The sequence below is a fragment of the Panthera tigris genome, chromosome D4 (genome assembly GCF_018350195.1).
Source record: "Panthera tigris isolate Pti1 chromosome D4, P.tigris_Pti1_mat1.1, whole genome shotgun sequence".
Taxonomy (NCBI): domain Eukaryota; kingdom Metazoa; phylum Chordata; class Mammalia; order Carnivora; family Felidae; genus Panthera; species Panthera tigris.
Window position 1 is genome coordinate 31,812,159 of NC_056672.1, and position 121,896 is coordinate 31,934,054.

Below are 121,896 nucleotides of genomic sequence, written 5' to 3' on the forward strand. Positions count from 1 at the left end.
CAGAACACATCACCTTCCCACCACAGTGATGTATGATTACCTACCTAGGAGGTTCACCTAAGATTCAGGTATCCAGAGTTTTTATTGAAGTTCCACTATATAGATATGATTGATTGAATCACTGTCCACATGATTGAATTCAAACTCCAGCCCCGCTTCCATCTTCAAAGGTTCAGGGTTCAGGCTGATATCATGTGGCCCAAATCCCCAAACCTCTAATCACATGGGTGGGTCTTTCCAGCAGGGCCAGCCCATACCTTAAAACTATCCAGGGACCTACCATAAATAACAAAGACACTCTTATCACTCAGGAAATTCCAAGGATTTAGAAGCACCCTCCAAGGAGCCAGGAACAAAGAGAGCCAAATTGTTTATTACACAACAAAACCAGGCAATAGAAAGTTGCCCTACAATATGGCCCCAAGAAGATGGTGGTGTAGGAGGACGCTGGGCTCACCGCATCCAGCTGATTACTTAGATTCCACCCACATCTGCCTATATAACCCAGAAAACTGCCAGAAGACTAGTAGAATGGACCCTTTGGAGCCAAGCATAGACAAGAGGCTCAGGGAAGAGGGTAGGAAGGGCAGAGAGGTGGTGCACACTATACAGACTGGTGGGAGGGAGGGGTGGTGGAGGGGAGGCCCGCCTGGCAAGGCAAAGCCCCCGAGTCTAGCTTGCAAAAGCAGAGGGGCCGGACTGCATGAGTTCTGACAGCCAGTGGGACTTAACATCTGGAATTTCAAAAGTCAACAGCTCTGCTTTCAAAGAGTGGGGAGGGTGAGAGGACACTGGGAACAAGAGTTGTGCCTTGGGAGACAGGGCTCAGCTCAGCAGGGAAACAAAGGCACTGGCAAGCACCATCTCCTTCTCCCATCCCCCAGCCAAAATTCAAAAAGGAACCAGTCCCTGTCACTGAACTTGCTTGCACCACGCAAACACCCAACACTGTGCTTCTGTGGATCCATCTCTCTGAAGGGTCTGCCTCCCTCCCAGTGCTGCAGGGCCTCTCCTGCAGGGGACCACTGATGGCAAAGCGAGCTGAGCCTGGCCCTCCCGCCTCTGTGCACCTTTCAGATCCACACCAGCTAATATGCCAGATCCCATCAAAACAACACCACAAGCCTTGCAATGTACAAATAGCCCAGACAAGGGCCACACCACTCCACAGTGAGTCCTGCCCCTGGGAGAAGAGAAGATAAGGTACACACCAGTCTGACTGTGACCGCAGTGGTGGGCTGGGGGCAGACATCAGGTGTGACTGGCCCCACCCACCAACACAAGGTACTCTGGAGAGTACAGGGGAAGTGCCCTGCAGTTTGGAGCCACCCCAGGGACTATACAAAATGATGAAATGGAAGAATTCTCCCCAAAAGAAACTCCAGGAAGTAGCAACAGCTAACAAAATGATCAAAAATGATTTAAGTAATATAACAGAACAAGAATTTAGAATAATAGACATAAAATTAATTGCTAGCTTGAAAAAAGCATAGAGGACAGCAGAGAATCTATTGCTACAGAGATCAAGGGACTGAGAAACAGTCATGAGGACATAAAAAAAAATGCTATAAATGAGGTGCAAAATAAAATGGAGGTGACCACAGCACGGATTGAAGAGGCAGAGGAGAGAATAGGTGAATTAGAAGATAAAATTATGGAAAAAGAGGAAGCTGAGAAAAAAGAGAGATTAAAAAATCCAGGAGTATGAGGGGAGAATTAGAGAATTAAGTGATGCAATCAAATGGAACAATATCCGTATAACAGGAATTCCATGAGAGAGAGAGAAAGGGGCTGAACGTGTATTTGAACAAATCATAGCTGAGAACTTCCCCAATCTGGGGAAGGAAAAGGGATTGAAATCCAAGAGGCACAGAGAACTCCCTTCAGATGTAACTTGAATCAATCTTCTGCATGAAATATCATAGTGAAACTGGCAAAACACATGGGTAAAGAGAAAATTTTGAAAGCAGCTAGGGATAAACAAGCTCTAACCTACAAGGGGAGACCCATAAGACTAGTGACAGACCTATCTACTGAAATTTGGTAGGCTAGAAAGGAATGGCAAGAAATCTTCAATGTGATGAACAGAAAAAATATGTGGCCGAGAATCCTTTATCCAGGAAGTCTGTCATTCAGAATAGAAGGAGAGATAAAACTCTTTCCAAACAAAAACTAAAGGAATTCATCACCACTAAACCATCCCTATAAGAGATCCTAAGGGGGATTCTGTGAGTGAAATGTTGGAAGGACCACAAAGTACCAGATACATGACTACAAGCGTGAAACCTACAGACATCACAATGACTCTAAACCCGTATCTTTCTATAATAACACTGAACGTAAATGGACTAAATGCGCCAACCAAAAGACATAGGGTATCAGAATGGATAAAAAAACAAGACCCATCTATTTGCTGTCTACAAGAGACTCAGTTTAGACCTGAGGACACCTTCAGATTGAGAGTGAGGGGATGGAGAACTATTTATCATGCTACTGGAAGTCAAAAGAAATCTGGAGTAGCCATACTTGTATCAGACAAACTGGACTTTAAATTAAAGGCTGTAACAAGAAATGAAGAAGGGCATTATATAATAATTACAGGGACTCTCCATCAGAGAGCTAACAATTATAAATGTCTATGCGCCAAATACAGGAGCCTCCAAATATATAAAACAATTACTCACAAACATAAGCAGCCTTATTGATAAGAATGTGGTAATTGCAGGGGACTTTAACACCCCACTCACAGCAATGGATAGATCATCTAGACACAAGGTCAATAAAGAAACAAGGGCCCTGAATGATACATTGGATTAGATGCACGTGACAGATATATTTAGAACTCTGCATCCCAAAACAACAGAATATACTTTCTTCTCGAGTGCACATGGAACATTCTCCAAGATAGATCACATACTGGGTCACAAAACAGCCTTTCATAAGTTTACAAGAATTGAGATCATACCATGCATACTTTCAGACCACAATGCTATGAGCTTGAAATCAACCACAGGAAAAAGTCTGGAAAACCTCCAAAAGCATGGAGGTTAAAGAACACCCTACTAAAGAATGAGTGGGTCAACCAGGCAATTAGAGAAGAAATTATAAAATATATGGAAACAAACGAAAATGAAAATACAACAATCCAAACACTTTGGGATGCAGCGAAGGCAGTCCTGAGAGGAAAATACATTGCAATCCAGGCCTATCTCAAGAAACAAGAAAAATCCCAAATACAAAGTCTAACAGCACACCTAAAGGAAATAGAAGCAGAACAGCAAAGACACCCCAAACCAAGCAGAAGAAGAGAAATAATAAAGATCAGAGCAGAAATAAACAATATAGAATCTAAAAAAACTGTAGAGCAGATCAATGAAACCAAGAGTTGGTTTTTAGAAAAAAAAAATTGATAAACCTCATGCTTCTCAAAAAGAAAAGGGAGATGACCCAAATACATCAAATCATGAATGAAAATGGAATTATTACAACCAATCCCTCAGAGATACAAGCAATTATCAGGGAATACCATGAAAAATTACATGCCAACAAACTGGACAACCTGGAAGAAATGGACAAATTCCTAAACACCCACACACTTCCAAAACTCAATCAGGAGGAAATAGAAAGCTTGAACAGACCCATAAAGAGGGAAGAAACTGAATCAGTTATCAAAAATCTCCCAACAAATAAGAGTCCAGGACCAGATGGCTTCCCAGGGGAGTTCTACCAGACATTTAAAGCAGAGATAATACCTATCCTTCTCAAGCTATTCCAAAAAATAGAAAGGGAAGGAAAACTTCCCGACTCATTCTATGAAGCCAGTATTACTTTGATTCCTAAACCAGACAGAGACCCAGTAAAAAAAGAGAACTACAGGCCAATATCCCTGATGAATATGGATGCAAATATTCTCAATAAGATACTAGCAAATCGAATTCAACAGCATATAAAAAGAATTATTCACCATGATCAAGTGGGATTCATTCCTGGGATGCAGGGCTGGTTCAACATTCACAAATCAAGCAATGTGATACATCATATTAATAAAAGAAAAGATAAGAACCATATGATCCTGTCAATCGATGCAGAAAAAGCATCTGACAAAATTCAGCACCCTTTCTTAATAAAAACCCTCGGGAAAGTCGGGATAGAAGGAACATACTTAAACATCATAAAAGCCATTTATGAAAAGCCCACAGCTAACATCAACCTCAATGGGGAAAAACTGAGACCTTTTTCCCTGAGATCAGGAACACGACAGGGATGCCCACTCTCACTGCTGTTGTTTAACATAGTGTTGGAAGTGCTAGCATCAGCAATCAGACAACAAAAGGAAATCAAAGGCATCAAAATTGGCAAAGATGAAGTCAAGCTTTCGCTTTTTGCAGATGACATGATATTATACATGGAAATCCGATAGACTCCACCAAAAGTCTGCTAGAACTGATACATGAATTCAGCAGTGTTGCAGGATACAAAATCAATGTACAGAAGTCAGTTGCATTCTTTTTTTTCAACGTTTTTTAATTTATTTTTGGGACAGAGAGAGACAGAGCATGAACCGGGGAGGGGCAGAGAGAGAGGGAGACACAGAATCGGAAACAGGCTCCAGGCTCCGAGCCATCAGCCCAGAGCCCGACGCGGGGCTCGAACTCACGGACCGCGAGATCGTGACCTGGCTGAAGTCGGACGCTTAACCGACTGCGCCACCCAGGCGCCCCTGCATTCTGATACACTAATAATGAAGCAACAGAAAGACAAATAAAGAAACTGATCCCATGCACAATTGCACCAAGAAGCATAAAATACCTAGGGATAAATCTAACCAAAGATGTAAAAGATCTGTATGCTGAAAACTATAGAAAGCTTATGAAGGAAATTGAAGAAGATACAAAGAAATGGAAAAACATTCCGTGCTCATGGGTTGGAAGAATAAATATTGTCAAAATGTCAATACTACCCAAAGCTATCTACACATTCAATGCCATCCCAATCCAAATTGCACCAGCATTCTTCTCGAAGCTAGAACAAGCAATCCTAAAATTCATATGCAACCACAAAAGGCCCCGAATAGCCAAAGAAATTTGGAAGAAGAAGACCAAAGCAGGAGGCATCACAATCCCAGACTTTAGCCTCTACTACAAAGCTGTAATCATCAAGACAGCATGGTATTGGCACAAAAACAGACACATAGACCAATGGAATAGAATAGAAACCCCAGAACTAGACCCACAAACGTATGGCCAACTCATCTTTGACAAAGCAGGAAAGAACATCCAATGGACAAAAGACAGTCTCTTTAACAAATGGTGCTGGGAGAACTGGACAGCAACATGCAGAAGATTGAAACTAGACCACTTTCTTACACCATTCACAAAAATTAACTCAAAATGGATAAAGGACTTGAATGTGAGACAGGAAACCATCAAAACCCTAGAGGAGAAAGCAGGAAAAGACCTCTCTGACCTCAGCCGCAGCAATTTCTTACTCGACACATCCCCAAAGGCAAGGGAATTAAAAGCAAAAATGAACTATTGGCACCTCATGAAGATAAAAAGCTTCTGCACAGCAAGGGAAACAACCAACAAAACTAAAAGGCAACCAACGGAATGGGAAAAGATATTTGCAAATGACATATCGGACAAAGGGCTAGTATCCAAAATCTATAAAGAGCTCACCAAACTCCACACCCGAAAAACAAATAACCCAGGGAAGAAATGGGCAGAAAACATGAATAGACACTTGTCTAAAGAAGACATCTGGATGGCCAACAGACACATGAAAAGATGCTCAACGTCGCTCCTCATCAGGGAAATACAAATCAAAACCACACTCAGATACTACCTCACACCAATCAGAGTGGCCAAAATGAACAAATCAGGAGACTATAGATGCTGGAGAGGATGTGGAGAAATGGTGACCCTCTTGCACTGTTGGTGGGAATGCAAATTGGTGTAGCCACTCTGGAAAACAGTGTGGAGGTTCCTCAAAAAATTAAAAATAGACCTACCCTATGACCCAGAAATAGCACTGCTAGGAATTTACCCAAGGGATGCAGGAGTACTGATGCATAGGGGCACTTGTACCCAATGTTTATAGCAGCACTCTCAACAATAGCTAAATTGTGGATAAAGCCTAAATGTCCATCAACTGATGAATGGATAAAGAAATTGTGGTTTATATACAATGGAGTACTATGTGGCAATGAGAAAGAATGAAATATGGCTCTTCGTAGAAACGTGGATGGAACTGGAGAGTGTTATGCTAAGTGAAATAAGCCATACAGAGAAAGACAGATTCCATATGTTTTCACTCTTATGTGGATCCTGAGAAACTTAACAGAAACCCATGGGGGAGGGAAGGAAAAAAAAAGAAAAAAAAAGAGGTTAGAGTGGGAGAGAGAGCCAAAGCATAAGAGACTCTTAAAAACTGAGAACAAACTGAGGGTTAATGGGGGGTGGGTGGGAGGGGAGGGTATGTGATGGGCTTTGAAGAGGGCATCTTTTGGGATGAGCACTGGGTGTTGTATGGAAACTAATCTGACAATAAATTTCATATAATAAAAAAATAATAAAATGAAATAAATAAAATAAAATAAAATAATTAGCATATTCTCTCAAAAAAAAAATAAACATAGCTAACCATTATGCATAATATGGTTTCCAAGGAGAATGCATCCTGAATTCTATATAGCTTACTTCAAATGGGCCATTGGAATTCTTCCATTCTTACATGAAGACTGCCTGTGCAACATTTAAATGAGGGAGGAAGACACATTGATGTCTTCTAGGACTTTTAGGTTCATAAGACAAGGAAAGATCATGTGTCCTTTTTGCTTGAAAGCTTCCTTATATTGCCTTTTGATCATTCTAGAGGTCAAGGAGTGTGTTCGAAAAAAAAAAGAAATGTTTCAAAAAATGAAATATGTTTCTTTCCTTCTGGCTAGGTCTTGAAGGATTCTGAGGCCACTGACCAACATATCCATTGATTCCTGTAGAGTCAAAAGCAAGGATGTTGTGTCTCACTTGCTTAGAAATATAAAAGAACAAGTAAAAATTGAAAAGAAATTTAATTTTAGCTTCTTTGGACATTTTGATCATGAAAATTGCTAAAATATATCTGATTCAAGTGACCCTCCTTACTGAAGCTTAGAGAATTTTTATCTAAATTTGAGTTATTAAACTTTATTTTATTGTAGCAACTTTAGTATAATTGTAGGTGTGTGTTCATGTGTATATATGTGAGTGTAAGGGAGGGAGGGCAGGAAGAAAATGCAGTCTTCTTAGTAAAACTGAAAGTTTAGTTAACTCTGAAAAGATGCCAATACTATGTGAGCTATAGCTCATTGTTTATATGCAAGCTAGCCACCAAATCATATTTATCCTTTTTGGGAGTCCCTTGGCAAAACAATGCAATCAATTTCTAGTACATGGAAATATTCCTACTTTGCAAGGTTCCCCTGCCCACCCCACCCCCCGGGCGGTGGGGCGGGGGGAGAAACATCATTTGAAAATAGCAAGAGATGAAACAGGCATTTTCATATTATGATTTGGTAATTAACATTTTTACATATAAGAAATTCCTACATTGTGCAAGTGGATCGAGGAGGCTCAGCTCAGCCAGCCCAAGAGCTGTGACCAGACCTTCAGCATCATGCACGAGCTGGTGATACATGTCACCATGGAGCATGTAGACAGCCTGGAGCAGAACAACTACATCTGCTACTGGGAAGAGTGCCTTCGTGAGGGCAAGTCCTTCAAGGTGAACTACAAACTGGCCAACCACATTCAAGTGCACAAGGGCCAGAAGCCCTTTCCATACCCCTTCCTGGGCTGTGGGAAGATCTTTGCCTGCTCCAAAAACCACAAAGTCCACAAGAGGATCCATAGAGGGGAGAAGCCTTTCAAATACGAATTTGAAGGCTATAACAGACACTTTGCCAACAGCAGTGACCACAAGAAGCACACACATGTGCACACCTTGGACAAGCCTTTCATCTGCAAAGTGTGCAACAAGTCCTGCACCCAAGCTCCCTGCACAAGTGCATGAAGGTTTATGAATCTCAAGGGTCAGATTCCTCTTCTGCTGCCAGTTCAGGCTATGAATCTGAATCCTCTACTCCACCCACTGTAGCTTCTGCAAACAGCAAAGATACCACTAAAACCCCATCTGCAGTTCAAACTAGCACCAGCCACAACTCTGGACTTCCTCCCAATTTTAACAAATGGTATGTCTGAGGACAAACACAAAAACAAACCCTGTTAACCATAGAATGGACCAAGTGGATTTTAAAGAGAAAACTAAGACCAAGCAGATGGAAATGGAGTTTTAAGGCAAGAGGTGGGGTTACATCTTGGTAATTGCATTTGTCTGGGAAGGTTTGGGGGCAAGATCCCAAAGTAGCCATGCCCTTTTCTCAGGATTAGAAAATATGTTTTGGAATTTGAAGGATTTTTTTAAAACTTCTTTTCACTGCTTTTTCTCCCTTTTTTCTTGCTCTCTGCATACCACATTCCTAAACTCCTTCAGTTCATTTTAATGCCTGTCTTGTTTATTGAGAGGAAGTTATAGAAGGCCTGTTCGTGGTGGTGATGTTAAACTGATGGAAATTCTTCACCTTATTGGTGATTGTTTAAATTCTCAGTCTTTTTTTTTAAGTTTATTTATTTATTCTGAGAGAGAGAGAGAGAGAGAGAGAGAGGATCCCAAGCAGGCTCTTTGCTGATAGCACGGAGTTCGATCTCACTAACTGTGAGATCATGACCTGAGCCAAAATCAAGAGTCAGATGCCTAACTGAGACACCTGGGTAGGCATTCCTCAACTCTCAAGGTCTTAAAGCATGCTAAAGTCCTGTTATGTCTTGAACTTCTCCTCAAAGCATTACACTTCTGAATGTATTTTTGTCTAAAGGGTCAAAGCTGTTCAGTATTTTTTTCAGGCTGAGGATGTGATGCTATCTCTCCACAGACTGTAACATTAAGTACACAGTTTCCTTTTGTAACAACTTTTTTTTTGTAAATACATATCCATTGTTGTCATAGTTATCATTTGTAATTTGATTATTGATACAAGTGCCAGAAACTGAACAATATTAATGGAAAAATATTTTCTAACAAATGCTGTACAACTTTTGATTATAACTGCTTTAGCATTAGATTTTATTGTTTTGAAAGAGGAACACAATTTACAGGTTTTGAGCCACTGATTCCTTTCTCTTGTTTTATAACAGCCACCTTCTACAAAGAGGAGATGTATGCAAATGGATCTTGCTTGTTGGTATTTATAACTCACTCATATTCCTTTCATAATTGTTAAATTAAATTGTTAAATTATTTTCTTATTTCAGTGCAGATTCCTTACAGTGTCAGTTTCCATCTGGGGAGATCCTCCTTTAACTGCAAGTTTAAATGTGTTTGTCCTGGATTTTCAGCATGCAAATCAAATATTACTGATTGGTTTTATTAGTGGCCATAACATCTCAATCTTGTATTTCAAAGACTGAGAGCTGGATTTAATCATCCCTTCCCTACATACATAAACATAAGGTTTAAACTTAAGGTTTATATCCCCTAGTTTTTTTATTACCTTATATAAAAATGAACATTGCAGCAGAATGCATGTCTGTATATATTGAGAGATCACCCTTATACATATATATTTATATATTTTTATCTATGACCTATCTAATCTGCCTATCAAACCTACCTATCTATATATTTTCAAAAGTTACCATATGTCTGAAACAGTGGTGATGAGTAAGGCCAGTTGAGCCATGCTTTCTTATGGTTAAAGTGCTTCATAAAAGAACCAAAGTCCATTTACAATTTTGGATGGCAAAGTCTGATTTGTTTTACTGTATATAGTTCAATTGATAAATATCACAATTATTCATAACATTTTTATAGCAGCTTTGAAATGACATTGTGGAAAGAAAAAACATTTGCAAAATATGGATTTTTAAAGTTCATGGTGTGTAGGCACAGATGTTAAGAGCATTGTTTACATTAAAATCAATAACAATGAAAAATGGTTATTTGCTTTGTGATAAAATATTAACAATCCATTTAATCTTCAGTGAAGAAACTCATTTGGGCAAACAGTTATTTTATAGTTGTTATATGTTACTTTTGGGGGAGAAGGTTGGATGAGTAAAGTATCCAGAGACTTTTTAAAACTAATTTAGGGTGCTGTTTAATATTGAGAGCCCAATCTCTACATGAATAACCAGCTTGCAAATGAGCAAATAGAATGGTTGAGATAAGGAATTGTAAATAATTTAGAAATGTAATAAATAGGCTTAAGTACCTCCTCCTCTTGAAGGGGCAATGCTCTAGGTTTTTTGGTGGCAGTCATTTGGTATTCTACATAATAATTTTGAATTATAGAATTTTGTTTATTGTTCTTTTTGAAGAAATAAAATCTTGGCACATCTTTAAAAAAAAGAAAAAAGAAGGAAATGTTCTGCAAATATTTAAAGAGCCTTCATAAGCATGAGCACAGTGATAAAGTCCGATAAACCTTCATGTCATGCATTTATTTGAGTGCTACGTTCTAAGGTCTGTACACCGATTATCTTCTTTAATCCCACCAAAACACTTTAAGGAAGAAATTTCACAAATGTAAAAATTAAGGCAGGAAGATTAAGAAACTTACCCAAATCTCTGCAGCTTGTAAATGGCAGAGTGGACATTTGAGTCCAGGTGTATCTGACTCAGATCCAAGCTCTCAGCTATCTACTGTCTCCCAAATGGCAGAAGTCCTGCTGCCACTACTAAGCATCAGTCATTATTACCAAAGATTGTTTGGGTACTTCTTTATAGTGCAAACATCATGTGTAAAACATTCCCAAAAGTTTCCTCTGTACAAAAAAAGGCACTTGCCAGAGGAAGTATCCCTATACATTAATTGCCAACAACAAATCTTTATAATTAATCTATAATTTTTGTGCAATAGATGATCTTTAAGCAAGTATCTTTTATAAGTAGAATATGAGTAATGCAATCTGCATAAAAATAGTCATGATGTGTGATAAGGATATAGGTGACTTGCTTTGGGGAGCTGACAGAGGGGAACAGGTATGTACACAAACACATGCACATGCCTTGGAAAAGTAGCCTTGCTATCACGAGAGAGACGGAAGCACAGTACGTGCTAGTTTCATTTCTAGCCTTGTACAAAACCTTGTTGATATATTTTTAACCTGTATTTATTTAATTTAATTTAATTTAATTTAATTTACCTATCTATCTATATTTAAATTGAAATTAGTTAACATATAGTGTAACCTTGGCTTCAGGAATAGAACCCAGTGATTCATCTCTTACATATAACAAGTGCTCATCCCAGAAAAGTGTCCTCCTTAATGCCCATCACCCATTTAACCCATCCCCCCCATCGACCTCCCTTCTAGCAACCCTCAGTTTGTTCTCTGTATTTAAGAGTCTCTTATGGTTTGCCTTCCTCTCAGTTTTTATCTTATTTTTCCCTTGCCTTCCCCTATGTTCATCTGTTGAGTTTCTCAAATTCCACGTATGAATGAAATCATATGATATCTTTCTCTGACTTACTTATTTCCCTAACGACTTGTTAATATTGAAAGGCTCAAGCCTGGTGACCTGAGCTAGGTTATTACATAATCCTCTCTTGAGGCTGTGGCTGAATTGTGATGGAATTTTGGACCACGCCTGCCTGCCTCATTTCCCCGCATGATAGCCCATAAAGCTCTAGAGGTGTCAATTCTTCCTCCTAGCAGATAAGCAATACCTATCGGTGGACCTTTATTGCTTCCCCTCTGGGCTTCAGGAGCAGAGCTACCACCCTCCACATCTTTTAAAATGCAGTATGTTAGAAATGCAATCAGTTTGCACCCACCAGCACCTCCCTCCTTCTCCAGTTCCCAACCAAAGCTCTGGATATTCACAAATCATTATGACTGCTTAATTTCAGAGAATTCTGCTGAATTGCCTCTACATTTCTCTGGATTGGTAAATAGGGATGAGCCTAGCTGCCCACAACAGCTGCAAGCCCCAGTAACTATGAAAGCGTGGTCTGTATCTGCATCCCAACCTACACTGACTGGGTGGACCCAACAACAGGAAACTGTCTGTGGGGCTCTGAATTTTCCTTCTGTAGTGTCATATTCTCTGAGCCCAGGAACTAAAGGAAAACAGAGCCATTGCCTTGTTGCCACGGCAACCAAGCAGGTGCTCTGAATCTGGTGGTTCTTAACAAAATGCTCAATTTCTCCTCGCTGGGAGGCAGAGGTTGTTTTAGCTAGGGCAGAAGTTAGATTGCAAGTGCTCAGAACTAGAACAGTGTTTGCCATGTGGCATCAGGAGGTCAGACACACCAGCGAAATCAGACTCCATTAGGGAAAGCTTACAATTGGAAAGCTGGCAAGACAAAGAACTAATACTTAACCCAAATCCAGAGGTTGAGATTGCAGAACCAGGGTTTGAGATTCAGGCAAACTGGAGTTCATTTTACGGAAAGGTAGAATGCAAAGAAAGGTATCCAAGGGCACTGCTGTAAAGAACCTCAATGTGTTTGTAAGTGAAACCAAGACAGTATGAAACATAAACATTTGGGGGCGCCTGGATGGCTCAGTCGGTTAAGCGTCCGACTTCGGCTCAGGTCATGATCTCATGGTCAGTGGGTTCAAGCCCCGCGTCGGGCTCTGTGCTGACAGCTCAGAGCCTGGAGCCTGCTTCAGATTCTGTGTCTCCCTCTCTCTCTGACCCTGCCCTGTTCATGCTCTGTCTCTCTCTGTCTCAAAAATAAATAAACATTAAAAAAATTAAAAAAAAAAAGAAACATAAACATTTGTCAGCTTCATAGCAAAGTGTAGCCTTCTATCTCCTACCCAGCTCTTACGTGAGTTAAAATAGGCTTTGTTTCTAGTTTCAGGCCTGGGGTATACATGGTGAATCATATTATGGAAAAGCTCCTTCCTCAAGTTATGATATTATCTTGGTCTACTTTGGTCTACTTTGACCTCTGCTTCACCACAAACTCACTGAAATCTTAAGCCCCTTCCTTCAGAAGGTCTTCTGTCTCAAAGTTTCGCAGATAAGCCTCAGACAAGGTCCTAATCAGCTCTTACTTAAGGCTCTGCAGACCTAAATGCAGTCTGACTGGCAAACAACCATACCAATAAACAAAAATCTAAATTCCTTGTCTTCAAGGCTTATCTCATCAGTTTCATCCTATTACCACAGCCTCCCATGTTTACCTCCTTTCAGCTTCACCAGTCTTTTTGTTCCTCAATCATCCCTACTTCCCACATCACCCATAAACCCAGGCCCTGCCCCAAATCCTGCATTTTATAGCTTTCCTTCCTCCATGCCACTCCCTATAGAATGAGGTCCACAGGCCAAGGGATGTGCCTATCAAAACCCAGTATCTCTCACTCTTCTAAATCACACATGAGATTGCTAGGATCACAGAAAGCTTTGTCCAAACAGCATCAAGCCTCCTCCTAGAGCCTGCAAGGACCTCTTCTGAGGTCTACCCTCCTGAAGCAACCACTCCCACTGGTATGTACATCTGTAGAGTCTGTGTTACAAGCATATCATGGAATATAATGAAATAAAAAATAATTATTAAATAACATGTTTCGTTAGGTCTGTCCAGAAATAAAGGGTCAAATTAAAAGCAGTGTCTTCAACTGTGCCCTGAAGGTCAACTCATTAAGGCTCTGTTAAACCAGAAAGACAGGGAACCTCAGAGCTCAACTTTCCCCCAAGACACCTTGACTGGTCTCCCCTTCAGTCAATGGACTCTGGGTCTATTTAGTTCTAGAAACTGGGTGAGTTTTCATTGTAGCACTGATGTCAGTTTTCCAGCTCTCAAATTTTCTGTTATCCAAATCAAGCAATGCCTGATAGTTCTCCATGTATCTTGCCCCTAAAATACTATGGGTACATCGCGGCCAATACACTCTAACTGCTATTCTGATTTTGATGTCCATTGTGTTAATTATGTACATCTTGCCTCTGAGAATTAAGTCCTGCCATAGGTCTCTGTCATTCTGGAATCCCATTATCCTCATTAATATTAGGCAGCCTAATTTCCATTCCACATCTACAAGCATCACTTGCAGAGAACAGGCACCACTAAGCTTCCTAAAGAAACTGGAATACCCAGCACTAGTATATTTCCTATTGCCTTAGAGATAGGAGTGAGCTCTGAGTCTTTCAGGGAACATAATCAGCAACAGGTTCTCAGGTTGTACATAGTAAATCCATTCTAATATTCTTGCCTTCCTGATCCATATGTCCTCACTGCTCAATATAATGCCAATACAACTGGCAACTTCACCTCACATACCCTGGGCCATTGTCATGACCAAGTTTAAAGAAGCCAACCTGACAGTTTGTTTAGAGCAACTCTAGGTCCTGGAACATTGAATCCTGAGTCATGGAAGATACCCCCATACCTGTGACTTCTCTCCTGTCCAGCCTTATATTCCCCTGATCTGATATTCTCAAAATTCACTCCTATACATATTCCCTTGTTCTCTGCTAATATATGTAATGGCCAGATTCTGTCATTTAATAGGTAGTCTGTTTCTTCCCTAAGCAGGGACTGTACCCTTTCTCTCAGGCTATGCTGAATTATGACCCTGGTTATTGGCCTGGATGTGATGAGTTGTGGCAGAAGCAGCTTTTAAAGAGAACAAGTATCATCTTATTAGGCACCTGCTTTAGGTGAGGGCATTGTACAGATTTAGGAAAGGGGAGGGTGTTTTCCTTTAGCAAAGGAAACAGATATATTCCACTGTCCCAGGAATATTTCAGGGAAATTTTTAGTTGAGGGTTCTTAGGTTTACCCATTTAAATATCCTCATAACAGATTTTTTTGTGCCCTCTTTCCTACCTGGCTCCTGGTTTTAATATAGTATATACATATTAAGCTACAAATTTAAATTCCTTTATATCTTTACTGTGCTTATAATTAGAATCTGGATCTGATTTTCAACCCGTTCTACCCTGAGGCCAGACTGCCATTGATCCTGCTGGTTTTCAGAGGATCCCTTAAGTTAGCCATTAGCTGCCCAGAGTATATAATTTTATTTTATTTTATTTTTTCTTTAAGAATTCAGTTTTTTATTGAACAGTTTACAGAAGAGGTTTATTCAAAAAGACCAAAGCCTATGTCATCATCAGACTCCTCTGATTCTTCTTTCTTTGTTTCCACTTTCTTCTCAGCTGGCACAGCCATGGTAGAAGGAGCAGTGCAGTGCCAGCTGCTGGGGCAGGTCCATCAACCCCTACAGTGCAGATGAGGCTCCCAATATTGACATTGGCCATGGCCTTTGCAAACAAGCCCATCCAGAAAGGTTCAACATTTATACCTGCTGCTTTAATAAGGGCATTGATCTTATCCTCTGAGACTGTCACCTCATCATCATGCAGGATGAGGGCCAGTAGATGCAGGCGAGCTCCTAGACAGAAGCCATGGTGTGGGAGACTGCTGAGTGGGCGTTGCTGGGCCACACCCCAATGCAGATTTCCCTGGGAGGAGTAAAGATGGTGGAAAAGTAGGGGGGTTGGGATTTCCCCTCATCCTTCCAACACAATTGTATACAGGTTAGATCACTTGGAACACAGGCACAAAAACAGACACATAGACCAATGGAATAGAATAGAAACCCCAGAACTAGACCCACAAACGTATGGCCAACTCATCTTTGACAAAGCAGGAAAGAACATCCAATGGACAAAAGACAGTCTCTTTAACAAATGGTGCTGGGAGAACTGGACAGCAACATGCAGAAGGTTGAAACTAGACCACTTTCTCACACCATTCACAAAAATAAACTCAAAATGGATAAAGGACTTGAATGTGAGACAGGAAACCATCAAAACCTTAGAGGAGAAAGCAGGAAAAGACCTCTCTGGCCTCAGCCGTAGCAATCTCTTACTCGACACATCCCCAAAGGCAAGGGAATTAAAAGCAAAAGTGAATTACTGGGACCTTATGAAGATAAAAAGCTTCTGCACAGCAAGGGAAACAACCAACAAAACTAAAAGGTAACCAACGGAATGGGAAAAGATATTTGCAAATGACATATCGGACAAAGGGCTAGTATCCAAAATCTATAAAGAGCTCACCAAACTCCACACCCAGAAAACAAATAACCCAGTGAAGAAATGGGCAGAAAACATGAATAGACACTTGTCTAAAGAAGACATCCAGATGGCCAAGAGGCACATAAAAAGATGCTCAACATCGCTCATCAGGGAAATAAATCAAAACCACACTCAGATATCACTTCACGCCAGTCAGAGTGGCCAAAATGAACAAATCAGGAGAGTATAGATGCTGGAGATGATGTGGAGAAACGGGAACCCTCTTGCACTGTTGGTGGGAATGCAAATTGGTGCAGCCGCTCTGGAAAGCAGTGTGGAGGTTCCTCAGAAAATTAAAAATAGACCTACCCTATGACCCAGCAATAGCACTGCTAGGAATTTATCCAAGGGATACAGGAGTACTGATGCATAGGGGCACTTATACCCCAATGTTTATAGCAGCACTCTCAACAATAGCCAAATTATGGAAAGAGCCTAAATGTCCATCAACTGATGAATGGATAAAGAAATTGTGGTTTATATACACAATGGAATACTACGTGGCAATGAGAAAAAATGAAATATGGCCTTTTGTAGCAACGTGGATGGAACTGGAGAGTGTGGTGCTAAGTGAAATAAGCCATACAGAGAAAGACAGATACCATATGGTTTCACTCTTATGTGGATCCTGAGAAATGTAACAGAAACCCATGGGGGAGGGGAAGGAAAAAAAAAAAAAGAGGTTAGAGTGGGAGAGAGCCAAAGCATAAGAGACTGTTAAAAACTGAGAACAAACTGAGGGTTGATGGGGGTGGGAGGGAGGGGAGGGTGGGTGATGGGTATTGAGGAGGGCACCTTTTGGGATGAGCACTGGGTGTTGTATGGAAACCAACTTGACAGTAAATTTCATATATTAATAAATAAATAAATAAATAAATAAATAAAGATCACTTGGAACACCCAGGAATTCAATCTATGGAGTGGCAGAAGGATCTCTACAGGTGGAGGGAAATAAGCTTGGTGAGATCAAAGTGCATGCATGTGCATTGGGGGAGATAAAACAGCTTAGGCGTGAAGGGGAGGGAACTGCTTCTGTGGAGAGACAAAAGGAAGAGAAAGACAGAGGGGATGTGAAATTACGATATTGAAATATTATGAAGGAAAACCTCCCCGGACCAAGGACTGGGGAACGAGAAATACGGAGAGGCCAGTTTCTATTTTCCAAACAGCCCTAGGAGCTGAAATTTCAGAGGTTTCAAAAGTCTGACTTTCTTCAGGCCACAGTTTACAGAAGAGGCATGCACCTGATGGAGAAGGAGCCAGCCCTGGGGTGCTATAGCAATCTCAGGGGAGCACTGGGAGAGGACACTCTCCTTCCTTGAGTTCTGTGGGAAGAGGGTATATTGCCAAGGATGAAAGACCCTGCAGGCACCAGCCAAAGGCCTTTTATCGGCAAGGCACTACACCTGAACAGGGTTTGCGTGGTGCAGGGCCCTTTAAGACATCGGGTTTCGAATGCCAGCTAAGCACCTAGAAGATGAAGGATAACTGTGGAGCCAGGCAAGCTGATCACCCACGCCAGTTCTGTGAGGGCTGCCTGAATAGCATGGTTGGAGACACCCGGTCCAGGAAGGAGAGATTGGAGTGCTGCCATTTTTCTCCCCAACAGCAACACATGGGACTTAAGGGAGCAGCACAGCAGCCCCCGATGGAGGCGGGACCTCTTACACCAAACCCCACCCCTCCTTGCATGGCAACTGCTTACTTGAGGAAGACTGACACTGAGCCAACCAGAAGGCCTCTCCTGCAGACCAGCACAGTCACTGGTCCCAGTCACCAAAAGACAACTGTTTTTTGTTTTTGTCTATCTGTTTGTCCGTCTGTCAGTTTGTCTGTTTGGTCTTCTCTTCTCTTTTCTTTTTCCTTCTACCCTCTTCTTTTTCTCTTTTGGAATCAGGTGCATAGTTTCTGATTTGTTTTTGGTCAATTCTTGTTACATATATACATACATATTATATTACATATATTATTACATATATACATATTATATTACATATATACATACACATACATACATATACATACATATATATATACATATGTATGCATATATGTATATACATATGTATGCATATATGTACATATATATATATATATACACACACACTATTTTTTTTTCTGTTTTGTTTGTTTAATCAGGCATTTTTACTCTATTCTTTTTACACCTTTTCTATATTTTCTGCTTCTTTATTTTCCTTTCTTTCTCTGGATTAAGCATTATAGTTTGCTTGACTCTCTGCTTGGTCTTCTTTTCTTCCCTTTCATTTTTCTTTTGTATGGGATCAGGCTTCCCCCTCCTTTCCTGTTTTTCCAGGGTTACCTCAACGAACAAATCAAAGCACACCTAGTTGAAGGTCCAAATACTCCACCACTACTAGCAAGGAGGAGCTTTGCAGAGGACTGACCAGTGGGACAGAGCAGCCAAATACGCAACAACAGAGTGCATGCAACACACTTCAAAAACACTTCCTAAAGTGCCAGGCTCTGGACAGTGTGTGACCCTTTTTTAATATAGTAGTACTTGCAGGTGCAGGACATGTAACAAGTTATTAAAACATGTAAAAGAGGGGCGCCTGGGTGGCTCAATCGGTTGAGCGTCCGACTTTGGCTCAGGTCATGATCTCAGGGTCCGTGAGTTCCAGCCCCGCGTTGGGCTCTGTGCTGACAGCTCGGAGCCTGGAGCCTGCTTCAGATTCTGTGTCTCCCTCTCTCTCTGACCCTCCACCGTTCATGCTCTGTCTCTCTCTCTATCTCAAAAATAAATAAACATTAAAAAAAATTTTTTTAAATAAAAAAATAAAACATGTAAAAGACAGAAACCTAGCCAAACTGATGAAATGGAAGAATTTGCCTCAAAAGAAAATTCAGGAAAAAATGACAGAGAATTGTCCAAAACAGATATAAACAATATATCTGAATAAGAATTTAGAATAACAATCATAAGACTAATAGCTGGGCTTGAAAAAAGCATAGAAGACAGGAGAGAATCTATTGCTGCAGAGATCAAAGACCTAAGAAATAGTCACAATGAATTAAGAAATGCTATAAATGAAATGCAAAATAAACTAGGTACAGTGACAGCGAGGATGAAAGAAGCAGAGGAGATAATAGGTGAAACAGAAGATAAAATTATGGAAAATGATGAAGCTGAAAAAAAAAAGGAAAGGAAATTACTAGATCATGAGGGGGAGAATTAGAGAGCTAAGTGATTCCATAAAACAAAACAAATCTGTATTAGAGAAGTTCCAGAAGAAGAGTGAGAGAAAGGGGCAGAAGGTTTATTTGAACAAATTATAGCGGAGAACTACCCTAATCTGGAGAAGGAAACAAGCAACCAAGTCCAGGAGGCACAGAGAATTCCCTTCACAATAAAAAAAAACAGGTTAACACCATGACATATCATAGTGAAACTGGCAAAATACAAAGATAGAGAATTCTGAAAGCAGCTAATGGCAAAAGATCCTTAACCTACAAGGTTAGTCACATACAGGTAGTAGCAGACCTATCCACTGAAACTTGGCAGGCCAGAAGGGAGAGGCAGGAAATATTCAATGTGCTGAATTGGAAAAATATACAGCTAAGAATCCTTTATCCAGCAAGTCTGTCTTCAGGAATAGAAGGAAAGATAAAGACTTTCCCAGACAAACAAAAACTAAAGGAGTTTATGACCATTAAACCAATGCAGACTTTGCTTTCCTGGAAAGATCAACTACTTTAGAGGCAGCTAAGGAAAATATGCTGCCCTCCACCTTGCATCTCCTCCCAACTAACCACAGGCAAAACTTCATTAATTGTGATTTCACTGCCAGGGATCATTTAATACCCCACTTACCACCAGAAATAGGATCTTTATTGTCTTTAGTTAAGTAGGTAACCCAACTCAAAAATTCCATCCTGAGGGTTTTCTTTTTAGGGCTAATCCTGGAATCCATTTTCTTAGCCTCAATTTCCAAAAAAAAAAAAAAAAAAAAAACAAAAACCAGGGCCTGAGGCAAAAATTTTGTGCTAATGTTTTATTGGGGAGTGCAATCTCAGGGAAGCAAGAATGAAGAAAAAGAGAATTCCATCAGGTAAGGAGAGAAGGCAAACACAATAGTACATTACTTAGCTGATCATAGCTTCAAAAAGCACACAATGGATTGCTCAGTGTCACAGGACCTCTCTAGAAAAGGCCATATGGAGCCATCATGTCTTGAAATCTTCTGTTAGAAAGAAAGATAGGCAATTTACCTGCTGATTCCTTCCTGTTTCCTGTTTTCCTTTACTCAAGTTTGCCCACACAGCATTAATGCCCCTGCACTTCCACATTGCCTCTGAATGTCCGCTGGTTCCAGATGGATTAGACAAGACCCTAGAGCTACTGTGATAAGCAACCAAGAACCGTGGAACCTGTGGGGTTGAATTAATCTGAGAAGATCCATAAGCTATGTCTGGTACAGCCATAGCACAAATGGGGACATGGGGGAAATATCATCTCACAACTAGAGCCATTCCAACTTATTATGAAAACTGCCAAAAAGAAACAAAGCCAGACTCTAGTTAAAGGCAGTAAAGACAGATTTACTCAATAACTACTGCAGTTGGGAAAAGAATCCACTATAAATTGAGTTTAGCTTTGATTCATGTAGAAGTGACTAGGCATTTTAAAGGGAGAATGAGGGAGTAAGGAAAAAGAATAAGTAGGAGCTTGACAGTCTGGAAAATGGGAGATTACAAAAAAGTCAGTAGGTAAGTTGGTCAATGTGAACAGGCCATCTGAGTTTGCTAACTGGTACTTATCAAAGTTAGGCTTCTACCCTCTCACAGAGACTGGGAGTCAGTGGCCCTATTGTCAGGTGTTGACTGAAATAAACAGTAATTTATTTTGGCAGACTTGAGCTCTCCCAAGCAGGAACTTCCCAGGTATATGGCTTTGAGCTTGTAGAAACCTGCTAGAGTTTGTTCCAGTCTTGGGGGTGCTGGGAGACAGTGAATAAAATTGTTTATGCTGAGAGTCTGCAGTCTTTATAAACCAAGGTTGAGGCCTGGTGGAAAAAAGGTCTTAAGGGGACCCTGAATATGGTCAAGGAAAGAATCTCTCAGAACATCATGTACTACAGACTAAGGTGTCTGATACACAGCACTGTCTGACATCAGCCAATTCTCTAGTCGTTAAGTCCCAAATTATGAATACAAAAGCAAGCCTTATAAAGATGATGCCTTTTACTGCAATCCCTTTATCTTTTATGTCAACCATTTTTTTAACTTCTTGAGGGATGATAACAATTTTAAATGAAAAGATGTATATAATAAATCATTCAATAAATATTAGTTCCTTTATATGTTGAACTTCACTAAGAGACCCTCTGATACCAAATCTTTGTTCCCAAGGGTAATTCCCTCACAAAATGTCATCTTCAGTGAAGCCCTGGACTTTAAGCCTGAAGCTCATGTATATTTACTCCCACACTTCTCTGAGAAAGCTGAGGCCTTTAACACTTCCTGCCTGACTCACAGATGGAAGCCTCAGGCACCTTAAAATAAGACTCCTACTTCAGTCTCCTAGAGCCAGAAAGTCTCTTTACTTTTCAACCCTTCCCGGACCTCTGGGCATTCTCTCCTCCTAACATCCATTAACACCATCAGGCCAGCCTTGGCTTCCAGGCTAACTCAGTGTCCTAGGGCCCTAGGTTGGCAAGAAAATTTCAGAAACATTTATCCCAGTGAAAAAAATCATCTTCCTTTGCAGCTGACTACCACCTCTCAAACCCGAAAAAAAAACAAGAAAACCTGATAAAAATCCCCTTGCTCCCCACCATTCTTCTTTGCAAGACACTAGGTAGCTACACTGCAATTTAGTCAAGATTAATTAAGGCCCTAAACCTCTAAAAGTGTTAGTAAATTAACTGTGGTTTTCTACTATCAAAAAAAAAAAGAGTATTTTGTTGTTCTTGTTTTAGGAGATAATGAGCGTTATCTCCTTATTATAAATTCAGGTTTTAGTATCATTGGCTTATAAGAGACATGGTTTTTAGAGAACAGATTCTTTCATTTACCTTACTGTAGGTTTATTTAAATTCTGTTTAATAGCAAAGTGACTTGGATAAAAACTAAAGTGAGATTGCCCCTATGAAATTGTTTAATACATAAGAAAGAATGTATTCCATATCAGAATGCCTAAAATAAAAAAGACAAGAAATAGTAAGTGTTGGCGAGGATATGGAGAAAAAGGAACCCTCATACTGAAAGGGCGGGCCTATGCCGGCAGACTCCATCTTATTCTGTGTCCTTCACCTTGACCACACCTCCTCCCCTTGAGCAACCCCCCCCCCACCTGCCTAATAGGACTCGGACCCTTCCCCAGCCAATCGGCTGAGGCCACAGCCATTACCTCACCAACTGCCCCTAGGCTCCAATAAAACCTTTGTCCTTTTGAAAGTCACTCTCTCTCCCCAGTATCTCACCGCTGGGTCGGTGCAGGTAGGGGATTGAGCTCGAGCTAGCTCGAATAAAGGCTCTTTTGCTTTTGCATCGGCCTCGCTCCCTAGTGGTCTTTGGGGATCACGAATTCTGGGCATAACAATACACTATTGGTGGGAATGTAAATTGGTACAGCTGCTGTGAAAAGCAGAATGGAGGTTCTTCAAAAACTTAAAAATAGAAATACTATATAATCCAATAATTCCACTACTGGGTATTTACCCAAAGAAAACAAAAGAGTAATTTGAAAAGATATATGCACCACTATGTTTATTGCAGCATTACTTATAATAGATAAGATATGGAAGCAATTTAAGTGTCCATCAATAGATGAATAAATAATATGTGATATATATATGACATATATATTACATGACATATATATTACATATATAACAAAATATTACACAGTCATGAAAAGGGATGAGATTGTGCTATTTGTGACAATACGGGTGGACCTAGAGGATATTATGCTAAGTGAAATAAGCCAAACTGAGAGAGATAAATACTGTATGATTTCATTTATATGTGGAATATGAATGAAAAAACAAAACAAATGAATAAACAAACAAAAAGCCCAACCATACATATAAATACAGAGAACAAACTGATGGTTGCCAGAGAGAAGGCAGATGGGAAGGATGAGCAAATTGAGTGAAGGGGTGGGAGATGCAAGTTTCTGGTTATGGAATGAATAAATCACAGCATAAGGAATATAGTCAATGATATTGTAATAGCATTGTATGGTGACAGCTACGCTTGTGGTGAGCATAGCATAACATATAGAAAACTTGAATCACTAGGTTTTACACCTGAAACTAACAAAATATTGTATGTCAAATATACTCAAATTTAAAAATTAAAAAAAAAAAAGAATCTGAGTTACCTCTGAATCCTAATCCAACTCTGAAAAACCCTACCTGGTGTGCTTTAGAGGATCTACTCCTTACTGCTAAGATGCATTTAAATTTTTCAAATATCTAGTTTTCATTTTTTTAAAATAAATCTGAATATTTAGATTGCCAAAATCTCTATCACAGAAAAGCTAGACCGAGAGAATTCTTTTCCAAAAAGTTATCTCTCCAGAGTTAATCAAGGAGGGATTAATCAAGGAGGAGAAATGACCTAGATGAATTTTTTTGTTACCTTAACCAAATTTTTTTAGAAGACTGTGGGTTAATTAGAATCATAAAATCTCATCCTTGAGTTAAATATTTTGACCTGATCACTTTGGTTGATATTTTGCAAATTCTTGGGACTTGCCCCAAATCAGAATATGTTAAAATGGTGTGTTAAGAATCTGCATTTTTAACAAGCTGTGTAAGTGATTCTTATATCCACTGAAGTTTGAGAACTAGAATGGAAGGAGACAGGCCCTCATATACTGCTGATAAGAGGGCAAGTCAATGGAACTTTATTGGAAAGCAGTTTAGTAGAAACTCTCTCAACCAATCCTGAATTAACTAAATTATTAGATAAACCGACACTGTATTCTTTCTATAAAACACACTGATGGCCTGGACCCATTGGGTCCAGCTACTTTATAGGCTTTATAGGCTACTCTTTGATCTGCTCTTGACATTTTGAATTTTCTTTTTATCAAGAGTCAGTGCTTTTTATTTTAACACTTTTATGTCAATTGTACTTGTTTTGCAATTATGTTATTTAATCGTATTATGTAAAAGAAAAGAAAAAGAGATGTTTCAGGGAAAACTAAATGAAATGCTTTGGATAGATTCTAAAGACATACCACACACACAAAAATGTCAAAATAGGAGCAAAATATAGGAGGAGGAATATATATTTTTTTCAGTTTTTGCCCCACCTTAAAAAAAAGGAAACTAAAAACCCTAAACAATTCATTGCAGATGTCATTTATCCAACAAAGATTATGTGGAACTTTAATCATGGGTCCCATTGTCAACAACAACAGCAACAAGAATAAATTCCATTGACCTAAAAACAAATTTTAAAATTTCATTCAAATGGGTGAATGAATACATTTGTAATTTATATTTTCTAAGTAAAAGTAAAATGCTTAAGATATATGTATAGATTTTATACATATATATGCTTGTCTGTGTGTATAAATATATATAATAATATACATAATATTTTTATGACTTCCCTCTTTAGCCACCTATTTTGATTAATAGGCCATTTACCAGCTTTTATTTCTTTGGTTAAGAGGGCTTCTACCTTTCAAAATATGCATGTTCTTTAATCCAGTGAATATCTATCTAGGAACTTATTCTAAACAAATATCATTTATCACTTATAAGGATAGATAGGGATAGATATGTAAATATACAGATATAGCTATAGATATGCGTATGTGTGCATGTGTGTTCATGTAGGTATTTTTTATACGAGCAAAACTTAGAAGCTTCCCAAATATCCACCATTGGGAGTTTGTTAAATATGTTATCCATTCAATAGATATTATGCAAAACCATCAAAAATATCAAAATAGATCTCTATATAATAACAAACATTGTTCAGGTTATTCTGTTAAGTGTTAAGTAAACATTACATACACATAGAAAAATGACTAGAGTATTTATATTAAAAAATTCACAGTGGTGGGGCACCTGGGTGGCTAGTCAGTTAAGCATCTGACTTCAGCTCAGGTCATGATCTCATGGTTTGTGAGTTCGAGTCCCGCATCAGGTGAGCTTGAGCCCCGCTTCTGGTGGACATGAGCCCCACTTTGGGTGAGCCCCACTTCTCTCTCTCTCTCTCTCTCTCTCTCCCTCTCTCTCCCCCCACCTTGGGATTCTCTCTCCCTCTGCCCTTTGCTCACTTGAGCCCTCTCTCTCTCTCTCTCTCAAAAAAAAAAAAAAATTCACGGTGTTTTTTTCTAAGAGATGGTAGAAATTCAAGTGATTTTCCCCCATTCTGTTTATCTCTAATTTCTACAATGAATATGTATTGTCTAGGTACTAAAGATAATAAAAGACAAATGAAAAACTTTGGGGCTGAGAAAGAAAATAATTTCTGTTTTAAAACTGACCAATTCTGATTCTTTGACTACTTAAAATCATATTTATCTTTGTGGACCTCAATAGAAATTACAACAATATTCTCTAAATTTTCTCCTAAAAAGTTGTCTTTAGAACATACTTATCATAATGGGTGTTCTGTGGTTACTTCAACAGATTTTTATCACTGCTTTATATCATTGAAGGGCATTTATTTACCAATGTCAGAAGGGGGAGTGGGGGAAAGACTTTCTTTCTTTCTTTCTTTTTTCATAAGCCATTCTAGAAACCATTAAAGTTAGACATACAGATATATAAACTTTTTTTTTCTCTCAGAAAATATCATTAAACAGCAAAAACAAAAATAGATGAATTTTCCAGGAAAATTAAAATATTTACAGTGGATAAAACCTGTGGTTATCCATGCTTGCAAAATGAACAGATTGCAAATTTTTCTACCTTTAATTTTAAAAGCAAACTTAAAGTGTCTTTTATATCTATAGCTTTATGGGATCATAATATCATATTTTAAACTCTAATGAAGGGTTTGGACTGTCAAAATAGGAAGAATTTCTCTGAGAACAAGCACACCAAACTTGCCAGCACGCAAGAGCCACTCCAGATTTGCAGAAAAACCACAGGCTTCTTCTCTGGCATCCATGCCATGTTTATTTCAAAAGTAGGAAAGCCAAATCAGAGCAGCAATCATCTTTTAACATGATTTATCTCAGTACTCTTTCTTATTTTCTAAAAAAATAGCTATTCTTAAAACATACGTATCGTTTCTATCTCTTTAGGTCATATATACAAAGTTCTTTCTTCTCTCATTACATATTTTTAGAACTTATTTATTTACATTTTTGAGTTCTTTGCTTTTTTAAGGAAAGTGCATCTTAACTATTTAGCTTTAGAAAGCAAAATTCTTTAGGTATTTTAGGGTTTAACATGATTCATTAAAAGGAAAAGTTCTGAAAAATATCTCATCTAGATTTTCTTAGATTTGCAAAGCAAAAAAGATCAGGTCATTACATTCTTTCTCACAGTTGTTTTTGTTATTTATCTGCCAATGGTTTTACTAACATTTAAGATAACTGAATTTTCTAAGATTAATATTCAACATCTGGTTATAATTCTTTCAGCTCTTAGCAATCTGAGGTTCTACCTGGCTGAAGTAAACTTTAAAATCCCTAAATTAGTTCCAAGGTTTTTTCCAATAGCAATTCATCCTTTACTTAAGGTATTTTGTTGTTTATAATTAGCAGTAAGTTGCAATCTTAAAAGGCAAGTGGGTAATGATAAACTTCAAGTTCATGAGTGTGGCAATATCCTATGAACTGAATTATGTCCCCCTCCCCTCAAACTTCATGTTGAAGTCATAACCCCCAATATGACTGTATTTGAAGACACAGCCTTCCAAGAAGTAACTAAGGTCAAGCAGGTCATATGGGTAGGACCCTAATTGATATGAATGATATCCTTATAAGAGGGAAAGGCATTAGGAATGCACATGTACAGAGAAAAGACCATGTGAAGACAAAGCAACCAGGTGGCCATCTGCAAGCCACAAAGAATGGCCACAGGAGAATCAAACCTGCTTGATTCAAGACCACCTTGAACGTGGACTTCAAGCCTACAAACTGTGAGAAAATAAATTTCTGTTGTTTAAGCCACCTAGTTTGTGGTATTTTGTTATGGCAACCCTAGCAAACTAATACAATATCTGAAGCATTCAAGTATTTTTGAGCCACAAATAAATGCCTACTAATGAGGATAGGAAAAAAAAAAAAAAAAACGACTTCAGGAATTCTGCAAATAATTTAACAGAAAATAATAAACTGGTTCCATACACAGTAGCAGATACAATGACCATGTAGGTCTGGATGCTTTAATGACCATGGTTGAATTGACTGCTCCAAAATGGGGCCACATTCAGAGTTACCATCTTAATCACTACATATGGATTAGGACTGAGCCCAGAAAAGACAGAAGGAAATCATGCTACATTTAGTATTAGCCTGATTGGACTTTCTGCTTCAAAGGAGACATTCAGGAGAATACATTCTATTTTTACTAACATTCCAAGACTATGGGACATATAAAAAAAATCTTCCAGTAATATTTGAAGGGTTGTTTTGTTGAAATTACTGAATGCAAAATCTGACAAGGGCAAGCCCCTGACTCAATTACATTTACTCTTGTTGAGTTTCTTTTGTCATTTTTGACAATTAAAATGTATTTAGCCTATTTGCTGACTATGGATACAGTTGGTGAAGATATGCACAATTTAAACCACATTTATTTCTAATCCATGATTTCCCCCACTGATCTACGAATAATTTGGAATAATTTAAATCCTCAAGGAATATACTTTAAGTATAACCTCACTCTTTAAAATTTGTACCTTGTTTCAATTTGTTCTCATACTTTCATGATAACAGTAAGCTAAATGCAAATGCATTTTAGCTCTTTATTTTGACTTTTTAAAATTGTCACGCATTTTAAAATTGAAACACTCATGGGATGTTTCAAAATATGGTAAAAAATCCAATAGGTCGCTTTCTTTATGATCTACTCATTCACATGTCATTCAGTCTCTTTTTCAAAGATCCAAAACCACACTGTGAGCCAAGTGTCTGCTCATTCTCCCTCATCTTTCCCAGCCCTGCCTTACCTCAGGGGGTTTATCTCCCACCCCCACCTGCATTTGTCTATGTTGCAGCAGCTTCTCTGTTGTCACGTAGTGGGGTTCGATTCACTTCACTCCTGGTGGCCTCGTAATTTCTAGGATCATCGTCCTCCCTCTCTATACCCTGTGGTTCCAGTTACACTGACCTCAGAGATGGTAAGGCTGCTCTTCCGTTTACTGCCTTGTCTCTTAATTCCCTTGCCACTGTCCCCACAACACCCCTAACATAAGGCTGCAGAATGGGTACTATGTTTTTCTGAAGAATTCGGAGAAAGGCAAAGTGAATTAAAGTGTAGGAAAAAACATAGAACCAGACGCTACATGGTCCAAAAAACAGAGATAAGTGTCCCCTTGACAGAGCAGCATAGTTCCTAGACTTCCTTCCATCACCCTCCTTCAAAGGTCACTTTGCCTCAGAGATCCCCTCCATTTACCTTCACACTGAGATTCTAACCCTACTTTAGAGTGATGTACTGGTCCTAGGCTCTGTGCCTTGTGCCCCACTTCCACCTAGAGCAATTCACTTGAAGGTAAACATTTCCCCAAAATTGCATTGTTATATCTAGAATAATAGTACTCAGTATCTTCAGCAGAATTTGGGAACTTAGAGCATACACTTTTGCTATTTTACAGGAAAGCTATGCCTCTTAGCTCCCCCTATGGGAATCTAGTAGAAAACACACATGCACCCTCATAGACACTCATGGGCACACATACATGCATCACGTGTGCGCACAACATGTGCACACACAGGGTCACACACATTCACACACATATGCTTGTGCACATACCACCATACCTTCCCCAAAATACAGAACAACCAACCTCTCATCAATATCCTTAATCGCAGAACCTGCAGAAGCTTTTAAATTTTGCTTTTCTTTACCTTTGACCAGATCAAACTCTTATACTGGGATTTCTCCCTAATAAATCTCTGAAAAAGGAGAGAGAAAAGCAGAAGGTTTTTTAATTTCTCTCTACAGATCAACTCTGAAGCCTGGGGTAGAATTTACATTTTCATTTGTATTACCCATAGAAATAAGAAGTCCACTTTTTCTAAGAAGGATATCCATATAACTATGTGAGTGTAGGTATAATATAAACATTTGATATACATAAAATGAACACATCAGAAGTAATTCTTCCATATATAAACCCGCCTGTGGCCACTACCCAGATCACAATATAGAATATTACTATCACCGAGAAGTTTCTCTTACCCAGACGTTTTCTCAGTCAACATTGCCAATTCCTTCACTCCCCAAAGGTTTGACTTCTAACACTATGAATTAAATTTGCATTTTCTTGAATTTTATATAAGGAGACATATAGCATATGCTTTTTGTGCCTGCCTTCATTTACTCAGCATAATTTTTTTGAGATTCATTCATGTGTGGCATATATTAATAGTCCATTCTTTTTTATTGCTCTGTAGTATTCCATGGTATAAATATATTAAAATTTGTTCATTCATTCTCATATGTATAGATATTTAGGTGGTTTCCAACCTGGAGCTATTATAACTAAGGCTACTACAAGCATTCTTGCACATTTCTTATTGGACATATGCACTAATTTTTATTGCATATATACCTATGAGTGGAATTGCTCTTAGGGTGGGTAGGTAGAAACTGCCCAGGTTTCAAATTTGGTTGAATCAATTTGCATTCCCACCTGCATGGTATGAAAGTCCCAGTTGCTCTTTACTCTTGTTAACACTCAACATTATCAGTCTTTTTATTTTTAGTCCATTCTCCTGGGACTTGTGGTAAGTTTTAAGAAACTAAGCATTGTTGTGATATTCTTTTTAATGTTTTTAAATGTTTATTTATTTGTGTGAGAGAGACATAGCGTGAGAAGGGGAAGGGCATAGAGAGAGGGAGACACAGAACCCAAGGCAGGCTCCAGGCTCTGAGATGTCAGCGCAGAGTCTGACACCGTGCTCGAACCCACGAATCGAATCGCGAGATCATGACCTGAGCCAACATGGGATGCTTAGCCAACTGAGCTGCCCAAGTGCCCCTGTTGTGATGTTTTTAAAAACATTTTTTATTGCTATGAATTTAAAACAAATACCACAATCTGTGGTAGAATGAGAGATTGGAGTATTATGAAAAATAGAGTGATAAGCTTACTAATGCTAGAAAAGTATACCAATGGATAAATATTACTTCTAGGATTAGTAGGAGATGGTGATTAGATTTAGATTTAGATTAATTACAAAAATGGCCATAATTATTTCCCTCCCTACCCCTTTATGAGTCTTTGCAGCTCCTCCTGTCAAGAAGAAGAGTCCATTTTTTCTCTCCTTGAATTTGGGCTGGCTTTTTGACAGCTTTGGTCAATACTGATGAATTGACATTGTGCCAATTCTAAGCCTAGGCCTCAAGAGGCCTTGCAGGGCTCCACTGGCTTTCTCAGAACCCTGCACATTCACTATCTGAACAAGTCCAGGCTAGACCCTAATGGTGCAGTGACAGATCATTTCAAGTCAGGCCATTCTAGATCAGCCAGCCATCATCTGAAACCTGAAGAACTGCTCAGCTGAGCCTAGTCCACATTGTTAACATCGAGAATTATGAGTTAAATAAATGGCTGTTTTTTTTAAGCCTGTGAGTTTTGGAGTGGCTTGTTGTGCTGCAAAATCTAACAAATATAGGAAGTATATCGCGAGTCCTTGATGAAGAAAAAATTCTTAATTATCATTATGAAAAACTCAAACATAAATTGTTTCTGAGTCCTGCCAATAGTTGCTGCTGCTAATGATACTCAATATTCACTGAATAGCATGTTAAGTACTTACATATTATATCTCATTTATTCTTACCATAAATCTATTAGGTACCTAAATGATTACAGTTGAGAAAACTGAGGCTTGCCTCACAGAGTTGATTCCAAAGCTGTCTCCAAAGCTTAAGCTATGAGCCACTGCACCACGAGCTAAGAACTATTGGTTTACTCTAACCCAATACTACTTTTATTGCTCATTACAATTTACAGATAGGAAATTGATAGCCAAGAAAAACTACAATTTGCTCAAAGCTCTCTCTGCTATCTCTTACTCTAGTCTTTCACTAAAATTCTTTGTAGTCTATAAATTATATTAATGTTCATAATAAAAAATCTTCATGGTAGTTTGTAAAAGAAAATATGTGAGCCAAATATCCTTTATTTTTTTAGTTGCATTTTTAAAATTAATTTTTTTTAATTTACATCCAAATTAGTTAGCATATAGTGCAACTATAATTTCAGGGGTAGATTCCTTAATCCCCCTTACCCATTTAGCCCATTCCTCCTCCCAAAGCCCCTCCAGTAACCCTCTGTCTGTTCCCCATATTTAGGAGTCTTATGTTTTGTCCCCCTCCCTATTTTTATATTATTTTTGCTTCCCTTCCCTTACATTCATCTGTTCTGTGTCTTATTTTTTTAAATTTTTTTAATGCTAACTTATTTTTGAGAGAGAGAGAGACAGAGCACAAGTGGGGGAGGGACAGAGAGAGAGGGAGACACAGAATCCAAAGCAGGCTCCAGGGTCTGAGCTGTCAGCACAGAGCCCAACGCGGGGCTCAAACCCACGAGCTGTGAGATCATGACCTGAGCTGAAGTCGGACGCTGAACCGACTGAGCCACCCAGGTGCCCCTGTTCTGTGTCTTTAAGTCCTCATGTGATACTTGTCTTTCTCTGACTAATTACACTTAGCATAATACCTTCTAGTTCCATCTACATAGTTGCAAATGGGAAGATTTCATTCTTTTTGGTCATTGAGTATTACTCTATTGTATATATATACCACATCTTCTTTATCCATTCATCCATCGATGGACATTTGGGCTCTTTCCATACTTTGGCTACTGTTGATAGTGCTGCTGTAAACATTGGGGTGCATGTGTCCCTTCAACACAGCATACCTGTATCCCTTGGATAAATACCTAGTAGTATAATTGCTGGGTCGTAGGGTAGTTCTACTTTTAATTTTTTGAGAAACCTCCATACTGTTTTCCAGAGTGGCTGCACCAGATTGCATTCCCACCAGCAATGCAAAAGAGATCCTCTTTCTCCGCATCCTCACCAACATCTGTTGTTGCCTGAGTTGTTAATGTTAGCCATTCTGACAGGTGTGAGGTGGTATCTCATTGTAGTTTTGATTTGTATTTCCCTGATGATGAGTGATGTTGAGCATTTTTTCATGTGTCAGTTGGCCATCTGGATGTCTTCTTTGGTAAAGTGTCTGTTCATGTCTTTTGCCCATTTCTTCACTGGATTGTTTGTTTTTTGGGTGTTGAGTTTGTTAAGTTATTTACAGATTTTGGATACTAACCTTTTATCTGATATGTCATTTGCAAATATCTTCTCCCATTTTGTCGGTTGCCTTTTAGTTTTGCTGATTGTTTTCTTTGCTGTGCAGAAGCTTCTTATTTTGATGAGGTCCCAATAGTTCATTTTTGCTTTGGTTTCCTTTGCCTCTGGAGACATGTTGAGTAAGAAATTGCTGTGGCCAAGATCAAAGAGGTTTTTGCCTGCTTTCTCCTCCAGGATTTTGATGGCTTCCTGTCTTACATTGAGATCTTTCATCCATTTTGAGTTTATTTTTGTGTATGGTGTAAGAAAGTGGTCCAGGTTCGTTCTTCTACATGTCGCTGTCCAGTTTTCCCAGCACCACTTGCTGAAGAGACTGTCTTTATTCTATTAGATATTCTTTCCTGCTTTGTCAGAGATTAGTTGGCCATACGTTTGTGGGTCCATTTCTGGGTTCTCTATTCTGTTCCATTGATCTGAGTGTCTGTTTTTGTGCCAATACCATACTGTCTTGATGACTGCAGCTTTGTAGTACAGCTTGAAGTCTGATTGTGATGCCTCCTGCTTTGGTTTTCTTTTTAAGATTGCTTTGGCTATTTGGGGTCTTTTCTGGTTCCATACAAATTTTATGATTATTTGTTCTAGCTCTGTGAAGAATGCTGGCGTTATTTTGATAGGGATTGCATTTAATATGTAGATTGCTTTGGGTAGTACTGACATTTTAACAATATTTGTTCTTCCTATCCACGTGCAAGAAATATTTTTCCATTTTGTTTGTATCTTCCTCAGTTTCTTTCATAAGCTTTCTACAGTTTTCAGTGTATAGATTTTTCACCTCTTTGGTTAGATTTATTCCTAGGTATTTTATGGGTTTTGGTGCAATTGTAAATGGGATCGATTCCTTGATTTCTCTTTCTGTTGCTTCATTGTTGGTGTATAGGAATGCAAACAATTTCTGTGCATTGGTTTTATATCCTGAAACTTTACTGAATTTATGAATCAGTTCTAGCAGGTTTTTGGTGGAATATTTTGAGTTTTCCATATACAGTATCATGTCATCTGCAAAGAGTGAAAGTTTGACCTTCTCCTGGCCAATTTGGATGCCTTTTATTTCTTTGTGTTGTCTGATTGCAGAGGCTAAGACTTCCAATACTATGTTGAGTAGCAGTGGTGAGAGTGGACATCCCTGACTTATTCCTGACTTTAGGGGGAAAGCTCTCAGTTTTTCCCCATTAAGGATGATATTAGCGTTGGGTCTTTTGTATATGGCTTTTATGATCTTGAGGTATGATCCTTGTATCCCTACTTTGAGGGTTTTTATCAAGAAAAGATGCTGTATTTTGTCAAATGCTTTCTCTGCATCTATTGAGAGGATCATATGGTTCTTGTCCTTTCTTCTATTGATGTGATGAATCACACTGATTGTTTCGTGGATATTGAATCAGCCCTGTATCCCAGGTATAAATCCCACTTGGTCATGGTGAATAATTTTAAATGTATTGTTGGATCCAGTTGGCTAATATCTTGTTGAGGATTTTTACATCCATGTTCATCAGGGAAATTGATCTATAGTTCTTTTTAGTGGGGTCTCTATCTGGTTTTGGAATCAAGGTAATGCTGGCTTAGGTTAAATATCCTTTTAAAAAAACCCTCTCTTTTGGATGCCTGGGTGGCTCAGTCAATTAAGCGTCTGACTTCGGCTCAGGTCATGATCTCATGGTTTGTGAGTTCGAGTCCCGCATCCAATGAGCTTGAGCCCTACATCAGGTAAGCTTGTGTCCTTCTTCGAGTAAAACATGAGCCCCTCTTCAGGTGAGCCCCACTTCTCTCTCTCACTCTCTGTCTCTTTTTCTTTCTGTGCCTCTTGTGGGATTCTCTCTCTCTCTCTCTCTCTCTCTCTGCCCCTTGCTCACTTGCACCCCCCCCCCTCTCTCTCTCTCTCTAAAAAACAAACAAAACAAAAAAAAAAAACCTCTTTCAACAACCTAAAGGTAATAACAAAATTCCTCACTGTATGGAAACTTTATAAAATACAATTTTAATAGTATAGTTTTGTAGGGAGTACATTAGATATATTTGGTTTATTTGTATGTTTTAAACATCATTTTAGGTACCAGGTAGAAAATGAGACTGTTATATCACTGTAAATATTTTTGCAATTGTTTTGTGATTTTTTTTTTGGCTTTGCAAAGTTATGTTTTAGATTTTAAATTTGGATTCTGGGAATGAGAAGAGAGAAGGCAAACAGTAGATCTTTCTGAGTTTTGGAAATCCTCTGGGATTTCACAAGAGGCTAGAAACCTTCTTAAAGTGCCTTGTAAGTATTATGATTTATTTGTTGAACTAATGAAACACAATAATAATTTAGATATATGTAAATTTGCCAAGCAAAGTTGGCACTTCATAATTCATCTCCATCTTGAGCTGACGGGAACCCTATCAGAAAGAGCTTCCTCAAGCTCATAAACATAAATCCGTAAATCCATAAATGGATTTAAAATGACAACAGTGCTTCCCATTACAATTTCTTTATTATCTGAAATCACCAACAGAATCATTTGAAAACCAGCATAAATTCTATTGACAGAATGCATTCATGAATTGTGACAAAAACAAAGTGCCTACTCAATGAGACTTTGTCTCATTTGTTTCTTGCGGCGTTCTGTATTTTGGACACAGAAATCAAGGCTCGGAGAAACTAATTAAGTTGCCCAAATGCTATGACACTGGTAATTAGCAGATTGCAGGTTCAAATTCAAGTGTCCCTGATTTTGGAGCCCATGATCTTTCCATTATAATACACACTTTAAAAAAAATTTTTTTAACGTTCTTATTTATTTTTGAGAGACAGAGTGTTATGTGGGGGAGGGGCAGAGAGAGAAGGAGACACATAATCTGAAGCAGGCTCCAGGCTCTGAACTGTCAACACAGAGCCTGACATGGGGCTCAAACTCATGAACTGTGAGATCATGACCGGAGCCGAAGTCAGATGCTTAACCAACTGAGCCACCCAAGTGTCCCTATGCTACGCAATTTCATTAAACCTACATTAAACAAACTAATTACTAAACGGATATAGATCAATTACAAAGGGTTTCTTGCTCAGGCAAATCAGCAAAATAGCATCAACATGTGTTTTCAACTGGAAAATGGGGGGAAACACCCTACTATAGAAAGTGTTTATGTTAATAAGTTTTCCCCTTCACAGGCAGTAAATCCTAATAGCAAATTAAATATTATATTAATGAAATTGAAACACTGTATTTTCTCTCTCTGTACTATTCTAGAGAAAAATTTATTTTTTGATTATGTCAATTTTCTTGTTCGTCATAAATAGCAATAGTTTTAAAGCTGTTTAACCTCTTAAAACCTGGTAATTTAGATTATAAGAAAATGTACAGAAAAGTTTTTTCTAGTAAAAATTATAATTATCTGTATAAAAGAATACATGATTTATCTGCCTCCCTGCAAAGAAGAGGTAGGAGAGCATGAAGAAATGCTCTGTGGTAAGTTGGTGTAGAATGATGAAGAAAGAGGAATCTCCATATTTAGAGGCCTACAGATTACACAAATTTGTTTTTTGTTCCAATTAGATACCTGAATAGACTCTAATTCCTCCCTCCTTCCCTTCCATCCTTCAACAACCACTTATTAAATATATCTAGGTACCACGCACTGAATTTTGTGTTGGAAACAAAGATAATGAGACTGACTCCTTGTCCTCTAGGGAATAAAAAATTTAATGGGGCAAGACAGTCATGCAAACAAATAATTACAGCTCTGAGTTAAGTGTTAAGAGTAGAGACATGATCTAAGTATGAGAATACAGGAGAAGCATTTCCTTCAGCTGGGGAGTATCAGGAAAGGCAGCCTGGAAGAAATGGCATTTGAGGGAAATCTTGACATAAATGTTCTAGGCAGAGAAGTCATGGTAAGAAAGCGCCAGGTCAAGTTCAAAAGATAGTGGCTAGAGGGGTCTAAAGATAGGAATTTGCTGACCTTTATCCTCAAGAATAAAAGATGAAAACAAGAGTCAAGTGAGGCTTCCCACAAATCAAAATTTAGCAAATCTGCCAATTTTATTCCTAAGTCAGTGTTGCTCAAAACTTCTTAAGGCAGAGGAGTATGATAGGGATGGGGTTGGAGATGGGTTATAACCTAGAGTAAGTTTTAGGGAACATGAGATATCTGTAGTATTATAATTGTTATATTAGGGCTTAGGTAAGCAATGCTGCACTCTGAATTTATTTTTATAAAATAAAGTTTAATCAGAACATAGGCACACTGAGTCATGTCTAGGTGGCTCAGTCTGTTGAGCATCTGACTCTTGATTTTGGCCCAGGTCATGATCCCAGGCTTGTGGAAATGAGCCCCATTTTGGGTTCCATGCTAGGCATGGAGCCTGCTTGAGATTCTCTCTCTCCCCCCTCTGTCCCTCTCCCCAACTCATGCACTCTCTCTCTCTCTCTCTCAAAAAAAAAAAAAAAAAAAAAGAGAACACAGTCACATCATTCATTTACATATTGAATAGAGCTGCTTTTGTATTGCAACTGTACAATGAAAAGTTGCAAGACATCGCTTGTCCAGAAAACATATTTACCATATGAACCTTTAAGAGAGTTTGTACTAGAGTTATATAGTAACATAAATAAATCTCAGAAAAAAAATTGAGTTAAAACATAAATTTCAATATTATAAAGAATCATGTTATATAAACCTTAAAAAGACATCAAAGTTGTTTGCTATTTTTAGAAATACATGTATTTTTTTTACACTCATTTATTTTTGATAGAGACAGAGCACAAATGGGGGAGGGGCAGAGAGACACAGAATCTGAAGCAGGCCCAGGGTCTGAGCCATCATGTACATGTATTAAAAGCATAAAGACAGGCCTAATAATAATAAATATCCAATTCAAGACAATGTTTATCTGTTTGAAAAAGGAAGAGAATGTAAGCAGAGAGGGTTTTAACTACTCGAAATATTTTATTTCCAAAGCAAGGTGGTGAATACAAGAGTGTCTATTATATTATTCTCTGTATCTTTTTTGTATTACTGATGTATTTCATAATTTATTTTTGTTAAAATTTTTTTCTAATGTTTATTTAATTTTTGAGACAGACAGACAGACAGTGTGAGCAGGGGAGGGGCACAGAGAAAAGGTGACACAGAATCTGAAGCAGGCTCCGGGCTCTGAGCCATCAGCACAGCTCCCAACACGGAGCTCGAACCCACGAACTGTGAGATCATGACATGAGCCTAAGTCGGATGCTTAATTGACTGAGTCATCCAGGTGCCCCTGTATGTCATAATTTAAAAACTCTTTGGTTATACAAAAAATTAGATGAAGTTATGCTACAGTTCTACTTCCTCAAAATGGCTGCAACAATATCTTCCATCCCATATGTTCTTCTTACATGATTTTGATACCCCTCCCATCAAGAGATGGGGTATCTATCCTGTCCCCCTGACATTGAGTGGGCTTTTGTGAATGTTTTAGTCAAAAGATTATGGTGGAATGATGCTATATGTCTTTCAAACAAAGCCATAAAAAGTGATACAGCTTATACTTTGCTGAGTGCAATTCTCACCCTTGAAGTCTTCAACTACCGTGTAAGAAGCCTAAGTACTCTAAGGCAGCCATGCTGTGAGAAAGCCCAAACTAGCCCAAAGAGAGAGATCACATGGAGAAGTCTGAGGGAAAGTCTCCTAGGGAGAGATGCCTAGCTAATCCCCAACTTCTCTAGTCCTCATTGTTCCAGTTTGAGCTGCATCTGATTATAATAGCTTAATGAATTCTGAGCCAGAACTCAGGCTCTCCAACTGAGCCAATTCAGAACTCCTATGCCACAGAAGCTGTGTAGTCACTATTGCTATTTTAAACCTCTAAAATTTGTTTCACAGAGCAAGTTGTAACTAGCACTGACCCCGTAATCAGAAAGTTGAGCCCTAACTGCCTTCAGTGGGGGAATCTCAGCTGAATTGATCCAAAGACCATCAGAAAGGTTCAGCAATAGGAGGACCAATTTTATAGGGCAGGAAGGGTGCCTGGCTGGCTCAGTCTGTAGCCCATGCTATTCTTGATCTCAAGGTTGTGAATTTGAGCCCCACGTTGAGTGTAGAGATTACTTAAAAATAAAATCTTAAGAAAATTTTTTTTGGAAGTCAAGAGAAAACATGTGACTGAAAACATGGATAAATTTTAAGTCTTTGGTGAGAATCCCAGGTCCCCACTTCTATGTGAGCCATCAAAGAACCAGATACACTGTAGGGTAGGATAAGGATTATTCTCTGAACAAAGTGAATGGAGAAGCCTTGACAGAAAAAAAGAGGGGTGGCTGAAGAGTAAAGAACTCTGGCAAAAGAGGAAGAACACAGTGGGTCACATGTCTGTGTCCAAATCACTTTCTCATTCGTTAAAGACAAGGTAGACCGGAATGATCTCTAAAGCAGATGTCCACAGTAAAAATCTGTGATTCTATCAAAAAGAAAGAGCATACCCTTCAAAACATAGCTAATTTAAGTAATAAGCCACAATATGAAGTGTTTTTTAGTCAATGGAAATTCTAGTTCACTTCTCATAACATGTAGTTCTTTTAGAAATAGCACTAGAGATTATAACAAAATCTTCAATTAAAAGGGTATGGATGGGCCATGGTATAAATCTAGGGCTGTAGAGCTGTTACAATTTGTAGACCCAAAGCAACAAGAGAAAGGAAAGATTATCAGAACATGCAAAAGTGAGTCATGTAGAGTAGGCCACTGTGAGAGGAATAGTGACTTCCCAGGAAGGCAACAGACAGCTAGAGGTGAACTTTCAGAGGGGGAAGCCAGAAGAATAAATATGCTGACCTTATTCTTCCAGTTTACTGTCTGTGCTTCCTCCCTACTGGCTAGATTCAATTGGAAACCTGAGAGCACTGATTCCATTGATGTATTCCTTGCCCTTAGACTCCAGGAGAGCAAGCAGGTAGCTCTGGTGGAACAAAAGGAAGACCACCAACATAGAGATGCTGATGAAAAGATGATAATCCCACCTTCAAAGAGGAAATTGAAATTCATTTTTAATGTATATGAAAGTTCTTGAGTTTGAACAGTAGGTGAGAAAACTGGAGATATTCTGTGGTATGAGGAGTCTAGAATAATTAGTTCAAAAACCAATCTTTTTCTGTTTTGCCTGTTTTGACTTGCAGAAATATTGAGTCATGACTGATGGCATAAATTTTAGTATTTACTCTTTATCCGTGAAAATAATTCCTCTTCTCTTCGATTATTCACATCCAAGTTGTGTCAGCTATACATGTGATAATAAGGTATGTTTATGTCAGAACTGTCTCATATTTTGTTTTTTGTCAGAGAACTTCTATCTTGCTTTTGCAACTTAGGAATTTTCCTAAGCAGGAAAAAGCACTGTAGGGAAAGAGGTAAAACCTTAGTTACAATATGTACTGTGCGATGAAATACAGAAACACATTTTGTTACATACAGAATGTATTGTTACATACAGAATGTATTTTGTTACATACAGAATCACTATTTGCAATTACTTATTTATATCCTAAGTAACTTACTACACACACAAGCTTATGTTTCCAGAAGTAATTAATTTGTTCTCCACATGACAAATATATCTTTTCTGGGTCTCACACCTCTAAGTCCTGTCCTACCAATCCTTTAGGATCTATATTGACTAAATTAACATAAATCCCACACATTCCAAACAGATACCACTCTTGACAGTTGTCTTTTCCCCCCAAGAGTTCTCCACTACATTAACAAGGATAAATCCCCTCATGGGGGTGAGTACAGAGGTCTTGACTAGTTCCTCTGTCAGAACTTTTCTACTTCCCTTAAAAACTTTGGACTTATTTTTCCAATGGTCAGTTACATATCTCCATCTAGGTCAGTTTAAGAGCATCACCATTTACCCAAGCCAACTCATTTTTCTCCTAGACTAGAAACTTGGGAATTATTCTCAGCATTTCACATTTCCACAACCCTCATATTCACACATTTTACAAGTGTGAATGAACAAGGGTTCATTTTCTAGAATATTCTGGAATCTACCCTTTCTTCTCTTAGCCACTGCCACAAAATTTCACTGAAAATGACACAATTGCTTCTTCACTAAACTTTCTGACTTCATCTCCCTTTCCTTTCCCTGTCCCTTAGTTTTTCCCTAAGACATCCTACAACAAACCTTGTACTGTCTTTCCAGATGCATATTTAATCACATTGGTGGGCTCCCTAAAATTTTAGTTTCTCCATGGGGCCCACAAAACCTACTGCTTTGAATGCTAATCTTCATACTCTGCCCTTCTCTATTTAGTCAACCTTTCTCTGATATGCGATCTCTTCTGACCTGTAAAAATTCATACCCTCAGTCTGTGCTTATGCACTCTCCCCTCTTTGGGCATTCTCTGCTTATCTAAATCCTCTCCATAATAATAGCATGAAAATAATTTATTGTGTGCTACCAATGAATGGGTACTACGTTAAACACTATATATTCATTAAATGTTGTAAGCACTATTTTACACTGAGGAAGTTAAATAATTTGTCCAAGATCACATTTGAAGTAAATGTCAACACTAGGATTATAATTCAGATCTATCTCAACCCATGAGTTGAACATTTAAATTCTGTCCCCATTACAATATAACATCTAACTCAGGTCAAGCTGTACCCCATCCTTACACTCTAGTGTAAGTGTAGTCCTCCTTCTCTCATTGCTAATTACTGCTTAAACTGACAGCAAACTATTTTATACTAAATGATTCTTTAGTATTTTCATTTTTCTAAATCTTACCTAAACTAGGTTGTAAATTCTCTGTACACAGAGAATTAAAGAAACTCTTAACATGCCTCCACAAGGGTATAGCATATTCTTTTTTTAAAAAAAAAAACTTAATGTTTATTTTTGAGAGTCAGAATGTGAGCAGGGGAAGGGCAGAGAGGGAGTGGGACACAGAATCTGAAGCAGGCTCCAGGCTCTAAGCTGTCAGCACAGAGCCTGACACCTGCCCAAATCCTACAAACCATGGGATCATGACTTGAGCCACGCAGGTGCCCCTAGCGTATTCTTTTCATAGCAAATAGCTATCCCTTATTGAGGCAGGTTAGAAGTGTGCTTTACATATCTCCATCATCTCATTTACACATATAATGAATATTCAATATTTGCTTTACTTAAATCAGGAGCAGACAAGATGAATTATGTTTAGAGGATATAAGTGAATGTAAAATTTTCAGCAAGAGGAGACACCCAAAATATGTGTATGTATTCCATTTTTTCTGTCTCTTCCATGTTGGGTCATCCTTTTTTAATGTTACTCTGGACTTCTCTGTACTTGTAATTATTTGAATTGGTTTTTACAAAAATGCTGCTCTGCCTTTATGGTAATAATTAGCATCAGACTGAATATTCAAGTTACGGATTTTGGCAAATATAAAGTCCAAATCTTGTTTTTATATATATATATATATATATATATATATATAATTTTATACCTATATCTCTAAAGTATTTCTACTTTCATATGCTCTTTTCCTTCTTATGAAAGCATTTTCGTTTTAAATAAACCCACTGTTAAGCAATGCTGCGATAGGCCTATTTCTGAGAATTTACTCCTGGTAGGATCTTGGGAGTTTTTTCCTCTGAGGGGTGTAGTTCCGCATCCTTTGTTAAGTGTTTTCCATGACCCCTCCATCCCTTAGGTCAAAAGCGCACCAGTAAGGAAGGTCCACAAACAACGTCCTGGAGAGCGGCCCACCGGGCGACCCACAGAGGTCTAGGTGTGACCTCATTGGATCGGAGAGATAGCAGCTGGACCAGCGGCCTGCGGAACTGAAGCCGCCACCTCTGCCCAGCTGTGGAAAACCGCAAGAAGCAGGTTTCCACGCGAAGGCAGCATTCGGGCCCGGCGGGAAGTTAGCGAAGCAGGATCCTGGGTCCTTTCCTGGGCAGCGGGCCCCGCCAGGCCCCATTGGCGGGCAGTGTCCCGCCGAGCGCGGTGGGACAGGCTCACTTCCTTGTGTGCTTTCTCAGAAATCTAGGCCGTGCCCGCCCGCACCCCCATTTTCATGATCATACAAGTGGACGCCAGAGTTTATTTTGGACATGTTTTTGAGATCACATAAGCTGTATCCACTAGACCTGAGGAGTTGCTCAGTCCCAAAACCGGTACTAAGCCGGGAACCCCTGTGGTAGGCTTTGTAACGGCCCGAAACCCAAAGGCTAGAGGGCGTGTTCAGGGCCCAGGTGCAGGCCTAGAGACAAGTAACTGCTCTCGGCAGCCCCGCCCCTCAACCCGCCCTCCCCGCACCCTCCCATCTTAGTTCTCTCTGGTCTGTAGCTTCTTCCCTCGCTGCTTCCTCTTTAAGGCGGAACCGGCCGTCGATCTCGCGAGATCCGGGTTGGCGCCGTGACCTCCATGTGGGAGCTAGAGCTCTCTATAAGTAAACACTCCGCGCGGCGCAGACAAGGCTTCTTCCTATTTGTGAGGCGGCGGTTGCGGTAGTGGCGTACCCTGCGACTGGTTCCGGTTTCCTTTCCTTCTTGGCTCCGCTGGGCGGGCGTGAGGTCTAGCAGTCGCCGCCGCCAGTGGGGCCCAGCGTCTGGTCGGTTTCCTTCGTTTGTGCGCGCGCTCGCCCGCCACCCGCAGAGAGCCGGAGCCTCTGGGGAAGTCGCACGGGCCGGGCGGGGCGCGGCGTCCGAAGAGCGGGGGGAGACAAAGCCCGGCCAGCCCCCTTTCCCGGAGCCAAGATGTGGATCCAGGTTCGCACCATCGACGGCTCCCAGACGCGCACCATTGAGGACGTGTCTCGCAAAGCCACAATTGAGGAGCTGCGCGAACGGGTGTGGGCGCTCTTCGACGTGCGGCCCGAGTGCCAGCGCCTGTTCTACCGGGGCAAGCAGGTGAGGCGTGCCCACCGCACCCTCTAGGGAAGCCCGGGCTTCCAGGGCGCCTCCAAAACGCGTGGGCTCGGCGGGCCGGAGGGCTTGGTGCGCAGCGCGTGTAGAGAGCACCTGGCTCCTCCTGGGATGGGCAGCTCGCGAGGCTCATAGCGCAGGCCCAGGGCCCGCTGAGGGGGTGCAGCGGGTCCCTACCAGCTCGTTGTGGAAGTGCGCCTAGAGGGTTGAGAGGAGGGGACGCCCAGAGCGCGGAGACCTCACCCCTCTTTCTCAGCTGGGCAACAGCAGCTCGCAGCAGAGCCCGCTAGAGCGTCTGGGTTCCCTCGCTTCCCGCGCTCAGTGGGGTCCGGCGCCCCTGGAGGCGGGGAGGGCAGCTGGCTCTGGCGGCCATGCCACGGTGCGGGTGGGGAGGGCTGACCCGGCTAACGGCTCGCAGTGCTTCCGCGGCTCGCAGATAGGAGAGGGGAAACTTAAAAATCGCTTCCTCTTTGGCACAAGATCCCTAGTTCTGCCTGCTCGCTGTGAAGGGTTTTGAACACACTGAAGATTCGAAGGTTTTCCAAAACTTCTGGCTCCCCTCCTTCACCTTCTCTTCTAAAATTGAAATCTGTCTTGAAGATTGGAGACTTGGGCTGAAGGAGCGACCTCTTGATGTAATTCGGAATCGGGTTTAAGCTGCCAGGTATAGGCAAGGGGGATTATTTTCACAGTGGAAAAGAGTACGAAAGGCTGTTTTATTCTTCCTGTTCTCACTTTCTAATGTCCCCCTCACCCAACCTTTTAACACTGCAACTGGACCATAACCAGCGGTACGTACAAGGCTGAAAGTGGTATTGGCAGTGAGTGAGGGTGTTTGTGGGTGTCTCTAGTAGTTACATGCATGGTATGGCCCTGCCCTGACATATTGAATATTTTACCTATACCAGAAGTCTCTCATGGTCTATACCTAGAGGCAGGTCTCTATTTTGTCTTTGCCTTATTATTATTTTTTAATTCACTAAAAAAGGTGGCATTCTCCAGTTGGGTAGACCACAGTTTGGCTCCAGTTCTGTGGTTTGGAATAAATGTAGCTTGTTGATTTGGTGGAAGTAACGTTTTTTTTGTTTTGTTTTTTTAATTTTTTAATTTTTTTTTATTTTTGAGAGAGACAGACAGAATGCGAGTGGGTTGGGGCAGAGAGAGAGGGAGGCACAGACTCCGAAGCAGGCTCCAGATTCTGAGCTGTCAGCACAGAGCCTGACACGAGGCTCGAACTCTGGAGCTGTGAGATCAGGACCTGAGCTGAAGTCGGCCACCCAACCTACTAGCCACCCAGGCACCCCAACGTTTTCCTATAGCCACAAAGGATTTGAAAGGAATATTTTTCTTCTCTTCATAGGTTTAGCTTCAAAAACTACCCAGAAATTTCAGAGTAACAAGATTATACTCAGAGAAAGAGCCAAGGTTATTTTAATTTGTTTTTATTTTTAATTTATTTTAATTTTTTTTTAATGTCTACTTATTATTGAAAGAGCATGAGCAGGGGAGGAGGGGCAGAGAGGGGGAAGCACAGAATCTGAAGCAGGCTCCAGGCCCTGAGCTGTCAGCACACAGCCGGATGAGGGCTCGAACTCACAAACCGCGAGATGGTGACCTGTGCCACCCAGGCGCCCCTATTTTGTTTCCAAATAAGTGGTAGCATCTTTATATGTGTTTGCAGCTCTTTTACGTTGATCATTTACTGTTTGACTTGTAAAACACATGTTCAATTTTTAGTTGTAAATCTTGCTTTTGAAATCGTGTATGTTAAACCCCATGTAGCTTTATATTGCTGTACCTCCAGTGATCCCTTTTTTATCTTTTGGTCAAAGATGAAAATTAGGTTATCAAGTCTTCTGAGTTTTATTTTCTAGCTAGGGATAATAGTACATGAATTCTGGGATACTTAGGTGACTTCAGCACGAGAGAGAAATGAAGCATGAGAATATATTCCTGGGCAACACGCCTAAAGTCTAATTATCAAATATGCAAAAAGAGAACCTGCACATGGCTGTCTTGAGGAAAAAGTAGAAATAGAGTTACATTTAGGTCAACAAAGTAGACTTCCAGTAAACCAGGAAGTCAGTTCCAGGTTTAGGGAAAAACTGTTCAGGGTAATTATCCTTTTGTACTTCTTCCCCCAGGACTCTTAACTCACTACTTTGATTTCTTCAGCTCAGTGATAAACCAGTAGGGATGAGGAATGGACCTTTGGTGCCCCATTGAGTTGAAGACAGAAGGATGACACTGCTCTGTTTTGTTTACTTCTTTGTGAGCTAAGTAGCCATGGCAGTGATTATTATCTCTTTGGAGTTCACAGTGCATGGAGAGAGTAGTATGTCTATAGCAGACAACTACTGGATTGGCATCACAGGGCTTTCTCTCACTTGTAAACTGCCTTTGTGCTTATCAGAAAAAGGCACCCCTTACTACATAGTGAGAAAAAAAGTCATAGATAAATTTATGGTGTCTGTGATGTAAGTGGTACCCTTTCTCCCTTATTCCCCACCCCTTTTTGTTAGGACTGTTACTTATAGTCTTTGGTATATATCACTTGTGGATATTTATTATAGATGCTCAGCTCACCCCAGAATTGCAAGTGGTTGAATATAACAAGACCGCATGGGAGATTCTCATGACCACCAGAGTTGAAAAATAGTCGGTCTCCTAATTTCTTACTCTTCAAAGTATGGTCCCTGAATCAGCAGGACCTGCAGCCTTAGCTTCACCTGGGAGCCTCACGCTACACCTATCGAAGTAGAATCCATATTTTTAATAAGGTCCCCAGGTGATCTCTATGCAAATTAAATTTGAGAAGCCGAGTAATTGATTCCACTTTTGTGGGTCAAAATAGCAGTTCTGGGCTGTGAGTTCTGGTTAGAGTAGGGTAACCTCACTTGGACATTATTCTGGGAGTTTGAGTGTGCATCCTGGGGATTGGGTCTTTAGGGAAGAGTTAGGTTGATGGATCTCTAAATATTTTGAAAATCCGGAGCTTTCCTACTTTTAAAGGAATTTCTTCCCTCCTCTTTTTTTCATTTGTATCACTGTAGATGGGACATGAACCAAAGCTGAAGAAAAACAGAGTAGTTGCTTTTGCCCCTAGATTCTGTTTTCACATGGATTACAAAGTAAAAGTTTTTGCCTATTTAAAGGGGAAAGAGAATGTGTATGTCATATTTATATTATATATGTGATGGGAAAGATACATAAAAGTTGTCAACCTCATGCCCTTTACCTGCATTCTTTATCAGTAACCCCTTTGGAATGAATTCTCCTCCCCTGACTTCTCAGCAATTGTCAGTTGGTGTTTGCTTCCTAGTTTTCCCTTGCATCACTTTTCTAGTTCTTACTGTTACCTGGAATTTCTGACTTCAACCCAATACAAATTGAAGACTGCAGTCTAGCAAAAAAAACCAAAAAACAATAATAAAAAAATTCTAGGGCCATTCCTGCCTTTCTAGTATTCTAAGACTGTGCCCCTGTCTTCTAGGATGGCAGTCGGAAACGTTTTCAGCTATGAGACATTGATGGACTATAGTTACATGCCTGAAACGCATAGGTGTTTATAATTTCTAAGTGACTCAATCTCTTTCTTACAGTATAATATAAATGACAGTAATTCCAGTCTGCACTTTCATTAATTTGGGGGCACTTCACTACTTTTCAAGTAACATTCATTCCAACATTATTCACAATAGCCTAGCTGTGTGGAAGTTACTATGCAATGGCTGATAATCACTTTTTTTTGAAAACTGAATACCTATGAATTAGGGAAGGAGTAGATAATCTGGGTAAAAGTGACTCTCCTAGCAAGCATGAATAATTGAAGGAAAAGTTACATGTTAATGTAAACCTAACTTCTATTATAGGGCCTCATGCCTTGATATGCTTCGTGTTTTACTACACACATTGCTTTTCCTTTCAAACGAAATCCCATTTGAAGCAGCTTATGTTATTTGGACCAATCACTTGGTAGAAACTAGTCAGAGGTATTGAATATGAGAATGTCCCCACTATCGCTCTGACTCTTGTGCCTCAGATTTCAATGGAAAAATGTTTATGGAAGCACTTTGGATTTCCAGTTATTTTACTGCCTTCACAGCTCTCTTCATTTTAGGAAATGTCCTTCCAGTTAATTTGCATGTACTGTACTGTTTTGGTTTGGTTTGCATGCCCTATAAATGTTAACAGAGTTTTTATTTTCTGCTTTGAACACTGTCATAATGTGCAATAGTTGTATGTTTGATCAAATTGTACATTTTTAACTATTCCAGAACTAGTATGTTCTCACCTTTTTTGGGGGAAAGGAGTATTGGAGAATGTCAAATGAAGGTGTGAATGTTTCAAATGAAAAAGGTGTTCTTTTTGCTCCTTGAGTTTGTTTTCTCCAGGAATTCAGGGTTAGAGGAAGTTGTTGTTTGCTAATATTGCTTACCTTATTTATTTTTTATTTTTTTATTTTTTCAGTATATGAAATTTATTGTCAAATTGGTTTCCATACAACACCCAGTGCTCATCCCAAAAGGTGCCCTCCTCAATACCCATCACCCACCCTCCCCTCCCTCCCACCCCCCATCAACCCTCAGTTCTCAGTTTTTAACAGTCTCTTATGCTTTGGCTCTCTCCCACTCTAACCTCTTTTTTTTTTTTTTCCTTCCCCTCCCCCATGGGTTTCTGTTAAGTGTCTCAGGATCCACATAAGAGTGAACACATATAGTATCTGTCTTTCTCAGTATGGCTTATTTCACTTAGCATAACACTCACCAGTTCCTTCCACGTTGCTACAAAAGGCCATATTTCATTCTTTCTCATTGCCACATAGTACTCCTTTGTGTATATAAACCACAATTTCTTTATCCATTCATCAGTTGATGGACATTTAGGCTCTTTCCATAATTTGGCTATTGTTGAGAGTGCTGCTATAAACATTGGGGTATAAGTGCCCCTATGCATCAGTACTCCTTTGCTTACCTTATTTAAAAACAAAACAGTCTCTAATCCCTATAGGGACTTATCTGCTTATTGACCTGAGAGACTCCTTAGGCTTATTTGGAATAAGTATGTTAACTAACCTGTGAGATGGTGTCTAATTCCCCCCTGGGAAATTTGTGAATTTTTTGATCCCATATTGTAGTTAAAACTGTAACACCTGTAATGTGCAGGATTGTGCTAGATGTGTTTTGGGACCACTTGAATTAAAATTACTCATCTAGTACATTTAGTAAGTCTATCAATATTTATGGACAAACTTTCATTCTTTGGTGGATTTTGGAAATATGGCCTTATTGTGTTAGGGAGTTGAGGATTGGTGACAGGAATGATATACAAAGAGGGGGAAATGAATAGTGATTAAATTAGTAATGTTTCTGGGGAAATGATAGTTTTGATATTTATGGAGTTTGGTTTTATTATTGTATCATGGTGAAATAGCCAACTGACTTTATAAAGAAACAAAATGGAGACTTTTAGTTTTCGAGGGTTTCTATAACAAAGTACCAAAACTTACATGGCTTAAAACGATAGAAATTTATTGTCTTCTATTTCCAGAGGCTATGAGTCTGAAATCAAAATATCATCAGGGTCATGTTTCCTGGTTCTAATAGAGAATCCTTGTTTCCTTCAGCTTCTAGTGTTTGCCAACAATCCATTGTTAAGTTCCTTGGCTTGTAGGTGCATTGCTCCAGTCAGGTGGCTGCCTCCACATCTTCCTTCTGTGTTTGTTTCTGTGTTCCAAATTTAAACTTTTTATGAGGATGTCAATTACAGTGGTTTAGAGCCCACTCATATGACCTAATTTTAATTGATTACTTCTGTAAAGATCCTGTTTCCAAATAAAGTCACATACTGAGATATTTGGGATTAGGACTTCCGCAAATTGGGGAGGTGGGCAAGGTCTCTACCAAAATATGGGTAAGTTGCAAGATAATTTATTCACTATTCATCCTGGAAGACTTTTCATGATACAACTTGACAACCTTTACAAATAGAATTAGAGAACTTTAGGCAAGTGGAATACCATGAACAATAATTGTAATTATTCTTCAATTTTTTTTTGATTTAAAAAAAAATTACAGTGCTTCAGAAACATAAAATTTTTAACTTAATGTCTTTATGAACACAAGATCATAAAACCTCTTACTTTCAAAATTCACCTTCCTTTCTTACAGTGGATTCAGATACTGTTAATTAAAATAAATAAGACCTGGTGAGAAATCTAGAGTTTTTCTGCCTGGGTGTTGAAGTCACAGAAGCAATGGTACATTCTTGGTTTCAGTGGCTATCCGTCTTCCTGATAGGTAATACAGAATGATTCTTAAGAATTTATTGAGGTCCTGAGAAGATGCTGACATCTGAGGCCATAAAGTAGTAGGAATGGTTTTAAGTTCACTAAATTGCATTGCTATGAATTTTGTTTTAATAATTTGGCTAGGACAGTTGAGTAACTAAAGATGTAGAAAGATCAAATTTTTAGAGAAGCATTTTAATCTTTTTTATTCTTTTTTTCTAGTTGGAAAATGGATATACTTTATTTGACTATGATGTTGGACTGAATGACATAATTCAGCTACTAGTTCGCCCAGACCCTGATCTTCCTAGCACATCTAAACAGACTGATGTACAGGCCAAACCCTGTTCTAATAGCCCACCTAAAGTAAAGAAAACCCCAAGGGTGGGACTTTCTGGTCAGCCGTCTACATCAACTTGTGATTTTCTTATTGATCCTGGCATTGGGCTATATAAGGTATGTTGTCTTCTTTAGACTTCATAGTTGTGAGAATACAGATGTCTGTTCTCTTTAGAATGTTTCAAATGGCAATCAATCTTCACTTATTTGCAAGTAAAGACTGAGCTGTTGATACTTTAACTTTTAAAAGTAGTCTTTAAAAATTGTGAAGTATATAGATAAATGTATATAAAATGTATAAGTACAGTTTAAAGAATATAAAACAAAAACCTATGTAATTGCAGTGAGGTTAAGTAGAATAATGCCAGTTCCTTTTTAAAGCCTTTTGTGTGCCTCTCCCAGAACATATCTCCCTCTTATCTGAAGAGGTAAACTATCATGATCATTTTGTTTTGTTTTTCTTTAGTGTTACTACTTATGTTATCTCTAAAAAAATGATTTGCTTTGCCTATATTTGAAGTCTATCTAATGGAATTCTACTTTTTCACAGCTTTGATTCTCATGCATATAGTTATATTTTACTTTTCATGATTACATTATTCTATTAACATGCTACAGTATATTTAATCCATGATTAATAGATACATTTGGACTTTTCCCAGTTTCAGCTATTTTGAACCTTTGTGTATCTAGGTGCACATGTTCTAGAATTTCATTAGGAATTTTTGTCTAGAAATAGTGCTCGTTCACTCACAGGATGCTGCATAACTGCTGTCTACTGTGTTCCATTGGTCTGCTTGTGTATTTCTGTGCTTATACTATTCTAAGTACTAGTAGCCTAGTAGACTGTTACCTCCCTACCCCCAATCTCCCAGATCTATTCCTAGTCAAGGGTGTCTTGCTTAACACTTGGATGTAAGAATTTTAAAATTAGTTTGCCAAAACTCTGCAGATAAATAATATGGGATTTTGATGGGAACTGAATCTATAGAGTAACTTGGAGAATTGACCTTCATTCTTGAACATAATGTCTCCATCAACTTCGATCTTTACCTCATTATCAGTTTTCTCTATATATCTTATTCTAGTAGCTGCATTTTTAAATGCTATTATAAATGGTTATCTTTTAAAATTGTGATTTGTTTGCATACATATGGAAGTGCAATTGATAATATTTATTGACCCTTGTATCTACCAACTTTTTCAAATTCTAATAAATTTTGTAGAAATAATTGACAGTTTCCTTCATCCTTTTCTATCCTTAAAACTATTTTTCTTCATTCATACTGGTTGGGACAAATTGGGACCTAGACTCAATTTTTTAGAGCATTTTTAAGGCGAAAATTTAAAAACTGGTAGCTGAAATAAATTATTTAAGAAAATGCAAATAGAGATAATTTTTGATCTAAGGAGAAATGCAGAAAGTCCATATGTATATAGAATCAAGAAAACCCACCAAGACCTATATCTCCAAAGTACCTGGTCTAGATGGCTACACTGATAAATTACCTTAAACCTCTATTGTATTATCTAAATTGACCCACATCTTAAAAAAAAGGAAAGCTTCCAGTTGCTTTTTAAATTTAATATAATGCTGATTCTAAAACATGACAAAAAGGACACCAGTATCACTAAGTTATTGATGTAAAACCTAAGTTATATTTAGCAAATAAAACTATGATTATATGTTAAAAGAACGTAATACCTTGACCAAGTATGGTTTGTCAAGAAGTGGGGTAGTTCATTATTTGGATTTTTTTTTTAAATAGAAGTTTCAAGTTATATAGCTTTATAGTTTGCCACCTAAAATTCAGGTGTACAGCTTTATAATTTGATAACACTACGAGGTGATCACCACGAGTCTAGTTACCTTCTGTTACCACACAGTTGACTCCCTTCACCCATTTCACCCAACCCCCAATATAGTAATATAATTCATCATATTAATAAATAAGTGATCTAATCTTAAAAGGGGGGGTCCATTTCTAAATTTTAAAAAATCCTTGGTAAGTGAAACAAGGGGAGTGGATGAATATTTTAAACCATACTTCATATAATAGTGGGGAAAAGCCAAAAGCCTTCCCATTAAAGACAGGAGCCACAGAAGTCAGTTAATGCTGTTACTTAACGTCTTTCTAGATGATGCAGATAGGCAGGAGAACAACAAAGTGTAAATATTGGAGAAGGCAAAGTTATTTATGGATATATGGAAAGACTAAGATAAACCTATTAGAAGGATGTGAACAGTCAGTAAGGTGGCTCTTTAAATACCAATAGCTTTCCTTGTTACCATCATTTAGTAAAAGAAAAAAAACTTACAATAAGAAAATGTAAAGTCTGGGAATAAATTAACATGATATGAGCAAGACATATCAATTAAAACTTTTATGGGGGTGCCTGGGTGGCTCAGTCGGTTAAGCATCCAACTTCAGCTCAGGTCATGATCTCACAGCTTGTGAGTTCGAGCCCCGCGTCAGGCTCTGTGCTGACAGCTCAGAGCCTGGAGCCTGCTTCGGATTCTGTGTCCCTCTCGTTCAGCCCCTCACCTGCTTATGCTCTCTCTTTCTAAAAATAAATAAAACATTAAAATAAATAAATTTAAAAAAACTTTTATGTAGTACTCAAAATTTAGACAGAATTATTAATATTGAAAGTCCCCTTTTGGAGATTTCATCCCTCTGAGTAACCAGTATTTTCTATGTTTTTTTTCTAAATAAATTTGTTATTTTAGGACAATTTTAGATTTATAGCATAATTGGGAAGATACTAGAATTTTCCATATATTACACACCTGGTTTGCCCTGTTAACTTTAGCATTTTACATTAATGATACTATGGTACATTAGTTATAATTAATGAACCCTGTCTCCTTAGCTTCTATCTAATGTCCTTTTTCTATTCCAGAATCCCATCTAGGGTACCATATTTACATTAGTGCGATAGAGAATGGTTGTTGAATTTCCTTAGGCTCCTCTTGGCTGTGACAGTTTTTCAGACTTTTCTTTTTGATGACCTTGACAGTTTCGAGGAGTACTGGTCAGATACTTTGTAAAATACCCTTTTATTAGTATTCATCTTGTTTTCCTCATCATTAGACTGGATTTACATATTTTTGGAGGAAAACCACAGAAGTATAGTGCTATTTTCATCACATCCTATGTAGGGCACAAGCTATCAACATTCCATTTGCTAATTATAGCTTGGGTTTTTACATCAGTAGTTAAGTTATCCCTGTTGCTATGAACCTTAATTACCTGGCTGAGGTAACACTTGTCAAGTTTCTTCACTGTGAAGTTACTCTTCCCCTCCCCCTTTTTCCATGCTGTAGTCTTTGAGATGAAGTCCCTACCTGTAGCCCAAACTTAAGGAGGGAGTTATGAACTCTACTTCATGAAGGGTAGATTACCTACAAAATGTATTGGGAATTCTACATGAGAGACTGATCTCTTTTCCCCCATTTATTTTTTGTTAGTCATTTATTCACATCAGTAGGGATATTTTTTTCCACATATCCCTTCAGTATACCTCCATTTTTGTGGGGTTTTTTGTTTTTGTTAAAGCACCTTCTTTCTGGCCCTAGAAGTTGCTCCAGGCTCATCTTAGTTATTTCTGCCCCAGCCCTGGAATCAACCATTTCCTTAAGGAGCCTTGATTCTTTAATTGGGGAATGGTATTAGAAACCAAGATCTGGGGACTAGGTATGCTTCTTGCTACTGGAGTATCATTGCTCTTATTACCCTTAGATGCCAGACTAAGGAGGTTTATGTATGTATATATAATTCCTGTATATCCATATATCCATAAATATGTATGTAGCCATCTGTATCTATGTTAAGTTTACATTTTGACTTTTTGGCTAAGGGTAACAGTTGAGAAGCTGCTACATTTGACTTGATAGATTTTGGGCAGTGAAGGTATAGAATTTATTTTCATAGGAGGGCCAGCTTATGTATTGTCCAGGTTAAGCTGTCTAGTCAACTTAAATTCTTTCTGTTTAGCATATTTCTCAGTACCCTTCCATGTCTCCAACCAAATTCAGAAGACCATTATGAGAAACTGCTTTTCTCAGCAGATCTATGCATTTCATTTTCAGTATTACTACTTTGCCCACTATTTCTAGCACCTAACTTTTTTTAATACATTTTTTTCTTCTTTTTTTTTCTTTTTAAAGAGGATTTTATGTATAGGACACAGGAGTATTTTTTGTCGGTTTTTTTTTTTTTTTTAAAGCTTTACATCCAGTGTGGGGCTTGAGTAATGGCCCTGAGGTCAAGAGTCATATGCTCTACTGACTTGAGCTGGTCAATCACCCCTCATGTACCTAACTTTTTAAACAACTCTTATATTTCATGTTAATATATAGCGTAGAGGTTAAGGTATTCAGTTTTGTCATCAGACTTGCTTTCAAATTCCAGTTCAGCTGCTTCCCAGTGGTACAAATGTGGCAAGTTTTACATGGTCTCCCTTTCCTCATTTAGGAAACACATGAAACACACATACAAGCTGGAACTTAAACTCTCAAAAGGCTGTTATTTGTAATGTTTAGTCAGAGCTGCATTTAACTTACTAGTTGAAGAGAGTAACAGATTTATTTGCTTTTTTCATTAAGCTTAGTAATTGTCATAGGTATTTGAAATTTTCACTGATTTTTTTTTTTTTTTGATGTAGAAGTGCTTATTTCTGGGTAATTCATTCATCGAATAAATGGTTATCTAGTATATATTTGTACTAGATATTAGAGATGCAAGGATAAACAAATGATATTGCCCCCTGTTTTCATGGAATGTTGTTAGCTATTAAAACTTATCTTTGGCTAACCTGAAAACTCTTAGAAGCTGCTACCTTTAAATTGGTTTGTTTTGAATATTTTCCTTTAAGCAAGTCTCATCAAAATTAAATTGTTCCTAGCTCAGTAAAATTGGGAGGTTTTTTTTTGCCTTTATCTTGAATTACTGCTTATGTCACTTTTGCTTTGCAAAGATTTTCCTTTCATAGACATAGGACTGTCTGTAATTAAAATTGCTTTATGGATGAGCAAACAGATTTGGGGCTTTCCTTTTTGCCTAAACTTTTCTTTGGACCTCAAGTGGATACAAAAAAATGCATTTTCAAGTTAGTATCTCAAAAGTGGCGTAGGTAAACATTTAAACTTAATACATGAAGATAGAATTTTAATGAAATTCTTATCCACCGTCATTCTTCTTTCGCCCTATTTGGTAACTGAGCAACATTTGGTCAGTTTCAGACATCTTTTCATAATGAAACTAGGTATCATTATCACACTCAGCCTGTGGAAGATTGTGCAGAGGCTGGGTCCATCCGTTCCCATTGTTTCTGAGAGGTAATTTTCTCAAACAAAGTGGACTTTTAATACCTAAATAGAGTTTAGTTCTGGTTTTTGGATGCAGAAGCTTTGAATGACTCACAGTAGATCCTACTGTTGAAATGACTGTCATCTTGGCCTAAATAACTCTGGAATGATGATGCTAATAAGCCCTTTAGAGTTTAGTTAAGTGTGTGGCACTGTTAAATTTTACATATATTCTAATGCTCATTATAGGAAATAAAGGAAAGAGGAAACTTCACAATAATTACTAAGTAAAATTCCTGGATACTTTAGTATTTTCTTTTACATATAGTGCAGCTCTTCTTGATTTTTAACCTTTTTGATTATGAAGTGTAATAGACAATACAAAAAAGTAGAGCTTAGTGAAATATTATGAAGTCAATGTCTGTAAATACTACCAAATTAGGAAATATAAAGCAGTCCCCCATGAACTTCCCAGGGGCCCCCTCTTGATTCTTACTCCCTCCTCCCTAGTTGTAACTAATACCCAAACTTCTAAAAAAATTTTTTTAAATGTTTATTTATTATTGAGGGACAGAGAGAGACAGAGCATGAACATGGGAGAGACAGAGAAAGGGGGGAGACACAGAATCTGAAGCAGGCTCCAGGCTCTGAGCTGTCAGCACAGAGCCTGACGTGGGGGTCGAACTCACAAACCACAAGATCCTGACCTGAGCTGAAGTTGGACACTTAACTGACTGAGCCACCCAGGCGCCCCACTAATAACCCAAATTTCTATGGTAATTATTTCTTCACTTTTTATTAACTTTATCCTATTGTTACCCTTTAATAACCTCTTAATAACCTTTAACCTATATTGGCATCCCTTATTTTCTTTCTGAACTCTATGTAAATGGAACCACATTGTTCTCTGATTTGTAAATTTTAGAAAACAACATGATATAGTGAGAGAGTCCCAGAGTCAGAGAAACCTGTATCAGCTTTATCACAGTTCCCACTTCTAGCTGTGTATCTTCTGAGGACTAGTGTATTTACTTCTGTACCTCATTCGAAAATAAGAATGACTTTGTATTATAGTTATTAAAGGAGTTAATGAGCATAATTATAAACTGCTAATATCTTTACTAAGAAGACTATGGTATTAAGACTATACTGAGGTTTAATGAGTCTTATAATTGGACATACTGATACTTAGCAGAAGGAGGCAAAGTTGTTTCATTTGTGTCTATGCTTGCTAGGTTGGCACATCGTGTGGATTTTGTCACCCAATCTCTTAATACACAGCAAAGTATATAAAGATGCTGAGGTGAGGGAGGTTAAGTAATTTGTTCTAGGTTATATCTAGTAGATGTTAGAGACAAACTTAAACCTAGGTTTATCTGCAGAGCTGGTGTGTTTTAAACAGAACATATAAAGTGCTTAGGAGTACACCTGGCATATAGTAAATTTTCTAGTATTTGTTGATATTTCATTTTTTAATGATTTCTCCTTGCCTCCCATACTTCCTTTTTTTCTTTTTTTATATCACCTACTTGGATGTGGTAGATTCTTCTCTGAATGTGGCTATGTTTTTTATATTTACATAATTTATATAATTGGGTTTGTTTTGTTTTTAACTTTATCTCATGACTTCAGCTCAAACACCTCTCCCCCATTAATTTGTTTTCCTGTATCTTTACATGTTTTGATGTTTTGACCTCTTTGGGGGAGGTACTTGCTGGCTGAGGATAGATTACCTCTTTCTAGATAGACCATAAACAACTTGTCAGTGAGCCCACCTTCCCCTCCCACCCACACCATGGTGATAGGAAGATTTTTATATAAGAATTCCGTTTATTTATTCAGGGTAGAGGTGTTTAGATTTTGTATTTCTTTTTATTTTATTGCAGTATAGTTAACACAGTTATATCAGCTTCACATGTGCAGTATAGTGATGCAACATTCTGTATATTAGTGCTCATCATGATGAGTGTACTCTTTAATCCCCATCACCTATTTCCCTTTTTTTTTTTAAAGTTTATTTATTTATTTTGAGAGTGCGTGCAGAGGGTGGGATGAGAGAAGGCACCATGCTTGATCTCATGAACCCACGAATGAGTTCATGACCTGAGTTGAAATCAAGAGTCTGATGCTTAACCCAGGCACCCCAACCCATCACCTATTTCATCCATCCCCCGCTCACTTCCGGTTTGATAACCACCAGGCTGTTCTCTGTAGTTCAGTCTGTTTCATGGTTTGTCTCTCTCTTTTTTTTTTCTTTTGTTCATTTGTTTTCTTAAATTCCACATGAGTGAAATCATGGAATTTGCCTTTCTCTGACTGACATTTAGCATTGTACTCTCTAGCTCCATCCATGTTATTGCAAATAATAATAAATAAAGGAATGCAAAGATTTCATTCCTTTTTAATGGCTGAATAATACTACATGTGTGTGTCTGTGTCTGTGTGTGTATACACCATGTCTTTATTCATTTATCTATGGATACTTGGGCTACTTCTATAATTTCGCTGTTGTAAATAATGGTGGAACATGGGTGAATATAGCCTTTCAAATTAGTGTTTTTGTATCCTTTATAAACACCCAGTAGTGTGCTTTACTGAATAATAAGGTAGTTTTATTTTTAACTTTTTGAGGAACCTCTATACTGTTATCTACAATGGCTGCATCAGTTTGTACTCCCACCAACAGTGCAGGAGGGTTCCCCTTTCTCCACATCCTCACCCACATTGGGTGCTTTTTGTGTTTTTGATTTTAGCCATTTTGACAGGTGTAAGGTAATATCTCCTTGTAGTTTTGATTTGCATTTCCCTGATGATGAGTGATGTTGAGCATCTTTTCACATGTTTATTGGCCATCTGTATGTCTTCTTTGGAGACATGTCTATTCATGTCATCTGCCCATCTTTTAATTGGATTGTTTGTTTTTTGAGTATTAAGTTTTATCAGTTCTTTATATATTTTGGACACTAATCCTTTATTGGATATGTCATTTGCCAATATCTTTTCCCATTCATTAGGTTGCCTTTGAGTTTTGTTGATTGTTTCCTTCACTATGCAGAAGTTTTTTTATTTTAATGTAGTCGCAGTTGTTTATTTTTCCTTTTATTTCCCTTCCCTGAGTATAGTGATTTATGACAAATCATATGGCCATACTGAGGAGATACTATGGCCAGTGTCGGAGACATTACTGCCTGTGCTCCCTTCTAGGATTTTGATGATTTTAGGTCCCACATTAGAATTTATTTTTGTGTTTGGTGTAAGAAAGTTGTCCAGTGTCATTCTTTTGTATGTGGCTGTCCAGTTCTTCCAACACCATTTGTTGAAGAGACTTTTTCCCATTGGATCTTTATTCTTCCTTTGTCAACAATTAAATGACCATATAATTATGGGTTTATTTCTGGGTTTTCTGTTCTGTTCCATTGACCCATATGTCTGTTTTTGTGTCAGCACCATACTAGGTGTTTTGGGGTTTTTTGTTTTTATTTTTTGATTTGAGAGAGTGCAAGCAGGAGAAAGGAGCAGAGGGAGAGACAGCAGATCTTAAGCAGGCTCCATGCTCAGCACAGAGCCTGAGGCAGGGCTTGATCCCACGACCCTGGGATCATGACCTAAACTGAAATTAAGAGTTGAACGTGCAACTCACTGAGCCACCCAGGTGCCCCAGTATCATACTGCTTTAATTATTATCTCTTTTTGTAGTATAACTTGAAATCTGGAATTGTGATACTTCCAGCTTTGTTTTTCTTTTTTCAACATTGCTTTGGCTACTCGAGGTCTTTTTTTGGTTCCATAGAAATTTTAAGATTTTTTTTTTCTAGTTCTATGAAAAATGCTGTTGGTATTTTGATAGGGATTGTGTTGAATCTGTAGATTGCTTTGGATAGTCTATACGTTTTAACAGTATTTGTTCTTCTAATTCATGAGCATGGAATGTCTTTCTGTCTTTGTGTCTTGAATTTTTTTCATCAGTGTTTTCTAGTTTTCAGAGTACAGGTCTTTCACCTCTTTGGTTAAGTTTATTCCTGGATAATTTTATTATTTTTGGTGCAACTGTAAATGAGATTATTTTCTTTTCTGCTATTTCCTTATTAGTGTATAGAAATGCAATAACAACAAAAAGAAATGCAACAGAGTTCTGTACATTGATCTTGTATCCTATGACTTTACTGAATTCATTTATCACTAAGTTATTTGGTGGAGTCTTTCAAGTTTTCTGTGTATAGTATGTCATCTGCAAATAATGAGAGTTTGACTTCTTCCTTGCCATTTGGATGCCTTTTTTTTTTTTAATTTTTTTTTTTTTTAACATTTATTTATTTTTGAGACAGAGACAGAGCATGAACGGGGCAGGGTCAGAGAGAGGGAGACACAGAATCTGAAACAGGCTCCAGGCTCTGAGCTGTCAGCACAAGAGCCTGACGCGGGGCTTGAACCCACGGACCGTGAGATCATGACCTTGAGCCGAAGTCGGCCGCTTAACCGACTGAGCCACCCAGGCGGCCCCATTTGGATGCCTTTTATTTATTTGTCTAATTGCTGTAGCTAGGGCTTCCAGTGCTAATTTGAATAAAAGTGGTGAGAGTGGACATCCTTGTCTCGTTCTTGACCTCGGAACAACTCTGTTTTTCACCATTGAGTGTGTTAGCTGTGGGTTTTTCACATAAGGCCATTATTACTGAGATATGTTTCATCTAGACCTACTTTACAGAGGGTTTTTTTATCATAACATATCCTAACTTTTTATCAATCAGTTCTGAATTTGAACTGGATTACCATGAAATCCAAGAAATTTACCATGGCAGTATCCTATTTTCATGTTAATCATATTAAGTACCGTCTTCTATACTATATTCAAAACCTAGGCTTTACCTTTAACTTCTTGCATGCATTTTGACACATTCAAATTTGACCTAGTTTAGTATGTCCACATAATGTGCTAAAACCTTACTTTTTAATTAAAAGGCATTTTTTCCCCACCCAGGTTATATACATTGTCATATGCTTAATGAAAATTTGTAGATCTTGTTTACAATTATAAGTCTCAGGTTGCTGTACTCAAAGGATGTCCTACCTCTTTGAGATAGTAAGTTCTCTTATGTGTGATGTATAAGCAATGGGAGTATTTTTAGATTTCCTTATGTTTCCTGTTACTATTTCAGTATCCATTGCATGCCACATTTTCTTCTATAATTATGTAGTGCTACATACAATCTTATATTTTGATTTGCTGTGAAAGAATAGTCTCAGTTTATTCTCCCAAGTATGATAGACCTTAACTTTAGTTTTTGTTTTACCTAATGTTGCCTGTAAGAAAGTAAATGTCTTTAAATTTGTCAGTGACTATTGAAGAAAAGCATTTGTGTCCAAATGAATTAATTTGTGTAAAGTATGTCGTGTTTCAGCTCTGATTCTTTCTTATGTCTAGACTGGTTTACCCTTACATCTTTTTCTGTCCTCCTAAACTCTTTGTTCTCATATTATGTCAGATGTTATTATGTCTTTGAAACTTTTCATTTGCTGTTGTATTCATTATTTACAGTACTTTTGGTCAGATATTATACCTCTAATGGCAGTGATTGTTAATATTTTTTGGTTTTGTCTATAGTCTACCTTGTATGTTAGCTTGGTAGTTTGAAACCTTTATATATATACATATATATTTTATTTATATGTACATATACATGTATATTTTATTTATTTATTTATTTGTTTATTATTTACTTATTTATTTTGAGAGAGAGAGCGACCATGAGCCAGGGAGGTACAGAGAGAGAGGGAGAGAATCCCCAGTAGGCTTCATGCTGTCAGCGTGGAGCCTGATACGGGCTGGAACTCAACGACTCGTGAGATTGTGACCTGAGCCAAAGTCGGACGCTTAACTGACTGAGCCACCCAGGCGCCCCTGATAGTCATATTTTCTAATGTACAGTTTTCCTTTTGTCAGATTGCATGGTTTAGTTCTGAATCATCCACTAGACCTGAGTTACATCTATTTTGCATCTTATACATCTGTTCTCTTTTTTATTTTCTTTGTTCTTTGAAATACTAAATAATGTATTTGTTAGTGATTTATTAACAGGTAGTGGAACTTACCCCATTTTATATATATAGGTTCACTAGATTCTTCTCTTTATTCATGTGTATAATTTCCCCCATTTTCAAGTTTCTTCTGTTTAATACTTAACTGTTTTCTGTTGAACTGACTATATAAGTTATTGCTAGGATTCTGAAGAAATTAATGGAGCAAATCAATAACAGCCACAATACTATGAAGTCCCTGCTTTTCACTAAGTGAAATACTTATTTAATGACTTGCTAGAACAACTCTTGGGAACACAAGAATGATATTTTTAAAAGTCTAATGTAGACCCAGGCAAGGAGTAAAAGAAAACATCTATTTCATTGAACAAAATTGGAAGGAAAGTTAATTTTCATATTAGTAAATAACAGATTTCACAGTATAGTCCAAAAAGAATAGTTCTGATCTAATCTTTGAAATTAAACATGAATAGCTGCAAATGTTATTAACCTTGATAATTCTCACAGTAACTTGAGTTATAGTATGGTTTTTGAAGCAATAGATGAAATTAAGCTTCATTAACTAATTTTAAACTTTTTTTAGGTAAATGAATTGGTGGATGCCAGAGATGTCGGCCTTGGTGCTTGGTTTGAAGCCCGTATACGTAGTGTTACTAGAGCTTCTGATGGACATTCACGTGGCAAAACTCCACTGAAGAATGGCAGTTCTTGTAAAAGGACTAATGGAAATGTAAATCATAATTCCAAAGAGAACACAAATAAATTGGACAGTGTGCCCTCTACGTCTAATTCAGACTCTGTTGCTGCTGATGAAGACGTTATTTATCATATCGAGTATGATGAGTAAGTGCTCATGCTATTGAGGACTTCATTCATATTTTTGTTTATAGAAGCAAAGCCTTCCATCCAAGATTGTTTTCAAATAATAGTCTCTCTGGAGAAATCTTTTAGGGGTCATGTTCAGTCTGTTATCCTTTGTTTAATGGTTGTAATAAGGGCTTCTTAATGCTTAGTCATCTCTGGCTCCTAAGTGGTTTGTTGTTTTTGGTATCTTAATACCTGGCTTAATTTAGCATGTAATAGTTTCTCTTTGTCTCTTCCTCTGTGATATTAGTGGGTTTTTTTGTTTATATGTATTCAGTAATGTTTTAGAAAGCATGTAATAACATGTAGAGTAGTAGCTTTTAGGATGAGGTTAAGAATGTTTGTTGAATAGCTTACTGAGAAAATTCACATACACAGTTTACCCATTTAAAGGGTACAGTTCAGTGTTTTTAGTGTATTCACAGGATTGTTCATTACCACAAAGTAATTTTTGAAGATTTTTATTCCTTCCCCACAAAAACCCCCATACCCAGCAGTCACTCCCTTCTCCCCCTCTCCCAATGAAATGTTTTTAAATGTTCATTTGAAAACTGTTAAGAACTTGCCTTGAGGGTCAAGATTCTAAAACTGAATTTTTTTTTTTTTAATTACCTATTTTCAAAATCCTACTATAAAAGTTACCATTGGGGCAGATTTAGTATTTATTCAACACACTAAATGAACTTGAGTCATCATGATAACCTTAATGTGTGGAAATATTAGACTACCAAATCTTTATCTAGTATAAGAGTTCAGTATCCAAAACTAGTTGTGATTTTTCTTGCCATAAAATGGTATAAAATACTTTGCTGTTAACCCAGAGTTCTAGGATACCTGGAAAGGGGTCAAAAGTAGATCACTTTAATCTACTTTTCTGATATTTCTTATGGTTTTGGCTAACTTGCCAACGTTGCTTATTTCAAATGAGACTTCCTACAACAAATCGGACATCATATAACCAACAACTAGAATGAATATTAAGATCTAGAATTGGCCAGAACTGGCATTATTGGTAAATCAAGGCTGAGATAGAAAGGGTTTGGAGTTGGTGTGTTGGTTGTAATCAGTTTATGAGTTTATGAATGATGTAGCAAAGAGTCAAGATACTGTATAGGGAACTTAAGCTCTGTATATTTGCTATCAATAATTAGAGTTCCTGATTTGCTTTGAGTTTTATTTCTTAGAGAATAGAAGAAATAATCCAGTAAAGCATCTAGTATTGGCAAAGTATATTGTACAGAATGGCATGGCAAAGAAATAGGGTATTAAGCTTTAAACACTAAGCAAACCAAGGCTTATTAAATTTTCAACAGTTTAGGGGCTCTTGCTATTGGAGTAGGACTTTTCCAGGGATAGGCCTGAGTTTGGTGTAATTAGGGCACAAATCACTGTACCTCAGCATTGATTTGGCTGGGTTTTTTTTGTTGTTGTTGTTTTGTTTTTTGTTTTTTTAAAGAAGGAGATATTTGTCTTCATTAGAATAAATGTTAGTCTTCTCATGCTTATTGGGTTTAGACTCTCTTTTACTAAAATTAATTTGTCCTAAATACTTTTATGTGTTATAATTAAATGTGTCACTGTTGGCAACTTAAAAGATATAATAGTTGAACTATCTTTAAGAGATAAAAGATGACAGAAGCTTAGTGGTAGGTAAATGTCATTTACATCTTTAAAAGGAGAAAAAGACTATATAAAACAAAGTATAAAATAGATGAGCTTCTGGATAAGAATCTCAAATAACAGAAGGTTGGTATAGACATGACCCAATAAAGATGGATAGCAAATCTTGTTAATCTTGTTTCCCATGGTTACTGGAAAAGTAAGTTAAAAACTATAGTAAAGTACATAATGATCTCACTAAGCTAATAAAAAAGTTCTTGATTCCTTGGATGGAGCATACATTGTGTAGTGCTTTTGGAGTGTATGGCTTAGCAGCAGTAATAGAATTTTATTGAGTAGTAAGTTCCAAGTGAATCAGTAGAATATGGCTATTAGATACTTAAACTGGGGGCACCTGGGTGGCTCAGTCAGTTAAGTGTTCAACCCTTGGTTTCTGCTCAGTTTGTGATTTACAGTTTCGTGAGTTCGAGCCCTGTATCGGCTGTCAGTGCAGAGCCTGCTTGGGGTTCTCTCTCCCTCTCTTCCCCCACTCCCACTGTCTCTCTCAAAATAAATAAACTTAATTTAAAAATGCACTGTAAGGATGTTTTATCATCCTTAGATACCTAGAAAATATCTAGAATAAGCCCAGTAATGTTACTGTTGTGCTGGACTGGTTATTCCCTCCTTGGAATATTATTTTCCATCTCTCATGCTTTAAGAATACCAACAGGACCAGGGCGCCAGGGTGGCTCAGTCAGTTAAGTGTCCGAGTTGGGCTCAGGACATGATCTCGCAGTCCCTGAGTTGGAGCCCCCTGTCTGGCTCTGTGCTAACAGCTCTGAGCCTGGAGCCTGCTTCAGGTTCTGTGTCTCCCTTCCTCTCTCTCTCCCTCTCTCCCTCTCTCCCTCTCTCCCTCTCTCCCTCTCTCCCTCTCTCCCTCTCTCCCTCTCTCCCTCTCTCCCTCTCCCCCTCTCCCCCTCTCCCCCTCTCCCCCTCTCTCCCTCTCCCTCTCCCTCTCCCTCTCCCTCTCCCTCCCTCTCCCTCTCCCTCCCTTTCTCTTTCTCTCTCTCTCTCTCTCTGCCCTTCCCCTACTCACACTCTGTCTCTTAAAAATAAATAAACATTAAAAAAAATTTTTTTTAAATTCATACAGCTCATAAAATCTCTTATGGTTTGCTTCTCTCTGTTTTTATCTTATTTTTCCTTCCCTTCCCCTATGTTCATCTGTTTTGTTTCTTAAATTCCACATGAGTGGAATCATATGTATTTGTCTTTCTCTGACTGACTTATTTCGCTTCGTATAATACATTCTAGTTCCATCCACATTGTTGTAAATAGCAAGATTTCATTCTTTTTGATCACTGAGTAATATTTCGTTGTGTGTGTGTGTGTGTGTGTGTGTGTGTGTACATATGTATGTATATACACACCACATCTTTATCCATTGTCAGTTTTTAGACATTTGGGCTTTCTATAATTTGGCTCTTGGTAGTGCTGATATAAACATTGGGTGCACGTGCCCCTTCAAATCAGCATTTTGTACCCTTTGGGTAAATACCTAATAGCCCAATTGCTGCGTTGTAGGGTAGCTCTGTTTTTAGTTTTTTGAGGAAATTCCATACTCTTTTCCAGAGTGGCTGCTCCAGTTTGCATTCCCACCAATAGTGCAAGAGCGTTCCCCTTTTAGAGATCTTGATTTCTAAATTTTACCTGATTTCTACGAAGAGAAATCTAGAAAACACCTAGTAGTTTGAATAAGGAAGTATATATGTAAACATGGAAAATGTTTATGGAAGTTATTTTTTTAAAGATTTTATTTTTAAGTAATTTCTACACCCAATATGGGGCTCGAACTCGCAACCCCGAGATCAAGGGTTGCATGCTCCACTGATTGAGCGAGCCAGGAGCCCCTTCTATACCATATGTTAAGAAAGAGTAATTATTCAGCAAAGTTCAAATCCTTAAACATTGTTAAGAGTTTTCATAATCACATGAAAACTGTGTGGTCTTCCATGCTCTTACGGTGTTCCCTCACTCGCTCTCGCTCTCCCTCTCTCTCTTCCTCTCCCACTTAAAATAGCAATGTCAGTTTACCAAAACCAAGGTTCTTTTTGTTTTGATTTTTTAGTAAATTATTTTGAAGTATTCTTTTTAAAGTATACTAGCTTAATTTAATAATTATCTTTTTTTTTTTTAATTTTTTTTTTAACCTTTTATTTATTTTTGAGACAGGGAGAGACAGAGCATGAACAGGGGAGGGTCAGAGAGAGGGAGACACAGAATCCGAAACAGGCTTCAGGCTCTGAGCTGTCAGCACAGAGCCCGACACAGGGCTCGAACTCACAGACCGCGAGATCATGACCTGAGCCAAAGTCGGCTGCTCAACCGACTGAGCCACCCAGGCGCCCCATAATTATCTTGTACAGTGCCTGACACAGTATTATTCTAACAAGTACTCTACCTGGATTGTTTTTATATAATCCTTATAAAAACTCAGTGATGTACATACTTTTTTATGTGGTAAGTGGAAATAACTGAGATTTAAGAGTAACTTGCCTAATGTTGGACAGCTAGTAAGTGGTAGATCCCAATTCAGGAAAGCACATAGTTGGCAACCACTCTACCATACTGTGATTTTGAGAGAAGCATTCTTATAAAATATATATTGCATATAGGGTTGTTAACATAATTAAAATGTTTTCTGTCAATCTTTCCAATTACGATTGCTTTTTGCAGAACAGATACCTTGAACCAAAGTTCTTTACCTGTCCATGAATGCCTTTGTGCCCTTTTTCTCCGGGGATAATCCACAGCTCATTAGTGTTACACGACATTTAAATAGGTTAAACTGCTTTTAACAGTGTCAAGGCTCTACCGTGGGATTGAAATCAGATGGAAATTCCATAGCATCACTTAGGACTTGCAGGGTAACTTATGCTAGGCTGTAATTAAAAGCTCATCTGGGAAGTGTCCTAGGATAATGTCATTGCTTTCAGCATTCTTTAAGATTTTTCAAGCTATTCCTACCCTGTGGTGCATGCCTTTGAGTACCTTTGCGTAGCCTTCATTATTGCACAGAATCACTGAGCCAGTTCTAAATAAAATCAAGTGGTATTTTAGATAAAAGTAGTTTTTCTGTAAGGGAGCAGCACTGATTTTCTTAACTGTATTGATATAGTGATCTATTTCTGAAGGAGTCCCAAAAATATTTTAAGCAGTTTCAAGATGTAATGGTTTCTGGGTTTTGATGAGAGTAGATTTTTAATCAAGTTAGTGTCCTGTTGGTATTGAGTATAGGGAGCAACAATGAGAGGTCCAAACTGTCCTATTGTTATGTGTATTTCCAAAGACTTAGACTATTTCCTTCCAACTTTCTCTGACATGCCATTTTCTGAATGGATTATAATCAGAAGGAGGCAGAAGAAGTTAGGGCTGTAACTTTATCATTGCTCTTCTGCTTACTGCTTAGAAGAATGACTTTACATATTGATTTCACCTTTTCCTTTTGTTTTTTTTTTTTTTTTTTTTTTTTTTTTTTTTAGAGTGTGTGTGGTAACAGGGGAGGAGCAGAGGGAGACAGAGAATCTCAAGCAGGCTCCGTGCTCAGCACAGAGCCCGATGCAGGGCTTGATCCCACAACTCTGGGATCATGACCTGAGCCAAAATCAAGAGGCTCAACCAACTGAGCCACCGAGGCACCCTCACCTTTTTAAATTTATACATTGTCCCTTTACATTAGTGTTTCTCAAAAGGCTGGTCAGCAGCACTTCAGATTCATGGAGGAAAGTTGTTTAAAATGTAGATTCCAGAGAGACGCTAAATTCACCCCCACTCCTGTATAGGGTGGACCTAGGGTAGGACCCAGGAATCTGCTTTTCAAATAGGTACCCCAGAGACCTGTTAAGTTTTCAGTGTGGTAGTTCTTTCATAGTTCAGGCATTAGAATCAGAATTTGGTTTGAATTCTAGGTCTTTGGTTTATTGGTAAGTTTTTGTTTTGTTTGAACTCTTACAGCTTTAATTTCTTTATCTTCAAGTAAATATCTACTTGACCTATGCTTTTTTCCCTAATAATGTTGAAAAGTACCCAGTAATAATAGAATCAAACTTTCTACATTTCGTTTATTAAAGCCAGGTTGGTAGATACTCTTAAATAATAGAGTTTTATCTTTAACATAGGTATTTAACATAATTATGTTGTTTATATTATTAAAATATAACGGTAGTTATCCACCATTGTTAATGTCTTATACAAATGATATTACCGTGTAATATGTAAAGCCCTACTATAAGCAATTATAAGTTATTCTTAATTGTCTGAGTATGCTTTGCATTTAAGGTGTGACATTTTATTAAGGTGTTACATTAAGGTGTAACATTTTAGTAATGTTATCAATTAGAATAAGAAATGCTTTTTGCATGTGGTATGACATTAAAGACGTGCTAAACTAGAACATGCCTCCAGGTGAATGGTGTTCTTATTTAAGCACGCTGTCTCCAGGAAGCCACGTTTTGAAGGAAAGTTTCAGTGATACCACTTTGTTAATACAGTTTGAGTCTAAAATTAGCATTAGCCTACAAGCCACATAAGGAAATGTAGTAATAAACCTATTTTTGAAGAATAATACTCAATTTCCCTTAAATTTAACTCCCCTGTCTTTACTCAGTGGTGGTTTTTTGAGTTGAAAACAGACTTGGCTTTTGCTAAGATTTCACATAGTTTAGAATAATCAAAAGCATGTACTCTGAAGGATAGCTCTAAAAGATATCCAAATATTTGGAGCAGTGCGAATGTTACTGAAGAAACTTAAGCTTAGGGATTTTTAAAAATTTTAATTTAAGTATAGTTAACATACAATGTTATATTAGTTTCAGGTGTACAACATAGTGATTCAACAATAAACAGGGATTTTTTTATAATTTTTTTCTCAATATTTATTTTTGAGAGAGAAGGGGGTGGGGCAGAGAGAGAGAGAAGGAGACTGAGGATCCGAAGGATCTGTGCTGACAACCCCGAACCTAATGAAGGGCTTGAACTCACAAACCGTGAGATCATGACCTGAGCTGAAGTTGGGCGCTTAACCGACTGAGCCACCTAGGCACCCCTAAGCTTACAGATTTTTAAGCTTATCTAAGTAGTCTAAACTCTAAAGAATGCAAGTAGCTAACTAGAACGATTTATCTTACATTAGAGTAAAACCTTGACTTTAGGTTCTGAGAACAGGAAGTCATGTAATATAAGAGAAAGAAGGACCCTAGTTTCATACTTTGGTACGTTATAGAGTTGGCCCTCGGCACCATGTAGGTAAAGTTGACCTTGATAGATTCCTGTCTCTCTGTGTTTCAGTCTTTGAGGATGTCTTGAGCCCTGTTTTAGAAGTTGTTCAGGCATCCAACATTTTGTAAAATATTTCAGTAGCCTACAGTTTTCCCCTGTGCAAATGCTGAAAAAAGTCCGCAGCTTGGGCCAATTTGCAGAGGTTGTCTTCAACCATACACTGGACCTCAAGGGATGGGGTGAATGGTGTTTTGGGGACTGCCAATCGCTGTCTTGAGTACTGGCGTAATTAACAGTTGAACTGACTACAGGTTTTTTGTTTTTTGGGTTTTTTTTTTTAATTTTTTTTTTTAACGTTTGTTTATTTTTGAGACAGAGAGAGACAGAGCATGAATGGGGGGTGGGTCAGAGAGAGGGAGACACAGAATCCGAAGGAGGCTTCAGGCTCCGAGCTGTCAGCACAGAGCCCGACGCGGGGCTCGAACTTGTGAACCACGAGATCATGACCTGAGCCAAAGTCGGACACTTAACCGACTGAGCCACCCAGGCGCCCCAGGGTTTTTGTTTTTAAGAACATCAAAAACAATCTTTAAAAAGCCGGTATTAGCTCTTCATAGAATTCTGTGGTCCTGCTTAAGTATCTAGCTCAAGGAAGGAGACTCAGAAGGATCTTTTCGAAATATAATGGTCATAGTTTATTACAGTTGATTAAGAGCCTTAGTTATATAAAAGTAGACTTTGTTATTTAATGCATTACATCTTTCCAAACATTTGTAGACCTGGTATATCCCAAACACACTTAAGTTTGAACATGGTACCTGCTCCTCAATGAAAAGTCGTAAGTACTGTGATAGAAATACGCACCCCTAGCTTTTAGAGTACCTAGGGCTCTAAGAGTACAAGGTAGAGGAGATAACTTTTGTATTCCTGAAGGAGAATAGCAGGGTACCAAGGATAAGTAGGGAACATAACAGGGTTACCTGAGGGTAGATTACTGTAGCTGGAGTGTAGGAGGTATATGGTGAGTAGTAAGCAGTAAAACTAAAGGTGAGTAAAGACTTTTCATTTAAACATGGCAGATTAAGATGGCTGTTTGTCTCCACTTCTTAAACCCTCCTAGAAGACAGTAAAAGAATAGATGCAAAAACCCCAAGGATAACAAATGAAATAGGAATAAAGGACACAGAAAAGAAAGCAGCTAACTTTTGGAAGGTACGAAGCTAATAGGTAAATGATACCTAACTTAGCAGGCTGGAGAAAACTGGAACCTAAAGGATGAGAAGCCAACAACAAGCAACTAAATTGGCATTGAAGAACCTTTGGAAGGCTCAGGCCTTGGATTTACGAGCTACTTTGGAGGTAGGCATATGGAACAAAACTGAGAACAAGAGGATTGGTTAATTTATATGAAAGAGCATTTTAACTACTCCCACCCTGCTCAGAGTTTAAACCAAGGAAGAGGGAGACCGTGTTAGGAAAATAAGAAGTAATGAAAGGAGATCCCAGCATGAAGCTGTGGAACAGGTATAGGCTTACAGAGCACAGAGCACACTAGTCCAGGTTAGACTAGGGTGAGGTCTCTAAAAAAGATGTTTTAAAGCCTGAAAGATTGGTTGAGTGCCTGAAATGTCTGAATGTACAGGAGTTTTAACAGGGGCAGAATGGAGGTAAAGTAATGATAAACACAGAACAGTTAAGCATTCAACAGAAAACAAAGCTGTAGAAGAAAGGACAGGTATTAAAGCATACTTTATTTTCTTGTGATTACTATTTAATCAACATGTTTTAAAAATCATAAAAAACATAGTTTTACAAAGTTTGTATAATATTCTTAAGAGCAACAAAAAGTTTGGGGTGCCTGGGTGGCTCAGTTGGTGAAGCATCTGACTCGATTTCAGCTTAGGTCATGATCTCAAGTTGGGGAGTTCAAGCCCCACGTGAGGCTCTGCACTTACAGCTCCAAGCCTGCTTTGGATTCTCCCATCTTTCTTTCTCTCTGCCTCTCCCCTGCTCTCTCATTCTCTCTCTCTCTGTCTCTCAAAAACAAACAAACATTAAAAAAAAAAACAAAACACAAGAAAAAGTTTGTTGAAGGAGAATGGGATTTAGATCATCAGAGTTGGAATCATGTCTCTGCTTCCTGCTCCTGTCCAGAAAACCTCTGTGCCTCATCTGTAAAATGGGGCTTAGAATAGCATACCTCTGTTCCAAGGATTGTAAATATATGTGCACACTTAAAGCAGCACTATGTGTTAGCAATTATAAAGAAGAGGAGAATGGAGACAAATGAACTATACATGGGGACTGGGTAGAATAATAGTTTAAAGTAAAAAATCAAAGTTTAAGCATGTTATTAAAAAATACAGATGTAAATAAAAGAAATAGCTAAGAATTGAAAATGGTTGCATCTGGGGAATATGAGCCAGGAATATGGTGGGCTAGGGCAGGCTGTTTATCCTCACAGTAAGCCATGAGTGTTAACTTTTTGGATTTTGTACATATATGGGAAAACTGAAAAAGCAGGATGAGCCTTTTGTTTGGATTTTAACCTGAACCACAAAGCATTGTATTATTTATTATAGAAATCTTTAAATTTATTCAGAGATTGAGAGAAAAGTATAACAAACCCATGCCCTAGCTTCAACCATTATGAACTCCTAGCCAGTGTTGTTTAAACCAGCATCCTCAGGCACCACTGGATTATTTTGAAGCAAGTCTCAAACCTTACCTCATCTCAACCAGTAAATGGTCTTATAGATGGCCTTAGTAGCTATGGTGGGTGCACTGCTCCCTTCAGAAAAAAACAAAAACAAAAAAATGACTAGCTGCAAGGAATGAATGCAGTTAGCTGATAACTTTTAGCAACAGCACTTAGATAGCTGCCGCAGTGTTTGAGCCAAGATCACGCTCTCCAGGCATCCTCCAGTGAGTTAGTGTGTGTGACCTGGCAGTTTCTGCTCACTATGGGACCATGTAGTCAGTTTCTGTACAGGGCTCACTGTTGGACTGGTCAACTTTGTCAGAGTTGTACCACAGTCTGATGCTTTTCTTGCCCAACTCTCCTTTCTTCTTTCAAAGTGATGGATCAACATGGTCTAAGGGCTTTTGCTATCTAGTCCAACTCTTTCTCCATAGCTTTTAAAGGTTCACCTTCATCTTAACATCTCGGGGCATTCAGCTGGCAAAATAGCTGACAGGATTCTTTTTAAAGTGTATAAGAGAAGAACTAACATATCAGATCTCAGGCTGATACTCTTTAAAAGGTCTGTTTGTATGGTGGACCTTTGGCTGGTGTTTGAGAAATTCACTTTCAAGAGGATTCTTACCATTCCCTGACTTAAAAAAACAAACTCACTGTGTCTAAACTGCAGACAGTATGGTTTATACTGAACACCTGCTTCTGGGAGTCTGGAATTTTGGTACGTGCTAGGAATTGAGTGCTTATGTGACCAGCCCCTAATAAAAATCTTGAGTATTCTTTACTACACATCCCTGGTACATAATACTTCACACGTGTTGTCATAATTTGTTGCTGGAGGAATTAAGCATATTTTGTGTGATTCCACTGGGAGAGGATTCTGAGCTTGTACCTGATTTCTTCTGATTTCACCGCATGTGCCTTTTTTCCTTTGCTGATTTTGCTTTGTATCCTTTCACTGCAGTAAATCATAGCCATGGAAACAACCTTGTGAAAAAGAGTCCTGTGAGTTTCCGTAGTAAATCACTGAATCTTGGGGACCCTAGCAAGCCAACAAATCCCACATGAAATTTGTAATGATTCATGAATATCAAATGACCAGTCAATAGTCTGGTCTTTTCAAAAAATATATTTAGGTTGTCCAAATAGGGATCAAAAGCAAAATAAATCTACCCATTGCATTTAATTGATAGGTTAAGTTTCAACCTACAGATTTCACCCATTTTTCTCCCTTGCTAATTTATTTGCACAAGGCAAGTGACAGTTTATTCAGTTTTCAAAGTCTGGGCTTTTCCTGATTACAACCCTGTAGTGGTATTTAACTTTTTTTTTCTGTTAATGCTAGTTTCCTGAAAGCTTATTAAAATTCCTTATTTGATAAGACTAGTTGAGAGATGATGTTTACTTACCTTTTGTAAGATACGGGGAGGCACATAATACCTGCTTTTTTCTCTTTTTTTGTCTTAAGATTTCGGTGTTGTCATCCTGATCCATTTATTGTGAAATTTGCTATTAGCTTTTTTTTTTTTAAATTTTTAAATGTTTTCATTTATTTTTGGAGGAGAGTGAGACAGCATGAGCGGGGGAAGCGGAAAGAGAGAGGGAGACACAGAATTTGAAGCAGGCTCCAGGCTCTGAGCTGTCAGCACAGAGCCCCATGTGGGGCTCAAACTCACGAACTGTGAGATCATGACCTGAGCCGAAGTCAGATGCTTAACCGACTGAGCCACCCAGGCACCCTACTGTTAGCTTTTAATGGTTCTACAGCTATTTACCTGTATCCACTATTTTGTTGTCTTGCAAAAAGGATGATACCTCATTCTATCTTTCCCTCATTTACTAGCTATAATTCTTTCATAAAGAACTTTAACAAGCAATTGGTTCATATATAAAAGGATAAACTATTGATTCCTGAACTTTTTGAGTGTTAAGAGTAAGTTCTTTATCATCCTCCAAAGGTTGGTCAACAAGATTAAAAATCTTAAGTGTCATTATGAATAGATTTTAACCTGATTTAAAGCTCTTTGTGCCCAAATTGTCCCCTCTCTGGCCTGGGGAGGCTCCTTTGGGTTGATTTTCACACAACAGTTCTTGAGGGCTTTTTGCAAATAGGTACAGCAGGAGTCCCCAGCTCTTCTATTTCCTTCACAGGCCTGGATTCAGCCATTTCTTCGTGGAGTTCTAGTTCTTTTTAGAGATGGTATTTAGAGTGCATAGTCTGGGCTGCTCCATACTTGTTTAATCATATTTTTAGGTTTTCTGACTGGACACAGCTGGGAAATACTAAATATACCATAGTTTTATATTGATATTATTTCTAGTTAAATTTAAAGGGTTATACCTTAATCTCTTTAATCTTCCATTTATTATTTTTTCTCTTGAAAATTTCAGCATGGTTCCTAATAACACCATTGATTTGCTTTATCCTATTCATTGTAGTTTCAGAATAGGCAGTAGTAATATTGCAAACAATATGATTATTGGAAAGTTGGTGCTTTTGTTTTTTACTTTATGTCCTTCGGAAACAACCCTGTATGGGATGTGTACTGTTAATTTAGTGTTTTTAAAGTGATTCCTGTCTATGTATTTAAGCCACCGTGCTTTTGATTTTAAGGAATTTCTTATATTTTTTTTATATTTTGCTTTTATAAAACATTACATGATCTATAGGTAAATCTCCAAAACAAGATATATGAATAGAAGTGTCCATCCCGGTTTCTTCTATTTCTTACCTCTTTTTATAGTAACTATGTTTATTAGTTTTGGTTTATCCTTCTGTTTCAAAATAAACATATATACGTATATATACACATACATACACTCACATCTATTTTTATATGTATACAAGTGTATTTTTATGTTTGCATTTCCACACACTTATTAGGTATAAAGTAGCACACTATAAACTTGTTTGCATCTTGCTTTTTTTTTTTTAAGTTACTATAGAGCTCTCCATATATATTATTTCACTGTAGACAATTCTGTTCCTTTTTATAGGAACATAATATTCCGTTATGTAATTGTATCATGTTATTTCAAGTGGTTTTCTACTATGGACATTTGATTGTTTCTAGTCTTGCTATTATAGATAGTACATATATAAATAGGCTTGTGTATGTGTCCTTTTTTCTTTTTAATGTTTATTTCTGAAAGAGTGGGAATGGTGGAGGGGCAGAGATAGAGGGGACAGAGGATCCAAAGCAGGCTCTGCACTGACTGCAGAGAGCCTGATGTAGGGCTTAGACTCACAAACCATGAGATCATGACCTGAGCCAAAGTCAGATGCTCAACTGACTGAGCCACCAGGGCGTCCACCAGTGTGTCCTTTCACAAGGATTTTTGTTATCTATGTTTGGGATGGATTCCTAGAAGTAGAATTCTGGATCAAAAGGTAAACATAGGCAATTTTGCTGGTTATTGCTAAATTTCTCTTTACAAGGGGACAATACTACTTTGTATTCCCATCGGCAATGTTTGAGAATACTTGTTTTCCCTCAACCTGTGAACAGACCATTATCAAACTTCAAAAAATATTTTGAGGTATGATCATAAAGACAGGGAGCTATGTTGGGCTTTGACAATAGTCTTAGAGAAATGCAGGTCTTCACTAAGGAGGTACAATTACATTAAAGTAGTGTCAAAGGTATAGCATAAGGAGGACTTATTTACTGGATGAAGCCATTATAAGAGGAATTGGGTAATTCCTGAGTTTCTGGGAATATGAATAGTTTGCTCAGAGAATACCAAACATCAGATTATAGGATGGGAAAATTCCATCTTAGTTGCCTTGAATTTGAAGTGCTTCTGAGATACCTGTTAGAAATGTTGGATATGTGAGTCTGAAGAAAATTGGGATTATAGTAGAGTTTATGTGTTCCTATTCTGTTTACGCTAAGATGTCTGTAGATGAAGATGCTCAGGTAAATAGTAATAATATTTGAGTGTTTGGCATGCTCTTGATTTTGGTAAGGGTAGTTTTATGTGCCCCTTCCATGTTTGTGTTTATACACAGCATTGACTTAGCATCTTTTTGTGGCTGGAATTAGAAGAAGTATACTTAATTTTCATGACTTACCTTCTATAGACTAGTAGTATATACATATAGAGTATATGTATGTATAATTCCGTTATGAAATTGTACAAATTTATTTCCATGGCAAATATAGCTTATATTCCCTTGCTGTGGTGTATGGGATGATTTATTTTGCCTTGTCTCTGATAAACATGATTTTATATACAAATTTGAAACTTTGGTCAAGTTTTCTACTTTAAAATATTTCCTTAGTATCTACTTTTGACAAACTTAGGCAAATGGAGAATTGTTTTGCCATTGAAATATGCTTTCTTCCTGTATTAAACATACAGAGATACATGATAATGTCATGATGTCAAAGTATAATTTTCACATTACAGCTGAAAAAGGAATCTCATCTAAAAGAATAGTTTTCTTATATGGTCTTAAGAATATTGAAGCAGGAAACAAGTTCACAAACTTCAAAATTAGAGAAGTCCTAAAAAAAATCTAGTTTAACTTCATTTTACAGATTAGGAGAAATGTTGGTTATTTTTGTGACCAAACCATTGTGAAACAACATGAGTGTATAAGCCCCAAGTGTTAGAGACTTCTAAATTTAGATTTGACCATTAAAATTTTTTTAAATGTTTGATTATTTTTGAGAGAGAGAGACAGAGCACAAGCAGGGGAGGGCAGAGAGAGAGACACACAGAATCCAAAGCAGGCTCCAGGCTCTGGGCTGTTTGCACGGAGCCCAACACAGGGCTTGAACTCATGAACCATGAGATCATGACCTGAGCCAGAGTCTGACGCTTAACTGACTGAGCCACTCAGACGCCCCAAGATTTGACCATTAAAAAATGGGATTGAAATAGAAGAGCAGAACCATAAACCTGATGTTGTAATTGTCAGTTTCTTTCTTTATGATTATTTCTGTGAGATAATAACAATATCTTAACTAACATTTACTTAGCCTATTATGTACTATTGTAAGCACTTTACAAGTCTTCTCATTTTAGTTCTCAAAACAACCACATGACATACAGTTAGTTATCATTAAGCTACATTTTACACATGACAGAGTATTAGTAAGGGTACAGAATTTTCCCAGGGAGTCCCAATAGCAGGAAGCTAAAATGGGAATTTAAACTCAGTCAGTGAAGGCACCAGGATGATAAAGGACTCAAAACCTTTTTCTGTAAGTTGAAGATATTTTTACTTAGAAGAGAAGATTGAGGGTGGTGGGGACATTGAGACCATCAAATATTAAGTCTTCTGTGGATAGAGTATATGGATTCCTTCATGGAATTTGGGCATAGAATGAGTTCCAAAGCTTATGTTTGATCCAGTATCAAGTATGTTCTCCTTTTTATGTCAGAGCTATGTGAAGATAGAATGGTTTTTCTTAGGGTTAAAATTTACCCCCTTGGGGCACCTGGGTGGCTCGGTCAGTGAAGCAGTGGTCTCTTGGTTTCAGCTCAGGCCGTGACCTCACTATTCACAGGTTAGAGCCCTGCATCAGGCTTCACACTGAAGGTGCAGGGCCTGCTTGGGATTCTCTTTCTGTGCCTCCCCTGCTCGCACTCTCTCAAATAAATTTGAAAAAACAACAACAAAAAAAAACTGCCCTCTCATCACAGTCCAAGCAGAGGTTACGTGATTTTTTGGAAGGCTTGTGGTAGAAGGGAATTAAGGCAATAAGAAGGTAAATAGACAAGATCCACTTTGAGGCCCTTTGCTAATCCTGAGATTTTAGGATGATTAACTAAAGATCCCACCTAGAATTAATACCCATTTACTCTAAATGAGTTAAATATACTGTGAGAGTCATAGGCTTTCATAGTACTTGGCTTCTTCAGAAGAACCAAGGCTTTCTGCTAGAGATGCTTCCAATTTCAGACCCACTTACATTTTGAGCAGGCCACTCAGTTGGTTAAGGGTTAATGGTCTTTACTCTTAGTTTCTACCTTCTTAATATTGTCACAGTAGGCTATGCTACTTATTCTTGTATTCTTAGAGCACACTAGGTTATCAGACTCAAGCATGCTTTTCAGTTACTAAGAGGATTTGTGAAATCAATTGCTAGGCCTTATTCCCAGATTATCTGACTCATTAGATCCAAAGTAGAGCCCAAGAATTTGCATTTGTAGCATATTCCCACATGATGTTGATTCTGTTGATCATACTTTGAGAAACACCATTATATTACAGTAGTTTGGCCTACCCAAAAGATTGAGCTTTACAGGAGTAGGAACCAGACATTACTCATTTCTTTGCCCCCTACTCCCAAGCAATACATAGGGGCAACCGGTCTTAATTTTATAGAAACCACTACAGACTGTTACATTGCTGTCTTTGGCCTTGTTGATACCAGAGGTTAGGACTGAAAATTTAGAAAACTTCTAAAGCTTTAGGTTCAGATCAGTTTTGTTTTTTATGTTAAGCTTACCATTAGAAGCACAAAATCAAGACTCTGCTAGAATTATTTCACACAGTTCCACTCTCTGATATATACAAGTTTCTTTTTCTTTTTTTTTTTTTTGCCATTACTAGACTACATGGCTACATGTAAGAACTAGAATTTTACCTCTCTCTTTCTGGAAAAACAGAGGCTATTGAAATGTGCTAAGTTGTGTAAAGCAAACAGCAAATCTCAAACTGATTTCAAGTTCAGGAAGAGGTCCACATCTACTCCCGTTAAAGTAATTTTTTTTAACATTTATTTATTTTTGAGAGAGAGAGAGACACAGAGCATGAGTGGAGGAGGGACAGAGAGAGAGAGACAGAGACAGAATCTGAAACAGGCTCCAGGCTCTGAGTTCTCAGAACAGAGCCTAAAGGCAGGGCTCAAACTCACAAACCGTGAGATCATGACCTGAGCCAAAGTCAGACACTTAACTGACTGAGCCACCCAGGCACCCACTGTTAAAGTAATTCTTAAGTTTAGGTTAAAAAAATGGAATAAGAAGAACTTGTGTTTTTTACCTACCCCTACCCGCACCCCTCAAGCTAGCAAAGAATGTCTTACTAAAATTTTAGCAAGAACTTTATTCTGGCAATTAAAATCATGAAAAGATGTCATTTAAGTTAAATTAAGAATGATTTGATTCTTTATATGTTGCATATAGGTTTCGTCTTTGGTAGTAATCATAAGCAGCATTCTTTTTTTTTTGTTTAATGTTTTTAATGTTTTTTTATTTATTTTTGAGAGCAAGAGAGAGACAGTGTGAGTGGGGAGGGGCAGAGAAAGGGAGACAGAATCTGAAGCAGGCTCCAGGCTCTGAGCTCTCAGCACAGAGCCTGATGTGGAGCTTGAACCCACAAACTGTGAGATCATGACCTGAGCCCAAGTCTGACGCTTAACTGACGAGCCACCCAGGCCCCCCATAAGCAACATTCTTATGTGATTCTTCTCTTTTTCTCTCCTCAGATATCCAGAAAGTGGTACTGTAGAAATAAATGTCAAGGATCTTCGACCACGAGCTAGAACCAATTTGAAATGGAATGAACTAAATATTGGTGATGTGGTAATGGTTAATTACTCTGTAGAAAATCCTAGTAACAGAGGATTTTGGTTTGATGCAGAAATTACTGCACTGAAGACCATCTCAAGAACCAAAAAAGAACTTCGTGTGAATATTATCTTAGGGTAAGATGCTCTACACTGATACCCTATAATTACTGAAGTAATCAAGGAATGTAATTCTTAGGTATTACTCACATGTTCCTCAGTAAAAAAGATGTAATCTATGAAAGATAAAAATTTACATACTAAAAGAGAACTATTTTATACAAATTCTTGAGATTTTTTTCTTTTCTTTTTTTTTTTTTTTTATAAGAATGGCCCTTAAATGTCTATCACTGCTTTAAGACTGGAGATACTATTTGAAAGCATCTTGGAAATAACTGAGTATTAGAGAAATCCTTGCTTACCTCACAGAGGATGTATGTTGATGTAGTAGCAGTGACTATCAGCCTAATCAGCTATCTGCAGTACTTGTAAGACTAGCTGAAATTTTCCTTCATAGTAATTTTCTTAAGTTTACAGAATTTAACAAGCTTAACGAAGAGAATTCAAAATGTAAAACGTCACCCAAAATGCCAAATTACTTAACTGCTATTTCCATCATTAATTCACTAATTTACTTTTTGAAAAGCCTCTTAAACTGTTTCTAGTTCTTACAATGTTTAAGTAAACAATCTTGGATTATGTATTTTGTGCTCTGCTTTTTTTGTAGAATGAATTCTTAGAAGAACATTTCTGTTGAGCAGTGGGGATTCTAGAATGACCCTGGCAGTTGTGCGTGTGTGTGTGTGTGTGTGTGTGTGTGTGTGTGTGTGTGTGTGTGTGTATAAATATGTATGTATTTATATACGAAGCAGCCACACTAACGCTTGTCAAATTCTGATTAACAGAATTATTATATATAATATATATTGGATAGATAATAATTTATATGTTAAATATAATGGCTGTGTTCTATCTTGTAACAAATCTGAGGTCAAGCATCTGCTTATGATTAGTAATACAAAGTAGGAGTCTATAAACTATAGCCTACTGGCTACCTGATTTTAGGAAAATAGTTTTTGGAATGCCTATCCATTTGCACATGATCTATGGCTGTTTTTGTATTGAAAAACATTGTTCAGTGATTGCAATGCATAACATTACAGTAATGTGTACTGAAAATATAAGACTCCCTGGCTTGCAAAATCTAAAGTACTTACTTTCTGACTCTTGATGAAAAAGTTTGCTGACTCTTACAATAAAGAAAAATAATGTGAGGTGCTGATAATAACTTATACTTTAGAAAATGGTTTCTGAACTTTCTACAAACAGAATCACACTTCCAGGTAAAGATGTAACTCACAGACTTCCAAGCAGCTTGAAATTCTGATAAGGATATAAATCATGAAGAAAAAGAAAAGGCATCTATATAAATTGGTTATATAGGGAGCCTTATAATGTACTTGAGTACAGGAAGTACAAAAACAGCATGTATACTTAATAGGAAGAGGTAACAGTACTCATAGAGTTTAAAAAAAAAAAAAAAAAAACAGCTCACTATTTAAAAAGTTTTCCCTTAGTGATTCTGAAGTACAGTTAGAGTGGAGCACCCTGGCTTTAGGGACTAGAACTACAATTGAGTGGAAATTATAGATAGGCAAACAATTAGAACAATTATGTGATGCCTCTCCCAGTAGTGCAACATGCCATCCTGTAACACGTTATGTTCTGTCATTTAAGGTTTTTTTAAAAAAATTTTTATTTAAAATTTATTTTATTACATTTACTTATTTTTGAGAGACAGTGAGAGCATGAGCAGGGGAGGGGCAGAGAGAGTGGGAGACACAGAATCTGAAGCAGGCTCCAAGCTCTGAGGAAGCATTCAGCACAGAACCCGACTCAGGGCTCAAACCCACAAACCATGAGATCATGACCTGAGCCAAAGTCAGACACTTAACTGACTGAGCCACCCAGGCGCCCCTATCATTTAAGTATTTACTAGATGTGTTAGGAACATGAGAGCCAAAAAGGAGCCAGTGTGGTATGTGGCTTGTGGATAGAATTTTTTTTTCCCCCATGTTTAAAAGTCTTTTCTCATTACTAGAAAGAGTGGATAAAAAATCAGAATGAAGGTATAAATGTATTCTGACATTGATAGTTTGGAGCTGTTCCAAACTTTGCTGTTGTGACATTATCCCCGTGTTCTGGTGCTTATGTGCATTAATTTCTGTGGGATGCATCTTGTCTAGAAGTAGAATTGCTGGATTGTAAAACCTGTGCATCTTTAATAGGTAGGACCAAATATTTAAGGGGCTGTATCACATTACACTTCTATAGCAGTATTAGAGGTCTCATTGCTCTGCATTTTCATCCACACTTAATTTCGTTAGACTTGAATTTTTGCTAATCAGGTGGGTGTAGAATAAAATAGTGTATCATTATGGTTTTGATTTGTATTTCCTTGACTACTAAGGAGATTGATAACCTTATGTTTATTGTCAATTTAGATATCTTTTGTGAGGACTCTGTTCCAAACATAAATGTTTTGTTGTTACTAGGCAGTCTGTTATTAGGTAGTCTGTATTACTGATTTTTTTTATATTACTAATTTTTTAGGAGTTCTAATTGGGGGGCTTGGCCATTTCAGTTATATGTAGAGAAAATATCTTTTATAGCTTTTTTCATGTTATGAATAATATTCTTAACCTTAAAACTATCTGAGGTGATGGAAGTTAACTTTTTGTGGTAATCATTTGTCAGTATATGTATCTATGAAATCATTATGGTGTATAGTTACACAGTTTATGTCAATTACATCTCAATAAAACATGGCGTTGGCAGGGGAAAAACTTTTTCTGCCCAGAATGCATTATTATTTTAAGCAGCTTTGTGGTTTTATCTTTCTTTAGTAGGCCTTTAATCCATTTGAAGTAGGTTTTTGTGTACAGTGTGAGGGTTTGACTTACCTTGATATATATGGGTAATCATTTTTCCTAGCATCATTTATTAAAAAGCCCATTTTGGGGGGCACCTGGGCGGCTCAGTTGGTTGGGTGTCTGACTTCAGCTCAGGACATGATCTTACAGTTCATGGGTTCGAGCCCTGCATGGGGTTCTGTGCTGACAGCTCAGAGCCTGTAACCTGCTTTGGATTCTGTCTCCCTCTCTCTGCCCCTCCCCCACTTGCATTCTGTCTCTGTCTCTCAAAAAATGAATAAACATTAAAAAAAAAAATGAAGGGGTGTCTGGGTGGCTCAGTCAGTTGGGCATCTGACTTCAGCTTAGGTCATGATCTCACCGTTTGTGAGTTTGAGCTCTGCTGACAGCTCAGAGCCTGCTTCAGATCCTGTGTCTCCCTCTCTCTCTGCCCCTTCTCTGCTTGTTCTCTCTATCAGTAATGAAAAAAAATTTTTTTGACAATTAAAAAAAAATAAAAAGCCCATTTTTGAGGGAGAGAGGCTAAAATAAAACCCACTTTTCCCTCACTGATTTTCAGTATCCCCTCATATCAAGTGACTATATTTGATGCATCCATCTGATGTCTGTTCTATACCATGGGTCTATGTTGTGTGTCCTGATAGCAGTTCCACACTTTAATGATATGATACAACAGGGCTTCCTACCTTGCTCTTCAGTAGTTCTCTATTTTCTTAGGTCTGTGTGCTTTTATTTGAATTTTCCAAGTCATCTTGGTAATTTAAACATAAAAACCATTGGGAATTTAATACGTATTGTGTTGACTCTAATCCATGAATGTGCCTGTTCTCCATTTATTTAGGTCTTTAATGTGTTTTTCTCATGTTTTTATTAGGTTGAACCACATAAAATGTCTTTGTAGGTTCAAAATAATTGAATGTTGGCAATTATATGGTAGATCCTGATTTAATGCCGTCCAGAGATCTGATCTTATATGGGTGTCTGTTATCCTTATTTAACTTCAGGTACTACTTGTTATTCCTGTAAATGGTATTTTTATTTCATTTTCCTTTATTAGTGGTATACAAGTAACCTTTGATCTTGGATCTAGTAGCCTTACTAGATTTATTAGTTTTAATTTACATGTCGATTTTTTGGGGAATCTTTATGATTATAATCATCATGTGTGAATTATGACATTTTTGTCTTTTGATTTCTTTTATTCACCAACTGCATTTTAGTATGTTGTTGAAAGGAAGTGATGATAGCAGGCATCTTTTTTCTCCTTTATCTCTATAAAAAAAACTTTCAAAATCTCACCAATATCTATAGTGTTTGACATAAGTATTTTGTGGATACTTTGTGTGGGATTTTTGCATTGTGTTAATGAGTAAAATTTGCATGTTAGTTTTCCTATTTAACTGTCCTTCACAAATTATTCAGATTTTATAAAATAATGAGAATATTCTTTTATGGTGGAGTTTTGTTTCCTTTTCTTGAATGGTATAACTTCTCACTAAAGCCTTCTTTGTGGGAAGGATTTTTATAATTGGTTAATTTCTATAATGATCATAGGGCAATCCAGATTTTCTACTTCTTGAAATAGAATTTTTTTTTTTTTAAGGAACTTGATTTTATCTAAATTTTATTTAAACTTCAGCTTTGATACTCTCTATTGTATTGAAGGTGCAAAGGAAGTAGTAAATATAGGACATGATTTTTAATCTGCCTTGGATATTTGATAAGGGAACTCGGAGTTAAAGTTCATGCTTGTTTCTATTTTTAATCTGTGACTACTAAAAAGTGAATATGCTTAAACTGTCTAGCGATCAAATTCTATTTTTAGCTTATCATTTTCTGTTTATATTTTAGCTTTGAAAAAAATTCAGAACAAAAGTTAAGGAGTTTTAAGTCCATTTTTCAAAATACTTTGTTCAGTTTCTATTGTGATGCATATTCATTTAATACCACATGAAGTTATGTTAGTTTAGATATTTATAAGTAGAATTTGAGGGGCACCTGGGTGGCTCAGACCGTTAAGTGTCCAACACTTGGTTTTGGCTCAGGTCCTGATCTCAGAGTTTGTAAGATTGAGCCCAGAGATAGGCTTGTGCCCTGACAGCACCAAGCCTGCTTGGGATTCTCTCTCTCTCCCTACCCCTATACCCCTCCCCTGCTCCTCCTCCACTCATGTGCGCATGTGCGCTCTCTCTCAAATTTTTTTAACAAAAACTTAGCCTTTAAAGACAAAAAAGTAGAATTTGAATCCTATAGGAAGAAAATCCTTTATCTAAAGCTAAAGTAAGCTATGGATGTACTTTATTTTCAGTGTCCTTTTTCTAGGGCTTTTTACTTACTAAATTTTATCCAACTCGTTTATCATCACATCTCTTTAGTGATATTCTTATTATTGTACCATTCTTACACTACAATTTTGGTGTCCATATCAAGTTATAAATCAAAGTTTACTGTATTTTAACCATATTGGCCTCTTTGTGGTGCTTAATCATATGAACATGCTTCTGCTTCAGAGCCCTTGCCATTTGCTGTTCTTCTGCCTGGTCTGCTCCACACATATCGTTATTTGGCTTGCTCTGTGTCTTGTCTTGGTTGTTTGTTCAGACATCACTTCAAAAGAAGCTTTTAATGTTGTATAACATTACATATGTACATGCAGGGCATTGAATTGTTTCCTTACTCTTTCTTTGTGGTATTGATTATCACCTGAGATTTCTCTCTCTTGCCCTACTTGTAGTAGTTTCCTGTTGTTGCTGCAACAAATTCATAAATTTAAATGGCTTAAATAGTAGAACTTACCATTTTATAGTTCTGTAAGTCAGAAGTCTTATATGGATTTCACTGGACTAAAAGTGTCAGCAGAGATGTGTCACTTTTTGGAGAATCTAAGGGAGAATCTGTTTCCTTGCCTTTTCCAGATTTTACAGGCCTCCCAATGCCTTGGCCCATGGCCTACTTCTCCCATTTTAACGTTGCATATCTCTGACTCACTTCCCTCTTCTACTTTTAAGTTCCCCTGTAATTACCTTGGGCCTACCTGGTTAATCCTATTTCAAGGTAATTAACTTAATCATGTCTACAAATTCTCTTTTGCCATGTAGTATAATATTCACGTGTTCCCGTACTTAGGGCATAGATATCTTTGGCACCCATCATTCTGCCTGTCATACCACTGAAATGTTAGTGCCTTGACTTTTGTTGGCTACTGTGTGCCAGGCCCTGTTCTAGGCATTAGTTATAATGAATATTAAGTAAATAGAGTATTTCATAGAATTGGAGATTAACGGTTTTCTTTATTTTACCATCTCAAATTAAAATATCTTGCTATTGGACCAAAGTTGTGTTCTTTAAGAGATTGAGTTTGAGTTTGCATCTACAAACCTGCATGAATCCTACCTTGTGGTTCAGTTCCTGGGATACTTTTTCTACTTATACCCACTGATAACATTGAAATGGTCATGTTTATTTTTTATCTCTACCTGCTAGGTGGTTTATTTACCATTTATCTTAAACTGTGAGAAGAGCCGTTTGGTGTCCTAGCTTTGAGGGTGTTTCTTAGACGTCTCATCTCAAATTTTTTTCTTTTTTATGATTTCATAAAATAGTGTGCCTTATAGTTGTCTTCCATTTAGAGTCCTAACTTTGGGAGTTCTTCTTAGACTACCCCATTGCAGGCCAGTTCTTTTTTGGTAGTACATAAAATAATGTATTTTATAATTGGTGGTTTATTAGATTCAGTTTTGGCTTCATCAGTTTTGTTCAGAGGAAATCGGTATGGTAAGCCTTCAACTGAAATGATAGATAAATGAAAAGGTGATTCTAGTTTTGAATCTGTTTTTGTGATATTTATTGTACCACCTAATGAAGTACATGGAAGGTTTCTGTTTCCAGGTAGGATGGAATAGCTGGCAGTAGATTAGCATTTTTACCTAAAACTAGAAGAGCCAGCTCAAATAACATTATCATCTGTTATGTTAATGAAGCAGAGAGGTAAGGAGAACTACCAGAGCCTATGACTCTGGAATGGGAAGAACCTTAGAAAGCAGTTGGTTTTTGTAGTTGCTTTTTGCCTTGGGAACCCTTGCTAATAATTATGGATGTAGAGCAGATCTAGTTGAAAGCAGCTGGGGGCAGGGTGGAGACTGAGCTTTTGGCAGATGTTGGGGATGTTTCACACATATGGCCTGTTTTCCTCACATGACTTTTGCTAAATACTGGGGTTTTGCTGGGCAGGAGGCTAAAAATGTAAGTAAAAAGCACAGTGGAGTTTTCAGTAGTCTTCGAAGGCAAACAGATTTTGTGATCACTGGGTGAAATGGTCCCCCAGAGTATACAAAAGGCTCTTAGTTGAAAACTGGATGGCTAAGACAAATATGTAGACTACATTTTGTAAACAGGCCTTGCCTCAGCATAGTTGCTGAATAAAATGTTAAATCACCACAGTATCTTCCCAGCACGAGGAAGATTGGTCTGAAGCCTCCTCTAATGTTTTATACTTATATTGTTGAATATTTTTGTTTGGTTTGATAACATCTTTATCTTGGCTTCATTTTTTATAATATGTTTTCATTAGAACTGTATTTCTAAGTTGAGAAATTTTTTGTCCGTGTTTTCAGATGCTGTTCTATTATGTTCTAGCTTACATTGTTTCTGATGAAACTTGGCTCTTATTCCTTTTGTTTTTATCTTTAGTTTTCAGCATTATTGCAATATGCGATTATATTTTCTTTATATTTATCTTGCCATGGAACCAAAAGTATGGTACCAAAAGGTAGGGCTACATAATCAAAAACAAGAAGAAAAATCAATAATAAAAATGGACCCATAGGTGATACTGATAATTCAGGTTATCAGACAGGATTTTAGAATAATTATGATTAATATGCTCAAGAAAATAAATGAAGATGGAGAATTTCAACTGAGAATTGGAATCTATAAAAAAATCACTGGGAATCTATAAGATAATTACTCTAGAACTGAAAAATACAGTATCTGAAACTAAGACTTCATTAGATTGGCTTAATAGCAGAAGATAGGAGTAGTGATAGGCAAGTCAGTGAAAAATATCAAAACTGAAACATGGAAAAAAATTATGAGAAACAACACAGAAAAGACTGTCGGACACATGGGACCTGGCAAAAGGTATGCATTACATCTATTTGTTGTTCCCAAAGAAGAGAAGGGTGAAAACAATATTTGAAAAACTAATAACTAGAATTTCCAAAAATGGGAGAACATAGTCCAAATTGAAGCCCTGTGAACCCTAACCAGGATAAATACAAAGAACACACTGTGACATATTGCAATAATGCTGCTGAAAACTAAAGATAAAAACGAATATGAGCTGAGTTTTCATCAGAAACGATGTAAGCTAGAACACAATGGAACAACATATGAGAACACTGATAAAAAATGTTAGAAATACATTTCTAATGAAAATAGATTACAAAAATGAAGCAAGATAAAGATGTTATCAAACCAAACCTAAGAATCCAAACCCTTTTGCCCTGCTGGTGGGAATGCAAAATGGTGCAGCCGTTCTGGAAAACAGATGGAGGTTCCTCAAAAAATTAAAAATAGAACTACTCTACGACCCAGCAATTGCACTACTATGTATTTATCCAAAGGATACAGGTGTGCTGTTTCAGAGGAGCACATGCCACCCCAAGGTTTACAGCAGCACTGTCGACAATAGCTAAAATATGAAAAGAGTACAAATGTCCGTTGACAGATAAATGGATAAAGAATGGATAAAGAAGATGTGGTATATATTACTCAACAATCAAAAAGAATGAAATCTTGCCATTTGCAACAACATGGATGGAACTAGAGTATATTATCCTAAGTGAAATTAGTCAGAGAAAGACAAATATCATATGACTTTACGCATATGAGGACTTCAAGATACAAAACAGATGAACATAGGGGAAGGGAAGCAAAAATAATATAAAAACAGGGAGGGGGACAAAACATAAAAGATTCTTAAATACAGAGAACAAACAGGGTTGCTGGAGGGGTTGTGGGTGGGGGGATGGGCTAAATGAGAAGGGGCATTAAGGAGACACTTGTTGGGATGAGCACTGGGTGTCATATATAGTGGATGAATCACTGGATTCTACTCCTGAAATCATTATTGCACTATATGCTAACTAACTTGAATGTAAATTTTAAAATAAATTTAAAAAAAAATCCTAGGAAAAAAAAAGACATAAAAAAAAAAAAAAACCTAAGAATCCAATACCAACATACTACACTAAAAGAAATACTAAAGAGACATGAAATACAGGAAAGAAAAAACATAGGAAGGGTAACTGTATGAGTAAGTTCAAATAAACTATTCACAACACACAATAATAGTGAAGTTTAAAATATGTGTAAAATAAAATGCAGGACAACCACAAAAGATGGAAGTTGGTAAATGAAGCTATGAAATTCTGATATGATCAGAGAAGTAGTGAGAACTTAAAAGTAGATTGATTTTTACCTGGTATATTCTCTAAGAGCCACCACATTAAAGTAATATTTTAATACATAATTAAATATTAAAAGATTAAAAAATAGGGTAAAATGGAATAATTATTAGAATAATTCAAAAGAAAGCAATCAAGAAGAGTAAAAGAAACAAAAAGGTAGATAAAATAGAAAACATATAGTAAAATGGTAGAAACAAACCCAGATATGTCAGCCATTGTATTAACTATATGTGAGCTAAATATTAAAGATCACCAGAGGAGATAAAAACAAAACCCATATGCTGCTTATAAGAAAGACTCCTTAAATATGAAGTCACACAAGTTGAAATTACAAGGATAGATGGAATTCTAGAAAGATGACAACAGCATAGATTTTTAATCTCCCTAGATATTCTCATACAAACATAGAACAACTAAAATATCTAACCCGAAAGTCATGGGCAACATTTATAACCATTCAGGGAATTGTGGTATCCCCTACAAACACCAAAATAGCTGGTGGGATAAACAACTGATAGCTATGAGACCTGTGTGGTATCAGCAGCCGTACAAGAGGTAGGAGAGGGTAACTATAGCATATGTGATGAACCCAAGCACACTGAAATAATAAAACTAGTTCAGCAAGCTGTTTTGAGAATAACAGTTATGGTGTTCATCTTTCAAAATAACCTGCAGTGATTCCTGCTTCCTGGTATACCACTTCCAAGAACTATTAACAGTTTTACCAAAAAATGAACTGGATTTGATTAAGCATTTCTAAATGCAAGGGTTGGCCATTGTTTTGTGCAAAGGGCCAGATGGTAGCTTTAACCTTTGGCGGCCAAATGGTCTCCACCATCACAACTATTCTGCCACTATAATATGAAATGAACTATAGAGAATGCATAAATGAGTAGTTTTTCCAGTAGAACTTTATTTATAAAAATAGGCAGCAGACTAGGGTTTTTTGACCTCTACTCTGGATCCAACTACTAACTTACTAGAAATACAAATGATGGGGAAAAAACCTATTTAAACTACACTTTGGGAATGCACATATCAAAATCAAGTCTGCGGGGAAACTCTATAGGACAAATAATAGCAGTTCTTCAACAAATTGTAAGCAAGAAAAAGATTGCATGGAAATTGATAGGTTAGAATCTTTAAAGCACAGGTAGAACTGTATATATCATATGCTTAGGCAGATAAGTGATAAGACTAAGAAAATTAAGGTAAATAAAACTCTTGAAAGGGAATAATGAGATTGGGAGGGAGCATGTCAAGTGCTTCTGAGGTAAACAGTTCTATTTCCTGTCATGATTGATGACTGCAAGAATGTATACCTTATAATTGGCTATACTACACATTTGTCTATGCAGTTTTCTGCATTTGTGAATATTTGACATTAAAAGTTTTAAAAGGTGAAAGAATAGAAAAAGTTACCAAGCAAATTCTAACCAAAAAAAAGTACACTTTTGATATAGAATGCGTTACAGAGATACAGAGCCATTTTATGACAGTTTAAGAATCCTAAATCTCTGTGTACCCAATAACAAAACTTCAAAAATATAAACCAAAGTTGACATGTTAAAAGGAGAAATCCACATATAAGTCCATAGTCACAGCCGGAAAGTTTGAAGAAGCTTATGCAAACAGGTATAAACTGTGTCTATGAGGAGTATGGCTTGGTATCTGAAGGACTTTTCTTTTTAATAAGAGGTCAACTTTTTACCCAGAAACTTACTGTATTTACTGGAAATATATTTAAATCTTTTATTTTGATTGATAGAGTATCGTTTTATCTAGTATTTAATTTATAAGAAAACTGTCTTGTTCCTAGATAATCTAGGTGAAGTCTATAAATTTTTTTCCTAATATTACACTAAAGTCACACTTAATTTTGAATAGTAACTAGTCACTATTTGACTTTACCTGCCATTGGAAAGCTCAAAGTGATTGGAATAGCTATAGTCCCAATTTGTAAATAGACAAAGTTCAGTGGGTTTCCTAAATGACTCTTAATTATTTGTATATGATTTAGATTTTGCTGGCAGAAGTTAACTTTTCTTCTTTTTTTAAACAGGGGTTCTGAAGGAAAATTAAATGACTGCCAGATAAGATTCGTAAATGAAATCTTTAAGATCGAGAAACCTGGAGCACATCCCCTCTCACTGGCAGATGGAAAGTTTTTAAGTATGAATTTTTCTTATGGATTTAGATTACATATATTGTACTTGATTGGTATTTTAACCACCCAGGGAATAACTTCCGAGAAAGTATAAAGCTGCTGCAGATCATACAAATTTATTTTCATGACCACAGTTTTGATCTAAGATCCTTTCTGGTTTAGTGAATTTTTCTCAAATGATAAGATTTGTTTTTAAAAAAACAATTTTTTTTTCTCACCTTGGCATTTTATTGCCATTTTCTTGTTTCGCTTATTATAAATCTGTCCAAATAACATTTCAGTAATTTTGTGGCTACTTAGATTGATTTTTAATAATGAGACTTACTTTCATATGAGTAGAGCCTGACAGTAATGATGGTTAAACTTTGAATTTCTGGGAGGTAATAAATGAGGTTTAAATAATCATGAGAATATTAGAACGTAGCCCTACCTTTTCACTGTGCATATTGTATTTGCTTAATATCATACAGCTGGTTGGTAACAAAGGTAGGGCAAGATTTTAGGTCTTTTAATTCATGATTGAATTGCTATCTTTCCAAATAGATTACTGTTTCATACTTTCTTCTGAATTTTTTGTGGGAAGCAATTTATTGGCTTTATGCCACATGTCAATGTCCAGTATTTTTTGTTTGTTTTTTAAGATTTAAGTAATCTCTACACCTAACGTGGGGCTCAAACTTAAACCCTGAGATCAAGAGTTGAATGCTGTATCTACTGAATCAGGTGCCCCCAATTTCTAGTATATTTTAGAAAAATAAAGTTTTTAGGCAGACTAAAACATTCTGCCTAACCTCTTCTTACCACAATTGTGCAAGATTACAGCAAGACAAGACCTTTAACAGATCAGTAAATAAACTTTCATGTTACCAGTCTAAGCCATTCTCATTTTTTGAGACTGCAATGTTGATGTATCTAGATTTGAATTAAGAACCTTTAGGAGTACTCTGTCAGGCTCTGTGCTGACAGCTGGAGCTGCTTCAGATTCTGTCTCTCCCTCTCTGGCCCCTCCCTTGCTCATGGTCTGTCTGTCTCTCAAAAATAAATACACATAAAAAAATTTTTTTTTTTTAAAGAACCTTTAGGTGTACTCTGTAGGAGTACTTGTGTGGTTATATCCTAGGATTACAGGTAACTTGAGTAATTTGAGTAAACCTTTTTAATGTAACTTAGTCATTCTCAGTAAAACAGTGCAAAACCAAGATAGATAAGGTTTTTGTCATCTTTCTATTCTCAGTACTTCTGCATGTATTCTGTTCCCTCTCATTCTCCATATATCTCTTCTCTGCCTAATGCTACTCACATTATAGCTACAACTTGTATGTGAAGAAATCATTTCAGAGCCACAGCCAGACTGCCACTGATCATATCACTCTTCATACCAAAAATCTAAGCATGCCAAAGGCATGTTTTTAGGTCTGTCATGCATCCATTACTTGTATGTTGTCATAGCTCCCTTAGTGAAAGTAAAACAAAATTGTAATCTTCCATTCATTAGCAACAATAGAGTCGAAATCGACTCTTGATTTCAGCTCAGATCATGATTCTCAGGGTCGTGAGATTGAGCCCCATATTGTGAAGACTGTTTAAGATTCATTCTCTCTCTCTCCCTCCCTCCCTCTTTCTCTTTCCCTCTCTCTCTCTCCCCCTCCCCCTCCCTCCCTCCCTCCACTTCCCTCACTTGCACTCTCTCTCTCTCAAAAATAAAATAAAATAAAATAAAATAAAATAAAATAAAATAAAATAAGGCAGTCACCAGTTAGAAAGATAGTGCTGAAATCAGTGCCTTTTCTCTTCCCCCTCTCTTATTTTTCAGATATGGCTTCCCATTTCCCTTATATTGCTAGATCAGTTCTGATATGGTAAATTTCCTCACAAATATGTTGTGTACATTTGTCAGAAATTCAAAATATAAAACAATATTAATTTAAAAATAGAACTCCCAAGAAGTAATCAGTCAAACTGTGTATATCATCCTAGACCTCTTCCTCTATCTACATAATTCATCTGCAAAATTCTGCAGGGGGTGCCTGGGTGGCTCAGGTCGTGATCTCACAGGTTTGTGAATTTAAGCCCTGCATCAAGCTGGCTGCTCTCAGCATGGAGCTTGCTTTCAGATCCTCTGTCTTCTCTCTTCTGCCGTCACTTGTGTTCTCTCTCTCTCTCTCTCTCTCTCTCTCTCAAAGATTAATAAACATCAAAAAAAAATTCTGTAGTCCTTTTTGAATTTTATATAAATTTACCTTAGTTTTCATAAAATCTTCCCAACCATTTCTCTTGACGTTTTAATTTTTGGTATTGTGAACATAAAGATTTTTTAGTATATATACTGTATATTTTAAAATTTCAAGGGAACAGTTGGGTAGAAGGTGTTTGGATTTTAGTAGGTTGCCAGAGTTCTGAACCAATTGACAAATAAGATAAAAAAATCAACTGGGTTAGAAATGCTATTTCTAGGGGTGCCTGGGTGTTTTAGTCGGTTAAATGTCCAACTCTTGATTTTGACTCAGGTTATGATCTTAACATTTGTAACATCAGCTCTATGCTGACTATGGAGCTTGCTTGGGATTCTCTCTCCCTCTCCCTCTGCCCTTCCTGGCTCATGCGTGCATGTGCTCTCTTTCTCAAATAAATTTTAAAGACAAATAAAGAAATGCTATTTCTATTATGTTAAAAAGTATGTTGGGGGCATAACTTGAATAAGAACCAGAATGGGCTTGCTAACTCTTAACAGCCCTCCCCTTCCTACTTTAGCCTATTCAAGGAAAGGTTTGGGTCTGCAGAGTACATGGTATTTAATAGTTCCACTTATTAAGTAGTTAGATCCAAACGACTTTAACAGAATGTAGTATTCCCTTGAAATTTATTTTTTTATTATGAATATCATTGTCAAATTGGCTTACATACAACACCCAGTGCACATCCCAACAAGTGCCCTTCTCCATGCCCATCACCCATTTTCCCCTCTCCCCTACTCCCCCACCCCATCCACCCTCAGTTTGTTCTCTGTATTTAAGAGTCTCTTGTGGTTTGCCTCCCTCCCTCTCTGTTTGTAACTATTTTTTCCCCTCCCCTTCCCTCATGGTCTTTCCTTGAAAGTTAAAGATACCTTATGATGCCCTGGTGAGTTCACTGTATTGCCCCTGGACATTTGGGGAACTTCCAGCTAGCCAATACAAATTTTTAAGGCAAAAGTATACATTATCCCCATGGTTGCAGGTAATGATGCCCGCTGTGCCTGTGCTTTATCCCTGTAATTTTGGTAAGTATAGAATGAAGCTCAGGGGGCGCCTGGGTGGCTCGGTCGGTTAAGCGTCTGACTTCAGCTCAGGTCATGATCTCACAGACCGTGAGTTGGAGCCCCGCGTCAGGCTCTGGGCTGATGGCTCAGAGCCTGGAGCCTGCTTCCGATTCTGTGTCTTCTTCTCTGTCTGCCCCTCCCCCGTTCATGCTCTGTCTCTCTCTGTCTCAAAAATAAACTTAAAAAAAAAAAAATTTAGAATGAAGCTCAGGCATTTATTCTTAAAGTCCCACACTTGATTATTCTTTGTGATTTTTTTTCTGTTCATTAAGAAAAGCTGTATGCTATCTATTTTCATGCGTTTTTCTTTACAAGATTCATAGATAATAAAAATTATTTTAAGACTGAGCTTGTTATAATTTTGTTCTTACTAGGGAAAAATGATCCTGAGTGTGATATTTGTGGTGGAGATCCAAGTAAGAAGTGCCGTTCTTGCTCCTGTCATATATGTGGTGGGAAACAGGAACCCAACATGCAGCTTCTATGTGATGAATGTAACATGGCCTATCATATTTACTGCCTGAATCCACCTTTGGATAAGGTCCCTGAAGAGGAATACTGGTATGATTATCAGGGGTTTTTTGTTATTACTGTGTTAAGAATTGAATGTGAAATATGTATTTAAACCACAAAAAGATTTCTTAAGATATGTAATGTGTATTAAAGCACTTAAAATTTTATAGCCAGTGGTTTATTGGCATTGATAACTTTATTATCACAGCTTGTGAACCAGTCTCTAGCTGTTTTTAATCCCTGCAGTCCTTCCTCTAATATGGAGTCTGTGTTCTTTCAAAAATGCAAATCTGATTGTGTTAATTCCTTTGCTTCTCAGGTTTTATGTTGCCATGCAAGGCCTTGCACAATATTTTTTTAGTTGATTTCTCCAGGTGCATTTCTTACCATTTTCCTCTTCATTTTCCCAAATACTCTACAGTCTAGCCAGATTAAATATCTTTCAGCTCCTTAAGTAAGTCCAGGTCTTTCTCTCCTCTGGGTTTTTATACTTGACACATTTTCTCTTTGAAACCTATACATCTTTGCTTAACTTTAGGATATTTATCCTTCAGGTTTTCACTTAACTGTGATTCCATCTGGGAAGCCTTTTTGGGTGGCCTCTCTATCCCTCAGCTATTTTAGATGTGCCTGTTATAGTACTTAATAGTTATTTAAGTGCTTAATATATGCTAGATGCTAACAAAGTGTTTTACATGGATTATTGTATTTAATCCTATGAGGTTAATAAGTGGAACCAGGCACTAAGGTTAAATATACCAGCCAAAATCTATGCTAAGTAGTCTTAGCTACAAAACAAAATCATTAGAAAAGAGACTGGGAAGAACATGCTCAAAGTAATAATGAACTTTTTCATGTCATAATAAGTTTTTTCTTCTTAAGCTTTGGACTATTGCTGGCGTGGAGGGTTAAGTTAAGGAATGACATACTCAGAAGTACGGGCATTCCTCAGAGATAGTACAGGTTCCAGAACAGTCTGGTAAAGTAAATATCACAATAAGGCAAGTCAGATGAGCTTTTTTGTTTCTCAGTGCATATAAAATTGATGTTTACACATGATTCTGTAGCCTATTAAGTGTGCAAAATACTTTATTGCTAAAAATGCTAGCCATCATCTGAGTTTTCAGCAGGTCTTAATCACTGATCACAGATCACCCTGACAACATAATAATATTGAAGAAGTTTGAAATATTGTGAGAATTACCCAAATGTGACACAGAGACAGAAAGTGAGCAAATGCTATTGGAAAAATCACACCAATAGACTTGCTCGATGCAGTGTTGCCACAAACCTTCAGTTTGTAAAAAACAAACAAAAAACCACACAGTATCTGCAAAGTGCAATAAAATGAAGTGTGCTTGTAATAACATTACAATTAGGTAGCTGGTGTTACTGTAAAGAATAGATTGTTTTCTTCCCTTTGGCCTATCCCCATCTGTTGGGAGGGTTGTTACTGTATTACCACAGAGGCTGTAAGGGTGGGTGGAGGGAAGGGATGTAACTTCTTCCTTTCACCCCCTTCCTCTGCCTTGCGTGGTCACAGCCTGAATTTTACCATCTGTAAACATATTTCCTCTAAAATCTCATATATTTTTCTTCCCTTTTGTTTCTGTGGACAGTATGTTTCTGCTTCTCTAAAATGCGAGCCCTTCTGTCTGCTCTCACAGTTCCGTATCCCTTTGCCTTTTCAGGAACTTCATTCCTACAGTGAATTCCTCTCCCAGATTGCCATTGCTGGGTTATTCTCAGTATCCTATAATCTATTCAGTCACACACACACACCCTTCCCTTGATCCCATTTCTTTGCTTCCTTTATGGCAAAGCTTCTCAAGAACTGTCTGCATTGGTAATTTCCATTTCCTCTCCTCCTGTTCATACTTCAGCTCTCCAATTGGACTTTCCTTCTCACAACTCCACTATATTTGTTTAAGTTAGGCTCACAGACACATTCCGTGTTGCCAAATCCATTGGTCCTGTCTAAACCCTCTCCTTACTTGTACTTATCAGCTCTCTGTCTTTATAGATTTTATGATACCATATGACCTAATTTTCATCCTACTCCACTGGCCTTTCCTTCTTAATCTCTTGTTGGTTTTCTCATATCTACCAGATTTTGGAGTTTTCCAAAACTATTCCAGCACTATTCACTTGCTTTTTGTTCTTCATGCTTGCTCCCTAGATGACCTCATCCTATCATGAGACTTTAAATATGAAGCTAATGGTTCTAAATTTTTGATATCTTCATAGCTAATCTTCCCTGGGCTCTGTATCCCTGTATTCATTCAATTGCTTACTTGACAAGTATCACAAAAGTAGTCCAGCTGGAGATCTTGATTTCCATAAACATACCCCCTAAAACCCTCCTCCTCCCTCAGTCCTCAGTAAATACTACAGTCATCCTGTCTTCTTGCTCAGGCTTAAAAGCTAAACTTCATCTTTGATTCTCTCTTTGCCCTCCTTACATAGTCCACATCCAATTATACATGAGCAGATCTTGTCAGTCCTGCATAATCTTTCTCCACTCTCACCCTTCAGTCCAAACCAACATCTCTTCCCTGAACTGTATAATAAACACCCAACTTGTGTCCTTGCTTTCACAATGCTTACCAGGTGTCCTTTCTCCCATAGCAGCAGAATGATCTTACTAAGTCCGAATCTGTTCAAAGCCCCCTAGTGTCTTCCTTTTGCACTTAGAATAAAACTAAGCCCATGCCATCAATGACCTGACCTCTGCCTGTTCTATAACCTCATTGCTTATCTCTGTGCAGTTCAGAGTTGACCTAAACTTCAGCTTCCCAACCTTCATGTTTTTCAAGGCATACCACTCCTTCTTATGCCTCGGGACTTTTATACTTAATGTCTTTTTGCCCGGAATGCCTTCCCTGGCTTCTTCTCAAAGGAGGCCAACTGACTCCTTTGGTCTCAGCTGGAATATCACTTCAGAAACTACTCTATCTAAAGATACATGCCATGTTTAATCAGTCTTAACATCCACATAACCCTGAGGTATTTCCTTTATAGAACTTGTCACTTCCTGAAATTGTTTCATTATATGTACTAGTTTTCCTTAACTACTCTGTACAAGCATTTTGATCACATTTATCCCCAGTATCAAAATAGTGCCTGACATAGGAGGTTCTGAGCAAACCTGATGAAGGAATGAAGGTTTGACCATCTTTTCTATGTCTCCAAATCATTTCACCTCTGAACTCATTTTTCTCATCAGAAATAGTACCTGCTTTGCCCCTAAGATCTCTGATAAAATTAGTTTTAAAAGTTAGCACATCAGGTAAAATTAATTTTGGGAAACCTCCTGATTTCTCAGTTAGAAGGGATTCTACTTGGTATTATCTGTTGACTTCTACATTTTAATTTTTGCCTTGATTTTGCATCTGTATATCACAACTTAACTGATTTTCTCAGAATCAGTGACTGACTTACATTTTTCTTTCCTGTAGTACTAAACAAGATATCTCATAATTAGGCAGTCAGAATTAACTGGTGGGCATCGGTGTCTTTTTTTCCCTATAGGCCATATGGATAATTATGAAATGGAAAGTATAGGCACATTTAAGATTAATTAATGCAGGGAGAGGCCAGTTGATCTTTGTTAGGGTATTCCTCAAGTTTCCATTTCTTGTTGACATAGGAATAGCCCCATCTGATTCTATAGACATATTTATTTATACTTTGCTCTTTAGAAATGATTTAAGCCACACAGAGAAAGACAGATACCATATGGTTTCACTCTTATGTGGATCCTGAGAAACGTAACAGAAACCCATGGGGGAGGGGAAGGAAAAAAAAAAAAAGAGGTTAGAGTGGGAGAGAGCCAAAGCATAAGAGACTGTTAAAAACTGAGAACAAACTGAGGGTTGATGGGGGGGTGGGAGGGAGGGTAGGGTGGGTGATGGGTATTGAGGAGGGCACCTTTTGGGATGAGCACTGGGTGTTGTATGGAAACCAATTTGACAGTAAATTTCATATATTAAATAAATAAATAAATAAATAAACATTTAAAAATTTAAAAAATAAAATAAATAAATAAAAAAGAAATGATTTAAGGTAGCTTATAATGATATATAAGTTATAGTAGGGTAACTAACTACAAATAGGCTAAAGAAAAAACAAGTATAGAGAATTAAAAAGAGCTAGGGATAAGGCTTATACATAAACAAGCATCCTTGAATCCTCTATATTAGCTGTGATAGACTATACGTTTTGACTTGGAGAGTTCTAATAACTAATTTAGATGGGGAGATGTATCAGTTGTATAGTTGAACAGTCTAGGATCATCTATTCTTGCTACTTTTGTTTTAATAATAGGAACTTCAAATGAGTAAATTCCATTCTCCAGGTTAGTGATAAGATCAGAGCGCATGCTGCCATTTGAATTGGACAGCTCTGGCTTTTGAACTGAATTTGAGATTCTATGATATTATAATCTTTCACATTCTTTAAAGGAATGATAAGGGTTTTTTTTTTTTGCTACCTTAACCATATAAATATTTTGAAAAGTTTAATACTAAAATGCCAGCTGAACATCTATATTATACACCAACTATTACATCTTAAAACATTTTCTGACCTAGAAAGGCCATTCTGTTACTGGCTTTAATGTGGTATATTAAAATTCCTTTCTCTTTTAAAGGTATTGTCCTTCCTGTAAAACTGATTCCAGTGAAGTTGTAAAGGCTGGTGAAAGACTCAAGATGAGTAAAAAGAAAGCAAAGATGCCATCAGCTAGTACTGAAAGCCGGAGAGACTGGGGCAGGGTAAGGAAGAAAGTCATCTTTCCTTCTTAGCTATGTTTTAACTGTAATGCAAGTTATAACTGTTTGATACCAACAGTAGTAGTGACATAAATTACATTTGCTGTATCAGAAATATTAAATAATTTTATTGTTTATTTGCTATAACTTAATTATGTGTTAATTAAATCATATAAATTATGTATTAATTATGCAGTTAGGTTTCTGTTATGTTCTCATTTTATTTGACTTTAAGATTTGGCTTTAAGGGTAGACATAACCAATTTGTCAAACAATTTGTTCTATAACTTGTAGGGGATGGCCTGTGTTGGTCGCACTAGAGAATGTACTATTGTTCCTTCTAATCATTATGGACCTATTCCTGGGATTCCTGTTGGATCAACATGGAGATTTAGAGTTCAGGTATGTTTTTAAATTGACTTTGTTGAAAGGGTAAAGTTGTAAAAAATTGTAGCAGTGTCAGTATCTATTGATTATAAGTGGGCTAATCTAGGTTGTATCGCATGGCATTCAGTTGTTACAATGAAAGATTCTCTATAGGATGAGTAGACTCTTCCACATAGTTTAACAGGTCCATACATCATGGAATTAGGCATCAGCTGTGCTTTTTTTAATCATTTTTACTGTTTTCTAGATATGACAGTTAACATTATTAAACTTTCTAGAGAATTTTTCTTGCTGAGAATTTAATATTTGAAATATTAGGGGTTTCTTTCTTTAAAATTTGTGGTAAGTTCTCATTTAATGTTGTTGAAGTCCAAGAAAGCTCATTCCGGGTGTTTTGTTTGTAGCTTATCCTCCGGAATGAATGTTAAGTTGTTGGTCAGAGGAAGTGCCAGGTGATCCAATGATAAAATCACTTGTCACATCTTTTCCTGTTGTATCCATTTCTAATTTCTTTATTATAAAGGTAATTTTATCGTTATAGAGATTTTAAAAGTTTTTTGTCCTCATTTTCTGTTTCTCAGGCACCACCACTTTGAAGTTTTAGCTGTTTCTTCTAGATTTACCTCCTTATTTCTAAGTAGCATGTTTATACTGCTTTTGTCTTTGTATTTTAGTTTTATTAACTTCTTTCTATGGTTGATGAGCATTAAGTTTAACACACTGTGTGTCTTCCCATGTTTGCAATGGTTATATTACAATTTTGGCTAAATACATATGCATGTTGTATAGTATGACTCAAATCTTTAAATACAGTAAAAAATACTACAAATAAATACAATATAATATAAATACAATAAAAAGTACACTTAGCATATTTTTAATTGCCTTGGGTTTTTGTTTGCTTCATTCTTTTTTTATATACCTATCACTAATTCATTCCCAAACTTTAAAAGCCCCCATTAATACTGTCTCAGATGCGTTTGCAGTTGTTAGCCTGAGCAGTTAGAAGAATGGATTTGCCATTTAGGAAGTGGGGAAGAATCAGAAGAGATTTATTGTCATCAGGATTGATGAGATTGAGAATCAGGTGGTCCCATCTTCTGAAGTACCTGGTGTTTTCAAGGCTTACACTCAGGTTCTGAGGCTTTTATTAGCTTCTCACTGGCTTCTAATGTGTGTCTTTCCCTGCCCCACTGTGCACTGTCCAGGGAATTTGAGGAACACAAAGTAATGCTGTTTTAGTGAGCCAAAATTGAAGACCTATGGGGAGAAGCAATAGGCCATTGAAGTAGTAGAATAGCATGATTAAACTAACGAATTGGGTAGCATGTTTGGGTAACATTGAGTAGTTTTGGTTCAAACATTTGCTCTATGAAGGAGAAGCTGGAGAAGATAAGAGTTAAGGCTGGGAACACACAGAAGAATGAACCTGGACCACTTTCTTATACCACACACAAACATAAATTAAAAATGGATGAAAGATCTAAATGTGAGACAGGAAACCATCAAAATCCTAGAAGAGAAAACAGGCAGCAACCTCTTTGACTTCAGCCACAGCAACTTCTTACTTGACATGTCTCCGGAGGCAAGGGAAATAAAAGCAAAAAATGAACTGTTGAGACCTCATCAAGATAAAAAGCTTCTACACAGCAAGGGGCACAGTCAACAGAAGTAAAAGGCAAGCAACAGAATGGGAGAAGATATTTTTAAATGACACATCAGTTAAAGGGTTAGTATCCAAAATCTAAAAAGAACTTACCAAACTCAGCACCCAAAAAAGAAATAATCCAGTGAAGAAATGGGCAGAAGACATGAATAGACCCTTTTCCAAAGAAGACATACAGGTGGCCAGCAGACACATGAAAAGATGCTCAACATCACTCATCATGAGGGAAATACAAACCAAAACCACATTGAGATACCACCTCATACCAGTTAGAGTGGCTAAATTTAACAACTTAGACAGCAACAGATGTTGGCAAGGATATAGAGAAAGGGGAACTTTCTTGCTCTGTTGGTCGGAATGCAAACTGGTGGAGTCACTCTGGAAAACAGTGTGGAGGTTCCTCAAAAAATTAAAAATAGAAGTACCCTACAACTCAGCAGTAGCTCTACTAGCAATTTATCCTGAGGATACAGGAGTGCTGATTCATAAGGGCACATGTACCCCAATGTTTATAACAGTGCTATCAACAATAGCCAAATCAACTGATGAATGGATTAAAAGATGTGGTGTATGTATGTGTGTGTGTGTGTATATATATATACACACACAAACAAACACACACACACACATACACATATATACACACATACACACACACACAATAGAATACTACTCAGCAATTTAAAAGAATGAAATCTTGCCATTTGCAACAATATGGGTGGAACTGGAGGGTATTATGCTAAGTGAAATAAGTCAGTCAGAAATAGATAATTATATGATTTTCACTCATATGTATGTGGAATTTGAGAAACAGAAGAACATAGAGGAAGGGAAAAAAAATAAGTTACAGAGATAGAGGCAAACCATAAAAGACTCTTCAATACAGAGAACAAACTGAGGGTTGATGGGGTGGGGGGTTGAGGGGGCAGGAAAAATGGGAGATGGGCATTGAGGAGGGCACTTGTTGGGATGAGCACTGGGTGTTGTATGTAAGTGATCAATCACGGGAATCTAATCCTGAAGCCAAGACTACACTGTATACAGTGTTAGCTAACGTTGCGATAAATTACTTTAAAAAAAAAAAAAAAGTTAAGGCTGGGAAAGCAGATAGGAGCCAGATTGAGAGAGAGTAATGTGTAATACTTAATTTGGGCTTGGTATACAATAAGACCATTTAATATATTTTAAGCAGTTGAATATTAAAAGCAGAATTGTTCTTACAAGTATTTTCTGTTTGTGATCGGTAGAATGGGGTTTGAAGGGAAAAAACTGGAGGCAGTGAAAAAGGGGGGTTAATAACATTCATGACTCAAACTAAGATTATAGCAGAAGTAGAAAAGTAAAGACTTGAGAGATTTAGGAGATTGAATCAGCAGTATTTGTGACCAAATGTGTTTTAAGAATAGAGAAGAATGATGCAAAAATGACTGTTGCCTTTCTCATGTGGCTAGGGAGCAGTGCCATAATTAAAGACAAGAAATAAGATGGGGAGGGATCTGGGCCACTGATAGCAAATTCTGTTTGACCCAAGTTGAGCTGGAATGACCGGTAGACATAAAATGATGATTATTTAATAATTATTTTGAAACTTGGAATTCTAGATCTGAGCAGTTTTAAGAGTCATCAGCTTAGTACCTAGGGGATATGTAGTAAGAAAGAAGTAAAGTCGGGGAGGAAAGATAGAACTCTGGGTGACATTCAGTTCTTAGTTGGAGGGTTTTAGGATCCAATAATATATACGAAAGCATTTTGTAAACATAACTGTTCAAAGGTATTTTGAGACTCTCTTTATTTCATAGGTGAGCGAAGCGGGTGTCCATAGGCCCCATGTTGGTGGAATTCATGGTCGAAGTAATGATGGGGCTTATTCTCTTGTCCTTGCTGGTGGATTTGCGGATGAAGTAGTAAGTCATAATACAACCTTGTTCTTTAGAACCATTCTTAATCATTCAGTAAAATACAGAAGTTTTGTGTAGGGTGTATAAAACCCCATCTTTTTTTAGCATAGTTTTTATGTTGAAGTGGTCACTTCTATATAAGTTATAAGAAAAGTCAATTGACAGTCTTTAATCTTTACAAGTGTTGATTTATGTATACATGTGGTTGCTGATTATTGCAATGAAAACATACTTTACAGAGCTCATTTTTTTATTAAACTTTTTATTTTGGGATATTGCAGATTGACATGTAGCATTAGAAATACTACAGAGATCTCTGTGCTCTTTACCCATTTTCCTCCCAATGGTAACATCTTGCAAAACTGTAGTACAGTATCACAACCAGGATATTGACATATTGATATATTCAGATCACTGAACATTTTCCCTTAACCACAAGTATCCCTCATTGTGCCCTTTGATAACCACACATACTGTATCTGCTCTCCCTCAACCCATCCCTAACCCCTGACAACCACTAATCTGTTCTCCATTCCTATAATTTTGTTGCTTCAAAGATTTTTATAATTGGGGACATCTGGGCGTCTCAGTCCATTATGTGTTTGACTCTTGATTTTGGCTCAGGTTATGATCTCACAGTTGTGAGGCTGGGCTCCACACTGATCATGGAGCCTGCTTAAGATTCTCTCTCACTCTCCCTCTGCCCCTCCCCCATTTACACACTCTCACTCTCTCAAAAAAAAAAATAAATAATTTTTATGAGTGGAATCATACAGTATGTGACCTTTGGGAATGGTACTTTTTGCCCAGCATAATTCTCAAATTGTGGCATGTATTAATATTTTATTCCTTTTTTATTGCTGAGTAGTATTCCATGATATAGGTATAACACAGTTTGTTTAACCATTCACTCATTGAAGAACATTCAGGTTGTTATAGTTTTTGACTTTACAGATGACTGTGATAAATGTTTGAGTACAGGCTTTTGTTGTTTTTTGTTTTTTATAAACGTAACTCTTGATTTCTCTGTGATGAATGCCCAGAAGTGTACTGTTGTGTTATATGGTAGTTGAACATTTAGTTTTTTTAGGAAGCTGCCAAATTGTTTTCCAGAGGGATTATACTACTTTACATTCCTATTATCAGTGTGTAAGTGATTCAGTTTCTCTACATTCTTACCAGCATTCAGTGTTGTTGCTTTATTTTACTTTAGCCATTCTGATAGGTATGTAGTGAGATCTCATTGTGGTTTTAGTTGACAGTTCCCAAATGGCTGATGATGTTAGGCATGATTTATTTGCTTTTTTACTTGTGTGTATAGCCTCCTTGGTGGTATATCTTCAGGTCGTTTGCCCATTTTTCTAATTGGGTCACGTTTGGTTTGCTGTTCATTAAATGTGTACTTTACATGTATTTTCTCCCATTCTGTTTCATTGGTTTGTTTTCATGGTATATTATAATGATGAATTAGAGTAGCTATGGAGAAGCCAAGATGTAGTATGCTTTCAGACAAAGGTAGAAAAGTTTGCCATTTTTCTGACTGGCAGATTTGGCAGTACATTTGCATTAGCATGGCAAAGGAAACTGAAAATGGAAATATTCAAGTTAAGTCTTTGAGTACTCCTTTAACATGTATATTTTGAAGTTGTATTTTTCAGAAATACAAAGGGTGTTGTATAGTTTATTACAGTAGGCACTTATTTTTTTTTAAGGCTCTGTAAGAAAACAAGCCAAGAGTAGAAACTCTTTAATATGTTTTTAGCATCGACCCAGTTGTGTTTGATCTGGAGTCTCACATTTGTGTGTGAGACTTGCCTAATTATTTTACCCCAGTGAACCTCAGTTTCCCCATGTGTAAAATAGAGAAAATAGTATCACCATTTTATATCAAAATAATTGATGTTAAATGAGGTAATTTATCTAATCTTGGAACATAACAAGAATTCAAACAATTGTATTGTCTATAGCAGATTATCTTAAATATATGAAACATAAACATGTAAAGTTGAAAATGAGTGCCAATTGAATTCAGGTGGGTATTATTACTTCCCTTTTTCCCCATCTTTTGAATATAGTTACTAATCAAACATTAAACATTTGCAGTACTGATGAGTTCTCAATGATGTGTATTAAGCAGTTGAATGTTAAATAATGTAAGAATATTTTAAGGCTAAAACACATAGGCTTAGTTCACCAACTAAGATGTATCTGGAGATGTTAATATATTTTATAAGCATTTTCAATCTTTTCCTCTTTTATCATAGGCAGATCATATGTACAGAAATAGGTGGAGGAAACCTGAATAAGCTTTTTTTTTTTTTTTTTTTAGAAAATGATTTGTTTTGAAACCTTTAATTTAGTATAACATCCATGTAACCAGTGATCTTTGTTCTGTCCAGATGAATGGACATGAAACTACTGAATACCTGTTGATAAACTGGTTAATATTTTAGTCTAGTAACTTGACAATCAAATGCTAGTTTTAGTGCCCTTTGTGACCTCACTTAAGGAATGAGGATCCACAAAGCTGGTCTGCCTTTTAGTTGTCTTGAGAAGTAGTTTGCTTAGTGATAGGAACAGATTCTGGAACTAAACAGTTAGGGTTTGTGTCCTGGTGCCATCTCTTACTAGCTAAGTGACTTTAGGGAAGTTAATGAACCTCTTCCTCATCTATAAAATAAGGCTTTATGATACTTTACATCACAGGGTTGATGTGAGGGTAAAAAGAATCCATGTAAAATCTTAGCCTAACCACACACACACACACACACACACACACACACAGTAAGTGGAAGTGTTACCAGCAGTAGTGGTAGTACCCAGTTTTGCAAACATGTAAGGAGTATTAGAAGAGAGAAACTCACAGAAATTGCAACTGTATTCTATCTAAATAGCCTTGAATTAAGGAATCATCAAAGGTGTCTGAGAAAAGTTTAATGATGTTAACTATGCTTTAGGATATTTATCTGATAGTCTTTGGCGGGGGGTGTTGAGAAGATTTGAGATGAACTCCTTTTGCTTGATAAAGATGATGGCAGGAATGGGAACATCCAGCTTATTGTGTTAGACAGCTGCTTTACAACTTGAAAAAAGAGTAGAGACTGGGAAATTGAGTCACTGTGGGGCAGTGGTATGTCCCCTCTATAAATGATGACTTCTTATGTGAGGGGTTCTCAAACAGCAGTCTTCTTTAGGCTACTGGCTCACAGGGGTACATGGACTTAAAGATGTAATAAATTTGGGCTGATCATTTTTCTTTAGGAAAATTAGTCTGAACTAATACCGACTGAGCTCTGACAGTCTGACAATTCTTTTTTCCCCAGTGACAATTAAAGTTTCTATTGGTGTGACGATTAAAGTAAGGATGAGTTAATGACATAGAATACAATATGAGGTAGAATAACTATTTTTACTTATTTGCTGCTTGAAAAATAATCAGAAATGTTTTTGTTCTTTCGTTTTAAACAGTACTGAGCTTAGATTGTCCCTATTATTCTCTCCTAGTCCCCACTCCCTTTTCCTTGCACTGCCACAATTCTAACTTCAAAAGTTGACAGAGTTGGGGTGCCTGGGTGGCTCAGTCAGTTCAGTGTCCAACTCCTGATTTTGGTTCAGGTCATGAGCCTTAGTCTTTAAGATATAGTCCTCAGTATTGGATCAACAAAAACTGAAGTCAAGGTTTTTAGACAGATAAGAACACTTACTAGACCATGAGATTTTGGGGGCACCTGGGTGGCTCAGTCAGTTAAGCATCCGACTTCAGCTCAGGTCATGATCTCACGGTTCATGAATTAGAGCCCCGGGTCATGAGTTAGAGCCCCGTGCAGGGTTCTGTGCTGACAGCTCAGAGCCTGGAGCCTGTTTCAAATTCTGTGTCTCCCTCTCTCTCTGCCCCTCCCCAGCTCACACTCTGTCTCTCTCCATCTCTCAAAAGTGAATAAACATTTAAAAAAAATTTTTTTTAAACATGAAATTTTAGTTTTGACTTTATCCAAAGGAAAAACAAGATACAAAATAATTGACCTTTATTACAGACAAGGATTTAATAGAGAACACTTCATTATCTTGAGTTCAGTCTAAACTAATTAAAATCTTGCAATAAAGAAGTAACACTAATGGGTGGGGGAATGGGCAAGATGAGTGAAGAGGAGTAAGAGATAGAATCTTCTAGTTATGGAATTACTAAGTCATGGGAATATAAAAGACAGCATAAATAATATAGTCAATGGTTATATTAGCATTGTATGGTGATAGATGGTAGCTACACTTGGGGTTAGCATAGAGTAATGTGTAATTTTGTTGAATCACTATGTTGGATGCCTGAGACTAATGTTATATTGTGTGTCAACTATAACAATAATTAAAAAAAAGAACCACTATTTTGATAGTGCTAATAGAATTAATTTGTATACTGATACTCTTCTCAATTGATTTTGAGTACTGATTCAGATAGAAACTTCGTAATATCAATATAAATTTATAGCTATTACAGAGATATTTGTGGAGCTAGTTTATGTAATACTAGCATATTTTGGCATGTTTTTTTCACATTTACTAGATACTTTATACAGAGTTTAGTTTTCAAATTCTTTTCCAATGTTCTTTTTAATGCTAGGTGATTTTTTTTATCTCAGTGTGATTTGAGTGAACCTGTACAGCGTGAAATGTGGGGAACTTAGTATTCTGTAAGGATTTTAATTTTGAAATTTAACAGCAAACTTGGGTATGACATCGATTGCTGATGGGAAATCAGATTTACTGAAATGATATTCTGTAAAAACCTACAAGCTAATATTGATGTTTATTTTAATACCGTTGAATTAAATGAAATAATATTCCCAGTCCATAAGACCTTATTTTCTAACATTCTTTTTTTAAATTTTTTTAAATGTTTGTTTGTTTATAATGTTTATTTGTTTTTGAGAGAGACAGACAGACAGAACAAAAGCAGGGAAGGGGCAGAGAGAGAGGGAGACACAGAATCCGAAGCAGGCTCCAGGCTCTGAGTTGTCAGCACAGAGCCTGACGTGGGGCTCAAACTCACGAACCGCAGGATCACAACCTGAGCCAAAGCTGGCCGCTTACCCGACTGAGCCACCCAGGAGCCCGTTTTCTAACATTCTGTAGATTATTGGCTTATATGTATAGCATGAGAATAGCCACATTTAGAAGTATTGGAAGCTATAACTTTAAAATGATCAACCTGATAACTTGATATAACTTGAAGGTATACTACATCCACCGCATTTAAATTTTGTCTGATTTTGGTATATACCTTGAGAGTACGTGTAAATTCATAACATCCTAACCAAGTGCTCTGACTGTAAAACAAGAATTAGTGAAATTATATTTGGGCTTAGGTATCTTAATGTTGAAATTTTTCTCCTGTAGGACCGAGGTGATGAATTCACATACACTGGGAGTGGTGGTAAAAATCTTGCTGGTAATAAAAGAATTGGTGCACCATCAGCTGATCAAACATTAACAAACATGAACAGGTATTCTTTACTGTTAGAGTTTGTAAAGTCTATTTATTTGGGCTTTGTATAAAAGTTTGATTATATTAATATAATTTGTAAGTTATTCTGTAGGGCAGAATCTTAAATTGAGAGTTAAAGATCTAAATTTAAAATCCCATTATCTGATTATATAATTGTTTATAAGTATTGTAACTTATTTCTTTATATTTTGTAAATAACATAATTCCCAGTCTTAATACATGTGCTTTACATTTTAAAACATGTTGAAACCTTTGAAGGAAGGGAATCTAATATAAGTGATATTGAGAACAAGGTGGCTTATCTACTACCTCATGGATCAAAGTTATGTTTTACCCAACACAGATTTGTCTTTTAAAGTAACAAACTTCTTTTTAGAGGAAACTCACCAATATGAAGTAGGTTTAAGATTGGGAGCCCACATTTGTGGGCATAAGTGAAATATCAGATAAACTTAAAGCTATACTCAAGGTGCTTTTAGGATTTATAATGTCTTTTAAATGTTAGAATGTTTAGTTATAAAAGTGACCTTTTCTAACCAAATGCTTATAAAGCATTACAAAAGAGCCACCTTGTGCTGACCTTTGTTCTATGGTATTAATGATATGCCAGCTTCCATGGGAGCAGAAAACTTGATGACTTCAAAATGTTTTAGTTCATAAATGCATGCTAATAGCAATAATAATAAAGTGACCCAGATCATCAGATAGCAACAACCACATTATAACTTGTCATAATTTTTAGATCAATTTCATAAAGTCAAAATTTTTATATCCTATTGTTACGAGTGTTTTATGGATTATTGAGTAAAAATGAGTATTTTTCTTTGAATCTGAATCACTCGGTTTTAAGTAGTGTGCCCTTAATTTCTGATTACCGTGTGAAGTAAAGAATATACCAGTATGATTTCAAGAATTTGTTGCATACCAAATTACATAGTCTGTTTTTATGTCTTCCTTCTCTATTATTTCTGACAGTAGGATTATTTAACTGAACCAGCAGAGGAGACAGGTCAGATTTGCTGGTGAAACATTCCTGAAGTAGGAGTCCAGTCCCTAGTCTTTTTCTAGCGAGAAAGCAGCTCTTTAGGAGGAATGATCTTAAAAGGAGTTAGAAATATTTTGATGTTTTTGTCAGTGAAAGTATATCTTGAATTTTTAAAAGTGCTTTTTTAAGTTGTCTCATCTGAAGATTATATTTACCCTTTAATAATAATGAATTATTTTGATTGAATGAGATTTGTTTCCTAACTACCTGCACTTGTAATGTAAATGGTAAATATTTTTCAAGCTTTTAAAGAATCTAAGTATAACCCTGTTTACCATTATGTTACAATCTCAGAAAATAATTGACAAGTTGTAAAAATGTTTGTATTTAAGAGAAGGTAGTGAAAATAAAATTCTGACTGAAAACAATTTAGGATTGACTTACCGTAGGGACTCTGACATCCATTCAGTTAATTTATACGTTAAGTTTTGAGTACACATTGTGATTATAAAGACCTCTTGAGCAAAGATACATATATGTTTCATAAACATGAAAACCAAGGTCAAAGACCCTTAGCTCTGACCCATATTACACTTTTTCCTGACTAGTGTATGGTCCAGTTTATTTTTCCTTCTCCACTAAGAGGGAGTTTGACCCTTGCTTCTTGCTTTGAGAAGGTTGTTCCTATTTCTTCTCAGCTCTTTCACCTTATGAAACTGAAGTGGGCAGCAAGGTATCCTGGCCTTCCTTTATCAGGGCAGTTAGAAACAACCAATTGAGCTGCAGACTAATGGTAAAGCCTTGTTTTGCATAGTTTGATCTTCTTGGAATCTCTTCACATACTTGAACAACCTACATACTTAATGTGAAAATAGAAGTGAGTTATTAATGCCAGTTAGTGGTGGCAGTTCTGACTAAAGGTCCTTGTAAGTACCAAACCATTCTGTTCATTCTGTTCATGTGAAAATAGTACTTATTCTTTTCCTTGCTCTTTAAGAAGATGAAGTATGTATATCTCAATAGGTATTCCATAAATAAGATATAATACTAACACTAGAAGATTGGATACATTTTCTTCTACCTCCCAGAGATTTAATGCATCTCCCTTTGAGATAAAAAAAAAAAAAACATAACTTGGTAAACTCCAACTATTTGACCACATTTATGAAAGTTTTTTTGTTTTTTGTTTTTTAACAAAACACTGTATTTACTTTAACAATATAACTGTGATGAAGAGATTTGGGTAGATTAGACATTTCATCTTACGGTCAATTTCATTTGAAGCTGCATAAAAAGAATTATGCCCTGAAAAAGTATTTTGTATCATATCTGAATTTACCAAATTGGGTGTGTGTGTTTTTAACCTTACATGTTCTCAGTGGTGTCTTGTCACTTAAGTTAGGAAGTAGGTATCTCAGAGGAAGAATACTAATTTTAAATAGTTTCTGATTTGGTGGGGACTTCGGGGTTTTTTTGTTTGGTTTGGTTTTTTTTGTTGTTTTTGTTTTTTTGGCAGGACTAAGTTCTCCCAAGAAAGGTCTTCTAACATAACCTTACTGATTAATTACTACTAAGTGAGTACACATACTAAGGAAGCTTCAAGTAAATCAGGTGCTGCTTCTCACTCAGTGTTCCTCCTTGTTCATGTGTCATCATAAAAATAGTGATCTGGAGGAGCCAAAAATCTTTATTATCATGATTTAGTGCAGGCATTTGATTGCTTCAGTTTTATTTAAACTTACCTTTTTACTAGAAATCTTTAAACGATAATTTCATATTAAAATTGTTCTTTAATAACTTTTAAACGGTAAGGAATCTCTATCATCTGGAATGTGGAAAGTAGACCTAGAAAGGTCATTTGTACCTTGCTGACAAATTTATTTTTCTGGATTTCTTTCTACATTATTCCAGCAATATACTTCACTCCCTCCCTTATCAAAAATAACTACTACAACAATCACTTGCTTTAGTGTCCAACTTTCTCCCTTCCCTCGTTATTTAAAAAAAAATTCCATGTATTTCTAGTTGTTTTCTATTATACGTGGCACAGATGTTATTACTTTCAGAAGAACCCTACAGGCTATCTGAGAACCAATCCCCTGGCTTGGGGGTGACATCAGAAAACTGATTTGTCTTCTCTGCTGGTGGGGGAAAGCATAATCCTATTATCTGGAATAATATGGAAAGAATCATAGAATCTTAACTATCAGGTAAGGCATAATTCACCTTTTAATTGAGCTAATAATGCGATTATATACTTAAAGATTACTTGGTATAAAGACTTTGTTTTATTTTTTAGGGCATTGGCCCTAAACTGTGATGCTCCATTGGATGATAAAATTGGAGCAGAGTCTCGGAATTGGAGAGCTGGTAAGCCAGTCAGAGTGATACGCAGTTTTAAAGGGAGGAAGATCAGCAAATATGCTCCTGAAGAAGGCAACAGATATGATGGCATTTATAAGGTGCTCTATCTGGCATGACATCTTGTTAGTCATTTTTCCTGGGCTTTCAAGACAGGGTTGCCACAGGGAACAACCCTACAGTGGGTGGGCTAAAGGAAGTAGTAGACCACTTTAGTTGGTATCTCTACTTTTTCTGGAAATGTAACAGATACACAAAGTGAGCTCCTAACTTTGATATTTTTTCTCTTAATGCTTATTTGAAGTCCATAAGGGCAGAGTTCTGTTTTAGGTTAAGTTTTTTATAAGTATATATTCTCTGTGATAAAACTATTTAAATAACATGGGCATCATAGATACTGATCGTTATATCTTTCAGAATTATTTTAATTATAATAGATTTTCAGAGCCAAGCACATTATAATTGTTCAGATAGGGTGTATTGTTTTAAAAAATGGAGGCATTTACTGCCACCATTTTTATATCGTATTATGCGAGATTCTATTATTCAGCATAATCTTGTTAATATTTCAAACTTATAGCAATGGGTACTTATGTGGGAACTACCTTAATTAAAAATCAAGGTAAAAACAGTATTCTAGTGATTTTTTATTTACTATTCTTAAAGCAAGTATCTTTTGAAGTTGTATTCAGTTAGGTCAAGTGTACTTAGTTAAACTAGTAATGTGGCATTATGAATAAGTCTAAATATTAAATCTCAAACTAGTACCGAAATAATTATGATTTAGGTGGTGAAATACTGGCCAGAGATTTCATCAAGCCATGGATTCTTGGTTTGGCGCTACCTTTTAAGAAGAGATGATGTTGAACCTGCTCCTTGGACCTCAGAAGGAATAGAACGGTCAAGGAGACTATGTCTACGTTTACAGGTTAGATTACATTTGTCTAGGCTACCTGTATGCTCATAAAAACACACACCTCTGTAGTATCTTTGTGCCTTAACACTAGATACAGCTCACAGCAATTGATCAGTGGACTGTAAGGGGTGAGGAATGAAATCATTCAAGTATACAGAAGGAAAACAAATAAAAAGGTAGTAGCATTCTAGGTGTCAAACTGCTCTAAGACCAAGAATTGTGCTTGGGAAAAACCAAGCCTTCAATGAAAAGTAAAATAGTTGTAATTCAATTTGGAAATGACTTGAACAATGAAGGAGAGGGATACATAAAATTAATATAGAGAAGACCTTAAGAAGGGAAGTTTATCATAGAGGGCACAGGGGGTGTGTCTCTGGTAGGGGAAGGGGGAGGTGGCTTATAAGAGTGGTCTGCTTCTCCTACCCTTCTCACTTTTCCTCACCCCTTTTTTCTCTTCCCCCTCAAAGCTGCTTCCCTGTCCTGTCACCACCTTTAGTGCTTTGCCTTTTTTTTCCCCTTTGCCCATGTTCAGCTGTTAACCCATATAAGACTTTGTTGGTTTTGTATGCATAATGGATGGTATGGCTACATTCCCCCGTCCACTGCCTATGCACCCTAGACTTTGTCCCTGACACTGACTTCAGAGCATGGTTTGAGTTCATCTTCCATCATTCCCCATTGTTGTGCTTCCTGTAAAGACTACCAGCTTTTCATTTCCCCTGGCTCTGCCCACACTGCATGTGTAGGGGCTGAACTATGGGCAAGTGTCTGACCACCCAGGCAGGTGAGTGTGTGTTTTCTAGTGCAAGTCTGTGTCTGTTTTTGTTTTCTTTTTAAACTTGTAGAATTGATTGTTTAAATGAGACCCATCAGCTGATAAAATAACTGCCAATATTCTTTTTATAACTTAATATAAAAAAATAACTTGTTAAATCCATTTTCAAAAGAATTTTTCAGATTCATTGTTCAGCAGAGCAATGCTCTAGATAGGTTAGATTTGAAACTAAGCAGAAGCATGTAAGCTCATCTACTATGATTAAGTTAAAAACATCATTGATGGGGCCTGAAACATGTTGAGCTTTAAATATCAGTGTTATCAACAAAGCATGTTCTCCCCATAAGGGTAGCCAGTAAAACACAAATAGTTAGAATTTTATTCCTTAAAGTCTAACCTTTAGCTGATAAAGAATTCAGTAATTTAGTGTCTTTAGGTCCTCTAAAAGCCCCTGTGCCCCACCTTATTTTGGGAGATAAGAAATTTGACCCTTAATGTTGCGGGTGGGTTTGTTTTGTTTTGTTTTTTAAAGATTGGCTCCACAATTGAGTGTACTACCATCTCTGTGAGTACCATATTGTGCTGTGTGGTTGATCTCATTTACCTTCATATCTAGATTCTTTAATTTCTTCCTCACACTTTTCAAGCCACCTAGTCAAACCTCCTGAAAACTTGTCTTTCCTCTTTTAGATCTGAAACTAAGATTATTATTTTATAAAATGGAATGTTTAACAGTCAAAACTACATGGTTTTACACTGAATTGGGGATTTTAATAGTCTTCTGTCCTTTAAATGTTTGTTTCCTTTATATAAAGTCTTTCAGTTTAGGGAAAATACAGACTCTTACCCCACCTCCCCTTTTTTAATTTCTCAGCAGCATCTAGAACCCCTTTTCTCAGTGAAACTTAAATCTGTATTGTACTTTTTCCCCCAACAGTATCCAGTAGGTTACCCTTCAGATAAGGAGGGGAAGAAGACTAAAGGACAGTCAAAGAAGCAGGCTAGTGGAGCTTCAAAAAGGCCAACTACAGATGGTAGGTAATGATTGCAAACATAAGTCCTAAAATCATAGTTTCTAATAAAGAAAAATATTAAGAGAAAAATTTGAGAAACTCCTAAGAAATTAAAAGCAAAGTGAAGGATTTTTTGGGGGTGGAGGGGTGGTGGGGGGCTTTCTGTGTATTTTAATAGTGTCAGAGCCAAAATAGCAGCAAACATAGTATTCTAAACTCCATCGGAAGTTAGATGCTGCTGTGTGTAGGTTATCTTCATGCTAAACATTAACTGGTACCAGTTAACTCTTAGGTCTCATAGTTGTGCTTAGAACCGCTAGTAAACCTGCTTATGTATTTTTAAATAAATCTAGATGATTGTCCAAGTGCCTCCAAAGTGTTAAAAACATCAGATTCAGCAGAAGCAGTTGAGGCTTTCCAACTAACCCCTCAACAACAACATCTAATCAGAGAAGATCACCAAAACCAGAAGCTATGGGATGAAGTGCTTGCATCTCTTGTGGAAGGTCCAGTATGTAAAGATTTTTTAAATAATAATGATTTATTATTGACATGATGAAAAATAATTTTCCTTTGCAAGTCAGTCAAAACTTGACGTTTTTATGTAATCATCTCATCCAGTGTCACTTTCAGAAATAATCTAAGGTAATACTTAAATGCTCTTAGGTGGATTTTAGGCCTCTTAGTTGTTGGTTTTGACCTCTTTGTGCCTGAACTTAATCATTTATGTTGAAGGCACTATTCATGGGAAGAATTTTCAGTTGTGTAAACACACTTAAAACTCATCAGGAAATTTTTTGCTATAGTTCAAAGTTATCTGATGAAGGCATAAGTCTTAAGCAATTCAGCACATGTTTAACCTGTTTGTAAAATAAACCAGTGTTGATTTATTTAAATACTTTATATGTTTTGGATTTTTTTTCCCATTTTTGGTAATCATGAAATTTTAAAGTGAAAAGAAATTACAACTGATGTGTGTGGATTTTGTGTTAAGCTGTGTTTTGCAAATGAGGCTTCCTTATCAAATCCTAAAAGCTGGAGTTTTCAAATGTGAATTGGCTATTCCTTCTTTGTTCACTTGCTTTTATTTATGTCTTAATTTATTTGCTTAAAATTAGAATATTCTGTTTATTAGATATTAACCCCTTGTCAGGTGTAACATAATTACTTCTCTGCATTTTTTCCTCTGTGCAGCTATTGTGAGTGAACCTTAGTATCTTCTCTTGAAGTTTTATCCTGTCATCTTCTACTAATTTTCTTCTTTCCAATGCTCCTTTTATTTCTGTCAGTGTATTAGCCAGAATTTCTCATATGTCTGAAATCGGGTTAGTTAAGATCTATCTTTCTATCTAAATTTAGAACTCTGAATTTTTGTGTTGCTTTTTGTTTGAGAAATAGTCATCAATATTAAGGAAGAATGTTCCCTGATATAATTTTTAAACATTTATTTATTTATTTCTGTGTGTGTGTGTGTGTGTGTGTGTGTGTGTATACATATTTTTTTTAAGATTTCATATTTCAGTAATCTCTGTACCCAGCACGAGGATTGAACTCAGAACCCTGAGATCTACCCTGGCTCTACCAATTGAGCCAGCCAGACGCCTTACTTATTTTTTAACTTATTTTTGAGTAACACCCAAAAATGGGGCTCAAACTCATGACACCAAGATCAAGATGCTCATGCTCTACAGACTGAGGCAGCCAGATGCCCCTAATTTTTAAAGTTTTAGAAATGGGTGAAATTTATCAAATACCCTTTAGGAGTCATCATTTCCTTTGCTTATGTATATGATAATGGGTTATTCTTGGTAAAATGAAGCTTACATGTTTGGAGGACAGAAGGAAAGTGATTGAGCTCTGTGTGAAGTGTTACTTGCTTTTTAGCCAAGAGACCCAGACATAGTGAGAGTCTGACCCTGGTAGGTCATTTTTACTTAGAGAAAGTAAGGGGCAGCAAATAGTTATTGATCATAGTCTAAATATTCTCTAGTTGGAGGGGTACAGCTGGTGGTTAGGTGGATAACGTGGGTGAGTTCCAGCTTTGGGTGGGCAGGAGACAAAGTAGCAGATACAGGTGGAGGAAAAAGCTACCTGAGTGTACATGGAAGTTCTCTTGCACATCTATTGACTGGTTTGGATGTGTGTATTGGGCTTCAGTGTAAGACTGCTAATATGTGTATACTGTTTATCAATTAAAAAAAATTATTGAAGTGATTGAGTCCTGTGAGACTTGGCAATTGTATGCAAACCAAGTATACTTGTCAGTTCTTTCAATGTAACTTTAATATGAAATAAAGTCAATAATTGACAGTTCTCAAGCCACAATTTTAAAAAAGGTGGGAGCACCTGGGTGGCTCAGTTGGTTAAGCATCTGACTCTTGGTTTCACTCAGGTCAAGATCTTGCGTTTTTGTGGGTTCCAGCCCCTCATAAGGCTTCACACTGACAGTATGGAGCCTGCTTGGTATTCTGTCTCTTCTCTCTGCCCCTCCCCCACTCTCACTGTGTGTGTGTCTCTCTCTCTCTCTCTCTCTCTCTCTCTCTCTCTCTCTCTCTCTCTCTCAAATAAACTTAAAAAAAAAAAGACAAAATTGTATCCAGTAGATTATCCTCTGTTGGCAGGATCTTGCATGCCTGGGTGAGATGATTATGAGCTTGCTGCTATTGATTACTCTGGATGTGTATGTACTATTGTTGTGAACAGCTTTTATGCCCATTCTCTTCAGATAAGCCAGGAACACATTTATTAAGCCAGAAAAACCAAGTGTTGGCCAATGGTGGCTTTAAAATAAGTGCATATGTTATGTATATGTGAGTATATTTTTATCCCAATACCTTCCCAAGGCCCTACATGATCTGGCATGGGCCCTCTCAGGCCCAAACGCTTCAGCCATATTTAAACACGCTCTGTGCTATTTAAACACGCTCAGCCTGTTCCTTCTCCTAGGCCCTTAGACCCATACTATCTCTCTGACTAGAAAATTCTTTACACCTTCATGTCGTTCACTCCTTCTTCTCTGTAAGTCTCTGCAAAGTACAGGTCTTCACAAAGGTCTTCCTTGGCTACGCTTTCTAAAACAGCCACTCTTTTACTCTGTTGCTTTAGTTTGCTTTGTTTGCTCAGTTATTACTATCTGAAATTGATTTTATAAAGTTCCATGAAAGGAGAGACTTTGCATTTTTGTCACCACGATGCAGATGAGTACCTAGCCCATTGTAGAAATTTGAAATATCTTAGTACATATTACAAGTATCATGGAGATGCCAGGGAAATTAGCAGTCATTAACAAAGTAGTTTGTTGTGTGTTGGGGGGGTGTACTTAGTATTAAAGTTTGAGTTTTTTCCATATCTCCTCCCATTTTATTCTTCCAGTATATTGTATAATATTTTGTTACTAATTCACTTGACTTTTATAATGTCCATAAATAAGTTAGTTTCAAGATATAACTTTGAAATGGGATCTTTGGTTTAATTTTAACTTGAAACTCTTGTAAATTCTACTTTTTTATTGACAGAAAAAAACATAAAATATTTTCCCATACTACCAGAAATAACTGAACAGAAGATTAGCCTTATGACTATTCAAAACTCTACTTACCTTTCTAGTTTAAAAGAAATGGTTGGGTAAAATGGAACCAGTAATCGCTTTTGATGAGTATAAGAGTACCCATTTGGTCATATTTGCTTTAGATGGCTCTACCGTTTATAATTTAGTCCCAATTTGAGTAAACATTGGCATCAGGAAAATATGGGATTTTTGGATTGAGGCAAAATATCACAGAAGATAATCCTAGGAGAATAAATATGTTGATTCTTTGGAGTATTAGATACTACAGAGTATTATTGCCTAATGCTTTTATTTATTTATTTATTTATTTATTTATTTATTTATTTATTTATTTAGCTAAAAAATAAATATTGAAGTTTCTTAACAGCAAAAGATTAAATAAATAATGTGTTCATATTACTGGAATACCACCCACCCAGCTTTTTTGAAAAGAGACATCTATATGTAATGACCTTGAGACAAGCTATCCATGATTGATATTTTTCCCCCTTTTAAGTTTTTATTTAAATTCTAGTTTAACACATGTCCATGACTGTGTTAAAGGCAAAAATAGTAATCTCTGGAATGTGAGGTTTAAGGGGAGACATTCACTTTTTAATGCCATATATTTTCACTTTGCAGCTTTTCCAAACCAATTATAAGATTTAAAACTAATGTATATATATTATGGAATGAAGTTTCTTCGGTTTTATATTTTCATATTTGCTTATGGTTACCGTTACTTTTTTTTAATACAAAATGTGTTAAATGTGACAAAGACATTTTTTCCCTAATTACTTATAATCTTAGTAGTTTTTTACAAAGCTAACCTTTTTTTTTTTCTTCCCCCTGGGTGCCATTCTAGAATTTTCTGAAAAAATTGGAACAATCTTTTATGTGTGTCTGCTGCCAGGAGCTAGTTTACCAGCCTGTGACAACAGATTGCCTCCATAATGTCTGTAAAGTAAGTAGGTTTCTTTCTCATTTTCCCTTGTTAGGACAGAGGGCAACTAACCTCCAAACAGTTTTAGCACGTGAAACATTTTTCCATGCAGCAGAATAGTTGTGGAACCTTGCCAGTTAAGAAACATTTCATTACATTTTGGCAGTAATGCATGTTTTAATTTATTTTAATTTTATTACTATAGACAGTAATAGTCAAATATGTATTCTATAGTCAAAGGTATTGTATCATGTTTGGAATTGTTGAGAATTTGAAATGGAGAAGAAAGTAAGGTATCATTGCTATTTTTGTTATAGCTTATGTATGTTTTATATATTATAGTGCGGACTGAAATAATTCCATCCACTTAATGAAACCTAAAACAGATTCTGTCTGGTAGCATTTCCAGAGGAGTTGAATATTGCATTATTAGTGTGGTGTAAAGGGGAAGATTGAGTTTTAGTCAAACCAAGGTTGGAATCCTGCTCTACTGCTCAGTGCTTGTGTGTCCTGACCTAGCTTCTGAATTTTAATTTCTTTTGTAACATGGAAACAAATCTTCCACATATGTGTTTGTGCCTGACCCATATATTTCTGGAAGACACATTCTATGTTAAGTGATTTGATAAGATATATAACTTAGTTCTAAGCAGGGAAATCCTAAATTTCTTTTAGGTGTTCTGTTATGAAGGAACAGGATTAAAATCCAACGTAGGTGAGGCTAGTGAAAATCATACATAAATTCTAACACTCTCATTTTATTGGATGAGGAAATTAAAGCACTCAAAATTAAGGTCATTTACCTGAAGTCTCACAATATATGCTGGAAGTGGAACTTAAAGCCATGTCTGTAGACTAGTTTTCAGAGTGCAGATTCAGGCCTTTACAGTTCATCTTAAGTTTCTAGTACCTATTTAAAAGCATAAGCCATTGACTTTTCTACATGCTATACTCTGATGAAATTGGGTATGTTTTTGTTTCTGTTTTGATTTTGCCTTAGGATTGCTTACAGCGCTCCTTTAAGGCTCAAGTTTTCTCCTGCCCTGCTTGCCGGCATGATCTTGGCCAGAATTATCTCATGATTCCCAATGAGATTCTGCAGACTCTACTTGACCTTTTCTTCCCTGGCTACAGCAAAGGACGATGATTTGTCTACTACTGTGTTGCTCTTGGTGGCTTTTTGGACAATAAAGAATCTAAAATGGTTGGGGGGAGGGGGCGGGGAGGGTGGAAGCGCTATGGTGGACCATATCTCTCACGTTCTGAAGCAGCTAATCCTCTTTCCTACATAGCCATTATCTTGTGTGTGTAGTGAGAGGCCCATTTCTCAACTGTCTTTTAAATATCAAAAGGTAGTTCCTGTCAGTAACAACTAGTTTTAAATCAGTAAAAAGTCAAAGCCTCAGCTCTAGTTGATATCCAAGTTATGATTTATTTTGCAACTACCTCAGGACAGAAAAGACGTATGGGGATTTTTTAAATCATTGAGTAATTAAATGAAGTTTTAGCTACGCACTGCCTCCCAAATATTAGTTGTGCCTGGTTCATGTAATTTGATTTTACAGAAAAGGAAATGACACTCGAGATCTTTGGAACGCAGCTTCTGTATTGTGCATAATACATTTTTAATGTCTTCTTCCATTACAATGTGTTTTGCAAGGACAAGTTCATTTTTTAGCCCATTTTGTGAGCTCCATTGTGCTTTTTTTCTGGTGTTTTATGCAAGTTGACTACTAATGACTAATGAGAACAATATGAATGCATTGTTGCTGCATTAGTGTAATGTGGTGTGGTTTTGCACTTAAAAGAGGTATTCAGATGCTCTAGTTGTAAATGTTCATGAAAAGCCTCTTCTGTACTAGTCAAACTGCTTTTAGTGAGTCTCACCAGTGGTTTTACATCTGCAGAGCATTGAGGGCTGGGCTTGACTTTTGAGAGGACTGAAATTGCTTCATATTGTGATCCTAAATTTTATATTCACTATATTCCCTAAAGTATACATTAATAAATATTTTATGACCAGAAAAATAGCTCATCTTACTTCACTTTTCTACATTTGTCTGGCTTGTAAGTATGTATTTTTAAGAAGTAATCACTTCCAGAAGTAATCACTTCCAGAGTATTTCATTGTGCATTTTAAAATAGACATTTTGTACAATTCTCTATTCTTGATTTTTGGTAATAAGAACTAGTATGAACTAAGGACAGGTTTCACCTTATGTTTGATTTTTCTTTTTTAATTTTACTAAATTAGAAAAATTTTCTATAATAACTTGTCTTATGTTCAATTTTAGCATCAGTGCTACTTCTTATTTCACAG

At 37.2% G+C, this 121,896-nt stretch overlaps 1 protein-coding gene and 1 pseudogene across 1 annotated transcript; one reads left to right on the forward strand and one right to left on the reverse strand.

Annotated features, from left to right (window-relative positions):
• Positions 1-15,133: 15,133 nt before the first annotated feature.
• On the reverse strand, positions 15,134-15,461 carry LOC102951189 (annotated as a pseudogene).
• A 27,527-nt stretch (positions 15,462-42,988) lies between these two features.
• On the forward strand, positions 42,989-121,279 carry UHRF2 (ubiquitin like with PHD and ring finger domains 2). The gene is made up of 16 exons (XM_007098556.3): positions 42,989-43,475; positions 50,002-50,235; positions 62,049-62,308; positions 79,352-79,570; positions 90,898-91,007; positions 94,675-94,861; positions 99,465-99,588; positions 99,880-99,987; positions 103,438-103,542; positions 108,928-109,034; positions 112,321-112,483; positions 113,170-113,310; positions 115,011-115,107; positions 115,440-115,597; positions 119,499-119,597; positions 120,577-121,279. The coding sequence occupies exons 1-16, from the start codon at positions 43,323-43,325 to the stop codon at positions 120,721-120,723; spliced, it is 2,412 nt and encodes an 803-aa protein (XP_007098618.1). The 5' UTR covers positions 42,989-43,322; the 3' UTR covers positions 120,724-121,279.
• The last annotated feature ends 617 nt before the right edge of the window (positions 121,280-121,896 follow it).

Bases quoted from the DNA above. Each gene is read 5' to 3' on its own strand.
- UHRF2 (XM_007098556.3), top strand. From the start codon at position 43,323: ATGTGGATCCAGGTTCGCACCATCGACGGCTCCCAGACGCGCACCATT. The intron at 94,862-99,464 runs GTATGATTATCA...TCTCTTTTAAAG, and splicing joins GTCCCTGAAGAGGAATACTG to GTATTGTCCTTCCTGTAAAA. The intron at 113,311-115,010 runs GTTAGATTACAT...TTCCCCCAACAG, and splicing joins GACTATGTCTACGTTTACAG to TATCCAGTAGGTTACCCTTC.